At 36.8% G+C, this 118,376-nt stretch overlaps 11 protein-coding genes, 1 long non-coding RNA gene and 2 pseudogenes across 28 annotated transcripts; 7 read left to right on the top strand and 7 right to left on the bottom strand.

Moving 5' to 3' along the window:
- Positions 1-17,772: 17,772 nt before the first annotated feature.
- Positions 17,773-20,876, top strand: LOC137736782 (serine/threonine-protein phosphatase PP2A catalytic subunit). The gene is made up of 6 exons (XM_068476048.2): positions 17,773-18,415; positions 18,956-19,070; positions 19,777-19,885; positions 19,977-20,054; positions 20,166-20,357; positions 20,450-20,876. The coding sequence occupies exons 1-6, from the start codon at positions 18,163-18,165 to the stop codon at positions 20,621-20,623; spliced, it is 921 nt and encodes a 306-aa protein (XP_068332149.1). The 5' UTR covers positions 17,773-18,162; the 3' UTR covers positions 20,624-20,876.
- A 236-nt stretch (positions 20,877-21,112) lies between these two features.
- LOC137736781 (putative inactive receptor kinase At1g27190 pseudogene) lies at positions 21,113-23,352 on the bottom strand (annotated as a pseudogene). Its single transcript, XR_015954839.1, has one exon. The product of XR_015954839.1 is annotated as a putative inactive receptor kinase At1g27190 pseudogene (transcript).
- A 7,991-nt stretch (positions 23,353-31,343) lies between these two features.
- LOC137737878 (transcription factor KUA1) lies at positions 31,344-33,122 on the bottom strand. Its single transcript, XM_068477453.2, has 3 exons — positions 32,707-33,122; positions 32,309-32,520; positions 31,344-31,927 (listed from the first exon to the last, which is right to left on the bottom strand). Exons 1-3 carry the CDS (start codon positions 32,972-32,974, stop codon positions 31,442-31,444), a joined length of 966 nt encoding a protein of 321 aa, XP_068333554.2. The 5' UTR covers positions 32,975-33,122; the 3' UTR covers positions 31,344-31,441.
- A 4,724-nt stretch (positions 33,123-37,846) lies between these two features.
- Positions 37,847-40,282, top strand: CCB4 (cofactor assembly of complex C). Its single transcript, XM_068476281.2, has 8 exons — positions 37,847-38,178; positions 38,342-38,441; positions 38,514-38,587; positions 38,823-39,007; positions 39,111-39,181; positions 39,302-39,385; positions 39,640-39,794; positions 40,009-40,282. Exons 1-7 carry the CDS (start codon positions 37,901-37,903, stop codon positions 39,733-39,735), a joined length of 888 nt encoding a protein of 295 aa, XP_068332382.2. The 5' UTR covers positions 37,847-37,900; the 3' UTR covers positions 39,736-39,794; positions 40,009-40,282.
- Positions 40,283-40,670: 388 nt separating this feature from the next.
- Positions 40,671-43,151, bottom strand: LOC137736953 (glycosyltransferase family 92 protein RCOM_0530710-like). Its single transcript, XM_068476280.2, has one exon. The coding sequence runs from the start codon at positions 42,704-42,706 to the stop codon at positions 40,862-40,864; it is 1,845 nt and encodes a 614-aa protein (XP_068332381.1). The 5' UTR covers positions 42,707-43,151; the 3' UTR covers positions 40,671-40,861.
- Positions 43,152-47,976: 4,825 nt separating this feature from the next.
- Positions 47,977-52,346, bottom strand: LOC137737429 (TORTIFOLIA1-like protein 4). The gene is made up of 5 exons (XM_068476894.2): positions 51,308-52,346; positions 51,031-51,139; positions 50,108-50,694; positions 49,162-49,616; positions 47,977-48,382 (listed from the first exon to the last, which is right to left on the bottom strand). Exons 1-5 carry the CDS (start codon positions 52,142-52,144, stop codon positions 48,370-48,372), a joined length of 2,001 nt encoding a protein of 666 aa, XP_068332995.1. The 5' UTR covers positions 52,145-52,346; the 3' UTR covers positions 47,977-48,369.
- Positions 52,347-59,343: 6,997 nt separating this feature from the next.
- LOC148692018 (uncharacterized) lies at positions 59,344-61,514 on the top strand. The gene is made up of 4 exons (XM_088683468.1): positions 59,344-59,460; positions 59,582-59,674; positions 60,436-60,543; positions 60,637-61,514. Exons 1-4 carry the CDS (start codon positions 59,344-59,346, stop codon positions 61,231-61,233), a joined length of 915 nt encoding a protein of 304 aa, XP_088539594.1. The 3' UTR covers positions 61,234-61,514.
- Positions 61,515-73,415: 11,901 nt separating this feature from the next.
- Positions 73,416-74,568, bottom strand: LOC148692017 (uncharacterized). The gene is made up of 2 exons (XR_015954649.1): positions 74,121-74,568; positions 73,416-74,015 (listed from the first exon to the last, which is right to left on the bottom strand). It is a non-coding gene; the product is annotated as an uncharacterized LOC148692017 (long non-coding RNA).
- A 2,029-nt stretch (positions 74,569-76,597) lies between these two features.
- On the top strand, positions 76,598-86,012 carry LOC137736771 (paired amphipathic helix protein Sin3-like 3). 11 transcript variants are annotated; one of them, XM_088682372.1, is made up of 25 exons: positions 76,619-76,880; positions 76,990-77,047; positions 77,157-77,292; positions 77,806-77,970; positions 78,080-78,269; positions 78,351-78,449; positions 78,542-78,703; positions 78,805-79,069; positions 79,493-79,629; positions 79,729-79,804; positions 79,880-79,909; positions 80,134-80,411; positions 80,509-80,663; positions 81,023-81,150; positions 81,272-81,526; positions 81,740-82,435; positions 82,572-82,642; positions 83,360-84,013; positions 84,270-84,373; positions 84,449-84,587; positions 84,683-84,835; positions 84,929-85,092; positions 85,184-85,292; positions 85,460-85,643; positions 85,770-86,012. In XM_088682372.1, exons 3-24 carry the CDS (start codon positions 77,219-77,221, stop codon positions 85,610-85,612), a joined length of 4,257 nt encoding a protein of 1,418 aa, XP_088538498.1. In that variant the 5' UTR covers positions 76,619-76,880; positions 76,990-77,047; positions 77,157-77,218; the 3' UTR covers positions 85,613-85,643; positions 85,770-86,012. The 11 variants fall into 11 exon arrangements, with proteins under 11 accessions (XP_088538500.1, XP_088538499.1, XP_088538498.1 ...); XM_068476036.2 differs by having other exon boundaries at positions 85,767-86,012; XM_088682371.1 differs by having other exon boundaries at positions 76,629-76,880; positions 77,144-77,292; positions 85,767-86,012.
- A 1,384-nt stretch (positions 86,013-87,396) lies between these two features.
- On the top strand, positions 87,397-91,104 carry LOC137736944 (pyruvate dehydrogenase complex E1 alpha subunit). The gene is made up of 8 exons (XM_068476270.2): positions 87,397-88,390; positions 88,492-88,571; positions 88,823-88,900; positions 89,814-89,909; positions 90,016-90,087; positions 90,296-90,349; positions 90,497-90,562; positions 90,738-91,104. The coding sequence occupies exons 1-8, from the start codon at positions 87,679-87,681 to the stop codon at positions 90,780-90,782; spliced, it is 1,203 nt and encodes a 400-aa protein (XP_068332371.2). The 5' UTR covers positions 87,397-87,678; the 3' UTR covers positions 90,783-91,104.
- Positions 91,105-102,920: 11,816 nt separating this feature from the next.
- On the top strand, positions 102,921-104,596 carry LOC137737793 (putative galacturonosyltransferase-like 9). Its single transcript, XM_068477349.2, has one exon. The coding sequence runs from the start codon at positions 103,161-103,163 to the stop codon at positions 104,331-104,333; it is 1,173 nt and encodes a 390-aa protein (XP_068333450.1). The 5' UTR covers positions 102,921-103,160; the 3' UTR covers positions 104,334-104,596.
- Positions 104,597-106,826: 2,230 nt separating this feature from the next.
- LOC137736303 (germin-like protein subfamily 1 member 1 pseudogene) lies at positions 106,827-107,835 on the bottom strand (annotated as a pseudogene).
- Positions 107,836-108,604: 769 nt separating this feature from the next.
- On the top strand, positions 108,605-112,662 carry LOC137737191 (uncharacterized). 6 transcript variants are annotated; one of them, XR_015954770.1, is made up of 10 exons: positions 108,605-108,815; positions 109,007-109,141; positions 109,352-110,044; positions 110,173-110,757; positions 110,870-110,934; positions 111,071-111,149; positions 111,233-111,304; positions 111,425-111,535; positions 112,008-112,355; positions 112,442-112,662. XR_015954770.1 is itself a non-coding variant. In XM_068476597.2 (9 exons), the coding sequence occupies exons 2-9, from the start codon at positions 109,100-109,102 to the stop codon at positions 112,035-112,037; spliced, it is 1,677 nt and encodes a 558-aa protein (XP_068332698.2). In that variant the 5' UTR covers positions 108,605-108,815; positions 109,007-109,099; the 3' UTR covers positions 112,038-112,410. The 6 variants fall into 6 exon arrangements, 4 of the variants coding, with proteins under 4 accessions (XP_068332698.2, XP_068332697.2, XP_088538635.1 ...); XR_015954769.1 differs by having other exon boundaries at positions 108,689-108,854; XM_068476597.2 differs by lacking the exon at positions 112,442-112,662 and having other exon boundaries at positions 112,008-112,410.
- LOC137737190 (formin-like protein 4) lies at positions 112,349-115,399 on the bottom strand. Its single transcript, XM_068476595.2, has 2 exons — positions 114,068-115,399; positions 112,349-113,947 (listed from the first exon to the last, which is right to left on the bottom strand). Exons 1-2 carry the CDS (start codon positions 115,204-115,206, stop codon positions 112,630-112,632), a joined length of 2,457 nt encoding a protein of 818 aa, XP_068332696.2. The 5' UTR covers positions 115,207-115,399; the 3' UTR covers positions 112,349-112,629.
- Positions 115,400-118,376: the final 2,977 nt, after the last annotated feature.

The following is a 118,376-nucleotide window of genomic DNA, read 5'->3' as shown; positions in this document are numbered from 1 at the left end:
AAAAACCTATTCTGGATTCGCACCCACTCTACAACCTCATTATTGGCTGCAAAGAAGCCATCGGAAAAAATTGGAGATGTGAAGTCACTCATATCTATAGAGAAATGAATGCCTCAGCTGATCACATGGCTGACTTGGGTCATGGGCTATCCCTAGGCCTTCATGTTTTTGTTTCTCCTCCTACCACTGGTAGTAATTTTCTAGTTTCTGATTCTATTGGCAGGGCCCTTCCTAGGGCTGTTCTTGCCTGATTTTTTTGTTTTGTTGCCGGGCTTTGCCCTCCGTTGTACCAAAAAAAAAAAAAAGTGTTTTATGACAAAAGCATAATGGAGGGGAGGGGAGAATCAAATATAGGATCTTGGGTGCAAAAGCACGGGCACTAAGAGCAATTCCACCTTTAAAGACTTTGCACCAGCATCCAGGCTATTTATCCATTCAAGTGAACATTAATAGACCCCAGTGAACAATAATAGGCCAAAGCATCTTCACCCTTAAAAAAAATGGGCTGGCACCCCAATCTAAAAATGCGCTGGCACAAACGATCTCCACCCCTACAAAATATGCTGGCACCCGGCACATTTAAAATATTTTAAATTTTTTTATAAAAGAATAAATAAATAAAATAGTTTTAATTTCGGATAAAAATTTTAACCAATCTTGTAACGCCATGTGTCATTATCCGAACGTACTATTTTGTGAATATACAAGAACCACAACCAACTCAATGACAGAAGGACAAGAGAGAGCACTACGAAGCAAGAAAAATTACTCTCCATCGTATAATGATAATCTTTGTTCACTTGTTTTGGTTTCTTGAACCATTTCTTCATCTGCACAAGAACTAGATTCAGAAGCGCTTCCTTCTTTTCAAGAGTGCAGGTGCAGTCGCCTTCTTCAACGAGCCGCGGCCAGTTTTTCTGACAAGGATTGCTGGCATTCATTTAATGACTCTTCATCTCCCTCATACTCATCATCACCTTCACAGACAAAATGAATCCCCCACTTTTCAGCCGCCTTTCATCAAAGGCGGATCTCTCCTCGTCACATGTATCTTATAACCGTCTTTTAACTACAAAACGGTACCAAGCGATCCCCAATCGGGTACCAGCACAAGTGAACTTGGTCTTCATTCGTGTTTGGTTCTCCACTACGAGGGAGTTCTTCTCTTATGTCATCTGGTATTTGCTGGTTGAGAGAGACTACAACGCCTATGATCACGCTTTTGCGAATGCCGTTTTTCTTTCGGAGAATGTAACCGCACCTTGAGAAAACCAGTCTGGTATCTTGTTTCCTAGCATGCTAAGATTCCGTTTTTTCCTCAAGTAGCTCTGCAACAAAAGATTTCAAACCGATGACGACTTAGTTACAGTTTTTATACGTGTGCGTATGTGTGTGTAGAGAGAGAGAGGACCTTAGCAAGTCTTTTCTTAACAACTGAGGAGCAAGCATTGCAACCACTCGTATATATACAACCTCACCAAGGATTTCAAGCACTCAAGGCCCGGAATACCGACAACTTTGTCACAACTTGTAAGTTTCAGCTCCACTAAGTTTCGCAGGTTTGAAATATCAGAGACACTTTCTAATGAGGTGCTGTTTGCAACATTTACCTCTTCCAAACTCGAAGGAACCGGAGGAAGAGACTTGAGAGTGTGAAGGTCTAAGCACAATTAGTATTGCACCCTAACCTTTCATTCCTACGTAGTAACATAAACCAATGAGAAAGTAGAGAAAAGGCATATATATCCAACTTCCAATTATATAGTTAAAGATAAGATTGTTGACATCTGAACAGTCGCAAAGGAAGAATTGTATGATGGAAGAAATGATTAATTTTATCTAAGAAACACTTTTAAAGCGCTCCCTGATCAACTCAAACTTTAGACTAAAACCTTATGTGTTATAATTTTTTAATTCAAATCAACAAATCTTAGTGCACAATGCAACGTCTCTTTTTTTTTTTCATTTCAAAATTGTCTTTTATATTAATTAAACTAAAATCGAACAAAATTTGTTTTGAAAAAATCTAACAAATTATGAAATTTAATATTAATTCCACAATTAAATCTAGCCATGCTTAATTAGCATGGTTCAGAATAAAGAGAACAAAATAATAGCTTTGGAGGGGTTTTGTTTGTGATGTTACATGCATATTGATTTATCGAGCCATGAACACATAAACATATATCGAATAAGTGAGAAACATTTCACTCATTAAGTTGTCGTGTACAAATCCATAAATTAACAAAAATAAAAATAACTAAAGAATTAGCCTGAATAATACAGGCGCCAACTATATATACATATATATATATATATATGTGTGTGTGTGTGTGTGTGTGTGTGTGTGTGTGTAGGCCAATTGGCATGGCTTTTATGTCTATAGTGGATGAAACGACGTACGTAAACAAAATTTGAGGTTAGATGAAACTACGTACGTAAACAAAATTTGTGATACAGATACATATTATTATTTAATTAAAGTGTCTACCTTAGCTGGACAGCTGGTTCAGATTACCAAAGGCTTAACTGAAGGAATTGGATCCGCTCCGGACCTTAGTGTCCGAAGCCTAAAGATTAATTTATTTGGATCGCTGATTGTTGTATAAAAGAAATTGAAATCGTTGATTTTATGTAGTAGGTCAGAAAAATGAGTTAATGTAGACTATAAAATTGAATTTGTACGGTCCAGATAAATTGATCTTTAGGCCTTGGACACTAAGGTCGAAGGCGGATCGAATTCCATAACTGAAAGTTGTGATTTGACAGAACATCATTTCAATGATCACCAAGTTGACTGATTTTGCTTTTAAAACTCCTAATTTTGTCATAAGTTCCTACACTACATATTGTAGTCTAGAAGCTCTGGTTCTTCGATTTTTACTATTTAGATCGAATCTGTTTACTTTCCGACGTCGGGATAAATGGTGCAATTGTTTTTTTATTTCAGGGAAGGAAAAGATTTACAACAAGAAGCTCTTAGGGCAAGCAAATTTATAAAAATTCTAGAATCAAATACAACGCGCCTCAACATGAAGATTCTGCCACCACAAAAATTAACTATTTAGATCGACAGAAGATGCTTGCCACGCTTTAGCCAGTGCGTCAATCACAAAAATTAACTTCGTGGAAGATATGACAGAAAGAAATATTGGAAACAGCAAGCAATGAACTTTTGGATGTTGGACACCAGAGTAGCTAAGTTGCGAGGGGATAGAAGAGGTCCCATTCAAAGCATTAAGAAGGACTTTAGAATCCCCCTCCACCTCCAAGCAAGAGAAACCACGATCATGAGCAGTCTTAAGACCATCAAGGACAGCTTGACCTTCAGCAACAAGAATATTATAACAGTTAGATCATCTGCGGTTAGCGACAAAAAAAATTGTCCAAGTCACTTCATTATTATTATTTTTTTTCCAAGTTACTTCTTTTTTTGTCCAAATTTCATTAGGTCTCAAAGCGCATTGGATGCTTAGTGTGTTTTTAGGTCTCCCCAATCTATAAACCTGTGTGACCGGGACTTGATATTTAATCTTTGTCTCAAAAAGAGCAAAGCAAAAATCTTAACCTTTGGAGGTAGACAAAGCTTCCAAATATATTAATCTACGTATTACAATATATAGAGAATTCCAAACTTTCCATAATTAGAAAGAAAAATACATTTGTGAGGAGTGTAAAATGAGATTTTTAGAATGTTAATAATAGTTTCCTAACATGTATAATAAACAAAGAATTTATATATAATATATTGGGTAGAAGATATATTGATTATGACAGTGTAACAATCACAAACAAATAATTATTGTATGAGAGCAATAAGCTAATTAACTAGTAGGAAAATCACTTTGCGCGACGTAGGTACTTTCGTCGCGCAAAGTTAAAAATCGTTGCCTAAGGGTTTGCGCGACGCAACTTCGTCGCGCGTTAACCGTCGCGCCAAGGCAGTGACGGCAGGGTTTGCGCGACGAAGAAGCAACCTACGTCGCGCAAAGCATCTTTGCGCGACGTAGGGACCCGCGTCGCGCAAAGCCGCTTTGCGCAACGCACGTCCTACGTCGCGCAAAGACGCTTTGCGCGATGCGGTCCCTACGTCGCGCAAATACACTTTGCGCAACATAGGTTGCTTCTTCGTCGCGCAAACCCCTCTTTTTTCTTTTTCTTTTTTTTGAAAAAAATATTTTTATTTAATTTTTAATAAATATTGTAATTAAATTATAAACAATAATTAATAAACCAAGAAAAAGTATATAATTATAGAATATATGAAAATGTACATACAAGATGTCCGAACAAAAAAATACAAAAACTACAACAAGTAGTCTTCTAGGTTTGATACAACAGGCTACTGGGTATCGGCTAGGCGATGTGGCTGGAGGGTCAAAGATAGAGCAAGATCAGGTGCTGGCATCGGGATTTAAAGGCCGGACATGTGTAAGGCCCGTAAGATCATACTTATCTTCTCGTCCTGGGCCGATAACTGGGTTGCAATATGGGCTTCCCGGGCTGCTTCTTAGACCACAATCTGGGACACCGTGAGAGTAACCTCAGTAAAAGGTGTAGGCTCCCCAATCAATGAAGCACTCACGACTAAAGCAGTAGCTGCTGAAAATGCGGAATGCTCATTGGTCACACTCCGACGACAAGTGATCAACTGCGACATCTATACACTTTTTGAACCATAGAAATATAATTATAAAATGACTAGGCATTAAGTCATAACATACCCGCTGTATTTTAGGAACTTCTTGTTGCATAACATCTGATTTTAAGCGTCTCAAAATAAAAGGTCCCAATATAGATTTCATGCGGCCAATCAAATCTCTATCTTCACCAATTAATAGATTTTTCAAGTCAACATCCTTAGTAGTGAAAAGATCTGGCATCATAAACTCCAGCATAGACCAAAGCTCCTACAACAGAAACATACAAGTCAATGAGTCATTTAACAACAAAACTAAAATCTAAAAGAAATTAATAAAAGCATGAGTTTCACTACAAAATCAATAGTAATCTATTAAACCTAGAGTAATACCATTCCTCGATTCTCTTCCCTCCATTGTATACCTTCATTCTCAGCAATTTCGATGACCTACACAAAGCAAGCAGTAAGAAAAATTTTGAACGAAGCTTATATTTATAAAGTTGAGAGATCAAATAATCCAATTAAAGAAACCAAGATATACTTTGGACAGTTCTGAGATTTCTTCTTGCAATGTTTCCATAAAAAGATGGGAAGGTAAAATTCAAAGATCATTACTTTCATTATAGCCAAATACCCCCATGGCAGGGGAAGAAGAGAAAAATAAAACCTCCAGTAATTGTTATCAAAACTCAAACTTCCCAAAAAGAAAACAGAACAACAGTAGCAATATACAATCGAGTTAAATAACACCAAAACAACAGTAGCAATATACAAAAAAGGCACCATCATAATGTGGGAAAATTCAAAGTAAGCGCCTATTTTTAACAATTGAACCGCCACAATTTTAAGAACTTGCGCGACGGAGGATAGATACTAACGTCGCGCAAAGTGTTTTTGCGCAACTACCTCTTTACAACGTCTCGCAAGTTATAATTTTTTTTTAAAAAAATAATTATAAAATTTATTGAAAATGTGACTTTACTCATTTTAAATTTAATTTTTTTACATAAAACCCATAATAATATATTTTTCTAACAAAAACCCGATCCGAACTACAATAATAAATTTAAAGTTACTTAATAAATATACATACTATTTAATTTCTTAAGTATTATACGTACAAAATAAATAAATTTAAAGCTACTTAATAAATATATATACCATTGAACTTGATGGGAAACGCATTGTACGAAACTAGTTTCAACGATCCAATCGTCAAATTTGTTTTTATATGCTTCAAGATCGCATACGCCAAAAATCGCAAAAAAAAACATGCAAAGGTCAAGTAACGGGACAAAACTTTTCAACGGTTATAAACGAAAAAACACGATTTAATGGTAGTTTTAACTCCGATTTTGATTATTTTTTACAGTTACACTCCTGGATCTTATATGAATACAATGAACTAATTTGATCGTCAATTTAAAATACTCACCCAAAGTTTTTTTTATTTTTTTTTGCCCTTTTGCTTATGAGTACAAAATAAATAAATTAAAATCTACTTAGTAAGTATATATACCATTGAACTTGATGGGAAACGCATTGTACGAAATTAGTTTCAACGATCGAACCGTCAAACTTGTTTGTATATACTTTGAGATCGCATACGCCAAAAATCTCAAAAAAAAAACATTCAGAGATCAAGTAATGGGAAAAACTTTTTTGACGGTTATAAACGAAAAATCACAATTTAACGGTTATTTTAACTCCGATTTTGATGATTTTTTACAGCTACACTCCTTGACCATATATGAATACAACGAACTGATTCGATCATCAATTTAAAATATTTACACAAGTGGATACTACAAAATCTTATGTTATACTTGATGAAAGTATTAATAAACTTTAAGTGTTAGGGAATCTATCGTTTTGATGGGATACGCATTATACGAAACTAATTTCAATGATCAAACCGTCAAACTTGTTTGTATATACTTTGAGATCGCATACGCCAAAAATTGCAAAAAATAAACATTCAAATATCAAGTAGCGAGACAAAACTTTTTGACGGTTATAAACGAAAAATCACAATTTAACGGTTATTTTAACTTCAATTTTGATGATTTTTTATAGCTACACTCCTTGACCCTATATGAATACAACGAACTAACTTGATCGTCAATTTAAAATATTTACACAAGTGGAAACCACAAAATCTTATGTTATACTTGAACTAATTGTTAGGGAATTTATCGTTTTGATGGGATACGCATTGTACAAAACTAATTTCAACGATCGAACCGTCAAACTTGTTTGTACATACTTCAAGATCGTATACGCCAAAAATCGAAAAAAACTAATATTCAGATATCAAGTAACGGGACAAACCTTTTCGACGACTATAAACGAAAAATCACGATTTAACGGTTGTTTTAACTCTAATTTTGATGATTTTTTACAGCTACACTTTTTAACCCTATATGAATACAATGAACTAATTCGATTGTCAATTTAAAACATTTACACAAGTGGATACCACAAAACAAAAAGCCAATCCAAAAGGGCAAAAAAAAAAAAAAAAAAAAAAAAAAAAACGAACAAACTTTGCGCGACGTAGGTACAACTGCGTCGCGCAAAACATCTTTGCGCGACGCATTTGTACCTACGTCGCGCAAAGTTTGTTCGTTTTTTTTTTTTTTTTTTTTTTTTTTTTTTGCCCTTTTGCTTATAAGTACAAAATAAATAAATTAAAATCTACTTAGTAAATATATATATATATCATTGAACTTGATGGGAAACGCATTGTACGAAATTATTTTCAATGATCCAACCGTCAAACTTATTTGTATATATTTTGATATCGTATTCGCCAAAAATCTCAAAAAAAAGACATTCAAAGATCAAGTAACGGGACAAAACTTTTCGATGGTTATAAACGAAAAATCACGATTTAACGGTTGTTTTAACTCCGATTTTGATGATTTTTTACAGCTACACTCATTGACCCTATATGAATACAACGAAGTAATTCGATCATCAATTTAAAATATTTACACAAGTGGATACCACAAAATCTTATGTTATGCTTGATGAAAGTATTAATAAACTCTAAGTGTTAGGGAATCTATCGTTTTGATGAGATACGCATTGTACAAAACTAATTTCAACGATCAAACCGTCAAACTTGTTTGTATATACTTTGAGATCGCATACGCCAAAAATCGCAAAAAAAAAACATTCAGATATCAAGTAGTGGGACAAAACTTTTTGATGGTTATAAACGAAAAATCACAATTTAACGGTTATTTTAACTCCGATTTTGATGATTTTTTTTATAGCTACGCTCCTTGACCCTATATGAATACAACGAACTAACTCGATCGTCAATTTAAAATATTTACACAAGTGGATACCACAAAATCTTATGTTATACTTGATGAAAGTATTAATAAACTGTAAGCGTTAGGGAATCTATCGTTTTGATGGGATACGCATTGTACGAAACTAATTTTAACGATCGAACCGTCAAACTTATTTGTATATACTTCGAGATCGCATACGTCAAAAATCGTAAAAAACAAACATTTAGATATTAAGTAACAGGACAAACCTTTTTGACGGCTTTAAACGAAAAATCACAATTTAACGGTTGTTTTAACTTTGATTTTGATGATTTTTTACAGTTACACTCTTTGACCCTATATGAATACAATGAACTAATTCGATCGTCAATTTAAAACATTTACACAAGTGGATACCACAAAAGAAAAAGGTAATGCAAGAATCCCAAAAGAAAAGCAAAAGGGCAAAAAAAAAAAAAAAAAAACTTTGCGCGACGTAGGCGCAACTGCGTCGCGCAAAGTTTGGGAAAAAGCGGTAAAGCATTTCTAATTTGGCGCCAAAATCTTGCGTGACGCACAAAATGTCGCGCAAACATCCTTTGCGCAACGGCACTTTGCGCGACGCAGGATGGCGTCGCGCAAGGGTGTTTTGCGTGACACAGACATTCCTACGTCGCGCAAAACGTCTTTGCGCGACGCCAGCCTGCGTCGCGCAAAGTTCCGTCGCGCAAAGTTCCGTTGCGCAAAGGACGTTTGCGCGACGTCTTCTTTTTTGCGTCTCGCAAACATACTTTGCGCGACAAAATTTGCTCCGTCGCGCAAACATGTTTTTCTACTAGTAAATAGATATTTTATCCTTTCTCCATGTAACTATAAACTGTCCTCAAAGGCTCAAACTCAATTCTTATCCTAGTACCTAAACAAAAGGGGTCAATCCAAACCCTCATCATTTGAGTTCAAGATGAGATGGGGACAATATAGGAATAAGAAAATCATCAAGTGGAGACTAAATACTATATAGAGAATCAGCTATAGTTTTTTTTTGTTTGACAACAGGGCATAAGGCCGAACGAATAGGAAGATTAATTACACAAGAATATCACGAAGCCACGAGATTCTAGATATATCTACAACTAGCAATCGACGACAAGAAAGATGAGCTTGCTAAAAAAATATTGGACTCAAACTGCATGACAACCCTAAACGAATCAAATCATCAACAACAACAAAAATTTCACGATAGATATGACATATATATTATTATATGAATTGCATATTTTTATTTAAATTAAGGAGGAGACATATATCAAGTTTCTGTCCTTATATGTAAGGGTGTATTCAATTGGGATTTTGAAGGATTTTAATTCTTTTAATGAATCTAGTGGTATTCAATTAGGATTTTAAATGATTCTCTGAAATTCAATGTGTATTCAATCATGATTTTAAGATAGTTTATTAAAATCCTTAGAAAATCCGATGAATTCAATTAGAATTTTAAAGAAGTTTATAACATTCCAGTGTATTCAATTAGAATTTGGGAAAATTGAGGAATTAGAGGGAATTTGAGAGATTTTGTAGTGTATTTTAAGCATCCACAAACCTCACCTCTACCCATGAGATTTCAAGGGAATTGAATTAAAATTTTACATTAAATCTCTACAAATCAATTAAACTTCATAAAAATCCATGGATTTATAAATCCATTAAAATCTCTCAAATTTCCAATTGAATATACCCTCCTTATTCTTTTATTTGGACTGGACGTTCCAGACATTCTTGATTTGTCTATTACACTGCTCATGCCTTAACTTAATAGCAAAACTACTGTATCTATGGGATTTGTAAGTTGTGTAACCGTGCTTATGGGATTAATTTGTAACCTACGCATATACGTATAGACACCGGATCGACAATTTAGGGTTTAGGGTACACAGTTACACTACTTCTACATGCCATACCAACGAGATGTTATATATGTACTGTCCACTTATATATATATATATATCACTGTTCTAAAAATCTCTGTCTAGCGCCGTTTAGGCCACGCCTAGGCGCTGGGTCACCGTCCCGATTAGTCATTAGGCATTTGAAAATTAAGAAAGTGCGACTAATACCGCTTAGGTGTCCACCTAGCCCGCTTAGGCACCTGCCTAGCTAGCCTGCCAAATCCGCCTAAGCACCCGCCTAGGTTGCGACTCTCACTTAGACAGAAAATCGATAACTTTCATTTTGCATTTTAATTTTTCAATAAAATGCAAGAAACTTGTTGAATACTTGAATGAACACTCATTATATGCTTGTTCCCCATGTTATCAATGTGTTCTAATACCTTATAATTTATATCTCATTTTATGTTGCAATTTATGTATCTCGATACAATTATGTTTTTTTTTTTAAGTACAAATCGGCACTTATTTATACAATATATAATAAATTTACTTAAATCCACCTAGGCGCTAGGCCCCAGCCCGCCGCCCAACTAGCGCCTATCATTTTTTAGAACTTTGATATATATACCATCCACTGTTCAAAAATCGGCTTAGGCAGGGCCTAGGCACTAGGTGGAGGTCAGGTACCCCGATTAGGGTCTATGCATTTAGAAAATCAATGAAGCCTCTAGGCAGAAATTAGGTTAAGGGTTGAATAGATTTTTTGTAAAATAACTTTGAACTTTCATTCTTGTAAAATAACTTTAAATACATATTTTATTTTATGTATTCAATTAATTGTAGTACTTTATAATTTATATATCCTTCTATTTTGCATTTAGGTTTCCAAATACTAGTACGTGTAAATATATATATTAGGCATAATTGTATAAGTAGTCACTTTATTCCTATGTTTTTATTGTTATATAATAAATTTAATTAATTTTAAAAAATCAGCCTGGGCCATGCAAAGCCCTTTCTCGGCCTCTGACAAACGTCTGACACTTTATAGAACCTACGGTCATGTGTGTATATATATACACACAAATAAAAGAATTCAAGCGGTAATAAGTTGGTAAGATTAAAACGGTGCCAACTATCTTTGTACTGCACCAGCAAAGCTCCCCACATCTGATTTTAAGTAGTGGCAGCATCGATCCCATATCTTTGTACTGCACTAGCTAGCATGTGTTTTTGCTGGTTTAGGTGGTTTTTATAGATGTGTGTAGCTTTATTTACCTTCAACAAGAAGCTAATACTACAGTAGTGAGATGTTGAGCAGCATTTGATTCTTCACAACAACCTTTACATGTTTCTTCTGCACTACTACGCCTCTGCTGGGCTGATTCATATGAGAATGGATAAGACAAAAAGGTGCGAAATGCTTGCTGCTTTGGTCTTTTCTTATGGAGTTGCAACAGGGCGTGCCAAATATTCCTTCTAATCAAAACCAAAACCTGTTGCAAAAAATCATCTTCTGTATTAATTTTCAGTATCTATTCAGAGCCCATGCGTGTGTTCATGTTCGTACAGTCATGTGTTATACAATCTTTTATTAATTGTATTATATTTTATTCCCTCACTCTCAAGGAAATTAACAGTTCCATGTAAAGAGTGGTTCTAATTATCATGGAATAATTTTGTGGAGCATGGTTGGCCGGAATTATAAAGCTGGTAAATAATACACACACACACACACATATATATATATGAAATCGTCAACTGTATAGAATATTCTGTATATGAGATTTCGAGTGCGATTTTCTGTCTCTCGTGTATGTGTGTGTGCGTGTATAAACACAAAACAAAAAGCAAAAATACTAAATCCAACTCCAAGCAGCTCACTCCACGTATGGATGACGGCCCCATCGTTTAGATGTAAATCAGTCATAAAATATAGTTTTATTCTTCCCTTTGTTTGGTCGAAGATTTTATAGTGTTATTCTTCCTATATATACCTTCTTATGGAGATTATAGATGGACCAAGAGACATGGAGATTTGGTGCATGTCACAGACTGTGGGCGACCCCCAAATCCCTTTTAGTATTGGCTTTCATCCTGTTGTACGTAAGGGATGGTCTTTTGGCATCGTAGAGATGTGCTATCTGCATGAAAATACACAAATCAACTCAAAGCAAAAGAAGAGTGTCGTATCCAAACCTTCTCAGTATAAAGTAAAGTTGCTCTCTCTCTCTCTCTCTCTCTCTCCATGTCACGTTCCAGACCAGCTAAGCTATAACCCTCTCTTTCTTGCTTTCTTTCTCTCTCTCAAGGTCCCGAGAAAGTGCATCATAAACCCTCAAAATCCTATAAAGAAAACCAGCCTCCCCCAACCCCAATGAAGTAAAAAACTGCCTCTATAGCTAGCTAATTAAGAAACTTCTTAACCCTCCTCCCTCCCCTCTCCTATATATCTTCTCTTTCTAGCTAGGTGCAACGATCTTTCTTATATAGTTACTATATATTGGGAAGCAAAAAATATATATATGGGTAGTGGTGGTGTTTCTTGTTTTTTAAAGTGTTTCTTGCGAACGCTTGCGGTGGTAGGGTTTATCTGTCTTTTGCTGGTCGGAACCCTAGAGACTCAAGGGGGTACGAGTACAGCAGCCTCAAAACATACCGATGCGGTTGGAAGAGGGAAGCTTGTTCATCCAGATTTGAATTTTAACTATATGAGCAAAAGAAGAGTTCCCAACGGACCAGATCCGATTCACAACAGGTGGTTTTTATATATATATGGCTTCGTACTCTTTAGTCTTTTCGTTGTGGTAATCGAGTTTTTAAGTTTTAGATTACTGCGGTGGTGGAAAAGAGTTATGCCATGACATCTCGGCGTGAGTTCGAACTTCGTTGGTTCTTTAATCTACCATCTAACCACTAAGTTATCATATTTTCAAGAAGAAAAAATGGTTTTAGATTAGGATTTTATATGGAAAATAATGTAATTAATTTGCCAAAACTAGTGGTGTGAGTGTGTCTGTGTGTGTGTACACTCCTCACTTTATCAATCACATACTGCTCATGTAATAAAATGATTATGGCAAACGTGCGCGTCTTCTGTTCTTTCTCTCTTATGGTGTTATTCACATGCATCGATGCAATTATGATTATGCATCTATTAAATATTTGGGAATTGCTATTAACACTTCAAAAATCTCATTTTACGTTTCAAACTTTCTATATTTGGAAAGAAAAATATACTTGTGAGGAGTGTAGAATGAGATTTTTGGAATGTCAACAACACTTACTTTAGGATATGTATATATGTTCGTCAAGCAACGTCCTTTTTTTATCAAGCAACGTCATTCTGTGAAAAATCTTCGTTAAATTAAAGAAACCATCAGTTTAAGTGGAGGGGTTAATTTGATAAAAATACCCTTTAATTTAACAAAGATTCACGAAAGAACCAAAATGACTCTTGATCTTCTTGCAAAATATACAACACTATATATATATATATGTATGTATGTATGTATAGGGATGCTAATAGAGAATTGGTTCTCTTTGTTTCCTTTCTCTTTTTCTTTTAGCTTATAATATTTGAGTATCTAATGCAACTACAATATGAAGTACACTCATGCATGCGGATATGCACCCAAAAATAAAAGGAAAACTATCATGCTCTAGATGCTTTAACTGTTACATTGATTTGTTGCCAACAGTTAAAGCATGATTAGGTGCAGTTTTTAATCTCCCATTCACTGACTCCAATAAAAAGAAAAATAAAGCATGCTCTTCACTTTATTCCATTTCTTAATGATGTTTGTTTAAAGCTAATTAACATTTAACCTTGTTCTCTGCATTTATGGTGCCTTCAACCTTTACATTTGTGTCTTTCTTTCCCCTTCTTTTTTTTTTTTTTTTTGCCTCCTTTATTGGACATGATGCTTAGTTACCTTTCAATTAGGCATCTACATTTTAATTAATTACTTACTTATTCTTCTCACAGGAGAGCTGGGAACTCGGGACGGCCCCCGGGTCAAGCTTAGCCACTAATTAAAGTACTTAAGAAGCTAATTCAGCAGGAGTATTGCAGATGAAGATGATGCGCGCGACGGATCGAGATGCATACGAATCGATGAAGATGCATATGCCCTTTAGGATTATGTATGTATGTGTTTAAATATTCTTGAAAAAATATTATGAATAATCCCAGCTGTGTGTGCATATGCAAATCTTTTTCATGACAGAAATGGCTTTGGGAGGTGTGCGGGGTGAGTGTACGAAAGGAAATGAAGATTGCCACTCGCACAAAAAATACGTTCTTCGATCAAAGATTACTGTTTTCTCCACAATTTTTTTATTGTGACTGAGATAGATAGAGCAAATTTTTAATCGATTGAGAAAATGTGTCTTTGCGTATAAAAAAGACGATGAGAATATATTTATATGTGGAACATAACTTAAAGCAGTCGCCATGCATGCATGCATGCATGGGATAGTTTGGCCTGTAGTCTTCAAGATTCTCAAATATAAATATAAATATATATTAGTTTAATTGTTAACAAATATATATATATATATAATTTAAAAATTAAATAGATATGCTTAATTATGGCATGAGTTCCAAAACTAAAGTGAATATATCCTACCAATTAATAAAAGTGGAATTTTGCATCTGGAAAATAAAGTTGCCTCTTGCATGCTGCATCTTGTATGTGTGGTAGCTATCTTCTTCCTTGATTCTTTGACGAAATGCTGGAGTACGTATTGTTTTGGTCTTTACTCCATTCAAACTTAGTTTTGCATAGGTATTCTATATAATTCTTACAAATCACCGTTTGACAGATACACAAAAGTTTTTCTTTGTGTTTATATAAGTTATTTTTTGCACATGTACATCAAATTGAAGTGAAGAGTGACTCATTTCTACGAAAGGAGTCCTTTCAATATCGTAACAAAAAAAAGAGAGAAAACATACAAAATAATAGAGGTTAACAGAAAAGGAAGAACTATATACGGTCTTCTTTAGCTTCAAAGTGAAGCTTTTTGTCCTCTCCTTTCTCTTTTGTGGGGTTTTGTGTTTTATTATTGGATTGAGAAGCAAAGAAGCAAAGACCGAGTCTAAAGGAGATATGGGTTCAAAAATGGGGCAGTTACCAAAAGGGGGAAAAAAAAAAAAAGAGAGCTTGGAAGTGGTGCTTCCACCATATGAGAGTGAGACAGAGATAAGCTAGCTTAACAAGAATAAATTATCAAATTATAACGTCTTTATTATAATAATACATCTTTTATGTAGTCATGCTCTGCAAGTTCCTCCTTCGAATAAAATAAGGACCCGTTTGGCAATCAACTCAGAATTTATATGATTCTTCGTATGAAAACATTTTGTATCACGGATAAATAAGCCAAAAAATTATTTTCTTTCTTAAAAAATATATTATTATTAAAGAGAGAGGGAAGAGTTTGAAATTATTACAATAATTTAGGAGATGGGTGTTTCGAATCCAAGATGCATAGGTAGAAATCTAATATTCTATCTACTAAGATATTGGACCACAAGCAGAAAAAACTATTTTCCTTTAACTAAACCTGTATTAATTTTTTTTTTGTTTTTTTGAAAGGAACTAAACCTCTATTAAGTAATAACCTTTTTAAAATTCTACAATTTATTTAATCTCAATATCATAGCAATATAGAAGTTTTACCGTAACGATATAATTCCATATTATGGGACTTCTGCTACTGCCAATTTGGTTCTATTGTTTGTGGACTTTTGGGGTTAGATTTCTACATTTGCCAAACGACATTGTTTAGTCATATGGTCCATGTTCAAAGAGTAGTTGAACTTAACTCTATGGCCTCATGTGCTGCCGTACCCAACTCGACGACTCTTTGTCATTCACGGGTGTGAAGTTTTCGAACTTGAAATCTCCTCCGTCGTAAGAAAAGTATCATTATAACAATAGCTAGTCAGCATGAAACACAACTTTAAGACATTATTTGTCTTATTTCCGCGATATTGAACCCTAAACCCTAAACCTTAAAAAGGTTTATTCCTACCCCATTTTCTTCTCCTTTTGGTCAATGTTGTCAATTCTCATAATACTTATAATGTACCCTTGCACATACAATTGCCCCTTTTAGAGAATCCCGCTCATGTGTCCCATGGGACTTGTAGCTTGGCAGTCCACCGGGTGCCGGGTGGTTTTGTTTATCCTTCCAGTTTTGAGTGTCTTCTTGGATAGTTATAGCGGTTCATAGGCGCGAGATGTGACAGTCTAGCCATCTCTATAAAACTGCTGAGATAGATCAGCCCCCTGAATACTAATCAAGAACGCATAAGGGTGTTTTGGTAGTTTTTAAGAAGTCTTTAAGAGATAGGAAGAATACCCAATTTCTACGTTTTAAGGTCGTCTGAAATAAAATATTTAAAAATGATTGTTGTTAATTATAAAATGCACGAAAGCTAAATCCAAGTCATGGATAGCCCTGGAAGAGGAGCAACCAGTGAGCCCCCTCCCCAAGCCGAATTCAGCTCGAAAATTGAGTGAAACTCGCATAAAATCCTCGACATCTCATAGACGACCTTAATCCAAATATACCACATGGATTTTCACACACTATATATATATATATATATATATTTTTTTTTTTTTTGTCGAAAGGATTTTCAAACTATATAATAAAGCTTAGTGTTTAGGGTAGCTTAATTTGAAAACGATGGTCAATGTTTCAAAAGTCTACAGTCCGAAGTCTGAAAATTGAATGAATCTTCGGTGTAATTTGTTGGACCAAATAAACTCCAAACTATGTCCTTTTGGTTTTTGTGTGGTTGCCTTTTGGAAGGGCTGCAGCCTGCATTCCTTGACTAATTGAACCCATCCATCCCAAGGCCCTCCTTCAAGTGTTTGTTCTCACTTATACATATATAAAAGGGAATTTGCACAAATGGTTCTTATAACTTGGATAGTTTTGTGCAATTACAATCTAAACTACAAAGTTTTACTACGAACCTCTCACACTAAATGTGTTACAGTTTAGTATTTATATCCGCTTTCATTCAGGTTTTTTTTGTCAAATAATGACACGTGAGAAGAGCACATATTTTGTTATCAATGACATTATTGTCATTTCACATGACTACAATCCATTTTTCATGAGTTTTGAAGAAAATATAAGAGAATTGCCAAGAGAGAGAAAAAAACCGTGTAAAATATAATTTTCTACGACAATAAGATTAGTGTATCGTTATGTGACAAATTTCAAGTACCTTACTCAAAGTAAATGACAAAAAATGTCCTTGAAGAAAGGTAGTCGTAAAGTTTGGGTGTCAAATGTCCCCTAGGATGGGGGACACCCGAGGCCCGATCAAACAAAAAAATTGGATGTCAAAGTAGCAAATCGTAGCCACTTAGTACTACGGTCCAATGATATTTTTCTTCACTTGTAAGTGAGAGGTCTTAAGTTCGATTCTCGTCAAAGGTGAATTCGAACCACATTATTGCTAACCTATTGTGAAACTTAACCCACTCATCGTTTGTTAAAAAATAAAAAATAGCAAATCGTAAGTGATGAGAATGCTTTTGAAAAAGGACCGCCGTGAAATTTGAGTGCCACATTACAAATATTTTGAAAGAGGCAATTACACGAAACCAAAAAGTTTGGTGATAGATTGTAAATTTCATAATTTAAGTGGTAATTGCACGAAACCAAAAAGTCCATGTACCATTGCGCAATTTTTGAAAACATACCATGAAAAGGTTAAAAGAGAGAAAAAGAAAGAAAAATCGAACGGTGGGTACGGACAGAGCTCAGCAGGTTAAACAGCCCAAAAAGAGAAGCTGGAGTCGACACGTGTCGGTCACTAGTGGTGTTGACTCGGCGGAGCCACCGGTGAGAGAAAATGTTTTCTTCCTTACAATATTGACGAAACCAAAAGCAGAAAATAAAAAATCTAAAAAAATCTAAAATCTGCAATTTCATTGCATTTGCATTTCATTTGGCAGCGAGCGAGAGAGAGAGAGAGAGAAAGAGAGACTCGCATTTCATTTCCCTCGTCTTTTCATTTCCCACATTTATAAATAAATACATTTTTTTCGATAATTTCCAGATTTTTTTTTACCTTTTTATTTTATTTTGGCTTAAACAAATAAAACAAACACAGTGCGAGGAATGATAGAAGAGAGGTCGAAGCTCGACCGATCTCCTCCAAGACGACTCGTTTCGCTTCCCGCTGCGAGATTGCTCCGTCGCCGCTGAGTTCGCGCGCATCGGTTTTTATTTGGATCTAGGAGGAGTCGGAATCGGAATCGGAATCGGAATCGGAATCGGCGATCGGATCTGAGGGCGGTGGTGAAGCGAAGCGATGCCGTCTCATTCGGATCTGGACCGTCAGATCGAGCATCTGATGGAGTGCAAGACGTTGCCGGAGGCGGAGGTGAAGACGCTGTGCGAGCAGGCGAGGGCGATCCTGGTGGAGGAGTGGAACGTGCAGCCGGTGAAGTGCCCCGTCACGGTGTGCGGAGATATACACGGCCAGTTCTACGACCTCATTGAGCTTTTTAAGATAGGAGGGAACGCTCCCGATACTAATTACCTTTTTATGGGTGATTATGTAGGTCAGTTTCTTTTTTCTTTCTGTTTACTTTTCTGCTTTCTTGCTTTTTTCCCTAATTTCCTTTGGGTTTTGATTTATTTACCGTTTTTCAGATTACTTTTTTATTTACAATTTGTTTATGGAAATTAATGAGGCTCTTGATTTGATTTCTATTTGTGTATTTATGGAAATTGAGTTGCGAACAATCCAGTTTGTGTATTTGAGATCAGATGCTATAATCCGGTTTTTTTCTTGGATTAATGAAAAGAATTGAATTTTATCTGATATTATGTGGTGGCCTTGATCAGCCTTACTATAATTGTTATTAGGGAATTTGTTGGCCTGGTTTCTATTGCTGGTATTATGTTCTTACCTGTCTAAGATCTGTTGGATTGTCAAGAATAATTTTCCGTAAATGGGAAAAAAATTATTGTGCCGAGCTATGCGTTATATTGTCTTGTTTAGCTTAATTGATGGGTTGACATTGTTTTAGAAGATAGTTTGGAATTTTATGAACTTATGTACCGATGTTTTCTTAACATCTTGGCCCGCTGAATTGCAGATCGTGGGTACTATTCTGTGGAGACTGTCACGCTTCTGGTCGCCCTGAAAGTCCGTTATAGAGATAGAATTACAATCCTCAGAGGAAATCACGAGAGCCGGCAAATTACTCAAGTGTAAGAGTGCTTATTGTTGTATGTCATGTCTGTTGCACTTAGTCCGACTAAGTTTTGTTATACCATTCAAAGTATGTGGAGCTGTATCTAGTTTTTTGTGTGAATGCTAGCAGCTGTCACTTCTCAGTGTTTGGTTTTATTGGTTGACTCGCAAGTTTACACAAAAGAGTAATGTAGATAATGCTTGGAAATGCCGTGTTAGTATTAAGTGTTTTCCTTTTCTTCTTTTTCCTTGGCATATTAAGATACTTAGATTTCTTTTAAAACAATGTAGACACCTGCCTTCATTGTTAGATATAATATGCTTTTATGGAACTATCCTCACTCCCGAAAGAAAAAGTCGGGTTATATGTGGTCGGTAGAAGATACCTCTCTGTTATAGAGGGTGTCCTATTGCCAGCAGAATATAACATCCATTCATGGCTCCTACGCATGTCCCCATCAATAAGAGGTTCCTGTCTTGGAAATATTGTGTAAAATATTGATATGTCTAATCCATCCATGGTACTTTTACTACTTTATATGGCTGCGACTTGAACTATGGGCATTTACAAATTACTTGATGTGGCTGCATGGCAAAAAAACTGAGAGTTGAAACTTCCATTACTGTTGACAAGTTTTTGTTGATTGACAGAGAGATTAGTTTCTTTCTTGGTTGGATCCTATTTTTTACCCATTTTTGTCTCACTTATTTCTCTTTTTCCAGGTATGGTTTTTATGACGAATGCTTGAGAAAGTATGGGAATGCCAATGTCTGGAAGTTCTTTACCGATTTATTTGATTATCTTCCCCTGACAGCCCTCATTGAGAGTCAGGTTAAGTTACTTATTTTGCTGGCAGTTTGATGAATTTCTTCAAGACATGTTGGTTGCATTAGTTTTTGACAGCTTCTGGTATATCTTGTAGGTCTTCTGTTTGCATGGGGGTCTTTCACCATCTTTGGACACATTGGACAATATCCGAGCTTTGGACCGTATACAGGAGGTACATACGCGTTTTATGGTTCAATTCAATTACAAATACGTGTGCATGGTTTTGCATCTTACAAGGTTGTTGTGGTCATTTTCACATCATAACATGTTTCTGCCTGAGCAGGTTCCACATGAAGGACCAATGTGTGATCTCTTGTGGTCTGATCCAGATGACCGCTGTGGGTGGGGAATATCTCCGCGGGGTGCTGGTTATACATTCGGGCAGGATATAGCTGCTCAGTTTAACCATACCAATGGACTGAGTCTGATTTCAAGAGCTCATCAGCTTGTCATGGAAGGATACAATTGGTGCCAGGTGCGTGAACCCGATTGGAAATGGTTCTCTTTTCCTCATTTTGCGTCAGTTTTAGCTGTATTTTCAACTTTGATCATAACTTTGTCTTTCAGGAGAAGAATGTGGTGACTGTTTTCAGCGCTCCAAACTATTGTTATCGGTGTGGGAACATGGCTGCAATTTTGGAAATTGGCGAGAACATGGACCAGAATTTTCTGCAGTTCGACCCAGCCCCTCGTCAAATTGAGCCGGACAACACACGCAAGACTCCCGATTATTTTTTGTAATTTCAATATCTTACGGGCTGTTTGTAATCCATGTTTTCTGTAGATGTGTCGTTAAAAGGAGTTGTGTTGTTTAAGTTGAGGGTTATGGTCAACATGATTCTTTTGTTTGGTGTTTTTAGCCCCTGCTGCTGCTTTGTTGATTTTCCGAAGAAACTCATTAGGAGAACTGACAACGGTCACCAATGGCTTGTGGCTCTTGTCTTGTATATTTTTCGGAGGAAACGTCAATAACATGGTATATCTTGTTCTGTAACTTTGCAACCTCAACGTCGAAAGCTTACTTCCGTGTTCGTTTGACAATCCTGCAGTGGAAGCAGGTCTGCTTTCTTCTGAAGTATATTAACGAACCGCTGATGACCAACAAGAACAGCATGATCCCCTGTTCCAGCAGTTCATATCGATCAACTTCATTGACTTCATTTTCACAATTTAAGAAGTTAATTTCAAGCATTTTCTGGCAAGGGAAACTTCCAAGATTCTGAGCGAGCATTTTCAAGAAACGAAAACAGAGATTTTGTGGATTGCATAAACATTACAATGCATAATGTTTCTTTATGATACAGAATGATTCAACGGATGAGCGTTACAACAGCCAAATCCTGCCCTACTCGAAACCATACCAATTACAGAACATGCCTTTCGTACGCGTCCTATGAAGACATACTGAAATGCTGCACTATCTTGCGCTTTTGGAACTCTCCCTGCCTGCGTATTCCTTTAAAATCAGGATTCAGGAACAGCTTTGCCATACACTAACGGAAACTCATCATACTGTTCGGAGACGCCGTGTTTCTCAGCAAAACTCTTCAATGACTCGCAAACCTGGTACATGGAAGGCCTATCCTTTGGCCTAGAAACAACACAAGTACAAGCAATCCTCATAAGCTGCAAAATCTCATCATCGTGACCTTTCCCGGATAAGACATTGTCAATGGCATCCATACTTCGACCAGTGTTTGATAAATGATTCACCCAATCCACCAAGTTCCCCTTGAATCCTTCCACTACATTACTGATTTCAAGCGGCTTGTGTCCAGTCACCAATTCCAAAAGAACCACCCCGAATCCATACACATCCCCTTTCAACGATGCCACCATTGTGCTCGAGTACTCAGGAGCCACATAACCAAACTCTCCCAAATCCCCATTTACGAACGAACTGTCATTGGAATCACGAGAAGCCACCAGCCTTGCCAGCCCAAAATCCGTTATGCGAGCTTCAAAATCATAGTCAAGAAGGATCACATTCGAGCTAATGTTCTGATGCATATAAGGCGGCTGACACACATGGTGAAGCCAGGCAAGCCCTCTGGCCGCACCTACACCAATCCTGAGCCGAGTCGGCCAATCCAAAGAACCATACTGGCTATTCACATTACCACTTCCATGCAACTGAAAGTGTAATGCGCCATTGTACATGTGCTTATACACCAAAAGCTTCTCTTCCTCCACAACACAAAACCCCAACAAAGGCACCAAATTCGGATGCCTGAGCTGCCCCAACCTATTCATCTCCGACCTAAACTGTTTCTCACCAAGCTTACACGCATTGAGCCGCTTAATCGCCATTGCCGACCCATCAGGTAGCACAGCCTTGTAAGAAACACCGGTCCTCGTAGAAATGACAATGTTTTGGGGGTCGAAACTGTTGGTGGCGGCCAACAAATCCGCCAACCGGACTTTCACAATGGGTTTTTGAAACAGGGACACCTGAATAGCCTGGTGAGACCTCAATAAATCAACCCAGCCACCCTCACTCTTTTCACCACCGCCAACACCATCACCAAAGCTTCGCTTTTTCCGACCCGCCCTGACGAAAAACCACCAAATGCCCAATCCCAAAATCAGAGACCCGGCAGCACCAACAGCACCGGCGGCGATTATAATGCCGAGGCTTTTGCTGCTCAATCCACCACATTTCGACCCCAGAGGCTTCCCACAAAGACCACCGTTCCCATCGAAATCATCCTTCTCGAATTTCGACAAATCCGGCGGAATCGTACCAGTTAAGTAGTTATTAGCGACGGACAATTTCTTCAGCCTATCAAGCCGGCCGAGCTCGTAGGGCAAAGAACCGGAGAGGCGATTATCGTTCAAAACTAGAGTGTTGAGGAACTTACAATTGACGATCTCCGGCGGGATGGAACCGGAGAGTGCGTTGCCGGAGAGATCCAGTGTTACGAGGTAAGGAAGCCAGTTGCAGATTTGGGGAGGAATCGAACCGGAGAGAGCGTTACTGGACAGGTCTAAACTCTGGAGGCTGTGGCAGAACTTGAGAGACTCCGGGAGCTTTCCGGCGAGCTCCATCGACGGGAGCTGGAGGCTGATGAGGCGATTCTCCTTCTCATTCCAGCAGGAAACACCAACCAGCTTGCAGATGGAGGCCACCGACCTGTTGGCGAGGTCCCATTGGCCCAGCCGCCCTTCTGGGTCTGTGAGCGAGGACTTCACTCCCTCGAGGCATGCGACGTCGTCTTCGAGGGAGTAGCAGGGGAGGAGGGAGTTGACGAGCAAGAGGGAGACCATGACCAAAATGGCCTTCATGGTTGTTCGAAATTGTGATTGGTATTGGGGGTTTTCGGATGATTTGTAGGTGGTGGGATTTGGGACTGTGGATGCGGCGTCGATGGTGATGGCGACGGCGGAGGTTGGGGCAGATGGGAATGGGATTCCATTTGATTTGACACTGGTTCTTCAGTCTTGACACTTGACAGGGACCACCATTTTGGAGTTTTGACTGACACCTGTTATTTGGGCATTTTATGGGGGCTATGCTACGGTGTCGTTTTGTACCACGCTCTTTTTCTTTTCTTTTTTTCTTTTTGATAAGAGGTAATTTCGTTTAGCAACAAGGAGCTTACTTAAAACACGGGCCTAAATATACATAAAACACAAAACAAAAGATGGGCCTTCAAAACGACCACCACAAAAGCCCAACCTGTGGAGGTTTTCCGATCGGGGCAAAGCACGGCTAAAATTGGGGCACAAGGATTGGGAAACAAAAAACATATAGAAGGGGGGAAAAGCAGGTGTGAAGGGAAATGGGCTGCCACCGACCTTGGCCGAAGTTAAGGTCGGCGGCTAAATGAGGTGCCGGAGTTGGAAGCACTCAAACAAAGCTGAGAAAACCTCTTACACAAAGAGAAGGATTCTCACCAAACGGGAGAGAAAAAAGAAGCCCCCACTTGGACAATGCTCTTTTGGTGTGAGAATGACTTATGTGAGAGTACACTGCACTGGTGACGTTTGGTGCTAATGAAATAAAAGAATGTATAAATTTTGTGAACGTGTTTTTGTTTTATTGGCACAAAACGCCTAAAACTCTTTTTCTCTTTCTCATTCAGTAGTCTAATACATGACATATTTGATTTGATAAATGTAAAAATACGAATCCAATTAGTTCAATAAGTACCTTAGACAATCATTTTATGCAAGTGATAAAATTTGGATAACGCTGTTTGTTTAGGACAACTCTAACATGAGAGTCATGCTTTTGTAAGGGTGGCCAGGTCAGTAACGTGATTAGACTATCCTACTCAAATTATTTTCCTACAAGAATGAATAATTATGTGTTGTTAACGGAACATTCATTGAATCAAAAGATAATATTGGATTTGAATGATCTTATAGAACTAGAGAAGATAGAGCACAAATCCACAACTCAAACTTAATGCCCAATCCAAACACAAATTACAAAAGCCTACTCTGCACAAGGCCCAAGATCTACATAACACAGACATAATGCATGGTTAATACTATACCTTGGATCCATTAATAACATGTGAACTAATAGCATAATGTGTTAGTATAAAACGTCACTCTGAAAAATTTCTCCATCAAGCCGTTGAGGATTCCCAATAAAACTGGAAGGGACTACCAACTCTCCTAGCAGCTTCAGTCCATGCTTGAAAAAGAAAAGAGAAAGGAAAAAGGATGGAGCACAAAAGAAGATAAAAAGAATGATGCCATAACACCTAAAAGATGAATGATTCGGATCGTTTGAAATACATTACAACATGAGTCTTACAAAAACTTGTGTAAAAAATGATGTCACGAAATGTGAGCACACCCAAAGTGTAGAGCAGAGAGATTTGAGCGTTGTGAAGCCAATAGAACAAGCAGCTGGTTCTTAAGAGTCCTTTTCGAGGAACCAAAAAGATGTTCGTATTCGTGTTCGTGGCGTGAGAGGAACCAAATGAGGGAAAGCAATTGCTTTGAAAATGTGGATAAAATCATTGGGGACGAATCTTGCTCCTAAAGTTTCTACATTCTGTTTACTTTACGTCTCTTGCAAGTGCAACGAACAAAAGCAGACTAATTACGTACTCCTAATTATAATTAAGTAACTCATTGACTACAACACGTGGTATCAGAGCCACTTGAAGCAAAACATTTGTTGGAGACGAATCTTGTCCCTAAAATAAAGTTTGCTCTGAAAACCATATTTCACATGTCTGTCTTACACGAATTCCTGATCATTCTCAATATTATTTCAAAAAGACTAAGACAGCTCTATCATCCTCATAATGTTAGAATCTAATTCTCATTTTCGTCTTTTGCCAAGTATATTCACAATGGAGATAAAGTTGGTAATCCACTCCCTTCTCATTACACGACAACAATTATATATAAAAAGAAAGAAAGAAAAAACTAATGAAAATGACTTGGAAACTATGAGTTTTAATCAAAATGGCAAAAATGTGTTATAAGTGAATAGTACCAAGAATGACTTTTTAGAGTAAAAATGTCATTCTCGTTAAAAGTGAACAATACCGGGAGTGTTTTGTTAAAACTCCAAAAAAAAAAAAAAAGGAATTTTAGATCCTTACAAGTTACAACTCAAAACACATGGGAATATTTGCCAAACAGAAAATAATAAAAATTGAAGTTTCGCGTAGTAGTGAAGTCCTTACTGGTTTGATCATTGTCTAGGTAGTTTCTTCAGGAACCCCACAGAACAGAACAATTTGACTTAATTTCCTTCGTTTTTAGTTCTTTAATTTATTTTTCTCATCTTTGTCCGGATCGATTTCATACAGCTCCTTTATAAATGCAATGAGATATATTCATACAGCTCCTTTATAAATGCAATGAGGTATATTCATACAGCTCCTAAACCCTAGTTCACTGGTTGCTTGTTTGCTCAAATTTGGGAAGCTATGAAACACAAGGGCAGTAGTACTAGTCGCAAGAAGAAATCTCTGTGCGAGAAATCGATGATTTTGGTGGCAAACATCATTAAACTTTCATCTCTCTCTCTAGGCAATATCAATCTTGGAACAACCAGGATCAAGATTCAGCAGCCACCGGAGCCAGCAGCTGCTCGTGCTAAAGTTACCGAAGTAGACGTCCCTGGTCATCACAGTTCCAGGAGCCAGCCGAAAAGATCCCAGGAACCAGAAAACGAATCAAAGCCGTTCTCCCTCGTGATGCAGGTACCAAGCACAAATCAGAATACTAGCACTACTGCTGCTGCTACTGCTGCAAGTACTAGTACTCAACCATCGTACGTGAGTGAGAAGAGTAAGCGCGACACTGGAGGCGATGTTAATCAGAGAGCTGCAGATTTTATTGAAAAGATGCGTGCCAAGATTCAGAAGAACCAAGACGATCAACTAGTAGTGAACCTCACTCCTGGTACTACTACGGCTGGAATAGTATCATCGAAACATACTTCACGTGCACTGTTTGCCCCGGCTCCTAAAATATCCAAGCGGCACTACTACTCTTAAGCATATGTCTGCGACTCTGCTTGTTGGTATAATTCTTGGAATAGTACTGGAAAGAATAACGTTCTCCTTCGTTAAGTTATATATTTTCATCTAGCTTGTTCATGTTTCTTTTTTATTAATATATGCATCTATAAGTTGATGATTTTAACACATATGTATCTCTGTGTGATTTGAAGGAGCTGCTTTAATTTTTGAAATTATTAAATGATTTGTTGTATCTCATAAAAGTTCAAAGACACGTTTCATAAATATGTAACATTGTGGAAAACTTGTTGAGATCATGCCGTTAACTAACGAATACCAAGCAATATATAAGAAAAAATGATACCCATACACCCATTTTTACTCTCACACACTCTTTTTAATTTTTAGTCATCAAATCGATTGAATTGAAGAAGATCAATGAACAAAATTAATAAAGGCATTTGAATAGCACTACCCTATATAAATATAGAAATCCTTTAACAAGAGGAATCCTATTTTTCTAAAAAAATGGGTACATCTTCTTGATCATTGGATTTCACTTTTAATGAAATTGTGTGATTGAGATTGTGTGGCCTGTGATTTAATCTCAACCACACAATTTCATTCAAGCCAATCCAACGGTTAAGAGGGTGTCCCCATTTTTTTAGAAAAACGGGGATCCCTCCTGTTAAAGGGCATGTGTGTGTATATAAAGATAAGTTTGGAATCACACTTGTAATTACCTATTTAATTGCCCCTTAATATTACGATCCAGTGATATTCCTCTTCACTCCTAAATAAGAGGTCCTATATTCGAATCTTGTGTATGACGAATTAGATACCAAATTAAACTACGCATTGTGTGACTTAGCTGAACTCCTTCTCTTCTCAGTGTAAAAATAACAATGTACTAAAAAAAAAAACTCACCTATTTAATTACCTGTTGTTCAGCAGAAAATTAAAATTATTTATACTATTATCAACATAACTTTTTGCCTAGAAAACTGTTGACATCTCATTAGCTCAACTACTTAAAATAGACTAGCCAACTTTTTGCCTAGAAAACCGTTGACATCTCATTAGCTCAACAACTTAAAATAGACTAGCCTCCATGCATGACATTTTTTCCATCACGATGTACTACGTGCGATTTATATATTTTAAAATATTTATTAATGTAGATGAAAATAAATAATAAATACATTTACTAAAAGCGATATTTTAACTAATCAAAGTAGCTGAATCCATATTAAAAAAAACGGTATTTTAATTTTCATTTATATTTTATTGAATTTACATTAAAATTATAAAAAATAATATTTAATAAAAAATTGATTGCTAGCCCATTGTGAGGTTAAGCCCACTCCCACCACATAGTGTAGATAACATCGTTTGTTAAAAAAAAATTGATCATTTGACAATGAATTGAATCATATTATTATGCGTGTGCAAGAGATTTTTTTATAACTGGCACTACGCACCTCTTAAGTGTTTAAAATTTGAGAAATAATATTTAATAAACAACCGCATGCAAAATGCAGCTTTTGAATCACAGCGCTACACGGGATTTAGACATTTTAAATGTATTTATATGCGTGAATTGCTTCAATATTTTTTCTATTTCGTTATTTTCTTTTTTTATCACCGATGCTACGCGCCTCTTAAGATGTTTTGAACACATCATTCATGATTTTTCTTATTTTTTATTATATTTTTCTTCCCCATCACGTGGGTACCATTAACTTTGTCATTTGCTTATGAGTAATGCTATTCATATTATGTTTTTGTACCACATCTTCATACCATCTTAGGTGGCATTTGATATGGACAACCACTGTGACATCCCACATTACCCAGGGGAGTGATCCTTATATGTATATTCTCATCCCTACCTAGCACGAGGTCTTTTGGGAGCTCACTGGCTTTGGGTTCCATGGGAACTCCGAAGTTAAGCGAGTAGCGCGCGAGAGCATTCCCATGATGGGTGACCCATCAGGAAGTTCTCGTGTGAGTTCCCAGAAACAAAACTGTGAGGGCATGGCCGGGGCCCAAAGCGGACAATATCGTGCTACAGTGGAGTTGGGCCGGGGAAGTGGTCCTACCCGGGCTGGGATATGACAATTGGTATCAGAGCCTAACCCTGACCGTGGTGTGCCGACGAGGACGTCTGGCCCCTAAGGGGAGTGGATTATGACATCCTACATCACCCAGGGGAGTGATCCTTATATGTATATTCTCATCCTTACTTAGCATGAGGCCTTTTGGGAGCTCACTGGTTTCGGGTTCCATGGGAACTTCGAAGTTAAGCGAGTAGCGTGGGAGAGCATTCCCAGGATGAGTGACTCATCGGAAAGTTCTCGTGTGAGTTCCCAGAAACAAAACCGTGAGGGCGTGGTCGAGGCCCAAAGCGGACAATATCGTGCTATGGTGGTGGAGCGGGCCCGGGAAGTGGTTCCGCCATGGGCGGGGATGTGACAATGCTTTGGGCCCCGACCACGCCCTTACGGTTTTGTTTCTGGGAACTCACACGAAAACTTCCCTTACGGTTTTGTTTCTGGGAACTCACACGAAAACTTCCCGATGGGTTACCCATCCTGGGAATGTTCTCGCGCGCTACTCACTTAACTTCAGAGTTTCCATGGAACCCGAAGCCAGTGAGCTCCCAAAAGGCCTCGTGCTAGGTAGGGATGAGAATATACATATAAGGATCACTCCCCTGGGCGATGTGGGATGTCACAGCCACATCATTTGAATTAATCAGATTTTTAAATTTAGTTCATTATTTAATAAACTAATAATTAAGAAAAATTAGTTAATTAAATAACGATTGTGGTATGCAATGAGTTTTTCTGCTTTCTTTCCTTGAGTTTTGCAAATCTTTCAAATGATGTGGCTGTCCACATCAGATGCACCTAAGGTGGTATAGAAATGTGTTAGAAAAACATGGTATGAATAATATTACTCTTTGCTTATTATTTTCTCTCTTCCCTTTCATTTTTTATTCTTTTCTCTCTCCCCATTTATATTTATATTATATTTTATGATGATCAAATTACCAAATTACCCTTGCATGATTTGAGATATTATATTGGATTGCTTGTGAATTTTTTTTTTGGCTGATGGGCAATTTGATTCTAATTTTTTTGTCGAAGCCGTAACACCAAAAGAGCCTTCCAGCTTTATATATAATAGATTTATTAAAGAGCAGTATGGTGATTGTATAAAACCTCACTTTTTGATTGGTTCCCACCTTACCCGAATCAATATTTAAAGGATAACATACTTATTCTTTTTCAGGATGAATTCATTTCTTTACTTGCAAATAATTTAGTTTTATAGCAGAAATTTCATCGTTGGAACTATTCGATCTCTTAATCATGATTTGAAATTTATTCCTACAAAAATTCGGATACAATTATAGATATGATGATCAAGAAATTGAACGATTCAGATGATGAAATTTCTATGGTAAATTATTTAACTCATCCCCAATAAAGGATACAAGTATTATTCTTTTAAGTATTGATGCAGTGAAGCTATGTCTTCCGTTTTAAGGTTTTAACATGACCAAGATTTCATTTAGTGACCACATTTTCAAATTTGATATATTTGAATGATTAAACGTGTCGTATCAACCGGTGTGATGAAATTCATATTGCCTGCAAACTGAAGGAATTGTTTTCTTGGCAACCAACTTTCCTTCAATGTCAAATATTTATTGGTGTGTGTTTTGCCAAGTGGATTAATTGATTGATTTGAGAGATTATCCTTAATAATATACCAATCATCTATAATCACACAAGAAATTGCAAGAAAATCACTCATCATTCGAACCCTGATTTTAATATTTGTTATGCGCACTAGTTCATCGATTCAGTTTTATATGAATGATTGAACAAAAAAGATTTCTAGACCTAATTTTTAAATAAAAAGAAGAAAATTAAACCAAACAAATTATATATTACAAATTACTCATTTGGTGACCAAAAATTGGTAGAGATGTTTTTTTTTTTTTGTCAAATATAAACGGTAAAGATTAAACACTAAAGCCACATTCATCTATTATTATTAATTAATATCAAACCAAATTAAATTATTAGTATTCATGCATTTTTTAATTATCCGAAGATACAGAGAACGTTTATATATATATATATATATATTACAAAATTAAACAGATCGAATACTCAGATATTCTTTTGCTAGCTGGCTACAAAATTAAACAGATCGAATACTCAGATATTCTTTTGCTAGCTAGCCAACAAGTTGAAATTTTCAAGTTGCAAAGGATCCTGCAATCCCAGTCAGAGGACCAAAGAACAGTGCGCACCTGCTGCTTTTTATCATTCGAACCCAAAAGCACGAGCCATATTAAGGGCTACCTAGGCTAGCCCAGGTAGTTTCGGTAGAAAAATATGTAATTTTTATTGTTTTTCGAATGTAACTTATCATATTTAGTCATTGATTTAAATTATTTTGATTTAATTATATAATACAGTTTATAAACCATCACTTTTTGTACACATACAAGTTTGAATTTGTTTGAATAACGAAAGCTCTTGGCTCACTTTGTGAAAATTTTCTTAAGCTGGCTGATACCATACAAAATATAGTATCAAGTTTCTTTGTTTATAATAATTTAAATCTTTAAGCTAACTCATCCAGAGAAAAATTTATAGCTCCGCCATTGCCCAAAAGGAACCAGACAAAAATCAACCACAAGAATCCCCACCACAGCGAGAATACTGAAATCGACATCACATATCTTGTTCTAACTCTATATAAATTAAACCCAACCATCCAGTAAAAAATAGGCAAATTAATCACCTAATTACCAAGCTACATAAAGTGCTATCCAGTATCCACACACATCTTTTTACTTTGAAAATACTTCTTTTAATTTTTTATGACCAGATCAAATGAATTGTAGAAAATAAAGTAACAAAGTGATGTGTATAGCCCGATCCCTAATCCCTTTTGCCCCCTAATTATCTCACTGATCGATCTAATCTCGGGCCACCACATAATTAATTTCCATTTCCCACCATGCTGCTTTAGCCGGCCGTATATATATAATAAACACGTAGGACATACATGGAGTTCAAATTGCTCAATAATTAATTTAAGCAACGCTAATGATACTATCAGTGCCGCTAGACATGGCTTGAAACGTAGACGAATGCGACGTCGTCGTGGGCGATTGCTCCTCGGATGGAGTCGTAGAGAGCTTCAGAGACAATGGCAGTGGGTCTCTGGTGGGTGACGATGAGTACTTATTCTTCAAGTTAAAACCGGCCAGTTTAGAAGATGGAGGGACAACCGGAGGATGAAGTGGGATCGGACGGATGGGCCTAGTAGTTGTTTGTGAGACTTTTGTCTGGCTCTGCTGCATGTCTTGTAATGACTTCATGTTTAATCCTGATGATATCAGCTTACTTTGTATTGGTGAGCCTTCACCAGTGACAGGTAGGGCTGCGGGAAAAGTCGAAACTGGAAACCCTCCAAGAATATTGCAACCCAAATTAGAGTGTGGCTGTGGTGGGAATGGCAATACTGGTACAACTGATGGTGAGGTTTCGCCTAGATCTTCTTCCATCAATGAATTCAACTGCACATATTTAAAATACATAGTTAATAATAATCCATCGCTTTTTCTTTTAACAAAAGTGATATTATAAATTATTCTAATCTACGAAAAGAAAGTAATCAAACTTGATCGTGACTCATGGCTAACAATGATATATGTGAACGTAGAAAAATTGCTACAATGTCAAATTAATTTTAATTATATTGTCAAACTATAAATCTAAACCCTATATTAATGCAAAATTTTATTTTATATTCAAAATCTGACAACATAAATTTTCCTTGTAAAAGTACAAAAGACAAATCAAACTCATGGAAATAACTTAATAGGCATGAACTAAGATTAAGGTAATTAAAATGCTAAATTACAATTAACTACGATTATAATATTAATAGTACATACGGGGGTATCGGTGGTGATGTCGAAGAGACTAGATCTGCGGCGTCGTCGGTTATGGTTGTTGCGCCGGAGGAAGTACTTTTGAGCATGACTCGCCACCTGAGTCGGCGTACGAGTCTTCACGAAGTTCCTAGATATCCCCCTCCAATCTCCTTTCCCTACCATCTGTAAACCCACCAAGAACAGCTTGTGCTCCTCCTCCGTCCACGCAACACCTTCCCATATCAAAAACCAACCAATCCAACAATTAGTCAAGTAAAGATAATTAATTCAAAATAAATGAAAAATTAAGATAATTAAACTCCAGATTAGATCAGCAAGACGCTTGCGCATGAGATTTCAACTTCGATTTCTCGCTCTAATAAAAAAATTTTAAAAATAAGTCCACGAGTACTACATACCTCTCCTGCGCTCGCGGCGGTGTCCAGAGGCGTGGACGACGTCGTCGGAAGCGTAACCCGCTTCGGCGTTTGTGTCGGCCTGCCGCCCACACTGGGACAAGTTATTCATGCTGACGCTCTTCCTGAACGCGTTTCCCTCCGTGACTCTAACACCGAAAAGCATGATGCCATTTTCGGTGGTCGGGCCACCACAGCCTCCGCCGCTGACATCCGTGCATTTGCGGGAGTTGTGGCCGTTGTTCCCACACTGAGAGCACGTGCGAGACATGATCTTCTCTCACGACTCACACGTTTGTTGTCGCCGGTGTTTCAATAAGGCAGGCAAGAAAGAAAGGTAGAAAAAGGTAATAATCTGGGAACAGGAAATTGGTTTGTGTAATGAAAGAGAAAAATGAGGGCTGCTGTGGTTCGTATATAGGGAGTTGCAGCTCTAAATAATAACCCTGCGTTTTGCGTATATTTTAATATTTCTGTGTACGAACACGGAGAGGGAACTAAAAGAAATTTTTTATTACACTCGTAACACTGGTGGTACATCATATTTTATTATATAAATGGTAAAAGTTTTATTTTGTAAGTTGTTCAAATTTTTAACACAAATATCTTACCATTTGTATAGTAATACGTAGTGTAACACTCCTTGTTCTGGACATACTAAAAATTCTCTTGTGGAACTCCAGGAAATTTTACTATGCACCGCTAGAGTATTGAAGTAAAATCGGACATATGTTAATTCTCCACCTTATATTGTCATTTTTTGTTAACAGCAACAGGAATTCGAATTGTAAAAATAAAAATTACAAAATTACTATCTGTTAAACAATCTAACCTGTTATATATGTTCACAAATTAATGTCATATTAGAGTTTACATTTTTTTTAGAATAGAAATAAAATTATATATTATATAAGGAAACTGATGTCAGTCATAAAGACGTTCATAAGTTCAAGTTGTATCCATTTAAAATATTATCCAAGAAATCCTATGCGTTCTCGTTACATATATTTTAGTTGTCTTGTTAATTAATCTGTGCTATAATTTTATATTATCGTAGCTACAATAAGTATTATTGTTAATGAAGACCGTGTAGACAAATATTTGCATAAAATAATTCAACATAAAATTATTGTTAATAACTTAATGGTAAAAAGCGTTGGTGGAGGAGCAAAGTGATTTGTGCACCGTCGACTGGGCATATTCGATGGCTCTTTGACAAAGACATCGTTGTCTCAATGCCTTCACGTCATTCAGGTCGTTCGTTGGAATCGATATCAGTCATGGACCATGGTGATGGTGGTGGATTTTGGTGGTGGCGTGGGACGTGGTTGTGGATCATAAGTAAAGCCTGGACCCCACTCATCACCTTCCACGACAAGACTTCGGTATTTAACCTCGACCTTCGTATGTGGCTACGCACCTCTTTGGTGGTGGTGGACGGATGCCCTTTTGCTTTCCATTTCCTATTTTTATCCATTACTTTCTCCCTATTTTTGTCCTGCTTTTCTATTGGTGAGTGAGACTCAAAAGTTCGTCCACTATAAGCTCTCATACCCAACCATGTGAGGCCACGTGAGTAATAGTTTGCACAACATCATGAAGTTTTTCAGTCATAGTGTAACATTTGCACATGATATTATTATATTACCACTCTATATATGTTCATTAGATACCTTAACTTAACTAGGTGGCATATCAAGTAGCATTTCGGTCGCACGGATTAATAATACCACTTGTCTGTGTGACGAATTCATAGGAGGTTGTGAGTGTGTGCTGATTAGGCGGTTTTACAAAGCAGAAGAGGGCATGTCATTTTATAGGTGCTCTGTCTCTTTGGAAGCATGTGTTGCGCTGCTTTTCAAAGCATTTGATTCGTTTTATCCTTTTATCTACGTTGAGCTTTTTCATTAGGTGCATGTGTTTTGTGTTCCGTCTGCATCTTGTTTTCTTCCTCAATTTTTCTGCAGTCACATGCAGTGACTCGATGTGTACGTGGAGCCCAGGCAATGCAGCGGCGGCTGCAAGTGCAACTTTCATTCTTCAACACCCAGTTTCTCCAACTGTTAGTTACATATTGTGACTTTTGTTCCTAGCTTCCTCCTTGATTATTCAGTTTCCCCAAACTAAAAATCAATAAAAACATGCATATCACCGATTGGATATAGTAACTGTGCATCACAATGCATGCTCGATTCTCATCGATCACTTAACATTTAACAATTTAAATCATTAACGTTATCATTTTGTTAAAAAAAAATTGTATATAATAGTTGAGTTGATTGATTCTTTTTTATGTGGTTTACAACATGAACAGAAAAAAAGGGACTCAACCTTAGCATAATACATGCATATATATAATCAAGTTTTTCTCTCGTATTGCACAAAAATTTGAACCAACAGTTATAACTAAAAAAAAGGCTCTTAAATTAGATTCAATAGTTAAATAAAAGTCTCTGTATTACTGATCATGTTATCTAAACAAATATGAGGAGAGAAGTACACAATTAAAAACCAAAGTAATTGAAAAAACAGAAGAACGAAGATAAAGAATTATGAAGACTATTATTTAAAGAGACCTCCTACCGTCCAATCTGTTGACTGCACTACGCAGACATAAAATAGTTATGTTCACATCATGATAGACCCTGTTCTCACGTATATCACGTGATAGAATACAAATATCAAAACCCTAAGCAAGAAACAGGCAGCTACAATATCTCCATGACTCTCGGAGTTAGTCCTCCTAAGTCAAAATCAACCAGCTAATAATAATTGCTCCGTTGCAGACCTCAACTTAATAATTGCTCTTCATCTAAGCTTGAATTTCCTATTCGTAATTTAGAATTATATCGTTCGAATAAAAAATAGGTAATGATAACCTAAACTTTTATTTATTTCCGTAGTTTTAGTTCATAGTTAATAATGTTTTTTTTTTTACAACGATGTATTTATACTAAAAAAGTACAAGTATTGATTGGAACTTACCATACCCGAGAACCGAAAGTAAAAAAGCTCACACACAAATAAAAAAAAATCATTAAATTTAGTACAAAGTGGCAAATAAATAAACTGGCAATAAGGCACAGAATTGTGCCGGTGTAGCCTGTAGGGTAAGCAGTGGTCCTTATCAAACGAAGACAAGGAGCATCTCATATTACATATCCGCGTTTGGGATAAGTTTTTCTGACTTTGATTGGCCATTCAATCCACTGATTGGTGTTTGGTATCATCTTTGATAAGGACAACATGTCTTGAGATTGGCTAACAACAGCATCGGAGAAAATGATTTTTTCTAAAGCCACCATAGATCAACCGCAGCGATCGATGTCTTCAACCTAACAAATTAGATTGGATTATTAGTCAAAACATATTTTTTTTATTTCTTTGTAACTTGTTCTTCTATGTAATTTACAATTGAAAGTGAAGGCTAAACTAAACCATATTTTCCGGTCGATCGCTTATTTCCATGATAAAATTTTTGGTCAACGAAAGCTAAATTCGAGCAATTATTTTGGTGAATTGCTTATGTGCGTGTGAAATTTTATTATTGCTTAGCTTTACACATACGAAGATTTCTTACCGTCTCGTCAAAGTTAAAAATCTCATGAGCAACTAACCTAAACAAAATCTTTGTAAAACATGAACATGATTAAGGAAAATTAATATTATCAATATCCATCACAAATTACAGAAAGCTCTATAAAATTTATTAGCAATGATGCAAGTGTTGTCTAAACTAGTTTCTTAACGATAAGGAAACCCTAATCATACAAACTAATACTGTCAAGCTAATTTAGAGTTAAACTTCCTTAATCAACTGTTAATTAACTACATGCATTACCATTGGATTCGTTGCCATTCATTTCAAGAAATAGGTGTGCAGTTCAGATAGTTTAATTAGCAGAAAAACAAGAGAAATACCAGTGTACGGATGGTCATGGTTTGATACTTGGTGCCAAGCAAGTCTGCAACATCATGCCGGACGTAGGCCCTACAAAGTATGAAAATAACGTAACGTACAAAACGAGTTTTAGGACCAAAACTCTTTTCAAGTCTTCAGTCTTCTAGTTATTATGTCCCCAGATTTCAAGAGGGCCGACCTTTCAGATATTGAAATTTGACCATAAACGTGTTGATCCACTCCGACGGGGAGTCGATGGCTCTCATAGTTTGCATGTGCATGGGGATAATATTAATGCGACGATGTACCTCCATCCATTTGTATATTACACCCAAAGCTGCAAGATAACAACTAGGGAATTGTGAATTGATTTGAAGAGTGATGATATTGAGGAGGGTTTGATAACTATTTCAGTTTTAATTTTTGTATTTTTAGTTGTTGTGTTTAAAATAGGAAAAAATATATGAGGAAAACGTGGTTGGAGAAGAGTGAAGCGGAACGTGATTGAAAGATGTAGAAGAAATGTATACAAAACAAAAACCACAAACAAAAAACAGAAAACTGTTTTATATTAGTTTTATTTTTAACGTTCTGTAATCATTCATTATTCGTTTCTTCATCTCCCTCGCACTACCTTCTTCATTATTTATTCTCCTAACTTTCCCTTTATCTCAAAACTAAAAACAAAAACGAAACAATTAAGAAATATATTTTAACTATTTTCGAAGACATCTTCTATCGCTTGGTATGGTAAAAATAGCTACAACTAGTGGCCTCGTGGTGGATTAGGATGAAGAAAAAAAAACACTATTTTCAAGGTATGACAAAAGAAGAAATGAAAAATTGTGACCAAATTAGAGGCAGAAGAAGAATTACTCAAGAAGAAAATCAATTCATTTCAATTCTCCTTAAAATAATAGGATTGGAAAGGAGAAATTCTTTCATATCTAATCCTCTTTTAACCCCTTTAAAATGAAATCATTATTCTCTATTGTTAATGTGCCTTAAATTTTGAGAGTTCTATTATTCCAATCCAGTCCGTTGTACCAAACGAAACGAATGTGTCTAAGTTAGAATTATGGGCTAGTGACCAAAAAAATGGGTTGAATTACGGGCCTTGTTAAAACCCAAAGTTAGTGCGGCTTTGCTATAATCCAAGTCCAAGTCCTAAAGTCAACAAAAGTCACAAATCTATTTGTCCTTCATGCCTACAAAATTCAGCTAAACGACAGGCCGTTTCCAATCCAAAGCAAAATATCAAATATCAGCGCCACGTCACCTATTCCACAGATTTCGATGGAAGCGGGAAGCCTTGTCCGCAGTCCAATTCCATGGACTCCAAAACGCCCTTTCCGACGTCGTCTCGTCCCCGCTTTCCCGCGCAGCATCAGGGCGTCGAATTCAGACACTCGTTACAGAGGCCCAAAGCCCAAGAGAAATTGGGTCGCCGATTGGGTCTCCAACAACGACGACGCCGCTCGTAGCTTGCCGATATACGCCGGCGGCGCCTCTCTCATGGCCGTCCTCTTCAACCGCACCGTTTCGGACATCGCTCTCGTCGCTGACGCCAGTAGGTAAGCGCGCAAAAGCATTTCTCTCTGCTTAATTACAACCACTGCCACTTCAATGCAATTTGCAGAATTTTGAAGCTTCATTTCTCAGTTACTGTTTAGGCAATTTGATTAGGGAGCTTAATTAGTGGTTAATTAATCATGTGAAATTATGTTTAATTTGTAGTTCACAGTCCAGAGCTGATTTATTGACGTTGGGATTGGCCGTGACCAACATACTAGCAGGTTTGGTGTGGCTGTCGATCAGGCCAAAATCTATATCTAAGGTCAGAAAATTAGCTGATTGATCCCATTTTTTCAAATGAATTAGTGCTAATATGTTTAGGGTTTAATTTCAGGTGAGTCCGGAAGGGGTCGAATGCGAGCAGATGCATCCGAATCTTCCCAAGACTCTACTTTCTGAGTTGTTGTGGTAATGCATTAGCACATGTATATAGCAATGTTGATACCCTTTTCGCCATCGTCGGCAGTTCAATGTGTTTTCAATTTGTAGCGCGAAATTCTGTTTTATAAAGCCGAAACCAAAACATTGATGTTAAGAGAGGGGGAAATGTAGGTTATTTGTTGCGATTGGCGGATTAAGAAATAAGCACTTTGCTAATCTGAGTATGGCTGGTTAATTGTTGTTTTTCGTTTCTTATTTTCAGGGCATGGGAATCTCTCTCCAGCGTGACATGCTGCCGGTCTCTAGTTATAGTTTATGATGGCAGATGTATCCTTCAGATTGGTTTTGCAGCCGAATTTTCCAATGGTGATGGAAAGGCTGTGGATGTGGATGCTGATAAACTGATGCAAGGATCACTCTATCGAGGGGTTATGAAATCAGGAGTTCGTAAGTACCTGCCAACGACTACATGTTGTCTAAGTTCTTCGACTTTTTTCCATGTCACAACTCACAATCTAAACAAGACTGCCATTCTGTTTTGTTTTTTCAGAGAGCTATTTGGCCAACCTATATCTTTATCCTGGGAAATCCGAGCTACCATTTCTGCCTTCAAATACGCAGGTTTAGCTTCGTCTGTTGTTTTATATACATTTTTCTTAAGTTCGACTATTCTGTTGATTAAGAATCACGGTGTATATCTGCATTTTAAGGATTGCTAAACACGATTTCCAACTTTTTCAGGCAGTAATATTGCAGCCACTTGGAGACAAAGGGATTGCTGTAATTGGTGGTGACACAGTAAGAGGATTCACATCGTCTGATCAGGTGTGCCCATTTTTACTTTGAAAATTTTGTATTTGGTAACACGGTTTCACAAAGGGCCTATTGCATAAAAGATAATGTTCCTGAAGTTTTCCTCGTTTATCTTTATCAAAGTGTATAACAGCAAATATACATTCTGCAGAATGAAAAATATATAACGTGTGACCGGTTGATCAAACTCTTTGGCATAGTAATCAATTAGGCTCTGTTTGTTCATATTTATCAAGTTATTGCAATAACAATTGAAATGGTAACAGGCATGGATTTCATTAATCGGAGAGAAGCTCGATTCTACGCTATCAAAATACGTGGAAAACCTCCCATTGGCTGTACAAGATCCGGTTCTGAAGTAATTAAACTGTGAGGCTTAATGATCGTATCGCCTTATGCAACGGCTGTAGCCTTTATCCAGGTACTTTTCATTTTTATTTTAACCGCATCGCATAGCTTATAATAATTTTGAAATTATTACCCAATATATGGGCACAAAGTTTGTCAGAGGCTTTCTCATAGAGAAGCAAGCAAGACTCCATAATTTCAGCACAAACGACTCATGCCCAACCGCGCGATGTCTCTCTCTCTCTCTCTCTCTCTCTGAATTACAAGATGTTTATTTTCATGTTTAGGTTCCTCAAGCAACAGCTTATCGTACAGAGGATGAAGGATGGCGGTTATCGAGATCATGTTCTCGTGCCTTCCAATTCTATTGCGATACCTCAAATATATAATGTATGTAGTCTGTTTCTTTGTATTATCAGTCAGTTATCATCGACAATGCATTTCGAACAGATTCTTCGGAGCTGCTTGCTGGGAATTTGTACAAAGCGGACTCTTCAGAGCTGTATCTAATTCTAAACTCAAAACCGCACTTTTATTAGTAATGCACATAATTTTGCTCGATTTCTATAGTAAGAATGTTCAATTGGCTGAGTTGTACTTGCGTTGTGGTTTTGCCTCCAATTTGCCTGCTAAAACAATTCCAAATTCATTTCGATAACTCTAATTCAAATCCCCGTCTGTCTCTCTTGAGGATTGATGCAGAGCGATAGTTGCAGCTGTTGAATTCAATTAGTGGCTTAAATTAAATTTTGAAACGCACCCCTTTATTTGCTTTTGAAACATAAACCATTATTTGCTTTTGTCAACTGCTGCATCTACAACTCCACACCAATCCGTAAGAGAGACGGACGGGGTTTTTTCTCACCATTACAATTAGAATTTAGTGTTCCCTGCGATTACTTTTCCTTTAAATGACATGAAAACACATAATAAAAGGACGCACAGGAGAGGAAAAAATCCGTAGTCCACTTTATTTGATTGGGAAAAATGAATTTGTATACAAGCAAAGGAAAAATTCATTTGATATTGTCGCAAAATTTACACTCTAAGAATCCTGTAATTAATTCGATTCGTGTGTAGAACGTGTAAAAAAAAAGAATAATCGGAAACAAAAAAAAAAAAAAGGCAGCTCTGTGTGATTTACTCTGCAGAAGTAAGAGACTTCTTCTCCCATGGCAGCAACCTAGTCACAGGATCAGCAAAGTACCCCAAAACAAAGTCCTTCAACCCGGTGTCCCACACCTCACAGAACCTCAGCCGCCAATTGGGCGGCTCAACCGCCTCCGTCCCCAGCCCCGGGGCCCTATCTTTCGACCCCTTATTCTGATCCTCCTGCCAATCCACCACGTACGTCGCCACCCGCCTGAAAAACTTCGCCCTGAAAGTCTCCCACACCTGGTACTTGTAGTGGTTGATCACCGCGATTCCCTCCGGAACACTGAGGTACCTGTACCCCTCTCTCAGCCGGAAATGGTGCACCACATTAAGCAGAGTCACGTCGAGCAGCTCCGTCCGCACGATCGACTTGTGCCGCTCCGGGCTCTGCAGCCGGCATGTGTACCCGACCGTGACTCCCTGCGGGGGTTGGGAGCTCAGCCCGGACGGGCCGAAGCTGTGGCAATCAGTTCTGATCTCCGCAATGGTGGCTGAATTTGAAAAATTTGAAACTAGTTTTCGCAGCGAATTCTCCCCCGGAACACCATAATCTCCTCTGCCACGTCGGAAAGCTTGCGGGAAGTAAAAGAACTCGTCCACGTCAAAGAATCCGACCCAATTGCACTCGTCTTTTGCTCTCAAAGCGCAGTGGGAAAAGCCTGCTTCTTGGGTTTTTTTCCACGGCCAGCTCTGCCTGCTGACATTGTAGTCCTGCGAATCGAGCTCTCGAACGACGTCGTCGATCCCGTCGTCGCTGTTGTTGTCGTAGATGAACCACCGCTCGACGCCGAGCCACGAGTGGTACATAATCCACTCTTTGATCGCCGGTGCTTGGTTCCACAGCATTGTGCACACACAAAGCTCATGCTTCTTCGGATTGGATTGGACTGGATGGGATTTGGAATTGTGAATTGTGGCCACAGAAGGCAGAGTGACGTGGACTGGAGCTCTGGGGTGGCTGGTGTTGTATCCGATAGTGACCCGGATTCCGTGGGCCTTATCCGGATGGTTACGGATAGTGCGGGGGAGGAGGCACCGGACGACTTCCTGAGCGGCGGTGACGGCTTCGGTGGTGAGCACAAAGCCGCTTTGGTCTTTGTCTTTGTCCCAATTCCCCAATCCGAAGTGGCAGCTGAGCCGGGTCGGATCCGAATTCTTGTGCGGTCGGAGGTTCAGCCCCTTAACGAACACAACCGCCGTGTCTCCGTCAATAACCGCCTCATAAACCACCTTGTCCCATGGAGAAGCCGTGCCGTTTGTCGCAGCCGTCGTATCGTAACTGCCGCGTCGTCGCAAATCAACGGCTGTGGAGAAATTGAGCGGCGGCAGCGGACACCGGACGATGGATCGGAAGTCATCGTAGCCGTCGGTGGATAAAACCGGTTGAACCACAAAATCCAGCTGCTGATTCTTTTCTTTATCTTCAAGAATGTCGTCATCCGAACCGTTGAACCGCTTGTGGTAAACGCACTCCAACTCGTCGTTTTGGCGGAACCGATTGGGCACAACGAGAAGCATGTGATCGGGAAACAAGATTCGATCTTGCACTCGAAACGACGGCGGCGACTCTTTGCCGTGCTCACTGTGGGCAGCGAAGGACTCGAGTATCGAGTTGCTGGCGGTGGAGGACAGGAGGGAGAGGGTGGTGGAGGAGGCGGTTAGGACTGGCCGAAACGACGCCGGGCGGAAGCGGCCGGACGATACGAACAGAAGGAAGATAAAGAACGAGAAGCAGAGCACCAAGGGTCGTCTCAGTGACAAGTACTGCTTCGCCTGTAAGTAGGACCTCCCCATGCGCTTCCGCTTGCGGCGCTGCTCTGACGAGTCCATGATTGCTAAAAACGGAAAGTGCGAAAAGGTCCAACAGAGCGGGGGGAGGGGGTGGAGAATAATTAGTGGGTTTTGTAGATCTGCTACTGCCGACAAGTGGGTTTTATGGAATTTGGGAACTTTCGGGGGAGGTTTTAGAAAGAGAGAGAGAGAGAGAGAAAGAGCAGAGAGAGTCTATAAGGGCGGCTGGTGGTGGTGGATGAGGTGTCAAATGGGTAAGGTTGCTGGTGGAGGAGATGGTGGAGGATTATGTGATTAGTCTGTCGACGTTGATTAGTTAAGGGATTTTTTTGGCAGGAAGAAGACTTGGGGTGACCGAAATAATTGGGATTTTTTTGGCAGGAAGAAGACTTGGGGTGACCGAAATAATTGGGATTTGAGGTGCACGCTTTTCGGGGGATTGATTTGATTTTCTGAGGGGAATATGAATATTTGTAATAATATGTGGCGTGAGGTAGAAGACAGGCGTCCATGGAGGTTGCTCGGAAACTACACATTTTCTTTATCTTCTTGGGTCAAAAATTAAGTTTGATTGACTATGAAAGACATACGTATAAGTAAAGTTAGGCGACTTGGCACTCAGTTTCGTTTTTGTTAGAGAAGATTCTAATTTTAAAATTTTGTTAATGAGAATTGTTGATCGAAAGAAGAAAATACTGATGTTCTATTGATCAAAAATCAAAATATTAACGATGTTTTACCGTCTGTTCATTCATTTGCATATCTTCTATTTAATTGGGTTAACGAATAAATGAAAGTTATTACCCAATAAAACAGTATTGCCTTAAGATACTCATAATCGATAAGATTATGTTTATATAAGTGTAATACCTTATTTGAGACTAACCGAATATGTATTCCATTTGGATTGAGGAACTATAAAAGCAAGAAATGGATTCCACAAGACTAAATGTATTTTAAATTTTCTTAAGAAAACTAACTAGTACTGGATTGAATGTATTTTAAAAAACTGTATGCAGTGCATGTCAAATATGAGAGATTTTTCAGAGTGCTCGAAATACAGGGCGGAATACAACATATCGTTACACAATTGGATGGTTACTTAAAAAACAAATTTTTCTCCAATTATATTATGACATATGATGTTCCGTCTCGTATTCCAGATACATTTCAATCATTTACTAGTTTTCCGCGCTCCTTTTTGTTCCGCCTCTATGGGACATCCATATGACTCGTATGAGTGCGTGACAGTGAGACTAGTTTTTCCTTTCTCACTCGCTTTGTGTATTTAAGACATACGTGTATAAGCATACGACATTTCTCTTAACTCTGCCCAATTATTCTAACACTTACGTAAGCACATCTCAAGAGGCTAATATGGTATTTACCAACCATTGTAGCAGTTGATAACATTGACTTTAGAGGTGGTCCATGTGTTGTTTAATGAGCTGGTCGACATTCATTCAAAAAGAGCATGTATCCTTTTTCTTTTTTTTTTTCTTTTTTTTTTTTTCTCCTTTAGTTTTTGGGTTTGGTCAAGACTCAATAGGCAGGGAGGATTAGCTGGCAAAAGGTTAGGTCTTGGGGTTTCATAAAACCGTGTGAGCCGCGAATGAAGCAGCAGCTTGCATAATTCCATGTGCTTCGCACGATAATTCGAACCACCCTTCTCTCTACCATTTGATTCATTTCTTGCACCCTTAGGAACACATATATTCTCTCTTCAAAGCAAAAGTTTGTTTTGAAGTGTTTTTAAATGACTTGAAACGTTTTTTATGAAAATATTTTTTAATATAATTCTTAACAAAAATATAAGTGAATCATAAAAATGTACACACTAGTTATGTGTTTCGTGTTTTTAGAACCGAAAACCATTTTTCTAAAAGAGCTTTCAATTAGGCGATGGGAAATTTTGCCAGATTTACCGACCGAACCATACCGGTCGGCTCATAATGGTATAATATGGTTTTGGTATTTTTTCATAATTGGTTGGCATTTTACCGAATTGACAATTAATGGCATGATTTTGGTAATTGATTTTGTATGCCGGCGGTATGCCATACCTACCAATATATGTATGTATTTTTTTTCTATTTAGATATTTTAGGTATTTTTTACATGATTGACTCCTCAGTTTTAGGGTTTGGAAAATAAATGACTCCTTAATTTTAGGGTTTAAAAAATACATGCTTGACTTCTCCCTATTGCTATAAATCAGAATCTGATTGTCCATACTCTGTGCTACAAGCCAATTGGAATTGGGGTGCAGCGAAATTGATGGCATGGAATGTATGTGAGGTTCACTAATATACTTAATAACCACAAGGATCCCAAACTCCTATACACGAAGCAACTTGTCATCGCTGGAAGTAACAAACCTACAGTTATTGTCCACAAATGTAATTGTATTCATAGCACCCAAATGTTGATCTTACTCTTGCAAACCTACGGTTATTATCCTCACTTTCCTTATTTGCAAACCACCGATTATGCTATATACCAACTGAACCAACCAATAATTTTGGCTGAATCGATTTTTGGCAACCGCAAGAGGACGGTTGGCTAGCAATAACTGATTTTCGGTAATTATGTATATGCGGCTGGCAAGTGGCATAAGGAATTTGGCATGGTTTGCCAACCGAACCCATCCCTACTTTCAATCATTTTAAAAGTACTTCCAAATGATTTTGAACTTAAAAAGACCAACAGGATCCTCTCCGAATCCTTTTGGTGAGGATCTTAAGGATCCGTAAATCGTGTTCATTATTCGTATATCGTGCAATCAGTTATTGTCAAGTACTGTTTGTGTTTAATTTTAAATAAAAATATTTAAAATATTTTTTAACTACATGATATACGATAAATGAACACGATTCACATATCTTTGGAACCCTTAATAGACGACAAAGCGTGATTTTTGACTAATTCTTTTGCGTTGCAGTTATTTGCACGTTTGAAGTCGAATTTATTAGTGATAATATTGACGACAAATCACCAACGGTAAGATGAAAGTTTCAACAACATCAATAACGTCAGCAACACATTTTAGAAAATTGGAGTTAACCAAATTGTATAAAAGTTGGGAAATGAATTCCACCTTTCGTTTTCTACGCATTTTTGTTAATTCTTTTTTTTTTTAAGAAAAAAAAAATTAATTAGTATTTTTGTCACGACAGCATACTTTTTTAGGAAACGGAAAGACTCACATAATCATTTTAAATCTCAAAACAGTTATAACTTAATTGTGTGAAGCACTCACTTTCACATTGGCTATCAACGCACCATAGAACATTCGAATACAGGGACTTTTCATGCAACCAAACCCTAAAATCATAAAGTTAAAGTGTTGATTCTGATGGGTTTTGTGGTCTAATTCAACATAGTAATTACATAACCCAACGAATAAAACCATTTGTAAAAAAGGATGGCCGAAAGAAACTAATGATAAATGAAGGGAAATTAATCCATGACGCAACTCCATTAGCAAACTTTTCCTATCAAATTATGAGCAGTGTTTAAAATATCCATGAAACGCAAACTTCATCCTATATTGGCGAGATATAGAAAAATTAATGAATATCAATGATATTTACTGATTTACTATAAAAATTTTGCTAGAATCCATTACAGATTTTGCACTTTTGATTTTTTTTTTTTTTTTTTGAGAAAATTTTCTCTAATTTCAACTAAATATGAATAAGTTGATGATATACACATCCCATTGCAAATTTTCATAATTTCCGTTGAAGAAAACCTGTATATCGATATATTCACTCTATATTCACATCAATTTGCATATCGATATTTCCACTTATATTAATATTTTAAACACTCATTATGAGTAGCATTTAGCTACACTGAATACTGAATATAATTGCAGGAAAAAATAATAATATTGCTTGATTATAATTGGGTCAAAAACAATTATTTTTTCTTTGTAACTTTTAAAAATTAAGAAAATACTTTTGGGTGCTTGACAGGTTTGAACAATTTAGAAAACGACGGTAAGTATTATAGCCTTTTTAATATTAATAGGACCGTAGATACGAATACATTTGGCATTTTGGGGTATATTATTAATTTTCTATTAGTTACACCAAGAACAAGTCTTGCTCAATTATTAATTAAACAATAAGCAAAAAGTTTATGAAATTAGGTATTGGTCCTCTAACAAAAATAAAAAATTCAGTTCAAGTGGAAATATATATATTTTTTAATCAGTGGAAGTGTGTGTGTGTGTCTATATATATATATATATATATATATTGAAATTTGGTCCTATACTGTGAGCATGTTATGAAAATATTAGAATATTTGCAATTTTTTTTTATAAGTCGGACAAGTGAACGGTTTGTGAGTATGTGATAAGCCTGTCTGGCGTGGTCCAGCACCAAAATGGTCGAAAAGAGCCAATTTGCAGATGACGTTTTTTTCGTAGTGGTAAGAAGTAATCTTGTTCATGTTTTTTGATATGGGTTCGATTTCTATGGATCTCTTTATCTCCTAACAACTAACAATTTAACTCACTAGTGTCATCATTTAAAACAAAAAATGATTATGTCATTTTCTGACCGACCTAGTCACCTAGAGATAAAAGAGGTTTCTATATGCACTCAAAACATTTGGTGACTGCAGCATATAAACAAAACTTCTCAATTTTTCGTTATACCCCTGGATTAGGGGTAAAATTTTCGATAGGACTGTCTAATTAACATAGATTTTATTATGGCCTAGGGCACACTAATGAAAGCATTCAAAAACATGTTTACCACAACAACTCTGCCGATCGGTTCGAAACACATAGGAATCCATAGATAGAACTTGCCCTTACTGAGCACGAAAGAACCTTCCATATTTTATAACACCCGCGAAATAATAACCACACATCCATTTTTCTCCTGCTACACGCTCTCGTTTAATTTCGTCTGTTGCTTTTGTTTAAAACAAAAAAAGAAGGTTATAACCGGAAAATTAAAAGTCCAAACAGCCCTACCTGTAGTGTTTGTTTGGGCCATTCCTAAACGCGAGAAGATTGTTTAATCTCTTATGGGCTTTATTTGTTTACATCATGTTCATGCATGGGCTTTTTATAAAACCACGACAACAATCAAATTTTATCCTACAAATCGGAGTCAGCCATATGAACCGTAGATTGTCCACTATGCTCGGATTGCTTGAATCTAAAACCAGCTGGCCTCCTTATTGTTTTACCTTATGCTTTTGTGTGAGATGGCATGCTTCAATTTTGCAGCCCGCGTTCTTTTGTCCTAATAGGTTTCTGAATTTCTAGCCGAAAATAATTAAGAGCGTTTATCTTTTCCAATACCACTTGTATATTTATAGCGTTAAAAAAACTTATTGATCATATACAGCAAGTACCAGCAATCCAAGAAAAGATGAGCAAACTTGGATCTGTACAGATTAACTTCCTCCCCTTTACCGGCAATGGTGCAGGTTAGTAATAAATAGAACACATGTTATAAAAGACTACTCTTGAGTAACATGTAGCAGGAGAGCCCTATGCTCCCGGTGCATCAAATGCTACATTGATTTAGAAATCTCATAAATTATGGGCACCTACATATCGACATGATCGGCATCCGCCTTCAATTTAATGTGTTCGGGTCCTTCGATGACCCACAGTATGATGGTTGTATCCAGCGCGAAATTGACCCATCAAACAATTTCCACTTTCGTTCTCTCTAAGCAGATGATCTGAGAAAGAAGACAGGTGAGTTAGAAATCATTTCTTTGAGGAAAAAGTGAACATTACAAACTTTAAGCAATCATAACTTCCTACGTTTTGAAGAAAATTAAAAAAAAAAAAAACTTCCAACGAGTTAAACTATTTCAGGTAATGGGTGGGGAGGCACAAGATTGTTTACGCACTTGTGCTAGACTGATTTCCTTCGATGTGGGAAGCTGCGGAATTGAGAACCTATTTTCTTTTACAGATAAGCTGTATATGATGGCAGGACATGGAAAGGGTATAGGCTTTTTATCTGGCTCCCCTTCACTAAACAATGTGTGTGTAACGTAGCGACAGTTTAATCTAATTTCAACAAACAAAAAATAGAACTATTGCAGTAAATGGTTGCGGGATTTAAATCCTAATAACTTTATTAAAGTTTTGCAATGTCTTGGAAGAATTTTGTTCAACTTTCAGAGGTAATCAGTAAAATATTACCAAAGCAGTAAACAGATACTTAATATGCATCATAGATTGCCAGTGGCCCACTGGAGGTGATGAATTTGGAACGCTTTCACGAAATTTGTGGGAAGTTGACATTTTCAGTAGAAAGATATACTCATGAATCATGAAAGTGTTGCAAAAGATCCACTATGAGTTTCCGCATGGGAATTACTTTGACCGAAACTCCAGCTAATTATGAATGACGAAAAAGTGAAACTACCAGTCTGTAAATAGGCAGACAAGAAAATATAATGTAACAACTAGAAGTAAAAGATAAAGTGCTAAGATTAGTTATCCTTACCTTTTGTTCAGGTTCCTTGATGGTGTACAAGTAGTTGGCGATACCCCATCATAACAACTAGCATTGGAAACTTGAACCCTCTCAGCATCTTGGATTTCTGCCACCGAGTAACCAGTAAATGCACCCCTACTTTGGTGCTGAAACCTTTCACGGTCAAAAGTACACGATTCAGTACTTGTATTTTTGTTAGGTATGTTAGGCACAGCGTTGAGTGAGGGAATGGTTCCAGAAGTGAGCCTTGAAGTAGTACATCGCCCATCTGTTCTACGCCAGAACTTGGAACTCAAGAATTCTGCACCAGGCAGCTTGCAGCATGTATTTTCTGCAGATTCTGTGTTTGGGACCCTTCCACTTGATATTGCCAAATCGTATGATATTTCATCAAGAGCCATCTCAAGGCCGTGTACACGTGACTCAAGAGCATTCAACCCACTCTGAGAGCTCCCAATAAATCTCTGTATACAAGTGGAAAAGGGGATTCAGTAGCAGACCAGAAGCTTCTTTAACATTGTACATCACTACGTATAATTTAATATTGTCCTAAAGCCTCAAGTTCGCAACAGGATACGATTTTTAAGAATGAAACTTTGAAAATACAATAACTGACTAACAAAGTCAGCAAGCAGAGACTACAATATAAATAGTAGGACTAAACTACGTCCAAAAAAAAACTTAAGATTACAAGACTAACTAGAAATGCCTGCACTATCCCATTCCCCATTATCAAATTTTAAGTTTGCCAAGACCAGGCAACAATGGGGCGGTTGGAGCCTAATGAGTAATGAGAAGTAAGGCAGAGTAACTTTGAGTCTTTGAATAACAATAACACCACCACCAACCTAAAGATAAAGTAAAAAAGATGACAATAAGAAAGTAATGCCTCGGGTTGTGGTGCAATTTACATTTTTATTAAGAGAGAAAAGGTGAACAAGTATCAGGAACCTACCTGGAGTAGGTTTAATAAACTGGACTGCTGGTTTTCAATCTGAATAAGTTGTTCGCGGATCAAACTGAGATCCTCAGCATCCTTTTGGTTCTCATAAACTTCTTCTGCAGCATTTCCTACTACAATATCTGAGTCATAGTTCTCGTCATCATTAAATGGAACAACACGTGACCCAGATTTTAAACTACCAAATCTGTGTACTTTTTCACCATGATTCTTACTAAAGAGTAAGTGATTAGTTTCTGGCTTGCCATTTCCAATGTGGTCATTCTTTCCTGAATCCGGATCTCTAGAGTCACTCCTAACAATATCATCCTTATGAGCCACCGTCAAAGAGAGGGAGTTTGGCGTAGCAATTTCAATTTTCCAATCAGAGGGTTTCTTGTGGTCCTGCTTATAGAACACGGCCGCGTCTGGGTTTCTATCGCTTCTACTTAAAGGATTTCCCTTTTTAGCTGTAGTCACCAAAGAAGCATCTGATGGAGGGGACCTGTTTGTGGGGACTGTTTTCTTTGGTTGAGGAGTCCTAAAACCGGCATCATCGGAACTTTTCAATGACGGAGGAGAGCATCGACCAATCCCATTATCTGGTCCCATAGGTAAAAAAATCCATCAGAAAACAGAAGATTACATGACATTAGACAGGTTCTAAAGTTGTTTAACTTTAAAGATTATACAGCAGGATGAAGACCACAGCAGAGCTTACTCAAATTGGACAAACTAACACCATAGTAACAACAATTTCATACTTCAAAAATAGCTTTTGAATTCAGATTCATGGCGAAAAAATTCTATTTCGCTTTTCGTTTCCTTTCTCATGTCATAAATCTAAAACCGTTTGATCAAATTACTGAACAAGTAAAGAAGTTGCAGGCGTTTATTGCTACATTTTGGTGTTTCTGAAACGAAGAAAAAGCCTTTACCAGTTAAAGATCTGGATTGAATTGGAGCAGGAATCTCTTCGGAATCGCCGGCAAGAAGAACCTTCCATAACTCCAATGCTTGGTTCATAGTCTCCCGGACTACCTTCACCTGTTAAAAGAACGAATTACTAAAATCCCAACAAAAAATTATTAAGAAAAAGAAAAGTAAATAGCTGATAGGATTGAAATCACAATACTTTTCCTCTTCTCCTACCCTTTCTCAGCAACCAAACAGAGCCTCAAACAACCGATTTGGGAGGTAGGGAAGGCAATATACCTTATCAAATCTCCGACTTTCCAAGGCATTCAAGCACGAAGCTTTATAAAGCGGCGCCAAATCTGTCTCCACCGTAGCCACCTTCCCAAGCGCCTCGGCCGCAGCCTTCCTCACTGTCCAGTCCTCGCTGCTCAAGAACTCAACCCCGCAGGGCACAAGCCAGTCCAACGCGCCTTGGCTAGACGCGCCACCGGCACCAACAATGCTCCCAACAAGCACCAGCAGTGCCGCCTTGGCCTTGAAACTCTCGCTCTTCGCCAGCTTCCCGAGCCGCTGCAAGCTCCGCTTCAGCTGTACTGGGTCCGGGTCAGGCGCGGAATCGATCGCGCCGGCCAGACACAGCGCCGAGCCGATCTGAGAGTTCAAGTCTTGCTCCGTTGCCAGAGCGTCCATCAATGGCTTTAAGAACGACGACGAAAAAGCCGGCGTCGTGATCTTAGACGACATGGCGGAAACTGCCTCGACGCAAGCGGATCGGACGACGGAGTCGGGGTCGCGGAGACGGCGGACGACGGTGGAGATCATCTTAGACAAAAAGGGAGCAAGGGCGTCGCCGTGGGAGTTCGACAGCAGGGTGAGGAGCGAAACGCATTGCTTGCGGACGGGTGGCTTGGTGGAAGAGTCGGTGTTGTGAATGCAAATGAGGAAGGTAGCGAAGGAGTCGGGTGCGAGGGTTCGAGCAATGGAGTCGAGCTCGGCGGAGGCCATGGCGAGAGTGTCGCGGTCGGCGAGCTTGTTGAGGCAGGTGATGACCCGGTGCTTCAGATCCGTAGTGGAAGATGCGGCGGTTGGCTGGGGCGAGCTGCCGAAGGAGGCTCGCCGGGAGAGAGACGCCATCGAAGATTGCTGGCGAGGTGTTTGATGTAATGCTGCAGTGAATTGGAAAACTGAGGGAGGAGGTCAGATTGTGGGCATTGGGAATGGGGGGAGATGAAGGGGGAGGCGGTTGACGCGGTGGTGGGTGTGGGTGGGAGAGTGATTTGGCGGCAGAGTTATGGGGGATGTGTCAGTTGGAGTGGTCTCTGGGGTTTTTAAACGTTTGAGAGGGAGGAGTGTCGACTGGACTAAGTACAGGGGCCGTGTACAGTCAACATCTCGGTAACTTCTTTCTTTTTCCGCTGTTTTCGCGGGGAAAAGAAAAACTACCAAGCTTCTCGCACTGAATTTTTTCCGAAATATTTTTTAAATAAAAATTTAACATTTTAAAACATACGAAATATTTTCTAACCTGGAGCATCATAAAAAAGTTATTGTTTGAATACAATTAATTTTATTATAAATATTTTTTTATTAAATATCCAATTTTTTTAGTGCTTGTTGATTATGCTTTCTTAGAAAACGTTTTTACGATTTATAACAAATTTTTAAACTTTTTTGTCAAATGCTTTTGCAAACACTTTAATTGTCATAAAACGTTTTTAATCCTCACAAAAGTATGTCTCAAACATGCCTAGCGTATTTAAAGTTTACAAAAATAAGTCTCAAACATATTTAAATAATAAACGGTCAATATGTCATTGTTAATATTTGAAATTTTCTTTAAGGATGGTTTTGGATGCAGTCCCTATTTATCAATGTTTTTTTACTGAAATCTTATTCGTTTTCAGTTTTTGAATGAAGTCCCTGAAATTAATGCCATAATGCATTTCTATGTAGGTTATTATAATTTTAATTAAAATTTAATATTTGTAGTTACTTATATTAATGAGATTTTGAATAAAAATCAAGATTTGTGGGATTAAAAATATTAAAAAAATAAGTTATACTTATATAAAAAATTATAATTTATCTTAATGACATGATTTGTCATTAAGATAAATTGTATTTAAATAAAACCCATGATTTGTCATTACTTATACTAATGACATTTTACATAAAAAAAATTGGAAATTTTTATACGGTACATTTTATATACAAAAAGTTGATACATTTTTTACAAAAAAGGTGGTAAGTTTTATATTAAAAAAAATGGGTACATTTCAGATTAAAAAAATTAATAGCTCTTACATTAGAAAATGGGTACATTTTACATTAAAAAAAAAGGTACTTACAAAAAAAAATAATAATAAATGGTATATTTTACATATAACAAAGTGGTACATTTTTAAAGACAAAATGGGTACATTATTAGCAAACTATTGGTGCAAATAAAAGGTTAAAAAAAAAATGAGTACAAATAAAAGTTTGAAAAATATGGACCCAAAAAGAAATTAATATATGGGTATAAACTAAAACTAAAAAGAAAATTGGTACAATTTAAAAAAAGCGTAGCAAAATAAAATGGGTACAAGTTAAAAATAAAAATATAAGATGCAAAATTTAGCCATAAATATATATTATATCAAATGTAACGTTTTTAACACTAAATGAATATATTTAGAAATAAAATTTAATTATTTTGACATGTAAAATATTTTAGTATTGAAATAATTAATGACATTTATTAAAACTGAGGGACCTTGATTAAAAATTGAGGCTTAAATATTAAAATGGTTCATGTGTTTTAGTCATTGGGTCAATTTAGTCCCTGTGTTTTCAATTTGGCCAATCTGGTCCTTGTGTTTATCTTTGTTAGCCAATTGAGGACATTTTCATCTAATTTTTGTAATATATATATATATTATAAACTTATTTATAAAATTATAATTTATTTGATTTAAAATATTTAAAATTAAATAAATTTTAAATTTAAAAGAAAAATTATTCTCCTCCCACCTCCAACCTTCTCCCCAACATTATCCCCTATTTTCTATGTCACAACCTTAATCATTTTTCAGATTAGAAGTTTTATTTCTTATATGTGTTATTTCTCGTCAATTTGCATTTTTATGTAAAGAAAAAGGGTAATTATTTCTCATATAGTTTTTCTTATGAATTTTTTAAAAGATATTGAATGAAATCTCCTTAATTGGCTAAGAGAGATAAACACAACGACTAAATTAGCTAAATCGAAAACACGAATACTAAATTGGCCATATGGCTATAAAACAGGGACCATTTTGACATTTAAGACAAAAATTAAAAATGAATAAGGTTTCAATCAATGGAGTTGAAAAAGAGCGATGATAACTTGATTTCTCCTTTCTTTTATAAAGAACTATCATTACATGTTATCGATTTAGTTTCGAAGTAGAAATACAATGTCGATGCATTGTTCACTTAATTGGTTTATGACTTTTGTTATACATTGATGAATCCTCTCCTCCTTTGTCACGTACTCTCAGCAATCTCGAAGTGAATGTTATTCTGGATGAAAGAAAACAAAATTCTAGTAGCACGAATTCGCCTCCTAACTCGTGCAACAGTTAAATCAAGGCAATAGTCTCGAGATTTAAGCCCTTTTGAGTGCCGTTGCGATTGCAACACTTCTAAGTTACCAAACCAACTATCCCCTTGGGCTAATTATAAAACATAATCAAAATTTTATTGTTAGTGAGAATGAAATTCTTCTGTTGTCTGTTGAGGTGTTCAGAGATGCTTTTCTTGAATAATAATTGAACCCTAATTTGTAAAATTTATATATATCAGTTGGAATATTGAAATTAATTTGTAGTTTTGGACAATGCAGAATGCGCATGCATAGAAGCATAGAAATTCAGATGCCACATGAGAAGCCATACACAAAACAAATTAGGTTACTTAGCAGGCCACGTTGCCAAGAGCCACACTACAAGAAAAATGAGCTTTGGGTACAAAATAAAGGGCACAATTGAGAATTTCGTATCAGTTTGACCACCAAAAAGCTTAAACAATTCCCATTCCATAGAGGGCACCATCTATTGTGCCCAATGTTAAAAAAAGCAGACACAAAACACTAATGGGCACGGAACTCGTGTCGAGTGGGATCACATGACAACTTTTTTATTGAAAATGGGCACAAAAAATATTTTGTGTCTATAAAAATTATTTGTCAAAGGCACTATATGTTCTCTCTCGTTTGTCTTTACCTCCACTAGCACACCAATAATTAAAATTTATAAAATTGTGGTAAATAATGGTATGAAACTGTTTATTACCATGCAATATTTTAGCCTCAAAATAAGTTAGCAATAATGTTGTTCAAATTTGTTTTTCCCGAAAGCTGAACCTCAGATCTCTCACTTACAAGCAAAGAAGAATACCACTACACCATAGTACTAAGCGGCATGTTTTAGATTTACAAAGGATCATGTCCAGGTGCAATGAATGTTTGTTAGATTCGTATCTTTTTGAACTGCTTTTTGGATTGTTATCTTCTTGCAGGTTTGTTTTTTATACTTGGTGATATGGTTTTTGGTTTTAAAGTCCTACCTGCAGTGACACATAACCAACAATTGTGCCCTTAGGGTTGGTCTCTGTGCAAAAGTTAGTTGGTCTTCAGATAGACAAATGAGTTAATAATTGTAGATTCCTTTTTATGACACTAATGATAGAAATTGTGTCCACTAAATATTAATAAATAATAAATCACTCTACTTCTCATTGGGTCTTCAAATAGAGAATATATTTTAATAATTATAAATTCCTCTTTTCTGACACAAATGTTAGAAATTGTGTCTAGTAAATATTAATAAATAATAAATACTCCATAGCAAAAGAATATGTTGGCACAATTATGGATTTGTGCCTTTATTCTACTATAAAACGTCCACACACTCCCTTACTAATTTGTATATGGAAATTAAGAAGGTTGCTTCATACACTTGTGTTTCTTTTGAATTTGAGCAAGTTCTACATCATTGAGAATGGCGGACATGCGACGTCGTGGAGTTAGAATTGGAATTGAATCTCCAGCATCACATTCGTATATTGCTTCCAACATTACAACAGAAAATTCCACAACGAATCCTCCAGTTCAACGTCCACGACAACCTGTTAATGCCGGGCGCACACCTCGTTCTTTTAATAATCAGTACATTCTTACTACTTTTGCTGATGGTCGCCTTGGCTACGCATTACCCTTCAATAACGGATGCGTACGCGCACCTCAAGGACGTGTATTGCCAACATGGGCAAACCCAGGTAGGACAGAACAATATCCTGTCAATTTGGTTTCTGCTGAAACAACAATTGAACAGTCTACCAGTTCTGTCGTTATTATTGAAGAACCACGCACTTATCAAGCACAAATTCGTCCTAGAGGTCTGTCTCTCCCACAGTTGAGCTCACGAAATATGCAGAATGTTACCGTTGAGGTTTTAACCAGCGATGACGATGACAATTAATATATTTTGTATTATGTTATATTTCACTGGTGTACTATGAAAATATAACTATCTTATGCTATGCTGGACTCCTCTTGGGTCCTTTTATCAACTTATGTAGTATTACAATATAATAATATTTTCTTTCTAATTGGCCCATGATATAGATACTCCCAACATTATATATTTTTTGGTTTATAATTATGTTTCCCGGTTCATACAAAAAAGAAAAAAACAAAAGAAAAAATTAATAAAAGAACAACGCAAGCCTTTTATCATGCTAAACACAATTAACCTTCGATAGAGCTTCAAAATTAAAACAAAATTGGACTATAACTAATAATGGCTTTGTGAAATCCCATCCTCGGAATTTCACTATTAATTACATATCTCGTTATTTAAATTCGTATTTCACGTTTACATTATTTTCATTAGTTAATTTTAATTCCATTGATTTTTGGAATTAAATCGAATAACTATCGGATTTGAATTTTCGTAATCAATCTTTAAAACTCGTTGACCTTTCAAGTTCACAATTGATGTTTTCAAATAGATCTCGAGACCACGAACGCACAGATGAAAATCATTTGCGAATCCGGATTATAACGGCATAGTTACAAACATTTGAAGTCGTTTCACTAAACTATGGATTTAAATGAATATAAACTCCCACCTTGTGGGAAATAGGCCATTCAGGCCAAAGGGAAGGAACCAATAAGTTATGCTATGCTGGACTCCACTTCGGTCCTTTTATCAACTTATGTCGTATTCCAATATAATAATGTTTTCTTTCTAATTAGCCCTTGTAGATTTACTCCTAGTATATATTTTTTTAGGTTATAATTATGTTTCTCGTCCACTTCATACCGCAGAATTCAGTGAATTCACAGCGTGGCAATGCAAAGGTTATGAGACATTACCAGTAAACTAAAAGATAGAAGAAATGAAAAAAGAAAATAAAAAAGGAAAAAAAATGCTTGCTTTCATACTTCCCCAACGCCCATTACTAGTAAACTAAAAGAAAAAAGAAACGAGAAACGAGAAACCAAAATAAAAAAGGGAAAAAAAAAAAGAAACTTGCTTTCATACTTCCCCAACATAAGGCTTCATACTTCTGCTTCACCAAATCGCACACCTGGGCAAAGGAATCATAACTATAAACACAAAAATATCTTTATCCAAATCCTCGTTTTCCTCCAAATCGCACATCTGGTGTGCCTTTCTTCAGGTAATTTCTGAACGGCCGGTGCCGGAATCGCACTGAACTCCTCGTTTTCCTCCAAATCGCACATCTGGTGTGGGTGTTCTTCAGGTTATTTCTGAACGGCCGGTGCCTAAATCGTACTCAAGTCCTCGTTTTCCTCCAATTTGCCCAGCTGGTGTGGCTTTCTTCAGGTATTTGATTTTTATATATGTTTTTTTTTGTGTTCTTATTTGGTGGCTGGCTTGGATAATCGAAAACCATGCGAGACAGATTGAATCGTTTTCTGGTACTCAATTGTTTTTTGTGTTCTTAATTGTTTCGACGATTTGCTGGTACTTAATTGTTTGGTGGAATTTTCTGTGGGGTCTGATATATAATAGGAATAAAACAAGAAGTAATCGAAAAATATGGGAGAGAGATTGAACCATTTTTTTCTACGATTTGGCTGGTACTCAATTTGTTTGGTGAAATTTTATTTATGGTCTTGAGGTAACATCAGGGACAAGGTTTAGGCATGCGACCCTTCCCTTAGGCTGCTTATTGATTGGAAGTTCACAATAGAAACTGTTTTGAAGCTAACAGACTTGCATGTTAAAAGGGGTGTAATGCATAAGTGTAAGTCATGAATGTCAGCTTATCATCCTTCCAATGTTGTATCAACTGTAATGGAGCCAGCATGAAAAAAGTAAATTAGTCACCAATATGTGCTCTTTTTTTTTATAGAACTGTGTAATTAGGAAATCTGAGATTGTAACAGAGAAACATGGAGTTTTTAGTTGCCTTTCCTACTAGATTTCTTTCGTAATTTATGTATACTCTGAATCAATTTGTTTGGTGCAATGAATACTTTGTAGTCTGATATATATATTATGAATAAAAGAACAAGTATAAGTCTTGGGCATCATATGTTTGTAGGATTTCAATAGCATGATCAATTAATTCCAAGCACTCCAGCTGTTCCTCTTTCTCTTCCTTTGCTGTAACTGACGAAAGCTTAGCACCAACTTATTCTCGGTCTTGGGCCTCTTCAGTTTACTCACTACGGTATGTCAATGGCTTCTTTCCTGGTCTTTGGGAGACAAAGGCATGACTAATATTTGTATTAGCTGCACTGGAAAGAATAGGGTTGTCCTTCTCATTTTCTTATAAATAGTCACATGACTAATGGGAGGATAAGGGCAAAGCTCTTATGAATGCAATTCCTCTATCTTTTATCATCTTGCATAAAATTCAAATGATAGAAATGCACTACATAATCCAGTTGCACATGTAACAACTCTCAATATGCCACCAAACAAATGATTTAATAATTAGAGCAAGAGATCAATGACAATCAAAACATTCTCCAAATTCACTTGACTAGCAATTATAGAATTTTAATACGATTTTTTCCATCTCATTAATCTAGCCACAAAACACAAAGAACATGCAATTCCTTTCATTTAAATCAAACATATCACAAGAAAACGTCGTTGTCGGGGTAAAATAGGTAGAATAATTTTACGCTTATCATAGCAAACTTCAAATGGAGTTCATTCAAATGAAACAAAATTCTATTCAAAGTAGCCGTTAATGAATAAGGCACTTTAATGTAGACCACATCTGCTTTTAGTTGGTTTGTGATATTTGGGATATTAAGTTGGATCTTTATGAAAGTTTTTGTTCCCTTTGAGAACTCCGAGCAGAGGAAGCATTGCAATGATTCTAGGGTAATCCAGACACAATGGCAAGCCTTGGTAGCTTATTGGGATAAAATTGAAAATAAGGTTTGTAAAACTTTTCAACACTATAGTTACTATACTTCATTAAACCGTAGTTGAAACAAAATATAAGGTTCGATAACATGAGTATTTTCCTTTGTGGTGTTCTGTATTTGTTGTGATCCAGCGGAGATGTGCAACAAATGTCAAGAATCGAAAGATGTTAAAGACGAGTCACACAACTAGGACAACAACTTTTGCTCAAATACGGAATGATTATGTGAGTGGATTCTTGTACCATATATTATAATTTGATGTTGCCATGAATACTTGTTTTACATAGTACCGAAGATAGTCACTATATCTTATTATTGATAAAGATGAACATAAAGTTACAGGAATAATGCTACAGATAGTGAACATATCTCATGATTAACTCATAATCTTAGTCTTGTTTTCATTCCTGTTATAAGTACATGGTTAAAACTTGACTTAGTTTTTGTGATTTGTTCCTCATTTTGTATCATAGGTTAGTTTAGGGATCGTAATGGGATATTTCTTAATTGTGCTTGCACCTGCCTCAAATTGATAATGCATTAACCAAAAAGTAATAATGTCCGAGTAATGGAGTAATTTTGTCAAAAAGAAGATGTTCAGCAAAAAGAAGACGTTGTCAAAAAGAAAACTACAGTTATTTAGGTTAATGCTTGAACAAAATGAAATAGAAAACGAAAGTATTAAGTAGTCATCATGTCCCAATCCTATCAATGATAACTGGATTGATATGCATGCATATTTAATGTACGAGATCAATACAAACATCCAAATGTCTCAAAAACTATATCTCACATTTAATTTTAGTTCAAATGAGTATACATTTGACATAAACTAAAGTATTTTCTTTCTTCCAATTTTTCAGGAACAACGGTTTATTACCCTTATTGATGTTTGTGTTTATATATAGTGCACTATAGTTTTAGTCATTGTAACTGTGATTGTTTAATGATTGTGGTTGTTTTTGGGATTTTTTTTGTGTCTTAGGCTGAAGAACATGATGGAAATGAACCTGATCGTGTGACTTTTTTCAAAATGACACACACAAGAGGACCTAAGCAACTCCCAGTTGATGATGAATCTGCTAGAATGATGGTAATTTGTACATTTTCACTTGACCAAATATATTTCCAGCAACCTTTAATGAAATTTTATGCATTTACGAATGATTAAGGCTTTTTCAAACAGTTGGCGTTTGAAAATCTGGAAGTGGAGGTTCGTGAGCGTGGTGATGAGGTAATAACAGAGGTTCGTAATAAGATTTATGCAGAAGTGCTGGGCCCGGAGAAGCGAAATCAAGTGCGAGGCTTTGGCCTTGGAGTTGGTTGGGCAGATGTACCAGGAATTGTTACTGAACAGCGAGGTATTTCTAGGGAAGTGAAGTATCTTCGGGAAGCTTATGAAGCTCAGAAACAAGCTACTGCTGCTGCGGAAGAAAAAATGACTCGTATGATGCATGAGGCAAATGAGAAAGCGGAAAAGATGAAAAGAGAGCAAGAAGAAAGCATACAAAGGCTTAGGGCCGAACAAGAGGAGAATTTGAGGTTAGCAAAGGTGCAAATGGCTGAGCAATTGAAAGCCATGTTGGCACATGTAGGCATCAACATTGGTTCATTTGGAGTGGGTGCTCCACAAAGTACTTCAACTCAGAAGCAAGGGTGTGGAAGCTCACACGCTCAGATTTCAACGCGTTTCGAAGGTGGAAATGACAAGAATGTGCAGTGTGGACCTCCAATTTCTAGTGCTATGATGCATGAGGACTGCCAAAGTGAGAATACTGGTTAGTTGTCATCAAGCAGCCCTTGTAGATGTGTATTTTGTTTATATATTGCTAGTTTAACCATTAGTACGTTTGACTTGGGGATACAAGCTTGGATATGTTATATTTTGTTGTATATAGAGAATCCCGGGTATGTCTAGCATAGGATAACATGTATTTTTTGGTTTAACATTTGGATGGGTTGTATTGTTAGGTTGCATGAATCGGTCTTAGCCGAGAACATGGGTTATGTAATATATTAACTTCACTATTTTAGTGCTAATGTTGATTTATGTTTAGTTTGTAATGGATGATTTGTAAGTTTCTAAATTTAGGTGGAAATTAGGTTCTATGAGCAACCTGATGATTTCCATGTTTAAATAAAAATATCCAATTATGCCACAAATTTTTAATTGTGCTGGAGTTTTATTGTATTTATTAAAATATAATAGTGGCACAATTTTAAAGTTGTGCCCTTGCTTTAACATTTATACAGCAATCCAAGCCTTTAAAATAGCAATTGTGCCCATCTTACACTATACATTCAGTAGCCTTTATTAGAGGTAAGACACAATAAGGGTTGTATTTGTGCTTAGCTTTGGGCACAAAACATCATATTGTGTGCTATATGTAATGGTGACGCCCATAGAGGGCACATATACAAACTTAGTTGCTGCACTGTTGCTATTGGTCTATGAGCATAAATGTTGGTGCTTTTTAGCCTCAAAAGGCACATATAATTTTTTGTGTGCAGTGCTCATATTTTTTTGTAGTGCCAGTCGGCTCCTAATGATGGGAAGGTTTACAACTTAATTAAGGGTACATCTTAATATTATCTTATCCAAAAATTGTATAATTAATTAACATGCATGTTAGGCAATGTGCTAGGCATGAAGATTGGGAATACATACACGTACGACCACTACGCATATATTCCACATGTAACTACGTCACCAAGGAGATCGATCGAGCATCTAACTGCAGTGCAGATTCTGCGGGTAAAAAAAATGATTCGAAAGGAGAAAGAGAAAACCCTAGTTTCTAAAGGCTACAAGGGCATGTGATCGCAAGGGGAAGAAGATCTATAATCATGGGTACATATCTACTTTTGCATCTCGCGGTAATAATTTAACAAAATCTGTAAAAATAGATTACATGTAACGTTGTATAATTGACATGAAACATCACATGCGGTAACATTGTACTTATGCTCCGTAAATTACTTTTTCAAAACAAAGGTAATTGTGCGACACGATGCTTGGAGTACTCGATTAACCAAATCTAGCAAGACTGTCTCTTCTCGCTAAAGCAGAAAAATTAGGTTGGATTCGGGTCGAGATGCGGACGATGCTTTTTTTTCACTTCAGATTTACTTGATGTGCTAGTCGAGATTAGAACCCACTACCCCGTTTGATTCAGCTTTTGTCATCCTTTAATTATCGGGGCTGTTCATTTGCTCCTTGTGAAAGAATAAACCCTAAACCTAATGCTAATCAGTGATATGCTAATGGAGTCCATTTAGCTGGGCCAGTAGGGTCGTTGAAAGTCGACCCTTTAGCTATCTCTCCCAGACAAGGATCCTCTTCCGATTCTTTTTGTGGGAATTCGGAAATCAATAAATTATGTTCATTTATTGTACATTGTGTTGTCAGTTTTTATTATGTATTATTTATATTTAATTTTAAATTAAAATTTTAAAATTATTTCTAACTGCATAATATACAATAAACAGACACGATTGATTTATCATCTGCATCCCCACAAAATAAATCAGGAGAGGATCCTATTCCATCTCTCCCTACCAACCCTAGTAGCTAGGGTTAAGGCATGCTATGCCACAATATTACGGAATCTGAATATACTTTTTTTACTGAGAGACAGAAAGGGCTCCAAGTTGGTCTGTTGGTGTTAAAAGAAAGAGAGAAAGAAAAGGCCCCGTGATTTAAGTTCAAATGAATGAGAATAATAATGAAAAGAATGAAGAGAAAATTTTGTGTGTTTACGAAATACATGCATTTAGAATAAAATTGAGGTTTTACTATAAATTAATTGATAATATAGAGTGTAATTTAACTTACTTATAAATTGACACACTTCGATCGAAATCAAGACGTCTAGAACAAGGCCTTTTGGGAGCTCACTGGCTTCGGATTTCATGGGAACTCCGAAGTTAAGCGAGTAACGCGCGAGAGTACTCCCATGATGGGTGACCCACTGGAAAGTTCTCGTGTGAGTTCCCAGAAACAAAACCGTGAGAGCGTGGTCGGGGCCCAAAGCAAACAATATCATGCTACGGTGGTGGAGCGGTCCCGGGATGTGGTGGACCCCGGGCGGGGATGTGACATAAATTCATGCAAAGTTCATCCTCTCATCAATGTAAAATTCATTCTCAACAAGCTCTCTCACGTGTGGCGAATTTACAAACTTAGCACGTGAACAACACAAACGAGGTGACGTGGAGCAAATGTGTCGGTTAGACTTCACAAGTGGGACAAATTGTCATGAAGAAAGTTAAAGCTTCACCATAAAACCATTTGATATTACGAGGAGTAATCAAACTTACTTGTAAGCCTATGCAAGTTCCATTTCTCATCAATGTGAGATTTATTATCAACACATGTCTCGTGGTGTTTCATTCTAATATTGTAATATAAGTAAGCGATATGATTAATTAATAATTTTCGTTTTTAAAATATATCAATAAAAAGCAAATAACATTATCATAATTTAAGTTAAATAGTAAAGCCACAACAATGTTCTGAGTATAGTGAAAACCATCTCGTGATAGAAACCGGGAGAAAATTCAAATTATACTGGCATACACCATAAATAGGATATATAGCCCTAATTTGAAGGAAATATATATGTTGGGACACTAAGTTTGGATTCATGTGAAATGTTTTTTTTTTTTTTTCAATCGTTTTGGCACTATCCGGCAGTGTGCTGTTGCTTTCGCACTTATGTAGTTCTGTTGAGATTTATATATCCTTCTTTCTATTTGAAATTCAGAAAAATGAAGTTCTAGTTGCAAATGTTTAGTTTTAAGGGTCATAAAAAATGAGGCAGTATATGGATTATATCTTACAAAATAAGATTAATTATTAAATTTAAATGTATAGTATAAAGCCAACAGCTGAGCATTGTGTTTGGAATATTATCAATTTTAGTTTTTGCCTTTGCATAACATAGCAGTCTGCATCTGCAATAGCAGAGTCGGTACGTATTAGCACTAACGTATGGTGGAGCGATGTTAACTTTTTTTTTGGTAATCGCGATGTTAACTTTTGGAATGTAATTTGCTTAAATTAATCATGCCCCATTTGATGGCGTAGAAGGTGGGAACAGTAGAGAATAGAAATTCGGCTTAGACAACTAAACACACCCAATAAGAATATTGGCTTAAGAAATATGCATGCTTAGACTTATATTATATATCGGAAGCGGATATGTTATACTACTCTTTTTATTCAGATTTTGGCACACGTTTTATGGGGTCTATTTCATAATATATTTTAACGATTCGAATCGTTTTATTTTTTAAAATATCATTTATAGATCATCCTTCTGAAAAATTAGACGAATAAAAAATAATTAAGACATTCATTTGTAGTGTAAAAAATTAATGAATATGTTTTTACAAATAAACGCTAAATTTTTAATTCAACGGTCATATGATTTCAGATTTTGATGATTTATGGGAGGCATGATCTTTGAGAGAAGACCTAAAAGATAGACGATTCAGACCTTTAAAATACATTATGAAGTTAGATCTACAAAACTTGTGTAAAAAATGTGGTGCCACGCATTCGTCCCTATATATAATATATGTATATATTTTTGTGTATTTTGTTAAGTCAATACTCAGGTAACACACACACATAAATATGCCAGATTTGTTTTAAGTACAAAAAATATAAATGCTAGGATGGGGACTCAAACTCAGAACATCGAGTACAAGAATGCCTCTTTACATGAGAGTCGATATTTTATTTGTCAACTAAGTACGTTCACTCTTCAATGTCTTGATATATATCACGGGAATATTCTAATCATAAGGGACATGAAAGTAAACGGGTCGTGTCTGTCGTGTTCGTGTCGTTTTCGTGTAACACCTGTTATCTTAACGGGTCGTGTCGTGTCACACCCGTTATCTTAACGGGTCCTTAACAGGTCGTGTCACTTTACCCAACGGGTAAAGTGACCCGACCCGTTATGACCCGTTAAGAAAAAAATATATTTTTTTTAAAATTTGCACATACCACACATTGCGACATAAATATTACTTGAAAACATTAAAACATTTCTCGTTCAAGTACTATATCTACACTCGAAAATGAAAGCCTAATAAAAAAAATAATACATACACTACTAATCTATTACAAATATTAAATGTGCAAGGATAAAGAGTTTTTGTTTTTAAGATTGACTAACACTTAGAGTTTATTTATACTTTTATTAAGTATAACATAAGATTTTGTGGTATCCACTTGTGTAAATATTTTAAATTGAAGATCGAATTCATTCATTGTATTCATATAGGGTCAAGGAGTGTAGTTATAAAAAATCATCAAAATCGGAGTTAAAATAACCGTTAAATCGTGATTTTTCATTTATAACCGTTGAAAAGCTTTGTCCCGTTACTTGATCTCTGAAGGTTTTTTTTTGTGATTTTTTGCTGATGTGATCTCCAAGCATATACAAACAATTTTGACGGTTTGGATCGTTGAAATTAGTTTTTGAGAATTCGTAAAACGATAGATTGACTAACGCTTAGAGTTTATTTATACTTTTATTAAGTATAACATAAGATTTTGTGGTATCCACTTGTGTAAATATTTTAAATTGAAGATCGAATTCATTCATTGTATTCATATAGGGTCAAGGAGTGTAGTTATAAAAAATCATCAAAATCGGAGTTAAAATAACCGTTAAATCGTGATTTTTCGTTTATAACCGTTGAAAAGCTTTGTCCCGTTACTTGATCTCTGAATGTTTTTTTTTTTGTGATTTTTTGCTGATGTGATCTCCAAGCATATACAAACAATTTTGACAGTTTGGATCGTTGAAATTAGTTTTGGAGAATTCGTAAAACGATAGATTGACTAACACTTAGAGTTTATTTATACTTTTATTAAGTATAACATAAGATTTTGTGGTATCCACTTGTGTAAATATTTTAAATTGAAGATCGAATTCATTCATTGTATTCATATAGGATCAAGGAGTGTAGTTATAAAAAATCATCAAAATCGGAGTTAAAATAACCGTTAAATCGTGATTTTTCATTTATAACCGTTGAAAAGCTTTGTCCCGTTACTTGATCTCTGAATGTTTTTTTTTTTTGTGATTTTTTGCTGATGTGATCTCCAAGCATATACAAACAATTTTGACGGTTTGGATCGTTGAAATTAGTTTTGGAGAATTCGTAAAACGATAGATTGACTAACGCTTAGAGTTTATTTATACTTTTATTAAGTATAACATAAGATTTTGTGGTATCCACTTGTGTAAATATTTTAAATTGAAGATCGAATTCATTCATTGTATTCATATAGGGTCAAGGAGTGTAGTTATAAAAAATCATCAAAATCGGAGTTAAAATAACCGTTAAATCGTGATTTTTCGTTTATAACCGTTGAAAAGCTTTGTCCCGTTACTTGATCTCTGAATGTTTTTTTTTTTGTGATTTTTTGCTGATGTGATCTCCAAGCATATACAAACAATTTTGACGGTTTGGATCGTTGAAATTAGTTTTGGAGAATTCGTAAAACGATAGATTGACTAACGCTTAGAGTTTATTTATACTTTTATTAAGTATAACATAAGATTTTGTGGTATCCACTTGTGTAAATATTTTAAATTGAAGATCGAATTCATTCATTGTATTCATATAGGGTCAAGGAGTGTAGTTATAAAAAATCATCAAAATTGGAGTTAAAATAACCGTTAAATCGTGATTTTTCGTTTATAACCGTTGAAAAGCTTTGTCCCGTTACTTGATCTCTGAATGTTTTTTTTTTGTGATTTTTTGCTGATGTGATCTCCAAGCATATACAAACAATTTTGACGGTTTGGATCGTTGAAATTAGTTTTGGAGAATTCGTAAAACGATAGATTGACTAACACTTAGAGTTTATTTATACTTAGATTCACCACTTCTATTAATTTTCATGTTTCCCTCTCTTTTTTGTTTCCTTTTCAACTTTTTCTTATCATTTTCACTTTTCCCTCCAACATCTTTCCCTAATTGAATTCCCTCACTTTTTTGTTTTATTTTCAACTTTTCTTAACATTTTCATTTTCCCTCCATTTTTTTTCTTCAAAAAGGGCGGCAAGTTGGCAAATGGCAATGGCAAGAAATTGATTATTGAAATTTGAGAATGGAAACAAATCACATATGAGTCCTGACGGATCAAATTTCAATGGATGCAAAATCATGCAAATATGCAATGCATGATCATGCATATTAAATTATTAATTAATAATTATTATAGTTTTTATAAAATTTAATATATATATATATATATATAATTAGTATAGATAGACTTAATATTTTGGGGGTATAATTATTATAGTATATATAATTATTATAATTATTATAAATTTTATAGTTAATTTAATATATATATATATATTTATTATAATTTTTAGGGGTATAAAATTGTAAAATTAATGTATATAATTATTACAGTATTTTTTGAGGGTTATAAAATTATAAAAATAATATTCTGCTTATCGTGTATCGTGTTTACCCACGTGTATACCCGACCCAACCCGTTATCTTAACAGGTGCTTATCGGGTTACCCGATAAGACCCGATTCGTTATCGTGTCGACCCAAACACCTGTTAATTTCGTGTCGTGTCGTGTCGGGTTATCGGGTCGTGTTAGAAATTGCCAGGTCTAAAAGTAATACATGAAGGATCTACGTTATATGTTTTGTTTCTAGCTACGATCCAGCGAGGAGGATGTGCATGCATGTGACATTACCTGTCCTTTTCCGAATCCAACCAGAAACTCTTTGTAAATTAGTGAAATTCTGATGATGCGTACAATTTAATCGAAACTATGTATAATTAGAGGTTACAGAAAATTAGAAGGGATCTTTGCTCTGTTTGCTCCAAACCCATGCTTGATTTATTTGCACGAAAAGGTTTGTGACCCTTTTTGTGCTTAAGATTGGATCGAATTGGACAACATAAAATTCAAGATATGTTTCGGATTTTAGTAATTGATAAAGGATTAGAGACTTGTTTCTTATAATCTTACCTTTTTATATGAAGATTAAAAGCTTAAGCAATTAGCAATCCATTTTTAACATTCAAGTTTCTTTTTACTTTTTTAAACGTAACTTAAACATAGTGATTAGGATATACAATTCAATTCTAAGCACCGAATAAGTTAGAGAGACATATACCAGTTTAATGCATCAGACGACATAGTTGACCAAAAAAGCGTAGATCTTGAGACCAATACTAATATAATTGCCTTAACTTTAAAAAAACTGGACTAATACTGTTGTTATTTTAGGATATGTGAGCTCCAGTTTCATATGAATCCTAAGATAAATCTTATGGTAAACTAAGCTATTAACTTAAATGTGACATCCCACATCGTCCAAGGAGTGGATTATGTAAGCCTTATATGTATATTCTCATCTCTACCTAGCACGAGACCTTTTGGGAACTCATTGGCTTTGAGTTCCATCGGAACTCTGAAGTTAAGCGAGTTCGGGCGAGAGCTTTCTCAGGATGGATGACCCACTACGAAGTTTCTCATGAGTTTTCAAAAACAAAACTGTGAGAGCGTGGTCGGGGCCCAAAGCGGACAATATCGTGCTATGATGGAGTCGAGCCCCGGATGTGGTGGGGGCCTGGGCCAGGATGTGACAATTTTGGTATTAGAGCCAATCCTTGGCCGGAAGTGTGTCGACGAGGATGTCGGGCCCTTAAGGGGGGTGGATTGTGATATCCCACATCGCCCAAAGGAGTGGATCATGTAAGTCTTATATGTACATTCTCATCTTTACCTAGCACGAGGCATTTTGGAAACTCACTGACTTCGGGTTCCATCGAAACTCTGAAGTTAAGCGAGTTCGGGCGAGAGCATTCTCAGGATGGGTGACCCACTGGGAAGTTTCTCATGAGTTCCCATAAACAAAACCGTGAAGGCGTGGTCGGGGCCCAAAGCGGACAATATCATGTTACAGTGAAGTCGAACCCGGGATGTGGTGGGGGCCCAGATCGGGATGTGACATTAAATAATTCATGTTACACTGGAACACAATTCTTTCGCAAAATCATTAAATTAAAAAAAAAAATATTCCCGCGTGATACTTTCTGTCTTCTTCCCCAACTGTCTCTCTTCTCCATGCATATCCATGTCCTATCTCCACCTCTCTCTTGATTGTTCACTCCCCTTCTCTCCTCTTGCGTTTTTTTTTTCTTTTCGCATATGAGAAAAGGAGAGGGGTATGTTTCAAAAATTTTACTGTCGTCGTCGAAAAATTTCATATAAAAAAAGGTTCACGCGTTCAAGAATAAGGGAATCCCAATTTCCTAAACACACAATCTCAAAAAAAATTTGTGCTTTGTTACTAACTGAGTTTGAATATTATTGATAAAAGGTTGGATGAAATTGGATGTGTAAAGTTATTAGGGTTTTATGCAATTGGATTTGCTAGGTTTAGTTTAGATATTTGATGAGGGGATTAGGTTTTGCAGATGTAAGGGATTCAATATGACGTGAAACTTTCTTCTTCTTCTTTTGTTTTTTCTTTGTTTTATCAATTATTATTTTGTTTTCATATAAGAAAAATTATTTAAGTTGATAACTTAATTTACCACAAAATTAATCTGGAAATTCTTATGAAAAAATCTCACGGATCCTCAAAATATAGAATATTGGTGCCATTATTTAAGGGTGCAGCCTGTAACTTTAAATAGTTGGGTCATTATTTAAGAATATTGGTGCTGAATCCCGATTTATTTTGTCATTTTAAGTTGCTGTCGTTTGGACTTTTTATGTCCTAATAAATTCCAAACGATGAATAATGTTCCAAAATCTAATCAGATGCATGGTCCACTAGCTGTTGATTCTAAATACCTGTGGATTTTAAAATATCTCTATGTGAAGCTTTGTCTATTGCTCTTTAGCTAAGGAAAAATAAAAATTTGGAAACCTTGAAGCTTAAATAACTTGGAACTAGTTACACGTACTATCTTCAGAGATTATGTGATATATTATTAGTAAAAGATGATTTAGCTCAATAAATACGAGCTTTTGCACTTCTAGTTTATTGAGATATATGTATTTAATTTCATGTTATTCCATTTGTCAATTTAATTAGAAAAAATTTGACACTAAATCATCTTATTAGTCGAACAAAAATGGGTGAGTAAAAGGCATCATTAGCCACATATATAAATAATTACAAATTAAAAGAACTCATACTAGTCACTAACATTAGTTGTACTTATACATAATGAGTTGGGTGAAAAACCTATTAGTGACTAATAAATATCAGCGGACTAATGGCATCGTTAAGAACTTTTATATTCATTTTACAAAATCTCCATGACGAATACTTGATGAGCATCTATATATGCAAACAAGTGTGTGTGTGTGTGTGTGCAATATATATATATATATATATATATATATATATATGTGGGGACAAAGGAAGGAGATAGATAAGATCATAAGAAGTAGCCAACTAGCTAGCTTGGGACAGGAGATGGAGAGATCAACGATCGAACTAAAATGTAAGTGGATATATAGGATATTGGACGCCTGTGCATGGACTGCACGGTGTGGTGTGTGGTCCATGCATGCATGTTGTGCATGCAAGGGGCAGTAGCGGCCTTATTGTTTGGCTGAGAGGTGAGGCAGACCCCATCTGAGAGAGAACCATTGTCCTTGGATGACAACTTGGGATTGCTCGGCGGCCCTTCACATGGGCTGGCAGGCCAAAATATAGACCAAGACCATCGACTTTTCTTCCAATCAATTTATCCATCCATCGCATGTCGTTTCTTCCGTTCCATGTGTTTTGTGTTTTCCTTTTTACAGATGACAATCTCACATGCAGCTTGTATTTTATACGAACTAGAATGATAGGCCAAGTCGATCGAACAGTTTATATGGACCATATATGTTTATTTTCTTGTTTGGCTTGATTGGTATTTAGGAATTAGGAGGCATCAGATCATACCGGGCAATGCTTCCCCACAAAAACATTCTCCACTTCGTTGCTGCTCCTGACTCTCCTTCATTCTCCAATCACGAACATAGTACCGCTTTCATGCGTGTCACAATATATACACATACATATACATACACACATACATACATACATATAAGGGAAGGGTTTATAACCACATCAAGTAGAAATGTGGAAATGCGGTAGAAGTTTATGCCAGGTTTGTTCCCTGATCTAGATGTTCAAAGCACAGAATTGATAAAAACATCAATGATTTTCTAGTTGAAAGCTTTGAGATCGGATATGTGCCATTTGACTGTGGCCAGGAATGAGCCGAAATGCTTTTAGCCTTTTCGGGAGGATTAGTCCTACCATTCTCAATTTGGGATACCTCATATAGTATAAGACATTGTGAAGCATAGTATAGGACGAAAATAAGTCATTGTGAAGCATATTATAGGACAAATAATTGATTTATTTTAATTTTATGCAAAACAAATGACTTAGCTGAATCAATAATAACACACTTGGGAGTTTGATTTCAAATGTTAGCTAAATTTATACAATTGATCAAATAATTGTGCCATACTAAAATTAGGACTTCACGTGAGCGAAAGCTGTACATGGAACGTCCACTATTGACTTAAAAGACTTGAGGGTCTTGCCTCCCAATGATTAGGAATCGGAACAATATGTTAATAATTCCACATGGAGGATGAAACACAAGGACAACAATCATCCACTGATTTTGGCTGCATATCTAACATCATTTTTTAAAAATATGTCAAAATGTTCAAATCAATACTAACGTTCAAAAAACATAACAACAATGCTTTACAGGTTTAATCTAATATGATGACATGGATTTCTACCCCTCACTCTTACTGCCAAAATTGATAGCAGCTTCAAATTTTTTTTTTAATTGAGTATTAAATGCATTTTATTATTATTATTATAATAAATAAATAATAAAATAATAGTTCAATTTGACATGTCGGATGAAGAACAAAACTTTAAAAGATGTCAAAGTGCCACATAGGCTATCAAATTTAAATTTTATGCTTGAATTGACATCTCATTTGGAAATATTCTAATTTAGCGAATGTTTGTAATTAATTATTATTTTTTTTGGAAAAAAAATCAGTTGGACTGCGAAGACTTGTTGGACTTGTTCCGAATGCCATGGAGTTAAAAGCCTATAGGTACTGCCCATACGAAAAATGGGGCTTCTCACTGTGCGAAGGGTCCAAAATATGGGCTACGCTTCTTAACTATCTGAATGCGTGTGTAGCTGTATAGCCCAGCCTACAATGAACTTAAGACAAAAACGCATATCACCTTTGCTCTCGAGATTATTTGTTTGAATCACCTTTGCGCTCGAGATTATGATAAGTTCAAAATTCTTATAACTCGTTTGGATGTGTTTTTAAAATAACGTTTTTGATGAAAATACTTTTGAAACCAATCTTTAGTAAAAAAATCAAAGTGAGTTCTGAAAAAACGCTTTAAGTGTTTTCTGCAAAAAACAGATATGTGGTGCTCCTTCCAAAGAGCACTTAAAGTGCTCTTAGAACTCAAAATAAATTTCACCAAAAGTACTTTTAGTCATTTTAAAAGTACATCTAAACGAGTCTTTATTCAGCACAACATTTTGCAAAGAGCTTATAGCTAAAGTGACCTAGAGCGTTGGCCTTTACACTCGAAATGACGTGTTTGAATCACTTCACCCCCAATATCTCTTGTAGAAACTATAAAGAAATTATAAATAGCTCACCAAAAGGATAATTTGGCACTATTATATAGTGAAAAAAATAAAACAAGGGGAAGTGCCCAAAATCTTTTGACAGTGTCAATAACAATTTATTTTGTTATTTATCAATGAAGAGAGATTACAACCGCACATAATTCTCTCGGCACGTTGAAACTATTATTGTTGAGTTGTATCTATCAAATACGTACTTGCAACGTCGTTAAGGAAACGTTTACTTATTTTGAATGAGTATTGAGATAAATTCGATTATGACTTCCCTTGCATTTACAATCACATACATAGAAAAAGCAGGTACATTTCCACGTTGTAATCTAATCTTATACTTAAAAAAAAAAAAAAAGGGTAAATTACATTTTGCACCCTCAAGTTTGGGTGCAATTACAACTTCTTACAACATCTTTAAAACATTTCAACTTCATACCTTTGCTATTATTTCATTTCAATTCCGTACAACCGTCTCAATTTCAGTTAAATTTTCCGTTATCTACTTACGTGGATCTCACGGGCCCATTATACTTGTGCCACGTGGATTAAAAATTAATAAAATAATTTTTAATTATAGAAAGTGGCCACTTTCTCATTCTCCAGCCCACCATTTCCTTACTCTCTCTTATTCTCTTGGCATCCGCCCACCCCTTACTATCCTCTATTTTCTTTTCTAGGAGCCACTCGACTCCCTCGCTTCCCTTGACCAGCTCTGCCTCTTAGAGTTTGCACCGGCATGGTGGTGTTTTGTCTTTCTTTTTCCTCTCCTTCTATTTGCGTTGCTCCCATCTCAGAGTCTCCACCTTGCTAACATTAAGCACTAAAACAAAAACTCCATTGCAACCCACCCATCTGCAAACACAAAACAACCAAAAATGTTGGAAAATCTATGAATTTCAAAGAATTGAAGCAAAGATTGAAAAGTGGTTCAAATCACAAAAATCCATCGCGACTTACCAAACTGTAAGAACTCAGATCCGCACCACCCAAGGAAAACCCACAGCTTATGCAAGAACCCAGAAGACGGGACAAACTCGACTGTGTTCAACCACTATAGAACAAAAAACCGGATCTAGAAAGGGAGGCTTCGACAAGGGATCTGATCGAGATTTGTTATTCTCTTTAAGGCGGCTCCGAATTTCCTATGGGTTCGCTTCGATTTACCTTACAAGCCGACGAGGAAGAGTCCGCTGCGAATAGGCTGGATGGCGGGGGAGCGACCATTGCTAGAGTATTGAAGGAGCTTCGAAATCGGTGTCACTGACTGTAACACCATTGTTGGAAGTCACAGACAGATAGAGAAAAAGTGGGGTAGGGGTTAAGTTAGAGAGAGAAGGAGAAGTGTGTGGCAACGGGGAGGGAGATAGAGGTGTGGCTGGATGAAGGATTATGGCTAGGGTTGAATGGAGATGGGTTGACGGAAAGGTTGAAGATGAGTGTAGAAATAAGGGGTGGACCCATTATTATTTGAAAACAAATTATATTTTAATTTATTTTCCTTTTTATATTAACATTTATAAATAAAATTACTTTTTTATTAATTTTTAATCCCCGTGGCACAAGTATAATGGGCCTCGTGAGATCCACGTAAGCAGATAACGGAAAAATTAACAGAAATTGAGACAGTTGTACGGAATTGAAATGAAATAATAGCAAAAGTATAAAATTGAAATGTTTTAAAGATGTTATAAGAAGTTGTAATTTCACCCAAACTTAAGGGTGCAAAATGTAATTTACCCTAAAAAAAATCATCGATTAGATTCATTAAAAAACAGTTGATCCGTATACTCATTCTAATATTGACTTCTTGATTCCAAATAAAATAAGCATATAGAAAAATGGGTGCACATTGAGCTTAGTTTTATACTCCTTGTGATTGATGAACAAAAAAAAAATTAATGCAAGAAGAAAGCAACTACTTGCAAAATAGTCACACTAGATCCAATTCCAGAGGATGGTGAGAGTGTTCCAAGGGATTCAAAGTCTATTGGGCCTCTTGGTCAATCCATGACTTTGTTATTGGGCTTTATCCAATTGCCCATTTTGGGCCTCCTTTTCAGGGTCAGATTTGGACCAAGACAGCAAGTCTTACTTCACACGCCAATAGTCAACTACATAGTTGAGTTCAGCTTGGATCCTAGGACGGTAGGACCCTGTTTGGATGCCATAGCTTCTGCTTAAAACCAAGGCATCACAACTTAAAGCCAGGTTTCTAAGTCAGAGCTCAGCCAGCCCATCTCAGTTTTCAAAAATCAAATTGCAGCCACGTCATTATCTATCTTTTTTTCTTCATCTACATCAATATATATTTCAATACCAAAGATATCTCCCATGGATTAAGTAGCAGCTCGAAAGGTTAATCAATTCGGAAATATTTGAATCTACGCTTATTTTCTACTCCCAAAAGCATTTCATCATTTATTGCATCCCACTTTAAACTAATTTAAATTGAGAACTACCTCTACTCTTACTAGTACATGTGGTAAAAAGCCCTTAAGGTAATGTCATCACTTAGCTAAAATACTATGAGAAGGAGAATCCGTTAAATTTAAACACGGTCAAATGGCAAAAATAAGTCCACATTTCTTCCATAGCGAGAATTTTAATTGATTGTCACTTTTAGAACACAATCAAATAAAAGTCAACAAAAGACGATAAAACAACTTGATAAGCGTGTAAGCGCATGCAAAGAGACTAGTTATTTAGTGATTTCCAACACGTATAATAAAAACAAACAATTTCAAGTCAAAGCCAAAAAAAAAGAAAAAAAAAAGAAAAAGAAAAAGAAGAGAACCCAAATATGACAAACAAATAAAAGCCAACAAAAGACGATAAAATCACTTGATTCGTGCTTAAGCGCGTGCTTAGAGACTAGTCATTGAGAAATTCCCATCACGAATAACAAAAACGGACAATTTCAAGGATAAGCCAAAAAAAAAAAAATATTATGAAAAATTGATTACAAAGCTATATTACATTATTAGTCTCACAACCAATTTGTTAGACGCAATATCATCATCAAAAATCATGATCTAGAAAAAACCCACTTCCATTTGCTACAACCACTCACACACTTACACCAAACCAGCAGCACCCATAAATCAAAATCTATCAAAAAAATAAAAAAAAATCTACGGCCTTTGCCCAAACCCTAAATCCCCAAAAAGCAAAGCATGCCCAAAATCAATTCAAAATCCCTTTGACGCATTTACCCCCCAACACCTCCACTCAATCACCCAAATTGCCACTACTCCCTTGTGATTAATCCATGCTTTGAGTAGTTAATCACCTCCTAATCAATACCAAATCCCTAATTTTTCATGACGTGGAAGAGAGGACCGCCTACAGCCGGTAAAACCATCCCTAATGTGACCGGAAAATTAACCCCAATTTTTTCCTAGTCTCTGTAGGAGGAGGGTGGCGTTTATATTTATATCCCTAATATTATATAAACCACATTTTCTTAAACTCGTCTTCTCTTCCCCTCTCTCTATTTTCTCTGTTTTTTTTCTGTTTGTTTCTCGAGAAAGATAGAAAAGAAAAAAAAACGTAAGGGGAGAAGTTTTATAATTTGGCTTCGTCTTCTCTCGCTGCGCCTTCAGAGAATCACAACAATCTCCGCAGCGAAACGTTTCGTCTGCGTTTTTTGTTCGGAGTTGGAAGAAAAGCTCGTTGTGGAGGAAGACTTCGGCTGTTTGACGACTCGACGATCTCTTCGTAATATTCGTTTCCTGATTTTCTCCGGAATATTTGAGAAAATTTTCTCTGAGCATTGCTTTACCTTCAAGTAAATGTTAATTACTGTTTGGTTTTGTTTTGTGGTTAGGATTTCGGCGTCGGAGAGGTGATCTGCTCGGAGCTTCGGGATTGGAATTGTGGTGCTTGTATGTAGCTTTTCGTCGAGTTTTGCGTTTGAATTTTTGGTTTTTGGTTTTAGATCTGCTTTGTGCTTGTTGCTTGTGTTTGAATGAGGGAGTTAGTGTTGAATCGCAGTTTGAAGCATGATTTGTGGCTGAGGAGAGGAAGAGTTGGCGGCGGCGGTGACGACGACGGAGATGAAGAGGTCCAGAGACGACGTTTTTATGAGCTCGCAACTCAAGCGGCCCATGGTTTCCGCTCGAGGAGAGCCGTAAGTCCTTCTTCTCCTTGTATTCTCTTCTCATTATTGTTTTAATTTTTGTTCTTGTATTAATTATTAATTCTCGTGTTTGATTATCCTAGAACATGCTTTTTAATTATGAGATTAAGTTGATTATTGGTCGAATTTGGTGAGTCCGTGCTTGTTGATTTACTGCGTGTGCTTTTAATTTTAAAATTAAATGTTAATTTATCAGTTTGAGGCTACGAAATTGACCGGTTAAGCGTGACTTACCCAGAAAGATCAGTTTTTTGTTAGGTTTTTAGGCCAATTATCTCTGAAAGTTTCAATCTTCCTCGGGTGTGGACTGAGGAGAAACTTAAATTTTAACTTATTACCCTGGTCATGTATGCGGATTTTCTTATCTTTTCTTTAATGAAAAACAAAATTTAAGATGATGTTTAATTTTACTTGAAAAAAGTTGTTTTCTGGCGATTGATCTACTGGAATAGTTCGGAATTTTGTACATTAACTAATTTGTAAGTTTGTTTTTGTGCAATGAAGTTCTGGGCAACCCCAGATGATGGCAGCAGCAGCAGCAGCTTCCCAAAAACTAACAACAAATGATGCCTTAGCGTATCTAAAAGCGGTGAAGGATATATTTCAAGACAAGAACAGGGGAAAATACGAAGAATTTCTTGAAGTCATGAAAGACTTCAAGGCCACAAGGTTCGATCATGTTATATGCTATACTAAAATCCATACATTTAATTTACATGGTAATTTGCTTATTTAAGCTTGTGTTTACTTGAGTTTTTGTGTGTTGTGTTGTTTGTAGAATTGACACTGCAGGTGTGATAGAGAGGGTGAAGGATTTATTTAAAGGGCATCGAGAGCTAATATTAGGTTTCAATACCTTCTTGCCAAAGGGATATGAAATAACCCTCCCACTTGATGAAGACCAACAACCTCCTCAAAAGAAGCCTGTTGAATTTGAAGAAGCAATCAATTTCGTGAACAAAATTAAGGTCGGAGCATCACTTCGTAGCTTAGTCTGGTGTTACTGGTTACTTTAAAGTTTAGTAACCTAATGAATTCTCTATCTGCAGACACGATTTCAAGGCGACGACCATGTTTATAAATCTTTTTTAGACATTCTGAATATGTACAGAAAGGAAAACAAGTCCATCCAAGAGGTTTACCAGGAGGTGTGTTGATGCATCTTTTGCGTACCTTATTCCTTAATCTGATGCTGTTCGTTTATTTCATGTTCTAAAAAGTTCACTTTGAACTTCTGCAGGTTGCTGCACTTTTCCAAGACCACTCAGACTTGCTTGTGGAGTTTACTCACTTTTTACCTGATACTACAGGAACAGCCTCTATTCATCCACCTCATAGAAACTCGATGCTCCATGATAGGAGCTCTGCGATGCCTACTATGCGGCAAATGCATGTGGACAAGGTTTTTTTTTTTCCATTCTCACTCTCTCACCCTTGTATTACTTATTTTTCATTCTGATGTCTCATTGTTGTTGATGCTAACATCTGGTTCATTGTTGCCAGAAAGAAAGGACCATGGGTTCTTATGCTGACCATGATCTCAGTGTTGACCGTCCTGATCCTGACCATGATAAAGCTCTAATGAAAGTGGACAAAGATCAAAGGAGGCGTGGCGAGAAGGAGAAGGAGAGGAGAGAAGACAGAGAAAGAAGAGAACGGGATGATAGGGATTTTGACCATGATGGCAGTAGAGACCTCAGTATGCAGCGTTTTTCCCACAAACGGAAATCTGCTCGTAGGATTGAGGACACTGAACAATTGCAGCCAGGTGGGCAAGGCCTTGAAAATTTTGCAGCAAATCTCATTTCATCCTCTTATGATGATAAAAATTCTGCAAAGAGTGAGAATTATATGATATTTTTGAACTAATTTACATAACCATTGATGAAAGTTGGTTTTCATCTGGTAATTAATAAATTAATACATTCTAGCAATCTATCTATTGACAAATTTGACTTGTTCCCATGTGCGTTTGTGTGTGCGTTATTTGGGGGTTGGGGGGGGGGGGGGGTTAAGTAAAGACTGTCACACCTTGGACAGTTCAGTACTGTTGCATATACATAAGTTAAGATTTTTGTCAGTATCAACTATATGATCAGTTGTTTGTGCACTTTTATTCTTTGATGAGCACTTTATTTGCCTGTTTGTTCTTCCTCCAGCAGCTTCTTTTACTCATTGTATGTCATCGCAGGTATGTACGGCCAGGAGTTTGCTTTCTGCGAGAAAGTGAAGGAGAAATTACAAAATCCTGAAGATTACCAGGAATTTTTGAAGTGCCTTCATATTTATAGCAAGGAAATTATTACACGCTCTGAATTGCAGTCTTTGGTAAGTTGTATACTTGTAATACTGATATAAACTGTTATAATTTATTTACCTGTTAAAAGGAAATTTACAGAACACAATCTCTAATTTCGCCTTGTGTAGGTGGCTGATTTAATTGGAAGATATCCAGAACTTATGGATGGGTTCGATGATTTTTTGGCATGTTGTGAGAAGAAAGGTTTGTTCTAGTCTATTCTTTTACCTGCACTATATATGTGTGATTAACACTATCTAATTGAGTCCTGTCCTGCAGATGGGTTCCTTGCCGGTGTCATGAGTAAAAGTACGTAACATGATTTGTTCCCTTTTTTTGTTCCATATAAGCTAGATCCTCCTCTTAGTTTATCAAAAGACTTCGGGCACTGGCATGGTCTTGAACAGAACCATTTTTTTCCCCTTTTTTTTTATTAATTTGATCTGAGGGTTAATTTGTAGTTTTTTTTAATAAATATTTTGTACTTTGTCAATAGACTTGCAAACCAACTCTTAATTCTTAATTCATCACAGAATCCTTGTGGAATGAAGGACATATACCAAGATCAGTGAAGGTAGAAGATAGGGATAGGGATAGAGATCGTGAAAGGGATGATGGGGTTAAAGATAGAGAGCATGAATCTCGAGAAAGAGATAGACTTGATAAAAATGGTGCCTTTGGAAATAAAGAAGTTGGAGGCCAGAAGAGTTTATTTACCAGCAAGGATAAATATTTGGCAAAACCCATTAACGAGCTTGACCTCTCCAACTGTGAGCGCTGCACTCCGAGTTATCGTCTCCTGCCAAAGAACGTATGTGGTGCTTTCAGAGACAGTTATCTATTTTTCCTTTTTAAGGAGGTATTGATGCTTTTACTGATATTTCTATTTGTCTTTTCATGTCATGCAGTATCCAATACCTTCTGCTAGCCAAAGAACAGAGCTTGGTTCTGAAGTATTAAATGATCACTGGGTATCCGTTACTTCTGGAAGTGAGGATTATTCTTTTAAACACATGCGCAAAAACCAGTATGAAGAAAGCCTGTTTCGGTGTGAGGATGACAGGTTGGTCAAAGATTTTTCAATATCAACCATTTTTTTCCCATTATTTATTTGTTTTCTAGCAACATTAACTCAAGGTGGTTGTTCCCTACCCACCTCCCTCAAAATTGTATTTATTGTTGTAGGTGATTAGGGTTCATGTTGCCATTTTTGCACTTTGGTAATGCTTATTTATAAACAGGGGAACCTCTGTTTTTGGTTTTTGGCATCTGTCTTTCGAGAGGGAAAGATTTGTGTCATGCTGTTTATTTCTACCTTTTGCCCTTTGTTGCGCCACCAAATTACCAATTGCTTGTAAAGATTTCCAGCTATTGGCTGAATTGACTTTGTTACTGGGTAATTCATCTTCTTATATTTCTTAGGTTTGAGCTGGATATGTTGTTGGAGTCCGTGAACGTAACAACCAAGCGTGTGGAAGAGCTACTAGAAAAGATCAACAACAATACGATTAAGATGGACAGTCCAATTCGTATTGAAGAACACTTCACAGGTTATTATTTTAATGACTGAATTGAAGATAGCTGCTTATGTAATATAACCTCAGTTGTTGATTTTCTTTTTCATGGGGATATATTTTTGACAGAACTTTTCCCTTGTCTCTTCTTTTCTAGCTTTGAACCTAAGGTGCATTGAGCGATTATATGGTGACCATGGGCTTGATGTGATGGATGTGTTGAGGAAAAATGCTCCACTAGCTTTGCCTGTCATATTGACCCGTTTGAAGCAAAAGCAAGAAGAGTGGGCAAGGTGTCGTTCAGATTTTAATAAAGTTTGGGCTGATATATATGCCAAGAACTATCACAAGTCACTTGATCATCGTAGCTTCTACTTTAAGCAACAAGACACCAAGAGCTTAAGCACAAAAGGTAATTTAAAAATTGCATCTTCTTTTTCCTTATTTTCTTTGACTGAGAGTTTTTAGTTTTACAAATTAATAATGGCAGCAAGCTTTCTCTTCCATTTTAGTTTAGAATATTGAGATTCCGTATTCTTCCTTTCTTTTGCATTTGCTCTTTCCGCTTATGGATTTTATTGCTCGTTTCTTCTTTCCTCTCATTGATGGGAACAAACTTTTGCAGCCTTGTTGGCAGAGATTAAAGAGATTAGTGAGAAGAAGCGGAAGGAAGATGATGTTCTTCTTGCTATTGCTGCTGGAAATAGACGACCGATTATTCCTAATTTGGAATTTGAGTACCCTGACCCAGAAATCCATGAAGATCTGTATCAACTCGTCAAATATTCTTGTGGAGAAGTTTGCACTACCGAACAATTGGATAAAGTTATGAAGATATGGACAACTTTTCTTGAACCAATACTTGGTGTTCCTACACGGCCTCAAGGTGCAGAGGATACTGAAGATGTTGTGAAAGCAAAAAATCTTACCGTAAAGAGTGGTTCTGCAAGTCCGGGAGAGAGTGATGGTAGTCCTGATGCTGATGCTACTTTGACGAATTCCAAACAATTAAATTCATCAAGAAATGGTGATGAAAGCATTCAACCTGAACAGTCAAGTTCTTGCAGGACTTGGACAGTAAATGGGGCTAATGGGGTCAAAGAAGAAAGTTCGCTTGACATTGATCGTGCTGCATGTAAAGGTGATACTTTCTGCAATACCTCTCAACAAGGTAAAGTGCAGAGTAATACATCTACAGCTGATGAAACGTCTGGGGCTAGCAAACTAGACATTTTCAATGAACGATTAGTGAATTCTAATGCATCACTTGCCACTGGGTTGGAGCAAAGTAATGGAAGAACTAATTTAGAACACTCATCAGGTTTGTAGAACGTTCAAAACTACTGAGTTTTTTTTCGTACTAATTGGACGTATTGCTTTGTTATTTATTTATTTCATAATCTTCTTTCTGAAATTGCAACTAGATTTCTGAAATCCTTTTTTTTGTTGGTTACTAGGGCATAGTCCTACTCCGTCCAGACCTGGTAATGGCACTGTTGATGTTGGGCTGGAGTTACCTTCATCAGAGGTATGGCTGGTCCAGTGGTAAAACTTTGATGTTTTGAGAACCCTGGTTGATATTGGCAGTATGGGTTGTTGGTACATATTTGATGAAACTAATTTTGGTTAGTAGTTTGAATACTTATGGTGAAAGGGTAGTGAAAAAAATAGCAATCTTTGCACATGTTGAACAGTTAAGGTTAGATGGGAACAAATAGAGTTTCCTGTTGTGTGTGTGTAATATTAATCTTGTAGAGGTTTTTGCACTGAATTTTGGAAACTGTGTTTGGTGAGTTATTCTTATCATGAGTGTCTTTGGTAAAAGCTGAAAGATATGTAGTAACAAATGAAACAAAAGGTATGACACTTACAGCTATATTTAGAGTTTATATAAATTTCCAACCACATGGCAGTTTGCAACCTTGTACGTTGATTATGTTGAGATGATAAACTTGATATGGCATGTAACTATCTTAAATGTATGGGTTAGATACATTGTAATCAGCTATTAGATAAATCTTGTGGATAAACATGCCATGGTATGTAGTCTGCTTGTATGTAGTAAGATATGTTCTAATATCAACTTTTGATAAGTCAATTCAGTGATTGTATTTACTACTCATCAAATTGTGCTATAGCTGACAAACTGTATGCTAGTGGTCTTTGTGGTGGGTACTGGATATTATTTCTATATTGTCACGGTAAATATGTGCTGAAGATATTTGTGTTCCTATTGATGTCATAGGTTGGTGATTCTACAAGACCAGGTATTTCCTCAAATGGAGCAATAGCAGAAGGCGCCAAGGGTCTCAGATATCTTGAAGAGTCTGCTAGGCACTTCAAGATTGAAAGAGAAGAAGGCGAAATATCTCCAAATGGAGATTTTGAGGAGGATAATTTTGCAAACTATAGAGAAGCTGGTTCAGAGGCCGTTCAAAAATCAAAGCATGGTACTATCAGCAGGCAATATCAAGCCAGACATGGGGAAGGAGAAATATGTGCTGGAGAGACAGGTGGAGAAAATGAAGCTGATGCCGATGATGAAGGTGAGGAAAGTGCTCCGAGGTCATCGGAGGATAGTGAGAATGCCTCTGAGAATGGTGATGTTTCTGGAAGCGAGTCTGGTGATGGGGAGGAATGTTCTCGTGAAGAGCGTGAGGAAGATGGGGACAATGATGAGCACGATACTAAGGCTGAGAGTGAAGGTGAAGCTGAAGGGATGGCTGATGCCCATGATGTTGAAGGAGATGGAATATCTTTGCCTCTTTCAGAACGTTTTCTCCTGACCGTGAAGCCTCTTGCAAAGTATGTTCCTTCAGCTTTACATGACAAGGAGAAGAAGGACTCTCGGATATTTTACGGAAATGATTCTTTCTATGTGCTATTCAGGCTTCACCAAGTAAGGTTAATTATTAAGACACGTACACACAAGTGTACGTGTGTATTGGTGCACAAGGACTTAAACTTAAGTACTTGTAGTTCAGCCATTAGATCATATATGGATTAGTGGGTCGTACTCGTATATATCTCAACTGTCCATATCTAATCTAATGGATTATATGCAAGTACTTTGGTCAATTTTTTTTTTTCTCTTTGAATTTAGTAGATGGTGATGTTGATATACGTGTATCCCAACTGTTTCACTTATTTGATAGACATTATATGAGAGAATACAATCAGCAAAGATTAACTCATCATCTGCTGAGAGGAAGTGGCGGGCTGCTTCAAATGATTCGAGCCCTTCAGATTCTTATGCTAGGTGGTTTTTCTTTGGTCTCCTTGTTTGTTCACAACTAAGTGTATATATTTCCTAACTCCTTATTTTATGGTACAGATTCATGAGTGCACTTTACAATTTACTTGACGGTTCTTCTGACAATACAAAATTTGAGGATGATTGTCGAGCCATCATTGGGACACAATCATATCTTCTATTCACATTAGACAAGCTGATCTACAAACTCGTTAAGCAGGTTGGATGGCCATACATTTTCTTCTTTCTTCAAGTTTCTTTCCCATCTCCCTTTTTTTGACCCCAGAAGTTTTGCTTCATTTCCTATTTTTTCAGCTCCAAACTGTTGCCAGTGATGAGATGGACAACAAACTTTTCCAGCTTTATGCATTTGAAAAATCAAGAAAACTGGGAAGATTTGTTGATGTGGTTTATCACGAAAATGCTCGTGTTCTTCTTTATGATGAGAACATTTATCGCATCGAATGTGTATGTCTCTTATGTTACATTCTAAGTTGTAATACTATCTACACTAATGCAATTTCAACTCTAAATCTATAATCACTATTTTCTTCGTTGCAGGCATCCTCCCCAACCCGGGTGTCTGTTCAGCTTATGGATTTTGGGCATGATAAGCCTGAAATGACTGCTGTTTCCATGGACCCTAATTTTTCCGCATATCTGCATAATGAATTCCTGTCAGTTCTTCCTGACAAAAAAGAGAAGTCTGGGATCTTCTTGAAGAGGTAAGTTTGTTATAGTTGGCAGTACAGAGTTTTTGAAGTTGAGTTGTCATGACTATTAATGCCTTACTTTTTTTTTAATTTTTTTTCCCAGGAACAAACACAAGTATAGTAGTGATGAATTGTCTGCAATCTGTGAGGCCATGGAAGGGCTAAAAGTCGCCAATGGTCTGGAGTGTAAGATTGCTTGCCATTCATCCAAGGTACTATATTCACTCTTCTGCCTATATGTTAGCTAGTTATTATTTTCGTGCATTACGACGATAAGTTTTGCATTAAATTGAGCCAGTCTGTGGATTTCCTTTCTATGATTAGGTCTTCTTTTCTGGCCTTTCTGCATCTGTTAATCAATTAAACTTTTGTGTGTTAGGTCTCGTACGTCTTAGATACAGAAGACTTTCTGTTTCGGACAAAGAAGAAAAGGAAAAGTTTGCACCAGAACAGTTCATGCCTTAACCCGGCTAGGTTTCCTAACGGTTCTAGTAGAGTAGAACGATTTCAGCGGTTGCTTTCGAGCTCATGATATGTCATCTTTTGACCATCAAGTAAATATGGTATGTGCTTCGTTTCTGAATACCGGTGTCTGACACTTCTATCGTTTAAGTAGTGTTTTTTAGTTAATATAATTGAGAAAACCCTCAAACTATGTGTGATGCTGTTTACATCTGTTTCTCCAGTAGCATTTTGCAAGCATTACATACCGTGGCACTGGAAACTCGAAAAATTTGAGGCGCTGTGAGCGAAAAAGCTTTTGGTGGAATTACCTGTGTATTCTCATACATCCGTCTCTCCAACCTAATAAAGAATTTGAGGAGAGGGGGAGGGGGATGCGGATCTTTAAGCCGCATTCATGTAAATAGAGGTAATTTGTGTTGTAAACTTGAGATGCATGTTCATTTTATTCATCAATTTTTTTTTGTTAATCTTTTTTAATGTCGTATCGGAAGCTCTAATTAATTTTACGGTGGATACTTATATGCGTCGGTCATTAAAATTGCCGGACTGATTTGGCCGGGAGACCAGCCAGCCCGGTTCTCACTTGCTAATCGTTAATCTTCCATTTTTGGTCTGTATGTTTATGCAAGCGATACCCATGTCGTCTTTAGTATCATTTGGTATGGAGGATTAGATTAGAAGATAATTTCTTAATTTTGGAAGCGAATGATTTTTCGTTTTGTGGAGATTAGAAGATGATTTGTTTTTTAAACAACGATATACTTACACTTAAGAGAGGGGAGAAATAATTTGGTATCGCTCAACAGGGAGAAAACTCATCCCTTCTGATACTGCAATGGTGGGAGAAGTTTTCTTCATGAGTAATTTATCTTTCTATCTTTTAGATGGTCGTAATTCGGTATTGGGCTGAGTGGGCTTTGTATTTGTCTATAATCCGCATTTAGTATTTGCTTGAATCCGGAATCTGCGGCTGCATCTTGTCTAATGTGTTCATGCACTTGCACATCGAAATCTGAGATTCACCACCACCAATCATCTCAAACCACCACCACCAAGCTATCACTATAATCAAGACACCATGACCTAGCCACCATCGTAAATCCGCTGCCGCCGCTGCCGCCGCCACCGCCATCGGAATGCACCGAATTGATCGAAAACGAAACATTGGTCATTTCGACGACGTTGATTCGGTAACCCAACATTATCACCGTCTAGTAATATTCATCTTAATTTGTAATTGAGATGTCTTAAGTTATGCTTGTCAACCGTAATCATTGTTTTCGTTTGATTTACTCAATTTGGTGGCAAAAAATAAACAAATGGTATATGAGAATTTTATAGCCTTTGAGCTAAAGACCAAATAGACCATCATTTGTTTATTATCAACTCAAACAAATTATTGGCAAAATAAACAAATAATAATAAGGCGCCCGCCCAGCCGCCGTTCAATATGTGTAGACCATATAATATCCACCCACCAAATGACCAAACCGCATGTAGCGCAAGCGCATCTTTGCTTACTTCCACCAAACCCCATTTCGCATTTGCTACCAACACTTGTACGGATTATTTTAGTCAAATACTCAAAATTAAGTTTTTCAGTGCAAATTAAATTAACAAACAACCACAAAAATATACTACAACTATAGACTCAGGAATATAAAATAAATAAAAGTTAAGAATTATAAAGAAAATGCTAAAGAAATCATTTGTTTAGACAGTATAATATGCCACTAATAAAAAATAAGCTCATCAATTAATTCTAATTCAATTTTAAACATTCACTTAATATAATTTATAAAATAATAACAAAATTATAAAGTCAAAGAAATCACTCCGCCACAAAAAAACGACAGCTTACTTCTCGGTTCAAAATTTTCCTTGTAACCGAAAAACGGATGGTATGTGTTTTTATACAAGTAATGAAAAATAGGTTTTTTTTAATTATTAATTTTTTAACACATATTTAACACTGACACGTGATATACACTCTGGTATTCCCCGTCGCACTCAAAAATCTCTTCTACTTCCGCTGCCAAACTCCCGAACTCTCCACAAACGCTTTTCATTTTTCTTTCACCAGTTTCTCAGCTCCCATCGTCTCAGACAGCCGGAACGATCCAACGGTCAGATATGGCTCTATCCCGCCTAGCCTCCTCCTCCTCCGGCTCCAATCGCCTGAGGCCCTTCGCCTCCGCCTTATCCCTCACCCCATCTCTCCGCCGTCCGATATCATCCGCCGCCGATGACTCCACCACCCTCACGATCGAGACCTCCCTCCCCTTCACCTCCCACAACTGTGAGCCGCCGTCGCGCACGCTCGAGACCACTCCCAAGGAGCTTATGACGTTCTTCCGCGACATGGCGTTGATGCGCCGGATGGAGATCGCCGCCGACTCGCTCTACAAGGCCAAGCTGATCCGAGGGTTTTGCCACCTCTACGACGGCCAGGAGGCCGTCGCCATCGGCATGGAGGCCGCAATTACCAAAAAGGACTGCATCATCACCGCGTACCGTGACCACTGCACCTTCCTCGGCCGCGGTGGGACCCTCCTGCAGGTTTTCGCCGAGCTCATGGGGCGCCAGGCTGGCAGCTCCAAGGGGAAAGGTGGGTCCATGCATTTCTACAAGAAGGACGCTGGATTCTATGGCGGCCACGGTATAGTCGGCGCTCAGATTCCGCTGGGATGTGGATTGGCTTTTGGGCAGAAGTACTCCAAGGACGAAACGGTGACGTTTGCTCTCTACGGTGACGGTGCGGCCAATCAAGGGCAGTTGTTCGAGGCGCTTAACATTTCTGCGCTTTGGGATCTGCCTGCGATTTTGGTCTGTGAGAATAATCACTGTAAGTAGGTGTTTCTTCATAAACAAAAGATTGATTCAATAGAATCAATAGAAACTGTCAATTTACATATACTGAATGATTTCGGTGTGCTTTTGACGCAGATGGAATGGGAACCGCCGAGTGGAGAGCGGCGAAGAGTCCCGCATATTACAAGCGTGGAGATTATGTTCCTGGCTTGAAGGTTAGATAGAATTTTTCAGTGTGGAATTTTATTGGTTGCTGCTTGTGCATTTGCTTTGAATTTTGTTAGCTAACTGAGGAAAGATGGTTTTGTGATTGGTATAACATGTAAGTTGTAAGTACTTACTAAGTCATACTGAATTGATTATATCGTGTGAATTGAATGGGTAGACGATTGTAGATGATAATCAGATTATTGTTTCTAGTAGGAGTTTATGCTCATTTAGCTAATGGTTTGTGGCTAATCTTCAGGTGGACGGTATGGATGTGTTTGCCGTAAAGCAGGCATGCAAATTTGCCAAGGAGCATGCTCTGAAGAACGGACCCATTGTGAGTTATTCCTCCGTTGTTTGCTCTGACATGATTTTTTGAAAGTTCTTTGTGCAAACTATGGCAACATGATTTGATTTATTGTTAGGACATCTGCTTCACTGTTTTAGTTTATAGTCCCACATACAGAAGCAAAACCTGATAGGTAGTGCGTATGTCAAATGACTTTTTGTGGGAGGACTCATAATTCCATTGTGATTGCAAATGCTGCCAGAGAATGTTAAGCGTACGTTAGATTGAAGCTACAATGAACTATCAAGCATGTGGTCTGTGAATTAATCTTGCGTATGAGGGAAACGTCTTAGCCTCTAGTCTGGGGTCAGTTTGACAGTAAATGTATGACTATGATTTTAGTTTTAGAAATTGCAACTCTGTTTGCAGACATTCCGAAATTTGATGCAGAATCCCTTTAGAATTCTAGTATAAACTTGGGTTACAGTTGCATGGACTCCAGTACTTTGTTGGGTAAGCAATGCATTTTCTACTTGAAGAGTTGCCTTTTTAGCATTCGTACACCCTTTGTGGAAGTAAAGAGAGATATAATACTTTGGAAATGAAAAGGGGCATGAAATGAAATGTTTGGTCCAAGTATTACATTCTCCCTTTTTCTAATTTGAAATTGTTCAGATACTTAGAGAAGCCTGTGTGGTTCATTGAGGAATTGTAACCTTCATTCAGACCCGGAGTTTTGTCTAGATCAACCTTTGAACCGTAGAAATTAATTGGTCTTTTTGAAATGGTGTTCTGTGTGATATATGAAGTCGTCCAAGAGCTTTTTAGTCTTTGGATTGCATACTTGTTATTCATACATTGATGGAACTCATGGAACTATTTCAAGTGTTATAATTGTTGAATTTGTTGTTACTCTGCCTGATATTTTTTGCCTGACAATCTTCCTGATACTGGTGGTCAGATTCTTGAAATGGACACTTACAGGTACCATGGTCACTCTATGTCTGATCCTGGTAGCACCTACCGCACACGTGATGAGATTTCTGGCGTGAGACAGGTTTGATATGCATACTTAAATCCTTTCCCCCTCCCTTATTTTGGAGATTATATGCCACAGTTTTGTAAGTGTCTTTTATAATTTTACTTTGTGATGCAATTTCTAGGAGCGTGATCCAATTGATAGAATAAGAAAGCTGATATTTGCTCATGATCTAGCTAATGAGAAGGATCTAAAGGTATATACAATTCAACTATGCTCACTTCTATATTAAATTTAACTTCATTTCGATTCGGGTATAAAAGTTCTTAATTGAGGTTAAATGTTAGTTTATTGGTCCCATTCCTGTTTCTCATCTTGCTGGTAGGGGATCGATCCCTGCTTGAATGCCATAAAGGACAATCAGAAAAAGTGTGTATTTATCTCTTTCTTTACTCTTCTTTTAGGATATTGAAAAGGAAGTAAGAAAAGAAGTTGATGAAGCCATTGCTCAAGCCAAAGTAAGTGTAACTTTCTGTTGTTGTCATTTGATTTCATTAGTTTAATTTTATCTTCCTTTTTAAACGCGACGGGTGCAGCCAACTTTCTATTGTTACTAGTTATCATTCTGTCACACTGTATTTGATGTCTGTTGTTCCTGTTTTCAGGAAAGCCCGATGCCAGAACCCTCCGAACTCTTCACAAATATCTATGTGAAAGGCTATGGAACTGAGGTAATATTTAATCCCTTCCCTTGTATTTCACACACAGATAAGCACACAATGTGTGTTCTTACGTGACCATGTATTACTTACGACCTCTTTGATTACGTTGTATGTGGATGTTACTTGCCCCAGTTACGGCTAAAAGTTCCTTTTTACTGATAAAAGTTTTTCTGTTTAATTGCAGTCTTTTGGACCAGATAGGAAAGAAATCAGAACTGTACTTCCCTGAATCTAAAGCGGAAAGTTGCCGATGAGTGACCAAAGACAATTACTGTCCTTCTTCCTTGACCCTGAAGGTCCTTTTGCTTTCAAAATTGAACCACACCTTCCAAATTCCCGGAAAAGAGAAAAAATGAAACAATAAATGGTTCGAGTAAAGATGGCCATCTCTTCCGAGCTGTACATTTTGATACTCGCCGTCGTTTTTGTATAGGATTATTGATTGTTCTCGCAAGTATTGAGGCCGAATTGTTGCATTCATGATATGTAGGTCTCGATGCTTGAGAGTTTACTGGCGTTCGCTTTTGGAAATCTGCATTTTTTTTTTCTCATTTCCAGGTTGCATTTGAAGCTTATTAACCCGCATCGCATCGCATGCCATTCAATTATTGGAAGAGGTTAACCAAAAAAATGAAATTTGTATTCAATCAGAAAGTAACTATTTCACTTGGTATGTTGGATGGATTCCACTCAGGCTATGAGTCCGTGGACGAGACGGACTTCGTTTTCCTACGACGGCGGAGACGGTGGTTGGGGGAAGGGAGGAGACGGTGGGTGAAGTAATAATGTGATGCAACTGACGGCGGGTGAATTAATAATATGATGCAATTTATGGTGAAATTGGTCATTGAATTTTATGAAATTATTGGGTTTCATTTTTATGTTTTTACAAGAAACAATAGAATATTTTATGATTTCTTAGATTATTTCTAAAGGAGATGTCAAATTCTAATTGGAATGTCATGTAATCAAATTTGAAGGTAGAAGCAAACTTTAACCGATATGTCATCCTATGTGGATTGACATGTGAATTTTCATATGTCAAATTTAACATACGAGAAAATGTGATGTCAAATAATTTTTAATTATTTTACTGTGTGGATTTCATTAATGCACTAATTATAGATTTTGAAAATTCATTTTCATTGATTTCTTTTTAAAATGGGTTCTACAAATATCATTCATAACAAAAAATATATATTAGTTGGAAAAAAGAGAAAATTTGACATTGCCACATCCACCATCGAATCCACATTAAGGGCTACCTTGGGCTATAGCCCAGGTAGCTTTTGGTAGAAAATAAAATTTTACATGTAATTTTTATTGATTTTCGAATGTAGCTCACTATATATTTAGTCACTGATTCGAATTCTCTCGGTTTAATTATAAAATATAGTTTACAAATCATCTCTTTTTCTCATATCTTTTTTCTCATCGCTTCTTGTATATATACAAGTTTGAATTTGTTTGAATAACGAAAGTTCTTGGGCCACCTTGTGAAAAATTTCTTAAGGTAGCTGATACAGTAAAAAATATAGTATCAAGTTTCTTTGTTTATAAAGATTTAAATCTTTAAGCTAGCCCATCCGGTGAAAATTTTCTAGCTCCGCTATTAGCCACTTCAACCATCAAATTAACATTTAACATTTATCTTTTGACATATCCTTCAGAGATGCTCTTAATAAATCTACCTGATAAAATGATCATCCAATTAATTCCCAATTTATTGACTATCCATTTGAACAAATGATGTTGGGGAGTGCAAATATACACGTGCATTGGAGTGCGATGTGTAAATACGTTCCGCACTCTAGCTATGCCCGCCAATAACTTTCCTCCTCAATTTCCTGAAATTTTTCTTATTGCAAGTTGGAAATGTTTCTGTTAAATGATTTTAGGTGGATTGCAGATCCATTGCTCAAACGGATTTACTGCTATGGTGGCGTTTAGGCAATTAATAATTTAATACCGAGTCATTGGTAAGGGAACAAGATCTTCTCCAAATTCAATAAAATTAAGCTTGCAGAGTAAAAGATCCAGACCGTTAAAATTTGATCCAACGACTACAATTATTATAACTTTTAGAAAGCCACCTGTTTGTAACTGTTGAATTAAATTTCAATGGCCCGAATCCTTTGCTCAACAAGCTCAATTTAATTGAGTCTGGAGGGATCCGATTCCATTGGTAAGACTCACTCCATAGGGGAGAGGGGCCCTTGTATTAGTGGTCGTGAACGCCTCACTCGTAGTAAAGCAAAAGTCATTTATTATCTACTTGTAGTACATGTAATCACGTCACAGTTTTTCAATATCCTACAAAACGTGTTTTTTTTTTTTTTTTTCTTAGAACACAAGAAGTTTTTGATGTCTATCGTGCGTGTAATTACGTCACATCTAGAGAATATAGAACAATCTCAAAATATACTAGAAAATCTCATACATAGCTAGTTTGCCCTCGATAAGCTTGAGAACCCAAACCACATCTCCACAAGGTTCCGGCACCTCTTCTCTCTTGTGTCTATCGATAACGGTCCAAGCCGAATAAAGCCATCACCAAATTATATGCAAGACTGACGCTCTCTATGTGGATGAAGAAGAAGCGTTACAGCATTTGCAGAGGTTGCCACTTGCCGCTTGTTGTTGCCAAATTGGAAAAGTTTGAAGGCCTCACGTAAGACGTTACCAAACAAAGCAATGGATAAACATGAGCAAAAAACCGTCGACTCTGAGAAGGGAGACACGAAACACGCTTGTTTCACGGGAGAGTAAGTTGAAAAGAAGACAGAGTGCTAATTTCCACAGTTGGCAAATGCTCAAATACCCACGCGTCGTTGTTTATATTCATGTCGTGTTTGTGTCAATTAAAAGAGAATTTCTTAGGTATTGTCGCTCTTTGCCAACTGTCCGCTTATGGAGAAAAATTCATGTAAGGACACTATAATCACGTCATATGCTGGACACCTTTCACAACATCATGAAACTTTCCATTTGTTTTGTTTTAGCCTGACCCGCATTGGTTCCGTCAACCTCATGGAGAGCTGCCCTAATATAGCAGTTATACAGATGTTTCTCTCCTGTTTAAGGCAAACACAAGAATGACCCCCATTAGGATCCACCAAAATGAGTCCCCATGATATCAATGTGAATGGAGAAGTCCCGTATAAAATAAGTGTGATGTCTTAAATTCGAATTGCAAAAAATTAGAAAAATTTATCAAGCCCTTTCCTTACTCCTCAATAGAGTCTATGAGGATGTCCTTCTGCTACTCATTGGTTTAACTGAATCACTAAATAAAAGCGATGGACATTTCTCTTCGTCTCAAGTCAACCGATTTTCTCAATTCAAAAATCCCCTATATGGAATTAATAGTATATTACTATTCTTCGACACAACAAAAATGGAGATAGAAGTTAAATCTTCAATGATTTAAAATCGCACTCGCTATTTATGCAAAGCTGAATTTAAGTCATCGCACTTGTGTAAAAGAGTATCCGTGGACATCAACAAAAATATTAGTTGAATAATAAATTTGGTATTCGTGCGAATTTAAAGTCGTACAAAATTGCTCCCCTACATGCAACCAAGGTTAATGTGAACAAAACAGCACCGTCCGAGTGGTGAGCCAGCGACCGTGGTGGTTGCATCATTCAATTTGTAACTCAGTACCACCGTCAGAGCCTCAGGGCATCCAATGCACCCACTTTCCCCACCAAACTTCCCACCTTCCCAATTATTAATCAATTTTTAATTAAATTAATATTCGCTAAATCCTAAATTAATACAAAGAAAATCATGTTTTGTTGCAGAGTTTAACTCCTCATTGATCCTTTAACCCCCCCACACGTGCAGTCAAATTATTCACGCTCTCTACAGTGTATAGTACTCTGACTTACCCTGACCTCCTCCTGATTTTGCAGACCAATCCTGACCGTCTGATTAATCATGAACGCAGAAATCAAAGCAGACATTCTGATGAGTTTTGTATAAAATATTAGAGTTTCGAGCTGCTAAGTTTGACACTAATTTTTGTTTTATCTCCAATGAGCGACAGACAAGAGAATCCAATTCCAAAACGATGAAGCCAAATCTTGCTCTAACTTTAAGACACTTCACTATATAACCTTTTTTGTTTATGATTTGTTTGTTATTTGACGGTTAAAAGTGGATTTTTGAACATTGATTAGGTTATCAGTTGATTGGATGAAGTTTTAAGTTCGACTTACATAAATGCGGGGCGATATATAATATTTGTAATTCATTGTTGCAAACAACACGTTATAAGTTAAGGAAAATTAATGAAAATAGTTTGAAAACTTAGAGTTTTAACGATAAGAACAAAATAAAAGGTAAAGTAAATAGTACCAGGATTGATTTTTTGGTGTAAAAATATGATTTTTCGTTAAAGTGAACAATACCAGGAGCTTTTCGTTAAAGTTCCCTAGGTACATTTTGTTCACCACTCTACTTATTACTATTGGATTATTTTAAATTTTAAAATTTGTGTTTATCTACTACATAAGTTGCAGAATTTAAATTCATCTGATAAATAGGATGATAAGTATCACTGATTCACCATCGAGGGTGGTGAGAAAAAATATTAACATAAGTTACGACAATACATAGTATACATATGGAAATATATATCTTAAACTATTAAAAAGTAAATAAAACTTAAATTTATAACCCTTTTTTTTAACATTTTTGGAACTACATCCTGTCAATAAAAAAAAAATTAAATGAGATTTCAAATTTTTAACTCTTCTAATACATGTCCTAGAAATGTAAAATAAGATATACATTTGTTTTGGCATCAATGTTAATCGATGATGTAAATTTTGAACTTAGGAATATTTTTAAACTTTAAAAAGGAAGAAGTAGTTCAAAATTTCTGACAATTTTGGGAGCAGAAATTAACAATGAAATTTTGGAAACGACATTCAAATGTATATTTTGGGTACAACTTTAGTTAAGGAGTTGAAAAATGTCAAGGAGACTTTATAAAAAAGTGCGATTCTTTGTAAATTCAAAACCATCTTATGATTTTAGTATGAAAATTAACGTTAAATTATTAGTCGATCGAGAATCTGTAAAAAGCTTGAAAAGTGGATTTAGTTAATTAAACACAAGTTGGGTGGTTTCCGGGATTCCAATCAAGCCAATTCCAATGTAATTTAAAATGTTAATCCTTTGCACCTGACACTTTTATTGTAAATAAATAAATTAGAATATAAATTATAAGTTGAGATTACAATAATCTAACAGAAAGAGGAGGGATGATTGGGTAGGCCACTTCCTCCCATTATTTTAAAATTTTATGGATAGCCTTCTAGTTGAAAAGTTCACGGACCATTTCCAAATCGTTTTTATATAAATATATTTAATTTATATATATATATTGTACACTTTTTCTAAAAAATAAAATAAATTATACAATATGTTGCGACGGTGCACTGCAAATTATGCAACGAATGGATCATGAATTTGACTTCATACCAGCTTAATTAAGCCTTGCATTTGTATTTATTCACCAATTTATACAATTAAATGTTTTATAGGTGAAGTGATTATGTCAGAAACTTTAACAATTAGCATATAATTGTTAATTAATTGTGATTTATCGACACATTAAATTTTTATTAATTTTTTATATATGTGAAATTGACAATTTAAATAAACAATGCGTTGAACTGTCTATTAAGATGAAATTTTATGACACGCTTCGTTTTACTCATTCTTATGCACTCCACTAAATAACGAATTCGAAAGCGGATGACACATTTAATTTTTAAACAAAAAAAAAATATTAAATCTTTAGTGGATAAAGATTTACGATTTTTAAAATATAATGCGTCAAACTTAGATATCAAAATCATGTGAACGTTATTGAGTTATACGTTTTACATAATACTTAATCAACTCATTTTTTTCCAACTTTTATAATAAGGCAGTGGTGCGTCAGTTTGGTTTCCAAATCAAATGCTAAGTCAAATGCTTAGTCGTTAAGTACCGTTGTAATTAACTTTTTAGGACTACCATCATTTTGGTTTAGTTTTATTAGTCGGTAAATTATGCAATATGTTGCAAGGGTGCAATGCAATGAATGAATTATGAATGTCACTTCATACCAGCTTAATTAAAACTCACATCCTTTTCGGATTTCTGTTATGTGGTCGACGGGTCAAAGAAGGCAAGCTGTTTAAGGGCTTGATTTTATGTGAAGTGGACCAGTAAAATAGACTAATGAGAGCCTATAATTAAAAATTGAGTGGTTCAAATTTCATGATCTGTTGGCCCTGGGCATAGAGATCCATAGAGGATCTAAATTCGCTTAATTAAGCCTTGCATTTGTATTTACTCACAAATTTATACAATAAATGTTTTAGAGATGAAGTGATTATGTCAGATACCTTAACAATTCACATATCATTGTTAATTGATTGTGATTTCTTGACACATTAAATTCGTATTTGATTTTTTTATGTGAAAATTTTCAATAAACAATATATTGAACTGTCTAATAAGATAAAATTTTATGACACGCTTTATTTTACTCATTCTATACACTCCAACGAATGACAAATTCGAAAGTGAAAGCTATTCGACTCATTTAAAAAAAAAATATTGAATTTTTAGTAAATAAAAAATGACAGTTTTTATAATGTAACGAGTCAAACTAAAATATAAAAACTCATTAAACGTTACCTTATTCGTATTACAAAATATTTAATCAACTCATTTTTTCCAACTTGTATAATAATGTACTAGTGCGTCAGTTTCCAAATCAAAATGCCAAGTCAAATTGCTTAGTCGTTAAGTATCGTTTTAATTAGCTTTCTAGGGTTACAATCTTTTTGGGTTAGTTTCTTGGCTTCTTCTTGTGCAACGCAAGCAATGTTTTTTTTTTTTTTTTTAAATAATGGAATAATTGCAACATTTTGGAGGTAAAGAATTTGATACAATAATTGTTGGAGACGGAAAGTTCACTGAATATCCACTACACAAGCAAGGAATTGTCTATTTCTTGGCTTCCACTCAACTGATAATTATTACGTGTATTGTTAGAGGAATTGAAATCCTCTTCATATCTCTTTATCCGGAGCCAACGGACTCAAAGTTTTAAATCATTTATTTTAAATTATACGGCTTCTATTAGCTCGTTTTACTGGCTCACCTCACACAAATCAAGTGTCGGCACCCACTTTCCGAATATATACTTCAATAAGAATCATACAAGGGTAGATTGATATAATAGAAACCTCTGTTAAAATGCCCACCTGTAATCCAGCAAATAAATTACATTACATAGTCCGTCTTAGAGATTGATGACTTACCCATTAAGTGACTATGGCACTGGACGTTCCAAAAAATGGGTACTATCGGGTCGCGTCCAACTTATATTTTTAACATAAGTAAAGGACCGGTCTTTACCAGTTCTCATTGAGAATAGTCAGAATGCAAGTTTTTTTTTTTTTTTTTTAACCTGACATAAATTGATTATCTCTCTCCCTTGAACGAACCGATCTCTAGAGGCGCTGGCTCCAGACTTCGAAATACAAAGAGGATCTCAATTCTTGTTAGAGCACATTTGTTTCCACAAAAAAAAAAAAAAAAAAAAAAAAAAAAAAAGTCATTTTTGCAAATTTTGTCCTTGAACTTTTTCGTAGCGATATTATAACTTAGTTTGATTTGCAGTGAATAGAATTCAAATTTAATTGCAAGAGAGCGGACACAATATTCTAATCAAATTGCTATAAATAAAAAAAGAAATAGAGCATAGTAGACATAAAAAAGATGATTAAGTGGGCTTTTTGCAAAATGTATTTGTCAAACGTTCACGACTTACATAAAGTTTAAATAAGTAGTCGTTTAGGGTGTGCACAAATCATGTGACTCCACCTCAAAACAATTAAAAGAAACGATTAATACTTAGAAAGGAAATTGAAAGTGAAATTTGTCACATCGTGTTGTTGCATTGTAAAATATTTTTAGATGATCATAGTGTATGATTCACACACCCATTCTTCCCTGTGCCCTGACATTTTCTTGTTCGACTTCATTGGGCTATATAAAGATGAAAATATTAAAATTTTGTAAGTAATATCTTATGCAATGTGACATAAGTATCTCATGCGTCAAAATATATAGGTGGGGAATATTAAGAAGTGTCACTTTTTATTAAACCAAAGATATTTTGATTTAGATCAATCGCTAGTTGGTATGACGCAATATTAAGAACTATTGGTAATGCAGACCCTTAATATAAGGGATTTTTTCTTGTTTTTAGAAAAGCTAATTTTATGGCTGATAGTCTAGCTGACGTGGTGGTTTCGATTTCGAATCCCTATTTTTTGGATCATTGTCTTCCCCCTTCAGCCTTCCAAGTTTTTCGATTTGACTGTATTGGTTATGGTTGTATTAGAGGATTCTCCTTTTAATTTAATTTTTTTCTTATAAAAAAAAAAAAAAGAAGAAGGGATTTTCATTTAAAAAAAAAGAAAAAGGGAATTAGTTGGGAGATCCACTCTGCATCAAACGTTAACGATCCGAACCATTTAGTTTGTAAGTCTAGATTCATAGACCATCATCGCAAATATTCAATTCAATATAAAACCATTTGCTTATTTAAATGTCATGAAATTTCTTTGAGATATTTCAGAAATAAGTTAATTATCATCATCTCCAACACAGACCCCGTGGTCTTTTAAGGCCTTCTTCGTCTTCTGACTCCCTCCTCCACGCTTCAGCTTCTTCTGTCCCATTCTCCCACTCCAAAAACCCTCTTGCGCTTTTTATCAAACCTGGAGGACCCAATTCACCATAACTAAACAAACCCCACTGCTCTTTTTTCAAATACCCACCACCCACCAACTAAACACACCTCTTCATCCAATTCCCATAATCCAAGTCATAAAAATCAAATCTATGGGTGGTAAGAGTTCCGTGAGATTCTGTTACAACCCGATAGTGTTTGGGAGAGGAGTGAGAGAGGAAAGAAGGGAGTGATAAAATGTGAATAAGTTGAATTGGAAATCCTAGGGGTTGAGGTGAGATTCTTTTTTCTCTTGGTTATGTATATTTGTGCTCACAAATCCAACAAAATCCACAACTTAATGAAGTACTGTCAAATCCTTGATTTTTTTTAATACGCCTAGATTTATAATCACTTTAAAAATCCCTATCAAAATCTATATTGACTATCCATGGATTTGGATGTATTTTTAAAATTATCTCAAATACTAATTTGACTACACTATGATTTTAAAGTCTTTTAAAATCCTCTTTCAAAATCTTGATTGACTGCACTCTGATTTTAAAATCTATTAAAATCCTGTGAAATCCTATCAAATCATAATTTGACTACACCCCCTAAGTGTCTAAATTAATAATGGGACAAAAATATAACATATAATCAGATTCATTACCATTTGAGAATTGAATATTTCTCCCATTTGAGTAAGAACTCGTTTAGATGTGCTTTTAAAATAGTTGAAAGCGTTTTTAGAGAAAATATTTTTGAGTTCTAAAAGCACTTTAAGTGTTTTTTTTTTTTTGTAGGTTTTATTTGCATTTTTACTAAGAATTAGTTCTAAAAATATTTTCACTAAAAACACTTTCAATCATTTTAAAAGTATTTCCAAACAAGTTATAACTCAATAAAGTTGATATCCCGTAGCATATTCCGGACGATTAATACAGAAAAGAAGAAAATTAACCAGAAAAAGATAAAAACAGAAGGGAGAAAACGGGAAATAGAAAGTCCACTAGTCTACTTGGTAGTGGGAGCACGTCGGGGCACGTGGTCCATAAGCTTCGAAAGAGGCAGTAAAGAGACACCATGGGGCAAAGTTGCCAGGCTGAACGTAGCCGCCAGCGAGAAGAAACAGCTGGCATTCGGGCGGTGGGAGCCAACAAAGAGTATAGCTTGTTCCTAATTGGCAACAACAAAAATAATGAGGGTACGTGAATGCCTCACCCTCGCTGTCACCCTCAGTGAGATTTTTCAATATAATTGAAACACAAAGTGAGGAATACATCACGTATTAATAGTAGAATATAAACGTTAAAAAGTTAATAATTTAAAAAATAAAAAATTTCATCATTTATGTAAAAATATGTAATATAGCATCTATTCCAATCACAATAAAAAATTTCTCCACCCTCTCACCCTCGCCCCAAGTTGCCCAGCTGTCCACCCGTACTTTTTGCTGCTTTCTCTGACCTGATATCTTTTTTCGTTTACAAGGTCATTTCTTTGCTATTTGCTAATTCTTTTATTCACATATAATCGTTAACTTTGATGTACAGTTGTACGCGTGACAGAAAAAGGAAAACGGAACTTAGGTAGCGGCGTCCAATTAGAAAAAGTTTTTTTTTTCTCTTGTGTATTTGTCGCTTTTTTACTGTAGTTTTATTAACTATGTCGTTTATTCATGAATATTACTTAAATTATGAGTATTATGTGATGATGTAACCGTGACATTCAAATATTTTACTATTTGTATGGCATCTCCCAATAGAGTTTGGATTCATTGTATTTTGGTTCTTCAAAATCACGCACATGTCTTACCATGTGTGAGCTGTTCTAGTTAGGCATCCGTAAACGTAATGTTATCCATATCATGTTTTTATACCACATTTTTATATTATCTTAAGTGACATCTAATATGGACAACTACATCATTTGAAAAATTTGCAAAATCCAAGGAAAAAAATGAGAAAGACTCCTCGTATACCACAGTCATCATTTAATTAACTAGTTTTTCTTAATTATTAATTTATTAAATAATGAACTAAATTTAAAAATCTGATTAATTCAAGTGATGTGGCTGTCCACATCAAATGCTGCCTAAGATGGTATGAAAATGTGATACAAAAACATGGTATGAATGAGAAATGTGAGTTAGACCAATAAGGCAACAAAGCATCTCTTATGTTGGTGGGGATTTGTGTCAACGAATTGAGTAATCATGTGCTTTGCTTGGACTTCTTTGCCCTTTGGCCTACTTGCAACTTGTTTTTATGTTTATCTCTAGTAATATCTTCTTCTATCAATAAAGTTTATCTCTGAACAAAAAATAAATAAATGTATCTGCTTACCCGCGCTTGCACTTGTGTTTTAGTCACCCCCTATGTAAATTAATATTGTTTTTTTCTTCAAAACCAATATATTGATTTCTTCAAAAAAAAAAAAAAAAAAAAAAAACCAATATATTGACATCAAACTGAATTCCAAAGATTTATCTTGGTAGAGGGTATTTCGTATAACATCTGGAGGTTTCTCAAATCAAACAAAGTACAATTTAAAAGAGTAATGTTATTCATACCATATTTTTATATCACTTTAGGTGATATTTGATGTGGACAACCACATCATTTGAATTAATCAGATTTTTAAATTTAGTTCATTATTTAATAAACTAATAATTAAGAAAAACTAGTTAATTAAATGATGATTGTGGTATATAATGAGTTTTTCTCCTTTTTTTTCCTTAGGTTTTGCAAATTTTTCAAATGATGTGGCTATCCACATTAGATGTCACCTAAGGTGGTATAAAAATGTGGTACAAAAATATGATATGAATATCATCACTCAGTTTAAAATAGATCATCGCATTTCCTAATTGTTAGAATAAAAAAAATGAATCTATAATAAATGGAAATGAATATTATTTTTTAAAATGAATATTAATTCTATTGACAGGAGGTTTGAGGCATGTTTGGTCATGAATGAAAAAGGCTTCTGATTCTGATGAAGTAGATTAAATGCACATTGATGAATCAATCTCAGTCCCCAATATACCATCAATTTTGAAACCAAATCCCAACCCTTCCTTCTTCTTTTATTTTATTTCTTTCAATTAAATGCATATTAATTTTCACTAATCCCGATTCACCAAAAAAAAGGAATATAATTATTTTAGGAAGTTTACATTCATGCACATATTTTTCCTAAATCCCTCCCATTTTTTCAATTTTCCGACGTGTTTTAGTAAAAATAGAATTTATTTTTTTACCTAGAAAACGAAAAATAGAAAGCCATCAAACTATTTAGTATTTACGGTAAATAGTTGAACCTTTACATGATAGCGTAAATTTAAATTTTATCAATAGTTAATTTAACAAAACCCCAAAAAAAAAAAAAAAACTATTAGTACTTACCAGCGATTACGGAGAGGACCGAGGGAGGGAGGACGGTAAATAGTAAAATAATAAAAACCTTTTTCTACGCTGTGTGTCCGTGTGTCCATATCTCCGCGTTTGGCATTTCTCACTTTTCATTTTCCTTTGCAATTTTTAATTTTAATTTTTTTGTTTCTGTAATTTCAGAAATTGGGATTGTTAAGATTTGATTGCATTTGAAGTGTCTAATTAATTGGGTAATACTTACTTAATTAGTGAAAATTTGCAAATCTCCCACAACCGTCTCTTTCTTCTCTCTATAATAACTATCTCTCATCCTCCACCCGGACACATCCAGACACCCCGCACCCACCATTTCTGTTACTCCATCACTCTCTTCGATTTCTCATAAACCCAGCAAGAAACCCCACCATAAACCCAGCAAGAATACACAATACGAAACCCCCACCACGAAAAGCGGCGAGCAATGCTCCCATTCCGGCTGTACGCCGCCGTTTTGTTCGTCTCCAGTATCTCCCTCCTCTTCCCCCCCTTCTGCATCGGGACTCGCTCATTCCCGACAAGGGCGATCGACGGCGGTGATGCCTTCGAACTGGGCTCCGCCGCCTGGGCCCGATTCTCCGAAGCCCCCGACTACCGAAACGGCGCCGAATGCGCCGTTTCGTTGAACCGGGAAATGGTGTCCTCCTGCGACCCGTCGCTGGTTCACATCGCCATGACTCTCGACTCCGAGTACCTCCGGGGGTCGGTAGCTGCCGTGCACTCCGTCATCAAGCACGCTTCTTGCCCGGAAAATGTCTTTTTCCACTTCATCGCAGCCGAGTTCGACCCCGCGAGTCCCCGGGTCCTGACCCAACTCGTCCGATCCACCTTTCCCTCGCTTAATTTCAAGGTCTACATCTTCCGGGAGGACACCGTCATTAATCTCATCTCGTCGTCGATTCGGCAGGCGCTCGAGAACCCGCTCAACTACGCGAGAAATTACCTGGGCGACATTTTGGGCCGGTGCGTGGACCGGGTCATTTACTTGGACTCCGATTTACTGGTGGTCGACGACATTCACAAGCTTTGGAACATTTCGCTCACCGGGTCGCGGGTCATCGGAGCCCCGGAGTACTGCCACGCCAACTTTACCAAGTACTTCACCGACGGGTTCTGGTCCGACCCGGTTCTCTCCCGGGTTTTTTCCTCAAGAAACCCCTGCTATTTCAACACCGGTGTGATGGTGATGGACCTGGTGAGGTGGAGGGAGGGAAATTACCGAAAGAGGATCGAGAACTGGATGGAATTACAGAGAAAGCGAAGGATTTACGAGCTGGGTTCTCTGCCGCCGTTCCTACTCGTCTTCGCCGGCAACGTGGAGGCCATAGACCACCGGTGGAACCAGCACGGCCTCGGCGGCGACAATGTCAGAGGCAGCTGCCGGTCTCTGCACCCGGGTCCGGTCAGCCTCCTCCATTGGAGCGGCAAGGGAAAGCCGTGGGTCAGAATCGAATCCAAAAACCCGTGCCCGCTGGACCACCTCTGGGAGCCTTACGATCTTTACAAGCCGATCCACCACCACAACCCGGCGAAGTTTCAATCCTTATCGTCGATCTCTGCATCTACATTGATCTTGTTTTCGAGCTATTTGTCGTGAGATGACGCGGTTTATGATAATTCTTTCATACATTGTTGATTCAGACATTCTTTTGATAGCGATTTTGTACAGATTGATTGAATTTTAGGTGAAACTGTGAGCGGAAAATTCATGGATTGTTCGTCAGTCTGAATTTCTCTTTTTCTTGTTTCTGGAATTTCCTCGGCGGATTTGACGTGTGTGATGAGATCCAATTTTCAATTTCTGGGTCCCAAAGAGGAGAGAATGTTATCATCTCAAATATCATGCGCTTCTTCTTCTTCCTTCCTCCGCTTCAAAACTTCCAATTTTTATTTTTCCCAAATATATGCATTTTCTGTCGCCTTGTCTCTCAATAATTGCAAATTCTGAAAGTGGCCTGAGAATCTGAATGACAGTGTAGACAGTGAAACCAATGTGTTACAGCTCAATGGGTTCACGGGGCTCTCTTGGGAGCGTTGCTGGGATGTCATTTTGACGGTATTTTCGAACTATCCTTGACAGCATGTGATTGACTTAAAAATCGATTGGCGTTCCAACTAATCCCTAATAATGTGTGATTACTTAAAAACTGAGTTGGTGTTCTAAACTAATTACTTTGACTTAAAAATCCGACTTTTGGCATCTTAAGTGCTGCTAAGTTTGCTCCACACTCCACTCCATATTATTTTCAATTTCCACCCAGTAGTATTTATTTATTTTTAATTTACTTTGGTATTTGTACAACTCACATTTTCTTACCATTTGTGGGGTTTATTAATTTTTAATTTTGGGGTATTTGTTCGATAGATGTTTCTCTTCCGAAACTTATAAAATAACGAGCATTGCTGGTTTGATGTCACCATTTTTATATTTTAATAATCCATATTGTCAAGTTATTTAAGGAGGTGGATTGTTTGCTCTTCCATTTCCATACTCTTCTCATCCTCTTCTGTTTGTATGGTCACAGTTAAGCCACGTCAACATTTTATATTCCTATTACTTTTTGTTTTATTATTTCTATAAAAAATTAAAATAAAATGTTGACGTGACTTAACCGTGATCACACATTATAGGATGACATAAAAAGAGTATGGAAATAAGAGGGTAGACAATCTATTTCCGTTATTTAATTGGGTGGCTAAGAGTAGGAGCAGGGGCTTAAACTCTAGTGCAAAACTCACTCGGTTTCAGGTGGATGATATGCGTCAAGAAAAGACAATAAAATGGGTAGTTTGCAACAATTCTTGACCACGTATCATGTCATGATGCCAATAAGCTGCCAAGTGCCCTTCTCTTCCCCTATATTTTCCTCACATCATCAAGTTTGGTTGAACCTTCTATTCTTTAATTTGGACTTTTTCATTTCAACTCTTTTTTTTAGCTTGGGAAATTTCGACTTTTAATTCAAATGCATTCTAGTGATGAAAGGGAAAGAACTTACCTACCACTGTGATTGGGACGCGAAGATGCTAGTGTTTTAAACTAATTATATAATATTATACGCATGATCTAAAACGTATGTCAATATATGATAAGTTAGGAATAACAATTATTTTTGGCGTTCTGATACTTAAAAATTCATGTGTTTGACGTTTGACAGTTAAGCCATGTAGGATTGTTCGATGTACCTGGCAAATTAGTAACCATTATAAACCCAATGAGTTTAATGATCCACTCACAAGGAAGTGGACCTTTGGTTGGGATATGAAATGATGAGCATAAGGGAATAAGATCCTCTTCGGATCCTTCTACTCCAATCCTTAAATCATGTCTGTTCAACCGAAAATCGAACGGTCACGAATTAATACCATGTTCACCTTCACTTATTCATGTTCATCTTCTTCCATCCTCACATTCTTCGATTCATTTTCTTCCATCTTATTTCTTGTTCACCTTCTCCTATTCATCTCTCTCTCTCTCTCTCTCTCTCTCTCTCTCTCTCTCTCTCTCTAGAATTGAAGGATCTGAAGGATCAGGACGGAAGGGATTCGGAAAAAATCTCAGTCCGAGATAAGGATTTGATTATTTTTACAATTGAAGGATCTGAAGGATCAGGATGGAAGGGATTCGGAAAAAATCCCAGTCCGAGATAAGGATTTGATTATTTTTACCATGGGGAATCAAGTTATTACCACACGTTTTTTATCACCTAAGTAATTATTTGTAAGTTACCTAATGGTGACAAAACCTTGGATAGAGACCTAGACCTAGTGATGAAAGCTGGAAAAATTCCCGACAAAGATGCATGGCATAAAACCACTTGTTACTGCAGCAGCAGTGAGCACAGTCGTATGAGCTGGGATCCAATCACTTCATTTTTTTTAATTCCTACAAATGCTTCACATTTTCTTGCGTTTTCTCAAATCGTGCGCGAAATTTGAATTCATGATATTTTTCAGTAAAAAAATATTTGCGCTTGGTATGATCAATAGGGATTTTATTTTCCAAGGTAGGATAGTTACAGGATGTGAATGGATAGTGAGCAACCGGCACAACATTCGGTTTATTGGCTACTCACGTTTCGCAACTATTCTACAAAATCAACTTCGAGGTTCTTTTTTCCCAATTAGGATTGAAAGGTTTGGATGTGAATGTCGCAAGTGACACAATCTGTGCACCAGGGTTTTGGGGATTTAGATCATCTCCAGATCTCTTTACTGGGGATCCCGGGGATCAATGCATAATAATCGTTCATCAAAGATCATGCGACCACAATTGAATGTTTTTTATATTTTTAAAAGTACAGCAGCCTCATTTTACGTGAAAAATATATAAAAAAAGAAAAAATTATAGCTGCATGATCTTTGATGAACGGTTACTATGCATTGATCCTCGGGATCCCAAGTGAGGGGATCTGGAGAGGATCTAAATCCGGGTTTTGGCTACTGAGCTCGGCCAAGGCCACAGGTGGAGCCACCAAGTCCTAGTTGTACAGAAAATGTATCAGACCTTTGGGGAACACAAATGACTCACCAGGCTTCAGTAGTTGGGGTAAAGACTCTGTTTGAAGTGTCCACAAAGCCCACAAGAAGCAAGCCATTGAGGCAGGTTGTGACTTCGGAGTCCCTTGGGTGCAAGTGAGGTGGCACAATCCCATAGGCTGCTATGTCAGGCCCATGGTGTTAAGCCCAGGTAGATTGAACCAGTTGGTGAGGGTCACGTTGAACCCGAACGGGTTGGCTTTTGTGCTGCCCCGGTTTGGTTAGGACTGATGTGGTGAAGTGGGAAGACGTTGCTAGGTTTGGGTCAATGCATGGTGCACCATTGGGGAAAAACGTCTGAGGGGTTTTCGGATCAGCTACGCAGTAATCTTGTACCAGATCCGGGTCGGATTTGGGGGAGGGGATTGAGTAGCTTAGGGGTATTGTAGGAGGAAAATACAAGGCAAGTTAGGAGGAAGAAAATCATAGTCGGAGATAAAAGGCCTAGAAAGGTTAATGATGCAAAACATCAAGGGAGAGGAGGAAGATGGAGATCAAATTCGCACTAGAATGCATAAATATAATTACTTTATGTTAATGCGGTAAAGCGTCACCTGCATTCTTAGTATTGTTTAGTTGTGAGGGTACCATATACAACCTAAAGTAGATAGAGACAAGAAATTGAAGGTGTTGAGTGCTTAGAAGCTTTTGAAGTTTAAACCTGTCACATGTAACTTTAACTATCACGTCTTTATTCTGTAGTGCTCTTTCACTCTCACAAGCGGTCCATCTATTTTTTATCACTTCTTGGAACCTCTTGGGTGTCTCTCAAATTCAACTCCTATAAATAATGATCTCAAGAAATTATTGATGACATATTTTATGACTGAGTTCAATTCCCTCTCTAGTATGGGTCTATTAAAAAAGTAAAACTTCGTTTAAAAATGTTTTTAAAATGACTGTTGCTTTTAGATAAAATGTTTCTGGAATGCAAAATGAGTTAAAGTCTTTGCAAGAAGAACCAGTCATATGCTTTTGTTAAGAAACACTTTTAATTATTTTTTTTTTAAATTTTATTTGTATTTTTACTAAAAATTGATTTTAAAAACACCTTCAATTATATTAAAAGCAGTTCAAAAAACGAGCCATAAATAAATAGAATCACATGTATGAATAAAAAAAGTGTTTGTTCCTACCAAAAACATTTAGTTAAGATGGGTAAACCACTCATATCTTTGCTGATTCAACACGCCCGCTCTTATTTGTTGAGCCTTCATAATTATTTCACCAAATAATAAAAACCTTCGAAATTATCCAATTAATCTCTATTTTCCCACTAATTAATCCTCCCATTCAGACATTAATCCACATGTAGTTGAGAAAAAGAAAGACCCCAATCTGTTCAACCTTTTTAAGTAAAAACCAAATCTTCCTTGGAAATTAATAATTGGTGTTTGGTGGGTCATCATCTGCAAGTTCAAGCCTTTATCTCCACCTTTCAATTTTTCTTCATATAATTGGAATTGTCTTGTTCTGATGATTGATTGCCTTTATCATTTTTGGAGTCCCCAGAAGTGCCACAAACAGTGAAAAATATGAAGTGAGAAAAAAAAGACCAGAACAACAACACATGGATATGGTTTTTTTATTTTATTTAATATTAATTTAATTTTTTTATATTCTTTTCTTCTTACAATTTTAAACCTTTTTTTTTTTTTTTTTTTTTGTACATATTCTGGGTTTTTTCTCACTCTTGGTATTGCTTTTGCGTGTGTGTGTGTGATCCAATAGATTGGTGATGTGCCCCCATGCTTGCTGGTAGGCAAAGCTCTTGCTTTTTAGCTATCTGGTTGCTCTCAAACACTTCCAACTCTTTCAGAACTCATGGGTGAATCAATGGTGGATTTTGCCAATGATGCTGAAAAGGTACACACTTTCTAGTTTCTACCTTGGATTTGTCGAAGGACATAACCCATGTGTTCGATTTTGTCTGCAATTGCTGTCGTTTGAGGATTATGCTTTGTGGGTTTTGATTGATTCACTGTATAATTGCTAGATTTGCATGATTTGGTTTTGCCACTATGTTGTTGCTTAAGGACATGTTTTGGATTCTCGGTTTTTTGGGTAAATAAACAGGTGGTTGAGAGGGAGACGGTAGCTTCAAATTGTTCAAATCCTCTACTGGAAGTGTCGGTGTCTTTCGGAAGATTTGAGAATGATTCTTCACTGTCTTGGGAGAAATGGTCGACGTTTTCGCCGAATAAGTACTTGGAGGAAGTGGAGAAATGTGCCACTCCTGGCTCAGTGGCCCAGAAAAGGGCTTACTTTGAAGCTCATTACAAGAGGGTTGCAGCTCGAAAAGCCGAGGAGATGATGGAACAGGAGAAGCAATTGCGAGATGGTGATACCTTTAGGTCGGAATCTGACCAGACGAGTGGAGATCAGATGGATTCTGAGGTGCATTTCGAAATTGATTTGGCCAACAATAAAATTAATGCCCAAGGAAATGATCAAGAAGCGAATTTCGACAACGAGATTATTAAAACTCATGTGGATGATCTCGAGGAGGATGATGTTTTCACCATAGAGTTTCCAAGCTCATTGGCTGAGGGAGAGAGAGAAGAATCTGATAGCAGAACGGATAGTCCCGATTTGAACAATCCGGAGGATGAACTTGTTGTGGTGAAAGAAGTAGAAAATGTCCCTGCTGAATCTCAGGGAGTACAGGAGGTTCCAAAGACTTTGGACAATGATGTAGGAAGCGCTCCAGAAGTTAAAGAGGTGCAAGAGGAAATACCGAGATTGGATCTTCTGAAGGGATCTCCGAAGGTGAAGTACTTAGCTCTTGAACCTATTTAGCAAAACTTCTCCAGATGCCATGTTCTTTATTTCATAATCCGAGAACTTGTTTGTTTCTTGTCTGATTTCCATATCTTTTGCATTTTCTTGCTGTGTAGGTTACTCCATTGAGCAAGGAGAGAAATGTGGCAAACATTAAGAAGAAACCAGTTCCACCAATAGCCAAAACACCACAGAAATTTGCCCCTAGGGCGTCGAAGTCTGTATCAACTCCCACCCCTAAATCATCGAAGCCCATATCAACTCCGACCCCTAAAGCGTTGAAGCCTATATCAACTCCGACCCCTAAAACGTCCAAGCCTATATCAACTTCCACCCCTAGAGTATCGAAGTCTATATCAACTTCCACACCTAGAGTGTCAAAGTCTCTGTCAACCTCTACCGCAAAACCTGCATCGCGGTCCTCAGTAAAGAAGAGCACTGCTTCCTCTTTTCCTAGGAGCAAAAATCCTTCAACTGAGGAAACCAAGGAAGTTCCTCCCAAGCGTTTGCACTTGTCACTCAATTTGGAATCCGGTCCCACAATGTCTGGTTCAGCTTTTGTGACCACCACAACCAGAAAGTCTTCCATTATGGAGAATATGGGAGATAAGGACATCGTCAAACGAGCATTTAAGACATTTCAAAACAATTACAACCAACCACAACCCTCCAATGAAGAGAAACGGCCAACACCAAAGCAGGTTTGTCAATTTAGTACATTTTCTCGTTTGAAGAGATGACCGGGTACCTCGGTTGGCATCAGAGCATCTAACGTCAAATTTTATTTCTGGAAAATTTCTATTGAAAAAGCAGCTCTCTACGAAGGGAAAAGAATCAAGGGTTTCCACTTCTGTGCCCCTGACAAAAGAGAATGGAGGGTAAAGCCTTAAACTCATATGTGACTGCTGATTGTGTAGTCTGTGTGCATGCGCTTCTTGCATAACATCAGTCTCTGCATGATAATATACTATCATGTTTCATATAGTCGATGCAACATTTTTCTTTTTGTCATAGATATCTAGATAAAAGAACTGCTAAGGCCGCTCCGTCATCTGTTAGCTTGAGAAGTGATGACTGCGTAGATAAAAGAGAGGTATCCGTTAACAGACCCCCGACCTCTTTTTGTTTTAATTTATTAACCATACATATGTAATCTCATTAAGCAATATATTTCAGTTTTCACAGAAACTGGCGGCGAAATCCAATGCGAAAGTGACGGAGAAAGCACACTCCCAACCGAAGTCAAAGGTATGATCATACAAATAACTATTCTTTTAAGGAGCATAATATTGTACCTGTGCTAAATATAATTATGTCATATAGCCTGCAAAAGTTGAATTATTTCTCGAAACTGTATGCTTGACATAGGATCAAAAGGAGGCAGAGATAAAAAAGCTCAGACGTAGTCTTAATTTTAAGGCTACACCTACGCCATGCGTCCATGGGGGGCAAAAAGTGTCAAAAAGTACTTCAGAAAAGGTATAGTCCAATTCTGTTTTTATGTTGTGGCATAAGATCTGTTTGCTCCATTTATATTTTCAATAGAACCAGACTATATACAATCCATCTTAGTGATACTTATAAATCCGTCTTTCACGAAGTTCCTCCTTATTATGTCACTGAAATACTGAATACACTTGAAAGTCGAGTATAGGGGGAACGTTTTGGGGATTAATGTTCTTTTTATCGTAAAGTTTGCAGCCTCCCGCGTGCTGCGTACTTCAGAACAAGCATAAAAACTAATTAGCATTTTGCATATGCAAAAAACATGATGAGCTAAACACATTCAATACACATATGCAAGAAGGAAAGATGCATGTGTATGCCTTAACGCCAGCATTTCAATCTGCACAATGTGTTACTGCACTGCATTTCTGAAACTATTGGTGTGATTTGTGTATTTTATGTGTTTCTTTCCGTATCCTAATGTCAACTGTCATGACTTGTGTAGGAGAGTTCCAACAATGAAACCGATCGGTGAAAAAATCATTCAGGCGGCTGCAAGGTCACTCGTCATCTTCCAAGAACCATGTCTACTTCAGTGGATAGACGAGAAGGAAAGTATACATGACGGAATTCCTTCTCATGGAAGATCCATGCTGAAGTATTATCGCTTAGATGATGACAAAGTGACCATGGTGAGTCGCAACCTGTATATCTTGATGGCTAGAACAGATCTACGGCATAGTAATAATATGCAGATGATAAGAGACAGGTCGGGGCCATGCTTTTCATTCCCTGCTTGTCCCAAATGGTATTCAGAGTTAGAAATGCTACGTACACATTGTTGTATTTGAAGGTATAAATATTGGAACTGTTATAATTACATGGAAATCCAAAGTTGGTTGCGTAAATCTATCATAAATGTTTACACCTAAATTGCAGACCAAAGAACAACTGAAAGAACAAATATTTGTGGATGGAACGCCTGTAATCGTTAGTGGGAAAGACGAAGAAGACGAACTGTGCAAGTTATTGGCTGAAAGTTTACGGAATAGAACGTTGAAAAATCACTAAGCTATTTACGGATTGTAATCGAGCTTTTTGTAATCTATACACTGTAAAAAACCAATTCAAAAATCATTATCTGATTCACTGTTAGTGCTCCTAGAGTTTCCTGACATGAAATTCTTAGGCAAGATCGGGAACCTTACGGGGTTCCTGGGCGGCGAGTCTGCTGACGATGATCCTAAACTCGCTGCAACCGCCTTCTTCTGCTGTATATTTCGAGAAATTTCAACGCATGCTCGATCAACCATGCCTAGAAAATCTTTAACTATGACAAAGAGTTGAAACGGGTGAGCCCCTTTATCCTTAGAAGCCCCTGCTTGATAGTATTCTGTTGTTTTCTTCACCAACTCCATCACCCTTTTCTGCTCTTCTCTCACCACCTTCAGCTCTTCCTCTGCTGCTTTGAGAAAACCCTTCGTGTCCCTAACGAATCTTCCACCGTCGTTCTCGCATTGGAGCAGGAGTTCTCTAGTTTCCGCCACACGGGTTGTGAGAGCCGAGCACATCCCTGCGAAGCTGTCATGATCTATACTAGCCGCCTTCTTCACATTAGAGAACTCGGCACTGATGCCTCCAACCACGGGCAATCCTACAGTCATGTACTCCCTCTCTCTTTCCTCTTTCGGTTTTATATTCTCAGCACTTGGGTTTCTGTTATGGCTCTGGCTGTTGCTGCGACTCAAATTATGATTCGTGTTGATTACACACCGCTTCCCCTCAGATCGCACCACTTCTTCCACAACGAAATTGAGCAGAGTTGTTTTCCCATCACTGCTTCTAACGTCGGATAGCTTTCGAAGAGAACTGAGGTTGAAAGCTTGGGCATTGCCTCTCGAAGTTCCTGCATTCATGCGGTTTCCAGCCTTGAGAATTGCCTCTAGCAGCTTCATGAAAAGCCCTCGTGTTCGAAGCTCCTTGCACCCGAGTTCAAGTGTTTGTACATACTCCTTGAGGCTAGCAATCTCCTCGTCGTAGTTGTATCTGAAGAGCATGGCATTGAATCGAATGAACGCTGAGGGAACAGCTTTGAGAATGTGGTAGAGGAAGAACTCTGCGTCAGCAAGCCTTGTAGGGTCTCCACTGTACTCAAGGATTTGGGATTGTTCTTCCTCGGTTGGAGCAATTCTAACAAGCTTTTCGAGAGTCTCTACATCGAGACCTCTGCCCTCCATGAGCGCATCAAGGAGCTCCTTTCGAGAAATCGTCAGCGATTTTATGACAATGGCATTGTTCTGGGACTTCCGGCTGTCCAGGAGACAAATCTGCGCTGATGGACCGACGTTGGCGCCCCTCGGATTCGCTTGGCTGCTGTCTCTTCCGGGGGATAACCGTTTGGTGGCAACCGTACCAAAAAGCGCTTCCATTAGGTCACCATCAAATCTGAGAGTAGCAAACTTTTAGAAACTTCAAAACCAAATACAATAAGACAACACGGTGAAACGCAAAATAAACAATGGTGTGTAGAAGGAGAAAAATGGCAAGCGGAAATCACTTCATTACCTGAATGAACCATCCATTTTGTCCCACACCATGGAATCCTGAGTATTATTTGTGTTCACTTTGTCCCAATGCAGGGGCTTCAGTTTCACCTGATCATTTCCTGCTCCTGATGAAGATTCCCCAGGTTCACCTTTCTGTCCCGGAGATGGCTTTGACAACGCGTTCAAACTCCGCACTTTGGGTGGAGGCGGGGGTGCAGGACCATTCTTAGCTGCAACTTTCGGTGCTGGAGGAGGAGGAAGCGCTGCGGAGCTTTTCTTATTTGCAATCGGGACAGGAGGCAGCATTGGCGGCGGCGGCGGTGGAGGTGGCGTTGGTGGTGGGGAAGTATAAGGCGGCGGACTTGACGATCGAATAGTTAGCTCTACTTCTGGTTCTTTTGATTTCTCAATAGCTTTAAGAGCCGTTGATCCATTTCGAATTCGATCACTCACTAATTCTGGTACATCATTGATGTGGGAAGTTGAAGACTTTCCTCTGAGCAGAGGAACTTCCTGTATGGGCTCGCGCCTTCTTCTTCTGCTACTCCCTTCGTCTTCCTCACCATCTTTTCGAAACAACTCCTTTCGAAAACTCTTCTTCGAGTTTATCGCTTCGAGCTTCTTCCAGTAAAGCACGTCCAGACCGTTCTCATCAACAATGAACCCCTTGAGATTCCCATCATATCTTGAAAACTCACTCTGAACCGCTACAGGAGGCCCCGGCTGAGGCTGGCCTCCTTGCAAACCTCCACTACCACCACCACCACCACCACCACCACCATCATCATAACTACCGCCATTAATTCTCTTGCGCCGCGCAACAAGGTACCTATGCACAAAAAAGAAAACCAGCCCGGAAATCACCAGAGTGGAGGCTGCAGTGATCGCCGCAGCCTTCGCAATCTGACTCTTTGACGCAGACTTTCTTGGCGGCAAAGGCACCGGCTGCGGCTGTGATTCCGGTTGCGGCGGAGAGTCTTTGGGAGGCAATGAAGGTCGGATTTGGGGTGACGGAGCCGTAAACGGATAGACAGTTTCAATATTTTGAGGGGATTGGCCATGACAAGAAGGAATTACATTTACAAAAATAATAAAAGTAATTGAAAAACCATAAGTGAAAAAACAAGAGAGCATCCATGGCCGATTCCTGGCAGCCATGAAGCTTTTTGGAAAAATTGGAGAGATGGGTTTTTGGAAACTGAATCGGTTGGAACTCTCAGTAAATTTGTTGACATTGAATGGAAGAAGTCTAAACCTTTAATGTATGGATTTGTCGTGGTGCTTTTTGGGGAGGGTTTGGTTGATGAAAAGCTGAAAGCTTCAAAGTTAGTAGTTAGCTGTTTGTTTTTCCAGAATTTCTTCCCGGGCTTTTATATATATATTCAACCACTCAAAAGACGTTTCTAACTTGGATTAAGTTTACATCCCATTACTAACTACAAATCCACGCTTTAGTAATTCAAGATTAGATTTTTAATTCATAAAATTAATTAAACAAATGACATGATTGGTTTACTGTTTCAAGCCAGAAATTATGGACGGTTTGTTGGAAGTGGTAAATCACCCAATTTTGTTTCTATCTAATATATTTATGAATTTATAATTGTCAGATTAATTAATCCCTAGGCTCCGAAAACGGATCCAATTCATACAAAGATATCGATGCTTCCATCGCTTAGATTTAGGGTGATAGGTCTTAATTTTTTAGATCTTGGTAAACTTGAGTGAAAAATGAATTTAGTTTTGTAAGTGGTAGATTACTCTAATAGTTAAGTTTTTTTTCTTTAAGTCACTAGTCTCGGGTTCAAACCATCTTCTTTCATTATTATAAACTCTAAAAAAGTGACTAGTTGATGACTTTGTCACGATAGTTTCATTTCCAAAACCGAAAAGACTTTTAAGAAGCGAATCCAAAATATGCTGTGAAACTTAGTTGGCTAAGCCAACATGTTTACTCCCAAGTCTCATTCTGAACCTTTTACTTAATCTTGCTGACCTAGTAATTAGAGATTAGTTAATCTTGTACGTAATGATAATATCCACGAACAAAGTCAGAAGGGGAGACTTTATCAACATTCCCCATCCCTTCCTTCCTTCCTTCAATAATTTTTACAGCTGAAAAGCATTTGGGCTTTTGACGCGGTTTTTTTTTTATTTTTTTATTTTTTTATTTTTTTTATATAAATGATGCGATTTTTCTTTCATCAAGAACAATTATAACAATTGTCGCATGCACCGACGGAGCTAACTATTAAATTTTAGTAGGTATAACATAGAGAGAGTTTAGTTTTTAAGATTAAAGATACTAATCATTTGGACTGTTTTATAATTTTGAATTGTCGTAGCCCACCTATTAAATGAAAAGTACGAATTTTAGAGTTATTTTTAGGGAAAGTAAGAGTTAGTAAGTGTTAAATAAACTCTATCACTTTAACCAATACTAAAACTTAACAGTAATAAACTAAAACTTTTATACCACACACGATTCATATGAAAGTTTGAAGGCTAGAAGCCTAGAAAACAATAATAATTTTAGCTTATCCCATCTGTTGAATAATTCCGCACTCCGTCATCGATCGCATAACGTAAATATATGTTTTAATGATCAATCTGTTAATGTGAAGATAATTCGAATAAGCAAGCATGAAGAGATTGTTGTTGTTTTTATTGTTCCGGACTTTAGACGCGTTGAAAACTACGTTAAGCCAAAAAGGCGACGAGATAAATTGGTCAACGACCCCGGTTTCATACGTTAAGGAGAAGAAATGGGGAATTGTAGGTTTTGACGATGACTTCATTGACACATTACATTCCCCATGAAGAAATTAGAGAAATAGTGGCTCACCAAATTAATTTCAGCAACGCTTATTTTATTTTATTTTATTTTGGAGGTTGTTGTCTTAACCCTGTGTGTGTAGTGGTTGAAAAAACCCCACAAATTGATTACTATTACTATTTCTCCCCCCCCCCCCCCCACCAGGGGAAAAAAAAAAGAAAAAAAAGTTTGAAATTTGAAATAAAATTGGATTTTTTATTGGAGAATTGGTGGTTGTATTGTTGATATTCAAAAAAGCGAGATACATTCTTCAAGAAGAACATTCCGATAATATTTGAAGGTTTCTCAAACTAAAAAAATTTGTGCTTAAAATATTGTATCTGAACGAAAATTGTGAAATTAATCCTTTTTTTAAGCTTATATTCGTGAGAATAATCATGACATCTAAGGTAACTAATACTTTTGTTTTGGTCAGAGGTGATATTATGAATTTGAATTTTGAAACCAAATATATATATATATATATATTGGATCATTTTGAAACTAATTAATTAGGTCAATAATTCAAAGGATTGAGAGTTTTAACTCGGGACGCATGGGTAGAAACCGAACACCCAATTCAATAAAATGTTAGATCACTTATGGAAAAGATCTCTAAAATTATATAATGATTTGCTTTTTCACATCTGAAGACTATGCAGTTTTTTTTAGACGTTGTCGTGCCTGTGAATTTAATTATTCTCTGTCATTCGAAGGGTAAAAGAGTCAAACAAGTCCTTTTAATTCTTTCAACTGTATGACCATACGTACCGAGTTTGAAACTTTTCAATTTTCTTCTCTTAAATTATTATAATAGTTTCAAACTGCTTTCCCTCCTTCTAATAATCGTAAAATTTAAAAGAAAAATGCTACTCTTTCCTAGTATCCTACCACAATTTGTGGGTTTAGGGTCCTCCAAATGCTTCTTTCATGGGCTTTATGTTTAGATGTTTCTCTTTTATTTGGGTTGGGACAACTGGCCTTGTTTGTTTATTGTGGTTTAAAGGCCATTTCTAATGACAGGGATTGAAAAAAGGGCCCAATTTGGTAATGCCATAGGTGACATGGGCCAGTTTGCTTCAAGCAATGCGCCTTCTTGTGATTGACAGTCGACTGAAGGCTTGGGGCATGGTCATTTTAAAAGAAGGTGCTTGGCCAGATTGCTTCAAGAAAACCGACACGCACCGGACCGGTTTTCGGTTTATTCTCTTTTGATTACAAGTGATATTCTACGCTAAAAGAAGCGGCAATGATTTAAACTCGAAATGCAACGAGTTAAAGAGAAATGTCTTAACCATCATATATTATTCTCTTTTATTTCTCAATATCAAAAAGAAAAACACAATTGAACCGATTTTCAAAATGTCAAAACCACATGAGAACAAACCCGTAAGGAGTAAAATGTTTTTTTCTTTTCTCTTTTAATCAGAAAAATAAAATGTTCTTCTAGAGGTAATTGTGTCCAAGTTTCTTCACTCAAATCATGGTTACCAAATTAGGTTTGGAAGAAATC

This window comes from Pyrus communis, chromosome 13 (assembly GCF_041283825.1).
Source record: "Pyrus communis isolate YQ-2024b chromosome 13, ASM4128382v1, whole genome shotgun sequence".
In the NCBI taxonomy this organism is placed as follows: domain Eukaryota; kingdom Viridiplantae; phylum Streptophyta; class Magnoliopsida; order Rosales; family Rosaceae; genus Pyrus; species Pyrus communis.
The sequence above is the reverse complement of the archived record's forward strand: the minus strand, read 5'-3'. Positions and strand labels throughout refer to the sequence as shown.

Coding starts and splice junctions, on each gene's coding strand:
- LOC148692018 (XM_088683468.1), top strand. CDS start 59,344: ATGAAAGTTTTTGTTCCCTTTGAGAACTCCGAGCAGAGGAAGCATTGC. Junction 59,675..60,435: donor CTCAAATACGGAATGATTAT/GTGAGTGGATTC, acceptor TTTGTGTCTTAG/GCTGAAGAACATGATGGAAA. Junction 60,544..60,636: donor ATGAATCTGCTAGAATGATG/GTAATTTGTACA, acceptor TTTTTCAAACAG/TTGGCGTTTGAAAATCTGGA.
- CCB4 (XM_068476281.2), top strand. CDS start 37,901: ATGGAAGCGGGAAGCCTTGTCCGCAGTCCAATTCCATGGACTCCAAAA. Junction 38,179..38,341: donor CTCGTCGCTGACGCCAGTAG/GTAAGCGCGCAA, acceptor TTTAATTTGTAG/TTCACAGTCCAGAGCTGATT. Junction 38,588..38,822: donor CTACTTTCTGAGTTGTTGTG/GTAATGCATTAG, acceptor TCTTATTTTCAG/GGCATGGGAATCTCTCTCCA.
- LOC137736771 (XM_068476034.2), top strand. CDS start 77,219: ATGAAGAGGTCCAGAGACGACGTTTTTATGAGCTCGCAACTCAAGCGG. Junction 81,151..81,271: donor TATTGAAGAACACTTCACAG/GTTATTATTTTA, acceptor CTTCTTTTCTAG/CTTTGAACCTAAGGTGCATT. Junction 85,293..85,459: donor TTGCTTGCCATTCATCCAAG/GTACTATATTCA, acceptor TTTGTGTGTTAG/GTCTCGTACGTCTTAGATAC.
- LOC137737429 (XM_068476894.2), bottom strand. CDS start 52,144: ATGGCGTCTCTCTCCCGGCGAGCCTCCTTCGGCAGCTCGCCCCAGCCA. Junction 50,695..51,030: donor TCAATCCAGATCTTTAACTG/GTAAAGGCTTTT, acceptor CTATGGGACCAG/ATAATGGGATTGGTCGATGC. Junction 49,617..50,107: donor GTTTATTAAACCTACTCCAG/GTAGGTTCCTGA, acceptor ACTTGTATACAG/AGATTTATTGGGAGCTCTCA.
- LOC137737793 (XM_068477349.2), top strand. CDS start 103,161: ATGCTCCCATTCCGGCTGTACGCCGCCGTTTTGTTCGTCTCCAGTATC.
- LOC137737190 (XM_068476595.2), bottom strand. CDS start 115,206: ATGGCTGCCAGGAATCGGCCATGGATGCTCTCTTGTTTTTTCACTTAT. Junction 113,948..114,067: donor AAAATGGATGGTTCATTCAG/GTAATGAAGTGA, acceptor TGCTACTCTCAG/ATTTGATGGTGACCTAATGG.
- LOC137737878 (XM_068477453.2), bottom strand. CDS start 32,974: ATGTCTCGCACGTGCTCTCAGTGTGGGAACAACGGCCACAACTCCCGC. Junction 32,521..32,706: donor CCGCCGCGAGCGCAGGAGAG/GTATGTAGTACT, acceptor TGATATGGGAAG/GTGTTGCGTGGACGGAGGAG. Junction 31,928..32,308: donor ACATCACCACCGATACCCCC/GTATGTACTATT, acceptor AAATATGTGCAG/TTGAATTCATTGATGGAAGA.
- LOC137736953 (XM_068476280.2), bottom strand. CDS start 42,706: ATGGACTCGTCAGAGCAGCGCCGCAAGCGGAAGCGCATGGGGAGGTCC.
- LOC137737191 (XM_068476597.2), top strand. CDS start 109,100: ATGGGTGAATCAATGGTGGATTTTGCCAATGATGCTGAAAAG. Junction 109,142..109,351: donor TTGCCAATGATGCTGAAAAG/GTACACACTTTC, acceptor GTAAATAAACAG/GTGGTTGAGAGGGAGACGGT. Junction 110,045..110,172: donor TTCTGAAGGGATCTCCGAAG/GTGAAGTACTTA, acceptor CTTGCTGTGTAG/GTTACTCCATTGAGCAAGGA.
- LOC137736782 (XM_068476048.2), top strand. CDS start 18,163: ATGCCGTCTCATTCGGATCTGGACCGTCAGATCGAGCATCTGATGGAG. Junction 19,071..19,776: donor AGCCGGCAAATTACTCAAGT/GTAAGAGTGCTT, acceptor CTCTTTTTCCAG/GTATGGTTTTTATGACGAAT. Junction 20,358..20,449: donor AAGGATACAATTGGTGCCAG/GTGCGTGAACCC, acceptor TTTGTCTTTCAG/GAGAAGAATGTGGTGACTGT.
- LOC137736944 (XM_068476270.2), top strand. CDS start 87,679: ATGGCTCTATCCCGCCTAGCCTCCTCCTCCTCCGGCTCCAATCGCCTG. Junction 88,901..89,813: donor CTCTGAAGAACGGACCCATT/GTGAGTTATTCC, acceptor ACTGGTGGTCAG/ATTCTTGAAATGGACACTTA. Junction 89,910..90,015: donor AGATTTCTGGCGTGAGACAG/GTTTGATATGCA, acceptor TGCAATTTCTAG/GAGCGTGATCCAATTGATAG.